Raw genomic sequence first — 144,179 nt, 5'->3', positions numbered from 1 at the left:
CACACATTCTGGCCTCCTGAGTTTGTACCTGCAAACACATAGACATAGTAGCTGAACCATGTAAACACCTTAAATGGGGAAGAGAAAATTGTGGGATTTTATCATTCTGTTGTTATTTTTTTCATCCCCGCATAGGCTTCAGTGCTTAAGCTGCGTTTTCATTGCCTCTGGTAGGGAAGCTGAAACTCAGGAAATGAAAAAAATCGCTAAAAAACAATGTAAATCTTGTAACTAGTGGGATATTTAAGGTGTGCAGTAGACTCCCAAAGCAATAGCAAAAGTGTCTTTGCTTGAAATGTTTAGAAAGCAGAGAATGTAACAAAATGTAAAAGAGAAAATAGGGTAAAACCTGGATTTACAAAAACTAAAGTTAAAAAAGATACTATAGAATGACAGAGGTTTGCACAGCACAAAAGATAGAAACAGGTGAAACAGTGGAAGGACTGCATCTCCTCAGTTAGGAGACTAACAGTGGTCAGTATGAAACAAATGAAAAGCTGAATGATAAAGAAAGGAGCTCGCACAGAAAAATGGGAGAACTGGAACCGCTAGTGCAGCCCAAGAACAACATAATTAAAAAAAAAAAAAAAGATAGAATATGGATCCTGAATAGAAATCAGCTATTGATGTACATATTCCTTTAAACAGTAAGAACTGAAAGAAAGACTAAGGACTGAAATTGAATGATGATACAATAATTGCCTGTAAAGGGAAAAAAAAAAACCTTTTTTTGCAACAAAATCACTTTGGAGAAAGACAGTAAAAGTGGTTTGAGTAGGACAGTAGAGACCCATGGGATCAGATTATCATGGGCAGGGTCTAGGTACCCCTAGATGTGCTAAATAACAAAATATCCACACAGCCAACAAATCATTCATCTGTATTCTGGGGTTTTGTAACGGGGGCATGAAGGAAGAGCTGGTAAAAAAAATAACCTTGTATCTAATGATAACCAATTTATTCGGTTTAATTAAGTGGAAGCGGAGTAGCTTGGAGGGTGGTGGGGGAGCTGCCGCCTTCCCCATTAGCAGCACTCGGGTGGCAGCCGCGCTCGGGCCGCGCCGCAGCTGCTCCGCAGCCGCCGCGGCCGCCCCCACCAGCACAGCTGCATCCAAGCTTGCAAGGATCTCAATTTCAAAAGGATAAACTTTGAAAAATTAAGGAAACTAGTTAATGAGGTCAACTGGATTAAAGAGCTTAGGGATTTTAATGTGGAGAAGGCGTGAAATTTCTTTAAATCAAAGGTGTGAAAACTGTCTGGAACTTGCATCTTAATCAAGGGGAAAATCTTGTAGGGAAGGGCTCCAGAGCTGCCTGGATAAATAACCACTTCTGAAAGGGTAGCAGAAATAAGCAGATAGCCTAAAGGGACAGGGAATATTCTATGTCTGAGAGGCCAGGAAATAGAGAAGTAGAGATAAATGCTGAAAGTCGATTTGAATTAGCCCTTGTAAATTAAAACAAACTGTATAAAGCTTTTCTTTTTTTATCCTCTCCTCTCCTCTCCTCTCCTCTCCTCTCCTCTCCTCTCCTCTCCTCTCCTCTCCTCTCCTCTCCTCTCCTCTCCTCTCCTCTCCTCTCCTCTCCTCTCCTCTCCTCTCCTCTCCTCTCCTCTCCTCTCCTCTCCTCTCCTCTCCTCTCCTCTCCTCTCCTCTCCTCTCCTCTCCTCTCCTCTCCTCTCCTCTCCTCTCCTCCTTCTTCCTATCCATGTATGTATAAATATAAAAGACCACAGAGAAGGAGAAGCTCAGCCACAGTGTAAGGAGAATCAGGCGAAGAAGAAAATGGTGTAGGCACTGACCAAACCTAAATCAAAAGTTATGCTGGTTTTCTTTAAGGATGGAAGTGCTGACTCTGGACCAGGGCAGGCTAGAAACGAAAACACGCAGCTTGAATGCCAAATACGATGTTGTCATATAGGACTGAATTTCTGCATCCCAAAATGATGAATAAATAAGTGCATGAAAGTACAAGGTATAAAGGCAGTTCTCGACACATCTGGTGAACGGAGCGAGGAAACCTCTTACTGGGGCTCAACAAATACAGCCCTGCACAGGGGACACAGGATAGTTCAGGCATTGGAGGTCCATTAGTCTAATTGCAATATTATTCAAGGATATAGGAAAAAAATTGAAGAAAAAAATAAGGAAAAAGGGGCAAATGGAAAACACAATATGCAAGATTTTTTTTTTTGATAGGATAACTGATTTCCTAGACAAAGGAAATGCAGAAGAATTAATCTATCTAGAGTTCAGTAAAGAATTTGATTTAACGCCATCAGGGAAATTGTTTAATGAAGATTAGAAAAAATGCTGGATAACCTTGAAAAGCCTACCCCTAAATAAGAAAGAATAAATATCACTATGTCTGGTAGAAAAGTAACATCTCCTCACAATCCTGACACAGTTCATACTTTCGGAAAAAAAGCAAAACTAAACTATAACCAAACATATTTTAATTCTACTTTTCACTGCAACACTGTGCTAACTTATATTGAGAGAAATGTGTGTTACATTAACCAATTTCATGTTATATTTATTAATGCACTAGCTGGACACAATATTGCTTGTTTTCCAGCAGATGTAATAAAACAAAATGAAATTACATCATTAGAAAAATATGTTAATTTTCATATTATGTTAATTTCCATATAGAAAATAGGAGAAAAATGGCTGTCTATCCTGGTGCCCAAATTAATTGAGCATAGTAATAGATGGAAGAAAATCCATGTTTTTGTTTAAATGTATTAACTAGAGAGGCCAATTGAGATTAGTATAGGGAAGCCATCCCTGGACACTGTCTCATTTACAGCACTGCCTTGGAGAATAACGTGCTGGCGCATATCTCTGTGCTGTTGACTAAGGTTCCACTCACTCTCCAGCTGGGAACATGTGCTCAATTTTTTATTGGTAATGTGTATTTTCATGCTTCTGCTTTCTCTGCTTACCTAACTGTTTGCATGAAACCCAGCTAATTTATTGCTTGAGGATTGATTGCACTCAGAAGAGTTTTAAATACTTTTGGTGAATCAGTAGTATAATGTCAAATTATTGGGAAAAAAAAGGAAGAAGGAATGAAAGAAAACCAGTCTCTATGCATTTCCCTTCTCATGAAGAATCTTTCCCTTCCTTTTCTCGTATTATCTAATAGTATTGGGTATATCGGCGTTTTTTAAAAGCCTGGATTTGGAGAAGTAGCCAGAAGAATTCTGAAATTTACTTTCCTTAGCAACAATTCCAGAAAACAGATCTCTATGGAGTCTTTCTCCTGTTGTAGACTCTTTCATATAGTAACAAGAGATGTAATGGCCTATCTTGATGTTTTTTAAAGTACTTAAAGCTGAAGGGTGGTACTTGCTAAAACACTCTGTAATTCACTTACTTGCTGGAGATTCTCTGATGCAGATTATGTTTCAATGGATAGTGATTTGTGAATAAATACTTGGCAAACAGTTGGAAGTTAGAAATGTGAAACAATCCTAGCCCTGGCTATTACATTAACCATAGCATATTTTAATGATTTTTTTCTTTTAGAGGGAAGCTCAGCAAAATTATAATTTCTTTAATAAATAATTAACAGTGTATTATTTCAATAAATAAATTAGTGCTTATATAGTAAAGAATACAAATGTTTTGTGCATACATCCTGACCTAGTTCTCCAGTCCTTCTTGGCTGTTTCCCAAAGAATTATTTTTAAAAATTAATGACGAACATCAAAATATTTCTGTTTGTAACATCATATCAATGGTGGTTAAATCTATAAAATAATTCAATCGTTTATCCTTCTTATCTTGGGAATGTTTAATCAAGCTTGATATTTGCTTTAAATTAGCACTGTCAAATGTACATTTGTATAAAATCTCCCAAATCATGAAAGATTTATAATTTGAAATGTATTTGGATTATTCTCTAGTTAATCAGCTAGATAAAAATTAGTGGTACTGTAACTAGAACAATTAATTGGATTTAAAAATTAAAAAATAACTGACACATGCTACTTCATACACTGCTTCACTCTGGAAACACAAACAATATCCTAACTACATCAGAGGAGTTTTGTGAGCTATTAATTAAATCCTAAATCCCTTATTTTGTCTTTAACAAGCAAAACTTTTTTTTTCTGTTTTTTTTTCTTTTCTTTTTTTTTTTTTCTGTGGGAGTTTTCAATAAGAAAGGGAGGAACACATTCTTCAGATAAAGATCCTGTGAAAACATTAATGTGCGGCCACTCAGTAAAACACATGCATCAAATCATAGATGAATTTTTAAGTGCACAGGACTTCATACGCCACTAAAATTTTGTGATGGATATTCCTCTATTAGTGGCTCTCATGGAAGTTTCTAACAGGAGGGCCATCTACAAAATATACTAACTTTGTACGTTATTTTACTAAAAAAAAAAAGCACTTAAATGCTAAGCATCCTTAATGATCACCACTGGCTTGTAAGCGAAGCACCAGTGGCTAAGCCTTTGCTGTTCACCTCCGAGAAATGACTTCACTGATGCCCTGCAGAGCTAGCATAGCCCCTTCTGCGGGTGTGTGCTGGTGGGGTTGTAGGAGGTCTGCAATGGCCACGTGGCTCACAGACAGTATTACCTATTCCTGGGCTCTTTGAGGGAGTTAGCCAGGGAGCAGGGAGTTTTGCAGGTAGACTCAAGGGAAGAAAAGAAGAGTTTAGAAGGCAGGTCACAGGATGGTTTTATTTTGGGGAGAATAATGGTACATGATATGGGGAGAAGAAGCCTACTAATGTCCTCTCCTCTTTTTACTGAAGGACTGCCAGCATTTACAGTTTCTGGGACTTTTGTGAAAGACAATGAAGGAAAGTGCTAAGACAGGAGAAACTAAACAGAATGGCATTATATTCGTAATGTGATCCTCCTCCCAGATCCCTGTATCTGTCATGCCAGCCTCTATATCACAAGACGGGATATGCTTCGGTCTGTCTCACAATGCATTTGTTTAAAGGAAACCATCAGAGGAGCTGTCGTTTGGGTAAGCAGGACTTCAGCCTTGGTAAAGGGTTTCAGGAGACCACTGTGATACAGCCAGAAACAACCACGGATGCGCCACCTCTCTTGTGTTCTCCAGAACCGTTGCTATTTCTTGCTGCTATGAGCAAGCATTAATTCATTATCCTTGTATTCCACTGAACCCCGCCAATCTCTTTCCTTGTAGTCCAAAATGTTAAACTGATAAAACGTAGGTCTTCTGATTCACAGCAGGATGTGCTTTACTCGTTCTAGCAGGCTAGTTATGCTTTGCGCTTTTAAATTATTTAGATCTGCCAGATAAGTCAGAATCTGTTTCATCTGAACCTTGTCTTTTACGCTATTTTTTCATCTCACAGTTTTTCCATTAGTCATCACAAGCAAGCTTACTGGCTAATACAGCCCCTAATTCACCTTCTGGCACTGGAAATTCTGCCTTGGGCTCTCTAAAGGATTAAAAATTCTTCAGAGAGCTCCTTCGGTCCTCCAACTCCGCTCGGAAAATCCTCCGCGGATTTGGGAAATAAACAAGAATTTTTAGATGGACAATTGTTAAAAGGAATTTCCTATAAGTATTGCATATTCTAGTCAAGGTTTCTGTAGTCAGGTCCAGATTTCATGAGGCCAAAAAGACTATGGATTTTCATTTGTGAAAGTATATTAAATATTCACAGGGCTGACTGCAAATGGAATTTCTGAACCCCAAAATAAAGTGAGTGTCTCTCATAATGAGCAAGCTAAACAATGTCTGTGCTAGGAAAACTTGACAGTGTCTTTATGCTCTTTTCTAGTTTCAGTGTTTTGGTTTGTCATTTTTATTGTTGACTGCTCTGTAAATAACATATGAAGTAAAATCAAAATATGTTCGTGTTCTAATTCCTTCCCCTTCTAATTTCTCTTCTTCTCAAGCCTTGGCTGGAACCGTGATGGTCTTGAAATGGCACCTTGGCACAACTGTGAAGTCCTGAATACTCAGTGTGAAATTCAGACAGTATTCACACTCCTCTACTTGTGGATTTATGGATTTATACAGTTAGTGCTCTGTGATCTCAAGTGCTACCAAGAGCTTCTTGACAGATGAAAGATGCCTTGCCAGGCACCTGCCTTGCAGTAAAGGCCAAAGTTCTCTCTCAGCAATCTGAAACCTAGGAAAATACCACAAAATAATTTCTATTTATTTCCTAGTTCTTCCTAGAAAGACTCACTGGCCAAAAGGCTATGACTACAGATGGAAAGCTACAAAACTGGCTAACAAGAAATACTAATGGTCTTCCTTAAAATTACTGTGTTGTTTGGACGGGACAGTTGTCTGTTGAAGGCACATATTTAAAGAGAAGTGCCCAGAATCAAAGGATACGTTATGGTCCTAAGCAATCCCTGATCAGCTCACAAGAGGATATTATGTTTGCAGGAGGAAAATTCTTTAAGAGTATTTTTCACATACCTCCGGAAGGTGCTTTAATAGTTTTTCAGAAAAGCATTTCATGCTTCATTCTGCAGGAGGTTTTTAAAAAACATTAACTCAGAAAAATCCCTCTCTCACTTCTATTGATGGTGAAGTCCTGCAGTCACAGGGAATACTGTGCACCCAGTGCAAGGCCTGGGCCACGCTGGCCTCAGTGGCCATTGCATAGAGGCTGAGCAGAGAACAGAATGCTAGATTTTTTTGTTTGCTTCTTTTTCATTTTTTTCCCTTTTTTTCACTTGAATGTCCTTTAGGAAGCTTGAGCTAAAGAATTTTCCAAAAGAAAGCAGGAGTGGTTCATGTTTCTGAGATAAAGAGCAAGGTACAACAACTCAGTTTTCTTTTACAGTTTGTGTTCTTTCTCCGGTATGGCAGCCCTAGCACTGCAGCAGATTCCCAGCATAGCTTCTCCCCAAGCTGCCTGTGTTCCTGGCTGCCTCTGACTAAAACACCTCATCTAGTAGGGCAACAAAAAATGAGGACATTCATATTACTTTTCTTTGTGTGCACAAGTGCTAGAGCCAGGACATAGGCAGCAAGAGGCAGCAGTACTACTGTTTTGGAAATACCGTGACATAGAAACATTTGCCTAAGCCACAGACACTGGCTCTTTGTCCCTGTCGTGGTAGCTCAGGCTGGAAAGCAGGACATGGCACACATCCTCTCGTTTCCCCAGTGGTATGAAGACAACATGTAGGAAACAAAATATGAGCTTGGTATTAAGTTTCAAAAACAGGGGCTCTGAAGATGATTTTCTATCTCCTGTCTCAGCCCTCTCTGCTTTGCTAATGAGAACAATTATGTCTGCTTGAGTAACATGAGTAAGTTGGGGGAAAGTTTATAGCTTGCAGTGAGAAAGATACTGGATTCTGCTTCTGTTATAATTTATGGACTGGCTACCATCAATCATTCAACACTCTTTATTTAATCTTTATTTTGTTACTTGTTTTATTAGACCATGTGTGTTTGAAATAGAAAGAAGGTGAGCTTTCAGTCATCGGCCAGTCCTTACCTTTATTATCCACCTTCACATTTCATCTGGTCCTTTTGGTTTTCATCAAGGGAAGAGGTATTGTGATTAAATAAGCATATGTTCTCCTACATGAAAAAAAATCAAAAGGTGATGATCTGTAATCTGAGACCATGGAAAGTATTTTTGGAGAGCTATGTTGGAAGGTGTGGGTATTTGCCTGGACTGTTTGTAAGAGCGGGTAAAGCTGTGCCATGAGCAGGAATAAAGCAACAGGTCTGTTGAAGCCTCAGGTATTCACTTATATTGTAAGAGTGATTGTTATGAGTAAAAATATCCAAAAAGCTGCACGATAGATATCTCCAACAAAATTGGATAGCAAAGTCATAAATCAAACGTATCTAAGAGAGCCTACAAAGCATACTTAATTCACAGTTTTTCAGATAAATTATTTCAGCCGTTTAATTTCTGCTGTTGTTGTTATTTCAAATTAATTTAAGGAGTATGTATATAAACAAGAGCAAAACATTACCTAGTTGGCTCCAGAGGAGACTGAATGTTTTCCATTTTATACAAATACAGTGGTAAAAATGTTTATTTTTTAATACTCTATTTCCCATAAAGTAACAAACACCTACTGTATTTCAAAGTTTATTGCTCTGGCTGGGCTTTGATAAAAGGCTGTGTGCTTCTAGCAGGGTCTCTTCAGACCAATAACTGTAATGTTGTTTTGCTCATTCAGAGCAGAGAGATTCAGCTGCATAACCTTTTCGTTTGACTTCCCCATAGAACTTTTGCTACAGAAAAACACCTTTTTTTCCACTAGGGTACTTGCTTTGTTTCTATGTTAATGTTTTCCCTCTTTCTTGGAGTAGTTAAAGATAGTTACTGTAGTTGGCTTCCTTTGAATGCCAGTGTCTCCTCGGCCTTCTTAAAAATTCTACATTGGGTATTATTCATTTAGTTTTTAATTATTAGCATTTATATCTGTTTTTATATCTTTTGCATATCACTCAACTGTTCAAAGGGAGTATTCCCACACTGCTGGTCTGAAGAGCTTCTGTTTGAAGGCACCAGCTGCAAGGGGAATCCTTCCCTACACTGTTTGCAGCCTATCCAAATAGTTGATGATTGGGTACTGTCAGTGTAAATTAAACTGATATTATTTTGGAGTCACTTTATCTGCATTCTTAAAATACTGAGCTCAGATAGATTATTTCAGTGTCTTCCTACCAAAATGTGCTTGCTTTGCTCTGTCTGCTATTTCTTCTTATGTTTTATTTCTACATGATAGATGTAAGTTTTATTTTCTCTTACCTATTTACCCTTTACTGCCTGATATTCTAGCCACCTTTCATTTCTAAGCAAGCCTAAGGCTAGCGTGATTGCTGTATCTGGGATTTTCCTGTAGAGGTTGCTAGAGAAATAAAGTGCAATTATAGGCCCTGTCTGGAAAACAAACATAGAAACTGTATTTGATGACACTTAAAACATTTTTCAAGTAAATTACTTGGGATTTCCATTAGCACCCTCTCCCAGTTTCTTTGTGCTTGGAGAGGTCATTTCATCCATAGCTTAAATGGGATATATATGTATATATATATATATATATATATATATATATATATATAAAAATGTAGTAACTCCTTTTTTTTTTTTTTTTTTTTTTTTGTTCTTTCTTCCTCTGTTCCAGGGTTAAGGTTAAATTGCATTTTTGAAAAATGATCTTATGATATATACTTATGAATTTTTAAAATCACTGAAGATAATCTCCCTGACAAGTCTTAATTTCTACTATTCTAGCTTGTGTTAGCATCCTTTCTTCCCTCTTTTTCATGTAGAAAAAGATAGGAGAGAGACCCCATTATTTCCACTACTGTAGAAGGAGTTGGAGTACGTAGTTTGATTGTATTAGGCATCAGAGAATCAACACTTGAGTTGTAAGAAAAAGATGGAAAGACTATTTTTCTACAAATAAAGAACCTCTTTAACTCAGAAGTTTGCATTGTATTACCAGACCAGGCAATCCAATTTTCAGTTAGGTTTCTCTATCCTGTGAATTTTCTATTGACTATTGGAGACCATATTTTCATTTATGTTTTTCCTGGGATTAAGTCATATGTGCTCTTTTCTCCTCTCTGCTCTCTACACTTGGTTTACACTGCAACCTTAATATAATTAAGTAAAAAAAAAAATCAGCTAACACAAATCCTTTGGAAATCAGTCCTTTTTAGCTCCCCTGTTCACACAATTCCTTCTTACTATTTCTCTCCTGTTTTACACTAGCACTTGAATGCAACCATACAAGGCCAGGGAGCAGTGCTGGTTGCCCTGGCTGAAGGAGACAGAGGGGTGGCAGGTGTCACACACTGTGTAGTCCAAAACCTAATTTGTTAAAAGCTACTTGGACTGTTGATTTGTCACACTACCATGTGTAGAATGTAGAAGACCTTTCTGTCTGCTAGATATTTCTAGATGTAGTAGATATTCTGTCCCACTTGCAAAATTGAGTAACTATAATAACTGTGGGGAGTTTGTTCAGAGCAGTTAACGAAGCACAGCCTCAGGTGCTGCACACCAAATATTCATGGTAACAGAACTAGTCCCACTTTGTTGTCCCACTGATTCTGTTTCCATGCTTTCTATCCCACTTCCTATTGGAGCATGTTGAACTTAAGTGTATGTGATTTTTTAAAAAGGTTTTTGGCTTTGTATTTTCCAATGCAAGTCGGTTTGGTGGAAAAATTTTGACCAGTTACCGCTAGCAAACAGATTTATTTGCAGAATGTATTTTCTTGCTTTTGTATAGTTTATTTTACCTAATGGCAGAGTATTCTGCAGGGTGGAATAATTTTCTGTGATTTTAGAGAATTTTAATGTGTATCACTATCTGCTTTAGTTACTGTACTTGCATTAATGAATGACAAAGCCCCACTTGTATGGCTGGACAAGAAAATAAGATTTTCTGGTGATGAAATTGCAGCAGTTCCCTGAGTATAAGTTGAACTGACTTCAAACAACAAGGTTCTGTCAGCTGCGGGGTTTCATTTTTAGAATCTTGTTCCCCAAGCACACTGCATCAGTAAAGCATCTTCATGTAGTCTTGCCCTTTTTATTTTACTGTCATTTAAGAGCTTATTTTATAGAAACAGACATGGATAGTGTGATCATCTGCCATGGCCAAGCTTTGGTCAATCCTTTGTACTCATAAGCAAAGCAAACATCTTTCTCTAGAAACATCCTTAAGATCAAAATTAATGTTTTTACAGACATCTCAGGTGGTTTCCTATTGCTCAGAAAGTTCATGGGAGGTGTTTTCAGGATATGATCTGAACACTTGTTTGGAGGTAGTAAGAAATCCTCAAGTATCTGACACGTGTCTATGAAATCGTGTAAAACCCAACCCTTCTGCTTCTTGAAGGAATGAGTGCTATGTTTTTGTCTTCACAACAGATGGCTCTGTCTGCTTTTTTGTATGTCATGGAGATAACTTTTCATAAGGAAGATCCTAGTCAGATGTTCATTTCATTTTTTTCCGTTATTGCTTTTACCACTCTATGTGACATTTCAATATCAATTTCAAATGTTTTATAAGCTTAAGACAGGTGACACTATTAGTAGCATCTTTTAAAGAAGAAAAACTGAAAATTAAATACAAGTATTAATAAGAATTAACTTTTTAAAAGTTACTTGAAAGATATATTTTTATCATTTTAGATACATGGTGTTTTTCCAGGCTGCGTTCAATGACTATACTATAAAAGCAAAAGTGGACAATTTTCAAAAAAAGGTGGAAAAAATTCAAAACAATTTTCAAAATTTTTTGCAAACCCTTGAAATCTTTTGGTGTGCCAAATAAGATTATGTAGCAACAAAAATAAATGTTAAATAAATCCTATATTCTGTCCGATACCTATAGGCAACAAGATAGAGTGAAAAAAAGCTAATGTATATTAGCATTAGAGGTCTGTACCGTGATGGTTTCCTGAAGGGGAAAAATGGTACCAGGAGGAAACCTCTAGTTTTCCTTTCTGATATTTCTGATTTCGTTTTGGATATTGATACAGAGAAAGATGGAGAAAGAGGCATTTACATACCAAAGGAGGTAGGCTACTAAAATTACTGGCTATTAAGATTATTGGAATTTAAGAAAGCATTTCAATTTAGGATATTCTAACATGAGAAAAGGAAGTAAGAGATGTGATATGAAGCTGGTGGAAAAGTGAAAGCCAGCAACATGCAGAATAAAGAAAAATGATTTCTAAATGGAACCGGTTCAGAAACATCATTTACTGTGCCTAGTTAACTTACTAGCGCTTCGAAAATCTGAAACATGTGTGATGCACACCATCAAATAGGGGATTTCTGAAATTACTGTTGTATGCTAATTACTCATTTCAGGCAGTGGTTTGTCTGGAGCAGTAAATGATCCTAGACTTTTTGTCTTAGTAAGAAAAAAGCCTTACCACTAGAATGTTGGGGACTGTTAGTCACCAGTGCAGGAATTGCTACTCTTCTAAACTTGAATAGAAATGAATTCAATAAAAAGAGACATAATGACAGATTTATAAAAGTAACGTTCCTTCACATAATGGGATTTTTATTCTAATGTTTCTTTACTGTAATCCTTTAAAATTATGCAAAAAAATTATTATTTAAGTGATAGTAAAGAATTCATTAAAAGATTAATAGTTCTGGTTTACCAATTCGCTTACCAGGTCACCTAATTATTTAGTTCATTAATTCTGCAAATGTCAGACTTTCCATGAACTCTAGTGATTTGCATAAGTAAGGTTATATTTCCACCAGCAATTGCCATCTAACAATTTCAAACAAGAATTTGGCATTATTTTTACATTTCAAATGAAATAAAGTGTTTTTGTCTATATATGTACATAAAGAAGAGAAACGAATCAGGCTATCTGTTGTATCTGTTCTAGTATTTAAGTGGTTGTAGGGGACAGCAGAAGGATATTTTTTTTTCCAAAGCATCAAGAAAATATCCTCCAAATTACACCATATGAATGGGACTTCTTTAGAAAACCACATCTCCAGTTTAAAAAATTCATTCTTTGAAAATAAATAATCTTCTAAAGCTGTGGGTTTTTTATTTATTAAAAATTACTACTCACTGAAATAGTTGCCGTGAATTAAGATCTCATGATCAATACTACTGAGCTGAAAATTCAGCTAAAATGAATATTTACACCATGCTAACACAATCCTATCACATTCCATCATGTACGGATTTGCAGATACACTCACACATACATGTGCTCACATATACATAGGGGTATAAAGTAAGAATATGTAAGTACCTGGGAATTAGTCTAAGTAGCCATAAGCTGTTATTTAATCTCCAGTTGTAGTCATCAAGCAAGACACTGTACAGTATGGCATGATGAACCTTCTTTTTTCATAGGTGAGGTTTTCCATTCACTTGGTAAGCCTGAGTGGAGAACATCAATAGCTGGTCATTATGCACCATGTAAAATAATTTGATGCCCTATGATGCATACAGGCTAAGTAAGGCCATCTTAAATAATTTTTATTGTGGAACGATTTCTTTCATTACAGATTCTATGCGCTGTAAAATGGCATGGGCCTGTGGCAGTCACAAGCCAGGGGGTACTCATGTATCTTGTCGCAGTGAACAGTGCAGTGGGAAAAAGGATGCTCTGGCAGCCTAAACTCGCAGCCCTCTGTGTTGGTGACATCTGTTCAGACATGTGAAGCTGACGTAGCCTTAGTGGGTACATGCCAAGCATACATAGGTTTCTAGGGGGCAATATATAATCTGTTCAGGCCCACTCCTACAGTCCTTGTGAGTAGAGCTATTTAGTACATTAAGTACAATTAGTCATGTAATTAAGGGTCATAGTATTAGACCCTTCAAGCATTATTTTTTTTTTCTTTTTGACCACTCAGAATCAATCTTGTGACTGTTTCCCTTGTCTGCAATCTTAAATCTTGATAAATAAAGTGTAAGGATTATACATAACTGAGAAGTGAAGACGAGTGACTTTGGAGGTAAGGTGATGTGAGAGCCAGTAACACATGAGATATTCTTGCACAAATTAGAGTCATTCAGATCTGTGAAGTAAATAGAAAGGAACATAAGGAGAATAAATCAGTGTTATGTATACACAAAGGAGGCATAAAAATGCAAAAATGCAAGATTTAAAGCCAAGAATCTGTAGGTATTTTTACTTAAGACATTTGCATCGTATCTGATATTTCCTCCTGGAATAAACTGCAGCTTTTGTAGCGTCAGTAATTTTGGGGGCAATGGGGTGATCTTTTGCTTGCATGGTCTTGGGAAATGCTGTAGTACAAAGAATTGTAGAGTAGGAGTTTTTTCGATTAAGCACCTACTACCTGATTTCCTGAAATTGTCTGCGTATGTTTATGGATGTAGATGTGGGGGCTAGGCTAGTCTCAATGACCTGATGACCCCTTCTCGTCTCTAGCTCTTGTGTCCTTTAAAAAGTTTTGTTATGTTAAAATGGGAACTTTAGGAGAAAATAACTGAATGTAGCAAAAAAGAAAGAAAAATAAATTAAGTGTAATATAGTTCAATATGAGCCACCACAAAGCTTGCTCTGAATAGGGCCCAGATCTTGTAGACATTTAACAATGTTTGTGGACAAACCAAGGTGATCTTCAGAAAATGGCAGATGTCCTATAATCTGATTCTGTTTTACTTTCTGCTTAAAGGTCATAGGGTTTTTTGCCTCTTTGGTGGTGCACAATAGTTACTCAAATATTTTTACTAGCTTGGAAACCTTTTGGAGAGAATAACACAAACCCATCGATTTTGAAAAGCGTTTAAAATTACTCAACATAGTCACTTATAAAATACTGTAGCCAAATTAGTTTTAACTTTTCTAATGTGCTTCTCATCTAAGTTTTCATTGATTAATTAGGCACCTGCTTAAAAAAAAAACAAACAACAAAACCCACCATTTTATTAGAATTGCAGAGGTTATTATATTAGTCTTTACATTCTAGAAGTCTGAGAGTCAGATCCAACCTTAAGTGACATTAGAATGAATCTGATGATCCCATACTTATTTACCACAACTACAGTCTGCAAAAATCACTGCAAAATCTGATACAGTGCAACAGCACTGGTGATCCTACTTCTGATGCTTCAGGTCCTCTTGTGCTTTGAACCTGTTTTAGCAAGTAAGTTTATTTAAATAATCTATGAATAATAATAAAGCTATCAAAAAGAACAGAGTATTTTTATGTTTGATTTAATATTAAAACAACTACCTTTTTCCTGGTCTTTAATTATCAGAAAAGGGGTTGATGGAAAAATAGTTGTCTTCCCCATTCAGGTGAGGAGTAACAAGGTAATCTAGTTTGTTGCCTTATCCCAAATTCTTCACTAATAATCTCCAGACAAGTCAATCAATGAAGCAGGTCTCAGTTAAACTTTATGATTTGCCACTTTTCTTGTATGTCTTGAAAAAAAAAAAAAAAGAATGTTATAATCCAGTAAGAATAGCACAATTTATTGCCAAATTCGCTGCTGCTCAAAGTAGCTGCTATAACATCCTATTGTTAATAAATATCAAATTTCTGATCACAGAGCTTGCACATGCAGAAGTCCTATAGATTTTCCTAGCTCTTAGGTCACGCATGAGCAGCAAAAAATTCAGTTTGTGGTATAATGCAAGGACTGAGAATAGACTGAGTTTCAAGACTAGAAATAATCCAGATACAGTTTGCAAGGCAGCATCCTAGTTGCTTGCAGATACAGCTGGTCTGGGTTGGAGGCTGAAGCTGTAAATGAAGTGTGGCTGGATGATGATTATAAATATTGTGCCAGAACCCCAGCTGATGTGTATTGGCACAGCTTAGCTGAGGCAGAGTTACATTAGTTTATGCCAGTTAGGCTCTTGCTCAATAGCTTTTCTGATGTGCTAACTTGGTGTTGCTGGAGTTTGTCTTTATTGCTCTTCTGATCTATTTAAGGCATAGGCATTTCGTAGAAATGCAACAGTAGCCTCCCCAGTGTAGGGGACATTTGTTGATTTTGTTAAAATTAAAAAATAGTACTTAGCTAAAGGAGAAACCTTGTAAAGTTATCTTTTGCTAGATTATCTAGCTGATGCAAAAAAAAAAATTACTTGCAGTAAAGTAAATGTGATAGATGTGGTATGTGGAGTGCATTTTGAGTTATGATGTATTTTGAAGGTGATTCATAGGAATGCTTTATCAGTGTTGTATTACTGAAAACTTTAGGCCTTATTAATAGGTAGTAGGTTTATATTCACCATTACCTACTGGTCAGTAATTCAAACAGATTGTCTTTGGTTTTGAATATATAACAATTTCTATAACACAACAAAACAGGTCAAAATTCTGTCCCATCTGTTACTGTGGTCAGCATGAGATGCTACTCAGGCTCCCTGATTCTAAGCGGTCCTTTGAAAAATGACGATTTAATAATATTTGTAAATTATGCAGGATATATGAGCTTCAAAGTTATCAATGCAGGTCTGAGGCCTTTGCGTCTCTATAAACATCTGCATTCTAAATGCCTGGTTTTGTTCTATATTGAGTAAAACCAGGAAAAGATAATAGATATATCTTAAATAGTTGTTGGTACTAAAGGATTTAGAAATATTTTTCTAATATTTAAAACATTAGAAAGTTAGAAACATATAGAACATTTTTAGTATGAAAATTAAAACGATGCAGAAATGCTTGTGCCAGGGAAGTGGAAATATTTGATATATTCAATTCTATTTGAAATGATAGAGATTCAGCACTATAAAATAATTATAGGATTAGTATTCAGTCTGTGACTATTCTGACTATAGCTCAGATAAAATGACAAAAACAAATGTGAAAGTTCTTTGAAAAAACATCCAAGGTTCTGAAAGTCTAAGTACAGTGGACATATTCTGTAGTATCTATCCCCAATCTTTCTATGGTTTAATCAAATACCATGTTAATAACTCTGATACTGTAAGACCTTTTACTAGCTTGCTTTGATGTTTTCCTGTCAAGGGCTAACTAATAGTTTTAGCTCTCCAAAGAACAACATACAAAGATAAGGCAAATGCCAGGAAATGTATTCATTAAATAGTCAAGAGAATGCCAAGGACAAGCTCACTGTATAATGTGTTAGGAGAACATCAATATTTGAGAAAAGGAGGAGGATGCTGTGGTATAACGTATTTGTGAAAACTGGAATAAGCATGTTTTAAGCAAGGCTTCTCTTTAATTATTGTCTGAGTTTCACATAAAGTCTGCTTCATCAACTGGATAAATATTTGACTGCTGTTCAGTAAATTGCATTAGTTTACTTTAACTGTATGCTCAGCCTTATTCAGGCATCCTACATTAGGCAATGTAGTGTGTAATGCATCTCTGCAGGTGACCAGAGCTATTCTCTGTATGAGGTAAATTAAAACTCATATTTTAAAAATTAAACATTCTTGCACTTCATGATTTCAATATTTAATTATAACCTGTGTCAGGGCCTAATCTCTGACTGAGTCAGGCATGAAATTAATCAAAAATGAGGCAAAAGCTTAGCAATCCTACTGCACTGTAAAAATAATATTTTTTTCAGCAATTCTGTGATTCTTCTGGCTGTTTTACGAGCAAGATAGTAAGGATGAGCTAGTTAGGAGAACAGTTACAGTGCCAGTAAGCTGCCAACAACAATGATTTTTGTTGGTTACTTTGAAAAAAAATTGGCAAACTGTTTACTCTTGAGATGTGAATGCATCCAGGACGTTGTCTGATCACACCTGTAATGTTATAATAAAAGAAATCTTCGACTCTAAATAGATTTTAAAAGAAAGTTCACATAAAGTCTCAAAGCATAGCTCTGTCATTTTAATGGAAATGGGATCAGGCTACTAATGCAGAAGTAGATTATTTTATGTAAAGCTAAGTATACTGCAGCTATAAAAGAGTGCAGTTGTATCTGACTTTGCAAAGTCCTTACACAAATTAAATTACAATAAACAAACCACTTCTTTTTATATTTTTTTGATTCCTGAAAAAAATGGTGAAGACCAAGGATGATTAAAAAAAAAAAAATTGTGTGTGTAATAACTTTATCTTTCCATCTTTTAATATGTTCTTTTAAACTCAGCAAATTCGGAACCAAATCTGTAGCCAAGAAGCAAAGAAATGGTGAGTTTTAAATACAGTGGAAAATAATTACCGGTATTCTGCTATGTTCAAGCTTCTTTGAGCATTATCACAAGATTTTTTTTTTTAATGTTAAAAACTTAGGTTAGTCAGGTTTGCTTTCTTTTGATGGAATAGCGTACTTATTGTGGTCTCAGCTCTTCCTGAATTGAATCACCCTTAAAAACAGGAAGTACATTTGCAGATAATAGTGGAAAAAATCCCAAACAAGGACCCAAAATTTGACTGAACTATTTTTGGCACAGGAATATGAAGGACATAAATATGATGAACATCAAGTATAAATGGCAACTTTATCCTATCCTGGTCACAAAACAGTATGAATTATGAAAGCAGGCAGACGAGAGGACTGGCAATGAACAATTATTTTATTTAGCTCAGCTCTAAGTTCTGCTTAGACACAGGCTGCCTTGTGGTTTTAGGTTAATCATGTGCAACATCCTCAGTTTTGCCTGTTGCAAAATTGCTAAGGAGAATCATGAATGTATTTGACTGATTAAAAAATAATAATTTATTGTTACTAGAAGAAGGAAAGAAGTCCTGTCAGATACAGGTCTTTAAAAAAGTCTTTAACAGTTTTGACTCATACCTTGCTATTGCCCAAGATACACTGTGCCCTTTTCTGTAGTTCCAGAACCACCAACTTGTTCCCACTTTGTTCTTTTTTTTTTTTTTTCTTTTCTTCTTTTCTTCTTTTTTAAGATTACCCCTTAGCCCTGGAATCACACTGGATCTCATCATTGAGAATGCTTTATGCACTTTAGAATACTTTGATAATTACAAAGGACTGGAAATCAGTTCTCAAGCTCCAGTGATAAAAGAGGTGAGAAACCTATCTGGCTTAGCCAGTCCGGCTTTCTAAGAAAAAAATCTCTTGCTCTCTGCTATGGGCTGGCTGGTGCTGGTATTATTTAAAGCTATAATTGCTTTAAGTGCATTCAGGATCACTACTTTATATCCCAGCAAAATAGCTGAACCACAAGTAAATACCGACTAAATAATTCCCTACTGTACTCAAAAGCCAATCAAGTGCTCCTTGGGAAGCCAAGTCTCCTGAGTGCTGTGATGACTTACCAGGTGTGACTTACCAGGCCTAACTCTCCCTTATTGCCTGGACTTAATTGAACTTATCACCTAGGCATGATTTGCCATCATTAACATACCTCCTGGTGAATCTTCAAATTACTTTAATATCGCTTGCTTGTCCTTTATAAGTAATCTAACTTTATGATAACATTTGAAAAATAGACAGGAGTATTGCACAAAGAAACAAGATATGTGATCTAATACATGGCCAAAATAAATTATTATAGGCTATATTTTTTTTTAGTAATGTTAGGCAACCTCTGTTATATGACAAGAATTTTACATTTACTAACTTTTAAAAACTTTCTGAAAATGTATTTTTATAGACTAAAGTACAGTATAGAAATTTAGATGCTTGTTTTTCAGCTGATTTAGAAACATTTTGGTCAAATGAATACACTTTTCTTTCCATCAGTTTTTATTTGGTTTATTTGAGAGCAGGAGCTCCTGCTCCACTTTTTGTTGTAAGTTAAAATCCGGATGTTTATAAGATTCTAATGTGTAATGAATACAAATGGTTTCAAGAAGTTTGGTGGGACTGTAATACCCAGCTTAGCTGTTGCTATCACTTGTGACTCCCCAGGTTTACCTTAGAGATCTCTCTGGCTTGATCAAGAGTAACTGACCCAAATTCTCCTTCCAAAGATGAGCCAAATCAGAATCACATGTTTTATGTATGATGCTGTCTTTTTTTCATATAGCAGAAAAAAAGATTTAAGCACAGCTCTTACTGCACAAAAAGACTTTTCTAACACATTGGAAAAAAAAAACAGTTTAGAAGAGGCCTGATTTGTAAGTGAACTCAGATATATTAAATACTAATTTTTATGATTTGATTTTAACTTTTTAGAATTATGATAATGGGCTAAAGAGTTATTTCATAATATGTGCCGATGTTTGGTGAGCCTCATGCAGTTACATTTCTTAAAAGTTATTTTAACTTCTTTCTCATTTCAAATTATGTAGAATATGCCATACTCAAAAGGATAGCTGTTTGGTTTATAAAACAAGATAAATGACTACAAGAATATTATTATATATGTAATAGTTATTATTATACAATAATAGCAGATGAAACACTATCTACTCTTTTTTTTCATGAAGTTTAGTAATGTTTTTCTTAGCAGCCTGAAGTTACTTGGTGTAACACCCTATTCAATGTGAAACTTCAATAATTTCCCAATATTTTCATTTCTAATAATGGAATAAATCAATTACAAATTTAGGAGCTCTATAACCTTACTGCTCTAGAGCATTTCTAAATATTTTCATTACCTGATAGAAAATGGCTTTCTGCTCAGCATACCATACAAATCTGACCATGAAGTTCCTTAGTATGGTAAGTGAAAGGTGTTGGTCTGTGCTTTTATTGCCCTATTTATGGAGTGATTGCTAAACCCAACAGTACCTTATAACCTCATGAATAAATCATGGAATCAGTCACTGTATTTATAAAAATGTCTGATACTTCTTTCCAGTTTCCAGCATTTGAACATCTCTGGGTGACTGAAATATATAACAACTTTATTTGCTTACCATTTAGTAATCAGAGCTGGCTTTTGTGGTTCAAAATGCTTGCAAGCACATGCTTTGCTGAATTAAGGAATTCTGCATGTCAAAGCAAATTTATCTGTGTTTACATATAAATACATACATATTTCTTTGCCAGTCTGCATAGGAAGAAGCTTATGGTTATTTTTAAATCCAGAGGGGGTTCTGCATGGAGAGGCAAAAATATCAAGTTTGAAGATATGTCACAGTGCTGTTTGTCTTACTTAATCCTTCCTTTCCTTCATAATCTTTTGGAGTTGAGGACAAGGAGCTTATGCCCGTAAGCAGAGCATGTGGTCTCTTGGAAAGACTGTTGGAGCAGCAAAACTGTTGCAGTAAGGGTAGTGGTAGCACTGTTGCTTGCACATCTGGTTTCACTGAGTGCCAGCTGTGTCTACCCAGGGGACCTCTGAAGCAGCACTGACAGTAATACAGCTACTGCAGAGCAATACCCTGCTGATTTCATGTCCATCTCATCCTGCTGAACGCTTGACCCGTCTCAGGCTTAGTCTCAACAGGGGCAACAAACTCTTCCCAATATGTTAAAGCAGAGTCCAAACCCTGGCATATGTGCTGAGAAGTTCAATGCTGCTGCCAGCTCCCATTGACACTTCTACTGATACCGCCAGTTACTTCCCATTCCACAGTTGAATTCTGCAGGAGTATGACTACAGCAAAAAACATGACAAGATGCCACAAAAATACATTGTTGCATTCATATTCCACAGATACACAGACTTTCTTTAAAATAAGTTCTGTGGAGATTTCTTAAAAACTCCATCATTGCTGTTAATGGCTTAATGATACACCAAGCAACTCCAATGCCCTCCAAACAACTGCAGCAATGGTTGACGATATCCAAATAGAATTTTTTTGTTAGTTAGTTTGTGTGTGTGTGTGTATATCTACTTATATATGAGCTGAACTGTCAGTGCTGCACAGACTTTATGATACCTTCTCCTGGAGCTGAAGTGCAAGGGATATAACTGCACCCAGACTTGCTGGTCAGTCCTGCAGGTGGTTGGTTGCTCTAAGTGGTGTGATTGGTACTAGTCCTGTAGCACTAAATAATCAGCAAGTGACCAAGACTATTTCTCTAATTCACAGCTTGCAAACTTATGCCCATGAGAGTTATTTCTGTTGTCTCTTTGACACCAAAATATAGGCATTTACTCCTGATTAAGTTACTTTGCACAGCTGGACCAAGGCCTGTTAACTTCCCTGTGCTTAGTGGTAAGATCCCAGTTTAAAGAAGCTGATTTCATAAACATCTCATAATAGGGTGTATATCTACATGTTGCTTTTGAGGCAAAAGATTCAAGCCTAGTAAAATCATTGTTACCCTCACGTGCCAAATGTATTTGTCTGTATCCTAAATAGAGAAATGATAAATTAGTTTTTGTTTCAAAGCAGCAAAAAGTAAGTTTAGATGATTTACCTTGAAGGAAATATAAACATTTCCATGCAAATGGGGTTATCCTGGGACTCGTTTGAAAAGATATATGAATGTTTATTTCTGTGAATATTGAAGATATCTAACCTAACAAAATGTGGAGATTCAGTGATTCTGACAGGCACAGACTGTTCCTTGGAGATCTTGCAAAAGATCTCTGTGTTTCTCTGTGTCAGAGTTGCTAAGTATAATTTCTTAGCTAACTCCAACAGTTGCTGCATTGTTTCACATTAGCTCCAATCATATTTTGAATTGTTTTATGTCTTCTGCACCATTTTGTTGTATATTTCAGGCGCCTGGAAGAAAATCAAGACAAAAAAAAAAACAGAAAAAGGACGAAGCCTTTATTGTCTGAAAAGCTGTAGCTACTTATACTTTTAAAGTGCTAAAATTAGATGGATAACTCACACAAGGACATTAATATCGTGACAGTTTTTGTGCACTTCTACTACGTTTACGGCCCTTTCTTTAGATCTGTCCTTCATGCATCCTAAAGCAAAGTAGAATCGGTAGAAATTCAGCGAAGACTTCCTATTGGTTATCCTTTTCTCCTCTACAACTGTACTTACTAATATTAAATCTACCAACTGTCTTTAGAAATATTGACAACATTTATCCTCTGCTTATCTGTATTCTTTCAAGGACAATTTTTTACCACATGGAAGTGGTTGCTGACATATGAAAACAGAATGAGCTCAAAATGTGGTTAGTTTAAAACATGAAAAGGGAGTAGACTTTTTATGTAATATTCACATATCAAAAAGTTTGGAATGTATAAGCCACTTCTTGTGTAACTTTAGTATTTTATGTAGGTAAAAGTATAATTTTCTGTGTAAATGAGGAAAATACACCTACTGGCAGTCTCAAGCTATTTTCAGGTAATTGGAAATCCATTTCAACTTAGATAATTTCAATTACCTGTTAATATTGCATTAATATTTGGAGGGCAGAACAAGTATAAGGGCAAGTACATTTATCTCTAGCTTCTTCATTATTACTGTCTTTTGTCTAATATAAAATATCTATTGACAAAGGGAAGGTATGTTTCAGAAAATGGGAATGGTTTATACTGCATTTATCTTAAAGGAATTGAACATCAATTTCTGCTATCAGTTTTTTCATATGTTTGTGTCCACATCGTGTAAACCATGCAATTGCTGGCATTGCTACCTGTATTGGCAGTGGCAGCAGAAAGGTACAAAAATGAATGAACTTAGAGTCAAAACAAGTCTGTCCAGTTCAGGTTTAAGGCATGTTGGCAAGGAGCTGTGGCTAAATTGGCAGAGGTGAATTAGCTGTTGCATTTGCCAAATGAGAAGGAAAATAATAAGTTGGAAGATACCTGCTTTAAAGCAGTCACTCGGGGCAATTTTTAGACAATCGGGTATAAGCAGGTCGTCTTTCTGGGAGGATCTCTTCACAGAAATATGGACCCATGATCAAGTTATCTTATGTGCAGTGAATTTAATTTTCTTCTTTATATGTGAGTGTTGATATGTGCACTTTCATTAAGTAATCTGGATTCCTCATGAACTTTTAACCTATTTGATATTTCCAAGCATCTGGAATCTTGGGTGTAGGAGGATGAATCTTACCCAAGTTAAACTTCTAATGGGAAATGCACCAAGACCAGGGAAATGCAGACCTGCAATAGCTTAATTAAAGACAAAGATTTACAGCCAAGAAAAGTCTTTAGGTAGAACAGCAGGAGAAACTGATCCTCTCACATAGCTGACTCCCTCTTTTAGAACAGGTACATAAGAGAGAAAAAAGGATTTGTGGAATACTGTCGCTACACCTTGTCCTTGGATTTAACACAAAGTGTATCTAAGTTTTTGCAAATCAAATTAGAGTATAATTATAGATGGAGAAGGTTGCTCTTTAAAGCCGTTCTATATTCTGAGAAAATATTTTGGCCCTAAGTGTTCTCACAATTATCTGTTGAGTAAAGACACAGCTTGGGTGGTACAGAAATCTTTATTGGTGGAATGATTCCCATAAACTTTGTAAAGCAATTTAGCAGTTTAGCTGAAGCCAACCTCTAAATTGTTGGCAAGACCAAAATTACTATTCTTTACCTTTACAGAAACTATGCACAGGCTATATAATAAAGAAATAAACAAAAGGTAGTTGAGCAGGTAGTGAATACTTTTAATAACGGTTCAAAAAACAGTAAAAAAAAACAATAAATGATATTTTCTACTCAAGGAAACATGAGGAGGGGGACAAAAACACATGTTTGTGTTTTTGAATGTACAGGATATATTTCATGCAAATACTGCTGCAGTGAATGCTGCTGACAGCCTACATTTATTAAAAAAATACATCACAACAAATCCAAATCTGAAAAATACTAATTAAAATTTAAGAAGACTGCACTTACTAACGTGTTTTGGCCTACAAGCCTACATACCTGATTACGACCCACTCTACTACACCATAAATTAGGTGGAGAGCATGGAGAGATTTAAGAATAGTACAGGCCTGAAGAACTGCAAAGAAATGATAGGGAACGCTTTACACAAAAATTGGTTTTGTCTTCAATAGATCTCAGTGAGTAATAAGATGCCAAAAAATGGTTACTTTCACAATTTTAATGAAGAATATATTGAAAACATCAAGACTGGCTCAGAAGGTTTCCGGTCAGATACTTTCATAAGAAAAAAGTATATTGTGTGTGAAATTTTGAGGATAATTTGCACTGTTTAAACTTAGTATTATTTTAGAAAGCCATTACCTTTATATATGAAATTAACATGTATTGCCTGTGTTTTTTAACTCCTCCATACAAAGCAGTTGAAAAATAATGTCTGTGATTCTGTGAATTTTTTCCTCATATTGCTGGTCAAAAGAAAGCCAAAGGTGTTTTTATTTTCCTGACATGTTTTTTACTCTCAAACTACTCTCAAAACTTATAATTCAAATTAATTTTTAAACAGAAAAAAGTAAAAAACATAGGCACACTTGTGATGGAAAGAACATTAGCTTTGACTTCCAACTAGAATGGACGAAAATCTATAAAGCAAAGATATTATGACACGGGAGTTTTCATACCATATATGCTCAGTGAAGAGACTTGCTTCTACATTTCTTGATCTGTATTCTTTTGCAGTCAATTTTGTGTGGTATTTCAGTGCTAACTACAACAATCAGATGAAGGAAGTTGTTATTTCTTAAGGAAAAGCCTGTGACGTATGTTTAGCTGTGTTAATGCAGTGGGACTGTCCTAAATGAGAAGCAACAGTATCATGTGGTCAGTACAGGCTGAGAAAATAAAGTTTATTTGGCAGCAAATAGCTTTTGGAGCATGTAGTAGTCAACCATATTTACCTATATATAGGTATAACCTAAAATTGGCAAATATTTGACGACTTTTATGAGTAAGTTGCTTGTCATAACTCAGTTTTCTCAGGAGCTGAAATGGGCATGAAGTCTGCTTCGGGACTGTGCTTAAACTGTAGCCACTTCTTACCACTGCTGTGCGCGTGCACATGGTCACATCTGCTTTCTTCTGCCTCTCTAGTGTTGGGAGGCAATACTGTGGCTGTGGTTACCTTATTTTTGTGTGTCATTGCTGGCAAAATGTTTTATGACTTTTTTTTTTCTATTAAGTCAACAAAGGCAAGCTTAGAGATTTGGCAAAATGTGACTCTACACGTAACGTATCTTACGTAAAATAAATTCAGTTAATTCAGACAGTGGCCCTGAATCATCTCCAATTCATGGGCCAAATAGTAAGGAAGTAATGTGCTGTGGGCAATGTTCTGCTGCTGGCTTAATTTTTTTTTATATATATATATGTACTGGCATGAAGCATGCAAGAAGATCTTCCTGGCTGCCAGACTGGGAGTTACTGATCTAATGATTATAACAGATTTCAGAAACATTACATCTGTTGCTCCTTCCTACTATTTGCTACAGCTGTTGGTATGACTTTAAGCAGATATTTCCCTGCTTTCTGTCTTAATTCACCTATCATTTATTTTACAAAGATCTTAATCCCTACCTACCTTTGCCTAAATTTCCGTTAATTTTATGCCCTGGTTTACTATGTATATGCATTTGATAAGTAAGGTATATTTCATAAAATTATTTGAATGTTTGTCTTTTGTTTTGTGCTATGTCAGTCACATGCTCCCTTCAAATCTGAACATGGTTGATTGTCTCCTATACCTTAAATAATTCTTCTGTCTGACTTAATCAAAAAGAGTTGTTTCAATTATGATTAGAACTCCTTCATTTGTCTCTAATAGGATCATTTTTAAGATTGGAAAAGCTGTTAGTCCCTCTCTCCTGCAATCAAACAACCTTTATCTGACATTTGGTATCATAAGCAGCAGTTTTCTTTATGCCTTGAATTTATCCAGCCTCTTTTGGTAGAAGAAAGGGAATTTTATCCCTTTCCTCTGTTTTCTGTTTCATTTTCACTGAATGAATGGGCGGGAGATACCACAGAATGAGATGTAATAATGCCTGAACTTCATCCTTTGTGTTTCCAAGTATCTCAATTATTTCTTCTGTTCTAGTAAAATTAGACAGTGTACTCAGGTTTTCATAATACCCTGATATAGACTGGCAAATAAAGCACAGGATTTTTTTTTTTCTGTTTCAAAGTGACAAGATCACCAGAAACTCAGTAGAGACTTTGCAAGGGGGTTAAGAACATTTTCCTGACTGTTTCTTCATAAAGATAAAAGTAACACCCATTTTTTTCATTTGGCTGTGGGTGGCCAATTATGAAGACCTGTCTTTGGATGAAAGGAATAGGGAGAGTGAGGCACCTGCCTACTTGAATACGCTTCTTACAGAAATAGTTTGCACTATGTGGATCCTTAGCCCCCTGCTAGCTGCTCCCTAGCCGTGCAAGCATCTAAGTTTCAGCCAGTACACAGAGTGCTGGTGCGCCTGAGTCCAGAACATTGCCATCTACCTAAATACCAACTACCATTAAATACCAAAATTTTCTAGTATGAAGGATAGGCTCAGAGCTCAAAGGTGTTCTCAGCCCTGCACGAACTGAACATGTACAAGAAAGTAGCTGGAAAGAGACCCTCACTTGCTATATATCTCAATGTCCAGTGTATAATCAAATTAGGATGCTGTAATTAGCATAACATGAAACAGGAATTTGAAGCCAAATCTTCCACATCTAATGTTGGAAGGTCCTAATCACCAGGCTGCTCAGAAATGAGGTAGCACTCCCTTAGTATTTCCTGTTAAAGCTGTTAAATGCTGTATTAAATAACTGAATATGTATTATGAAAAGGATAAGGGGAAGCAAGGAAGGACATTCTTCAGGGACACAGGAAACATATCCAAGTGCCATGCCAAAGAATGCTTAACTATTTATAAGAAATGCAGGTCACTTCACAGGGAGACCTTTAAGTTTCACCTAATAACTGACACATAAATATACCAGTTTTTGGGACACTTGCGCAAGAGATGATACGTTGCCAGTGCCACCTCACACCCTCTGTTTGCTTGCTTGGCAAGTCATTGCCTTCTGACAAAATAGATGGTGAAGAATAAGTCTTTTCATATTACCCATTTAAGCTGGAAATGATTCCTCCCTACCCACTTCTTGCAACCAAGTGCAGTGTTATTCCAGTATTACTAGGAGGAGCAGCGGGAGCTGGAATCTGGTAAAGATGTCAGAGATCATAACTAATTTCCTTCCTCTAATTTAGGTTTAGTTGCAACTGCTTATTGTGGAACCCGCACTCCCAGTGAGTAATCAGAGGAAGACAGTTTACCTTTGAGTTTATACCGGGGTGGCTTAGGCTAAGTAAATGCTAGGTGTGCAGAGCATCATCTAATTGTCTAGTTTTCCCCACAGGGGTCTATCCCTGTTAGGCAGACGCTGCGCTAGCCCAGCATTGGCTTGAACCTAACCTAGGTAATAAGTGCACATGAAATTTAGTAGCTCAGCAGAACCCAAAGCTTTTGACAATCAAATGGTTAACCCTTTCACAGATCTGTTTCTTGGGAATTGAATAAATGAGGGTATTGTAATGTAAAGAACATTTGTTGGCTGAAGGCCACCATGAGGGAGATTAGTGGGGGGTATTAAAGATGAAATTATAAAGTCTCAGTGAAAGAGATTCAGTTGAATTCAATGATAAATGACAGTGAAAGGAAGAGAGGGATATTTCTGAGATGAGCTGCATTTCCCTAAAGAAAAATACTTGTGAGATCAGATTTTTAAAGAAGAAGTATTCCCTTTTTTTATTATTATTGAAAAGGTTAGATTATATCATTTTTGAGAGCTCTGTTCTACTGAATGTAATAAAAATTGACATGAAGTGTTTTAAGTTTGTTGATAATTCCATACTATTCTGACCCACTTTATCTGAATATCTTAAAATTCAATTTCACTTGTAGAAGGTATTCTCATATTATCCTGCTATATAGGCTACAAAAGGCTGGTAAATCCATAGATGTTCACGACCACTCATGCAGAAATGAAATATTTAACTACAAGGGTATCTTGTATTTCAGAAGTTATTTGCTGACACTTCATTCTCTGATCCTTGTAGTCCATACAAAATGATTTGCACATAGGAAATATAAGTAAATGCTTTACAAATTGTCTTTTTGAATATTTTGTGACTACTACTAATAGATTTTATTAAGTACTTTCTGCTCAGAAATGTTTCAAATGTTGTTTTTTTTATCATTTAAAAGCACATTGCATATATTAATCCTCTTAAAGGCTTCCTCGGTTTTCCTCAACAAAAACAATAAGAGGACAGGGGTGTACATTCTCATAACAAGACACATGAAAGATGATGTGTATTAATTATGCTTATTAATTTAAATTTTGTTAAATGAAAGATTAATTATAATGCTTTTATTATAGGAAAAAAATCCCTCTGTATTTTAACTAAGTCTAAATAGATAGAAGTCACTGTTTTTTTGCTTAGTTTGAGTGGTTATTAATATAGAAATCTAACTAATCTTCCTCGTTTAACATTTAGAACAAATTGCAGTGCACATTTCTTCGAGTAAAAATGCAGCCTTGTGTCATTCTAAATCACATTAAGAATCAGTTGAAGTTGGGGAGGTGGATGTCGAACTGTCAGATTTTAGAAAGAGTGGAAAAACTTGAGATCAGATTTTCAGCCTACAGATTCAGATGGAAGAATTTAATCAGCCACTTTCCGTGTGCTTCACTGACTATCAGAAGTTCTGTCTGTCACATACAGATGTGGATGTGAATGTCTGATGTGTGTTTCCCAGCTCTACCTAATTGGATAACTACAGAACTGGTATTAGAATAGACAGTTAGTAGTCAGGCCTGTAAACTGGACAACAGCCAGGTCTGGGACTGTAAAACGCATCTTTTCAGTGTACCCTCTTTGTCAAAAAATGTAACAATGAATTTGCCTTTTGCACTGGGTTTTATATGATTTCTATCACAGAAACTAGGGTTTTTTTGTTTGTTTAATTGGAAGAATAACTACAGTTCCAATGCATTAGTGAAGTCTTTATTTTCATAACATGGGCCCTGGAATTAAAGGAGAAGAGAATGACCCTTACCAATGCTGAGAAATTTGCCTACGAACTATCTCATCCCCAGAATTACTGCTTTGTGTCAGGCCAGGTTCCCCTCCACACCACCTGCTAACCCTCAGGGGATCCCAAAGTGTTACTAGGCACTTCCATGGATGGGAATGAAAAAATCACAAATTTAAGTCCTGTAAAACACTCTGTGAGTTCTGTGTCTGCCTCCTGTGCTGTGCAAAGACTCTCGCCCCACCCAGCCTGGGAAACAGGCTCTCCTTTATTATATGTGCAATAGCATTAGCATCACCGTGTTCTTTTTCTCACCGTTGCCTACTACAGGACATGTAGAAAAAAAGATTCATGATTGGAGCAGACACTGTTCAGCAGGATTCAAGCACTGACAGAGTAGGTTGAATAGTAACGCATGTTTCAAACATTATATTGTAAAATTCCTGTAACACATCTGGTCAGTGCTATTGCTAGAACTCATAGCCTGACTCCACTGGGCACACCGTTTTGCCTCAGTTCAGTTATTCAGATTTAAATACAGCCTAGGCAGAGTGGAAAGGCAATGAGATTTTGAATAATTTGCTGGAGGGCTTAAAATATCTTAGTAAAACAAGACTACCTAAAAAAAAAAAAAAGAAAAAAAAAAAAAGAAAAAAATTCTCCTGGGTGGCACATTCATGGCTTCATGACTAATTTGAGATGGCATAATTTTAGAGATACTAAGGAATCCTATGACGAGGACAGAGCTACTGCATCTTAAGATTTCAACCTCCTGTCGTAACGTGAGGGTATAAGGACTCTAGAAAGGGCACAATACTTGTCATTTAAATTAAAAGTGCCAGGATGGTTGTCCATGAGTTGGGTTAATGCAGCTTTGTTGAGTACCTGGAAAGGCAACACGTCTTGTTTTGTTTCAGATGTTCCAGAAACCCATACTTCCATTGACTCATCACTGAAGCACTGCAAAATCTCTATGGAGTTGCGCTTTAAATGAAGAAATGTTACGAATGTAGTTTTTTGTGCAAGTTTCTTCATTTTTTATATAATACAATATAACATTAATTGACCTTCTTATAGTTGCTTTGGAGAAAGCATCTGAAAATATATATTTTTTCAAGTACAAAACAACAAAAGAACAGTTGCTTAAGGGAGATGAAGCCCCCCCACATTAACATATTAAAGGTGAATATATTGAAGCAATGTAATACGGCTGTAGGTTTTCTCCTCATTTTTAGTGCACTTTCACAAGGCATGTACCCTGGATCATGTACAGTGACGTGGTTATGTTGCTGTGATATTCCACCACAGCCTCACACACACCATCCTTACACACCTCCTTGTTGTCTGAACTGTGCCTTCATCTTGAATACATTTGTACTTTACTAGTTGCTAAATGAAATAAGCAAAAAATATACATATATAATTTATAAATATATATATATAGTATGTGTATATATATACATTTACTGGAAATCCAAAGTATTTCAGATTCGTAATCATCTTGAGTGTGCCATGTTAAACCAGTGGTCCTACACAGTATGTGTCAGAAATCTCAATACTGAGAATTTCGAAGATGCAGATATGTTTAGATTTCATGAACATGAAGATTTAAAAATAATACTCAGCAGCATAAAATGCTCCTTCTTTGGCAAATTCTAGTCTTCTTTTGGATTTTTACTGATGTTTAGGGACCAAATGAGTTGAATATTTTCTGTTACTGTCTTATCAACCACCAGAACACAGCAATGCCAAATAGCTGGGTTTTATAGCCAGAACTTTACGTACATTAAAAAATATTTAATGACACTCTAATCACACTCAAGAATAGCTTGGATTTAGAAATAATGTTTCATCCACCAATCACCTGCAAACAATGAATAACCCCCGGAAAAGACTGCCAGAAAAAACAAGAGATTGTGTAGACCTTCCTGGAATTATGAACAGATTTCTGACTTGATGGAAATTCAAGTAGTGTCAAAAGCTGAGGAGAAAAAAAGGTGAGGAAGGGCCATATACATAATAATCCAGAAACACAACTATATTATTAGGATAGAAATGTTTAAGTTTAGTATGACAAGAAGTGTGAAGAAACTGAGTTGAAGTGTAGCTAGATATGGAGATACTGTCTCCTTGAAATTTTTCACTTTGTGCCAAGAAAATATCTTTAGAAAGTTTAAATAAGAAAATGACACAAATATTACAGTACTTGAGTCAAACCAGATTTTAAGATGACATTTTCATGTCTTCTGAAATTATAAAAAATCTCAAAGTCCATAAAAATACAGTAGACTATGTATGTGGGATGTAAAAAAATTAGGCTAATTATTTTTTAAAAGAAAAAGAGTGTAACTCACAGTTGTTCATGTACAGCCTGTTTATATTCTGATAGAGAGAGCTCATCAATCATTAAAACTACTTAACACTACCCAAGATAAAATCCTGTTTTCATTACCTGTAATTTTGCCAAGCCTGAAACATCTGCTCTGAAATTTCCCATGCAGACTGAATTTTTGGAAAAAATCAACACTAACAGAAGTTTTTTCCAAGAACAAGATTAGAATGAAAAATATAATGACTTACCAAGTCATTATATTGGAAAATTGAAAGAGAGGAACCAAGCCTGGATCTAAGAAACTGGAGTATAGTGTCTCTGTAATAAGGTAACTTTTTTGCAAATCACTATTATATGTATACTTCATAATTCTCCATGATATATTAAAATGTTGTTTCCCCGGACAAAAACACTTTCCAAAGGTATTGTTTTATATTAAACCTCCACCTCCACTGACCCAATTTTGAGAGATAAGGTAGCTAGATAAAATTGCAACAATACGACTCAGGGGTCCCTACAGTCTCTCTCCTGGTTACAGTAAGTTGGTAGTTATCAAGACTCGATGATCAAACTCAATGAAGGTTCTTCAAGGTCTTTTCCAACCATAGGGATTGTATGATTCTAAGACCTAACAGTGTGCTGTCTGGAAAGAAAGCTATAAATTTAAAATTATTTTCTTTATGCATATTTCATTATTATTAATTACCACAAATAATAACAATGTATTTTCAGCTGTACAATTTGGAAAAGTGGAAACTGTCTGAGAACCTAACAGAACTGCAGAATAGTTATTAAGGAACATTTTATTTTCCTCAAAAGAAAGTTAGCTACCCCAAGAGTTTTCAGTTCAGTAGTCAAAAGAGCCATCTAGAGTTTATTGCTAATCTAGTTGAAGAAGAGCCTTGATTGAGAAATAAACTTTAGCCTCCTCTGCTAGGAGGAGACCTAGATCACAAGCCCAACTTCAGACTTCGGGCCCATTTCCACAAAATTCAGAGAAGTTTTGTTTTATATACAGCATTTAAGATGCATGTAATTCAAATAGCCCTCTATAGAGAATCTTCAGTGCATTCATGCTTCCACAAAGAACTTTTTCATAAAAAGCTGTTTCTTTCAAGCTTGAGAGTTCACGCACATGAATAACTTTCACCATAGGAACTCACTGAGGCAGCAAACTCTGAACTTGGTGTCTTTGCAGAAATAACAGGCTCTGGGAACAATATTCTCTTAGCTCCCTTCTGAAGCAATTAGCTGGTTGGAGTACACCTGGAGTTCATTAAGTCTGGGAGAGGCCTTAAAGCTACAGTTCACATTTCACTTCAGTCTGGTAAGAAATCAAATAAAAGAGTGATTTAAAATGTCAGGTAATGCTTATTCCATATTTCTGGCAGAGTATTCTATAGAAGGTGCTTGCTTCCTTTGGCATGAGAAACCCTACTTCCAGCCTAGGAAGCTTCATATCATATGAATATTTAATTTCCCTTCACTATAACTTGAGAAAATGTACAGTAGGATTTTTTAAAGGTTCTTCTTGTTTTCAGACTGTCTGATCTATACAGCCACATAAAGATCTATGGCATCTGTTAAGACTACCTACTTTCAGAAATGACATAGATGGTCTCTGGCTTGTCAGTAGTCTGAGATGGTTGATTACAGAACCACAGTATAAAGCAATTAAGTGATAATGATACTTGGTGATATACATTAATTAAAATCACTAAATAAATGATCTTTGTGTCTCTCTAAATATTCCTCTTTTGACTTTCAGTCTATTTGCAGCTCAAGCATGATTTGGGGAAAATCTGATCAAATTGTTAAGTAACTAACTTCTGTTTGGAAAGTTCGTGTATATTCTGTGCCAATATTTGCATTCCTAAAAAATATTTTGTATCCTTCAGAAGAAAAGAAAAAAAAAAGTGATTGAAGAATATCTAGGGCTCTGTCTTTCCTTCAAACCTGGAAAAAAGTTTTAGGATCATCCATAGTCCTTATGGTCCAAGAGGACAAGAGATGGCAGGAGTGTGCACATCTGAATACCTGTCTTTGAACGGAGACATTTCATATGCTCATCGCACAGAGGAAATCCTTGTCATATTTGATCATCAAAATCACAGAGACGTGGGTGGCATAAATTTGCATGGACCTGAGACAGCCAGAATCATTCAAGTCGGGATATAGCAGAAGTAGACTCTAGCTTTCTAATAGGAAAGAGCCAAAACCTAAAGAGCTCTAGCCATAATGCATTTCTGGATGAATGTGCCAAATCAATGTGGCTGGTTTCATTAGCTTATAATGACTGGGACAACAGATCATCCCCTTGCTGTAAGATAGTATAGAATTGACCAGCATCTCTCTCCCATTCCGTAGCTTGCCTTGTAGCTGGCGAGGAGAGTTTTTATCTTTGCAAAGTCTAGTAATTTTTTTGTTGGTGGTCTAAAGGCTTTACCTAAAGTCCTACTGATGATCTGTGAAATGAAAAATGCACAATCAAGTAGCCAAGGACATACAGATATATATGAAACTGGGATAGGTAGCCTTCCATCTGGCATTCTGAAACATCTGAATCCTCTCCAAAGCATTGTCTATTCAACTTTAATGTTTTTGAACATATTTTAAAATGGACGTAATATAAATGATGTTCCCTTAAATTGGCACCTCTCCTGGGACTTGGATGCCTTAGAGCTTTTTTAATAACTTACAGACATTATATGAATGTAATGGAAAGCTGCCTATTGTTCTTCCACTGGCCGAAGAGGATTTACCTTAATAAGAGTACCTTTTGGGGGCTCTTTCTATCCAAAAGAACTGAGAATATTTGAACAGCTTTGTTTTAATCCTAAGTAGTGAGTCAGATTGGGCAAACACAGTCAAAATGACAGCTCACAGACTACTGTGCAGTAAATACTAGGCAATATATAATGTGTGAAAACACCACTCTAGCTTGAAGACCTTTGCTCTTGTACAAGTAACTCTCCCAAGGTTGGAAAGGGATTTCCCGAGGATACTTGGGAGAAAATGCTGGATCAGTTTAGGAGCACTGGCGAGAGTGAGGAAATGGGTCTCAAAGAAAAGAGAGGTTATCTCCAGAGACTGAGCTAATAGTTTGAAGAGTGGCTTCATTTGCATTTACAACTTTGAAGGGAAGTGTTTCTTTTAGAAGTATTCAACTGTTCAACAACTTGTTTGTTCAACAAACAAGTTATGAATGAAAGAACTTCAAGTTTAAATATACCAATAAATTAATATTGTCTATATTTCTTTCCTGTGTATTAGCTTTCCTGGAGATTTTCTCCCCCACTCTGCCAGATTAGTTTATTCCTATTTTCAAAGAGACTTTAGCAGACAAGAGGAAAGCAGTTTAGACCCTGTGAAAGCTGTTTCATTCAGTAAGGATGTGGTTTAGGCTTTGAAGATTATTGCTTTAACTTTACCCGCTTCATGCAATGTTTTGCAGCTATCTTGAAGCATCATATAAAGAATCAAAGTATTTCAGCACTTCCCCTAGTGTTGGTTTTATATCTAGAGTGTCTATAGCAGAACCAACAGATTTTTCATCAGTTTTTGGTGCTTCCAGAAGATGCTCTTCAGTCAAGTCATTGCACTGCAATTAGGTCTGCTTGAGTGGAATCATGTGAAGGTCCACTCCCTTAAAAAAAAAAAAAAAAAAAAAAAAAAGGTATAGGGTGCCTAACATTTTCAGGTCTTTAACATTTTCAGATCTTTCAAGGAACTGCTCAGCTGTTGTGGGTGCCTAAGACGCTAGTCACATCCCTTTCTTTACCACAACCATGGTCCTGGTGGTGCCAAACAGACCAACAGTTAAATATCTGTAGATTTCACAAATTAAATATTTGTCTTTTTACCTCTTGCATTTAATCATTTAGACATGCTCGACACATACTTACCATACAATTCCTTAAATGAAGACTCCTACAAGCAGTCAGGTTTGGCTCCCAGTTCTTCCACCTGCCGCACTCCAGGGGCACTTTCCAAAGAGAGGAGATACTGAAGAGTTTTAATTCCGGACGTGAGACTGGAATGTGGGTCTCCCATATCTTAGGGAAATGCTCCATTTGGGTCTACTGGCTGTAATACAATCCTGATATTCTTCTGATATGCAAATACTTCTGGCTCTCCTTGTGGTAGTGAAGATTAACCTGTCTTGATGAGCTCATATCTCAAATCTTGGTAAGAGCCAATGTCCAGCCAAGAGACGGATGGCTGTCTACCTGGATGTGCTGATAGATGTCCTTCATGTTTCCTGCCTTGGGTCAGTTCCCTGATTTCAGTGGCTGCTTCTCTTAAAAGCTAAGTCTCTCCCTTCAAGGGAAGACAGCAGGAGCCTGTCTGTCTGTCGCAGGGTTACAGATTCTACTGAACAGCAGGGTAATTAGGTTCAACATTGCAACAATTTACTTTGAAGTCCACTACGTGGACATAGCCTTATTAATTTATCTCTGAGAACTGCAGAATGGAATATAGGGATAATTATCAAGAATGGTAGAAAAGACGACCCCAAGAAACAATGTCAGAAAAATTAGGAGGGCTCAAAATGAAGGAACTGACCTTGCGGTATACAAATAATGACAAACAGTGGAACAAAGGTTGAGCTTTTATTTTGAGCAATGAGACAAAAGATCTGACAATAGTCTCTGATAAATTGAAGCATAACATCCACAGCAACCCCAACTGTCAGGGGTCATGCTGGAGTCACATTTTACAAGTCCCAAGCTTCAAGCCTTCCTTGGTAATATCGCGGCAAATAAAACAAAACTGAACTTCCAAGATTCCTCACTAACTGTAGCAGCTATTCATCATTCTAAATCTCTACCAGCATTTCTCAGAGCTTTTCTGTCACAGCTCCTGAAATGGCAGGAAATTTCTATATGGAGCTTGTCTTCTCACCTAGCAGTTCCAATTACTTCAGTCTTTGATTGCTGCTTTGACAGCATCACTTCTGTGATGTGATCGAAATCAGGAAATAACACAAACAATGTATGATTTTTGAACTGGCTATTTCTTAAAAAAAAAAAGAGTATATGCCAATTAATTATCGTCATCAGTGGTCATAAACCTGAGCATATTTCACCGTTTGCGTTTCTTTCATCTGTAGTCAAGTGTTTCTTCTCAGGCACCTGTCATAATAACTGATGCAGCTTCACTGTGTCTTCATCGTGAGGCAGACTTGCCTTTTTAAAAACTACTATTAGAAATATTCTCTATATATTAGGATTATAAATGGATTTTTATAAATAAGTTTGGTCAGAATTTCCTTGAGATTTAATAGACAATGCTTTTGCATTTTATACATGAGCAACTTCAGCAACATGAATAAAAGTATCTTAATGTATTTAAAACTTGAAGTAGAAAAAAAACCAATGATTTTTAATGAAAAATACAATACTTTTCCACTATTTTTTTCCTTAATTAATAGTCTGTGTTTTGAATACAGTCATAACCTTGCTATTTGACACAATTCTTCGGGAACTTTTAAAATTAATAAAATTTATTAATGTATTTGTGTCCACTGGGCTGGTAAGGCCAATTTCCAGGAGAGTCTGAATAAAACAGTGACAGTGCTACTGAAATCTATGAAGCCTCAAGACTGAATTTCCCTTTGTTAGAAATCAAAATGTGTCAGAAATCTACTGACTCAGAATAAAATTGCAGGTTACAATTTCACCCTTGGGCTTAATCAAACATGTGGTGTAATATCAAATCTATTGTGTACTTTTGCTTTGAGCTTTGCTGACATTTCAATGCCATCAGCTGTAGAAATGTTGAAAAATGTGATTGTCTTTTTCCGGATTTGGATATTGTGCCACAGTTCAACTTGGCTTTAGCAAGTTGCCCATTTTTTAAAGCTGATAGAGGGCATTTTAAAGATCATATTTGTGTATATAAAGAATCTCATATAACTAACAAATTATTATCATGAAGAACAGCTATAATACTTTTTCACATGCTAGGATATAGGTTATTTTGAAGACCACATTTCTTGATTACCATATTTACGAATGCAAAGATAACGTGATGGAACATGATAAAGATATAAATTTGCTGTGTATATTTCTCTTTCATCCATTCATAATTATTTTAACTTAAACCCTATATATATACATATATATATATATATAATTTTAATCGAACAAATAGAGAAAATAGTTAAAATGTATGCATTTAGTACCATATTGCAGATACAATATTTTTTCAAGCAGATAATCTTTCAAGAGTCTAGGACATATGACTTATGCATGCATATAATGTGTATCTTTTTGTGTATATGTATATAAAACATAAAGTAGGATATAGAGATGGTTTTTATTTCTACATTGTTCATGTGAAAAATAGTATTTATGCATATTTGGAATAGTGCCTGGTTTTCTGCTCTTCATATTTTGTTTTATTCAGGCTTCTCAATGAAGTGAAGAAGTTTTTAGAGCACTCAGAAGAATGCCTTCTTCCTTGCATTTGATACAGAAATAAAGTACTCAACGGTACTTTTCCTTCAAGGATCTCAAAGTACTTTATGTATACTGGAAATCAGTTTATGCATATGGTGATGAAAAATATATAATTACTGCACTTTGAAAATGAGAAAGGTGTGAGGGAGAAAGTCTAATGGCTGGATCCACAGATTCAGATGACTAACTTGGGCTCTAAGCAGATGAGTTGAAAGGCCCCTTAGGATCACAGGATCTCTGTATGGAGGTCACTGCAGTAACAGCCCTCTGGTCCTTGCTGTTCCCATTGCTTCTGGATTAGAAGAGACAGGAGCTGGAGATCCTTACCTTACTGCTGCCTCTTGATCCTTTGCATGAAACCATACCCTCATCTGCCATCTAACCATGGCATCTTTTTGAAAGAAGTTGCTACCAGCTGAGTTACTCAGGTGCCTATCCGACTGCTTTCATGTAAGTGCTCAAGGCTGAACTAGAGGACACTCGTCTGCTGCAGTATCACAGCTGAGCAGATGTGAGATCAAGGATAGTGTTAATATATAACTGATATAAGATTTGTGTAAGTTTACCAGAAGTTTATCGAGAAAATGCAATCTTCTGAAAACCAGCAACAGAACTGCAAAACTGTTTTTTCTTCATATTTCATTACTGATGTTCTTTAAGAAATCAAATTCTTTATTTTTGGTAACTATGAAGTCTATATGAATTGCTACTTATTCAGGGCTGTGTGATTACCTTTTAACACAAGTACAACTCAAAAGATTATTACACACTGATTAGTGCTTATTATTATTGTTTATTTCTCTGCTCCTATTTTTCTGCAAACCATTATCTGCTGCCTACAGAGAATGCTGAGATGAAACAAAATGAGCTTTAAGTGACATTGACACTTCCTAATCTGAGTTACTTGAAATTATTTCATATTCTTACAAGAGAAGCATTAACAGATGATTGAGAATACAAATGCTGCAGGTAACAGCAACAACGCTAAATCATTGAGATCCTACTGTTGCAGGTCCAACTGGGATCATTGAAATTCTAAGCCAAACGTTAAACACACTCTAAATGGTTGACTAAATTCTGACCTGCGCTTGGCAGTCCTCCTAAACATGAAGTGACTTTCTAGCAGAGACTATTGAAAGCTATCACATTATCCAAATGTCTTTTCAAATTCTGTATTATCCATTAAGGGAATAGAAGATCTCGCTGTGGCAGTTACTGAGCCAACTGTGATATTCCTTACTTTTCTTTCACCATTCTGCATAAAAGTCAGTCTCAATCTCACTGTCTCATATAATGTTATTTTTTCAATTTCAAATTTTTCTTTATATTTAGTGTTCCTGTTGTAATCTGTATTATATCTTGTTTTTATTTTTGTTTTTTCCAGGTAGTCTAAAGCCATATCTGTGAGGCTCAAAGATCGGATCCATATTGTTCTAGGTTGGAGGTCACTCTTGACAGACAGACTGTAGCAGATCTTTGGTTTTTCATCAGGTAGTTATGGAGAGCCCAGCGTAATTTATGCAGTCCTAACATGCCACTTTTAACTTCTTGTTACTACCTGTCTTTCCTGCACTATGAATATCCCATCCTCTCAGCAAGTAGCTCTATGCAAGGTCTCTGCCTGTCACTGCTATTCAGAACCTCTCTGTGTCACTATACTACAGCAAGGTAATACTAATAGGAGGAAGTTTTCAAGAAGTGCAGCTCTGGGTAAGAAGAGGTGTATGTGTTATCACACGAGGCCATATTCTAGTGCTTGTTCTGCGAGCAACCACAGAGGCCAACGAGGCCTATGATCTGAAAACTGATGCTAACATTGGTCCTTGGCTCAACAGTACACAGGAATTGGTCTAGCTGCCTTCAGGCTGCAGAAGATGCTCAGGTCAGGTGCGTTGGGTCATGCTTACTTTTGGCTTCTAATTCGCAAGAGCTGGGAAGATTGATTTTAAATTCCGGGATGCTATCTTCATGGCCTTGTACTATTATCCACTACCATTTATTTAGAGGAAGAATGTCCACTTCAGGGACATCAAGTGTTCATTTTTTTTTCCTACATTAAAATAAAAGGTATTAATGTAAATGTTATTGCAACAGGGCTCTAGCAGGCTTTAGTTTTTTAATTTTGTTTTGCAGTTCACACAGGAAGCTTAGAATGAGCGAGTAGCCATTATGTACCTAATTTGAAATCTGATGCCAGAACAACAAAGCAAACAATTCCATTAATTTCGAAGAAAGGAAAAGGGCAGTCAAAATGGAAAAATATGGATTAACTCAAAAAGGCATAAAAAGCATGAAACTATTTTCAAATATATTAAAAACAAGAAAGTTTATGGAGAAATTAGATAATCAGGGTAGGCAAAAAAAAAAAAAGAGTTAGGGAAGATAAAGATGTAGCTGAAACTACAAGCATTTTTGCCTTACTGTTTGTTGTGGGGAAACTTTGGTCCCATGTCAAAATCTTTTCTAAGGGGTTCTTGCAACAGAGCAATCTGTTTTAAATTGAAGGTTTGACAAAAGAGTTAGCGGAAAGAAGATACAAAATGAAGAACAAAAGATCAATTGGCATGTATGAAATAATTTTAGAGCAATTTAAGTAGTATGAGGTATCTAAGCAATTTATTATATGTAAGCTTTGGCTTTAAACAGCTTTGGTATCTGAAGAATGGAAAGTATGAAACTGAGACTGATCTTTTGAAAAATTATTCCAAGAGGCCAAGGAAATGACTTGTTCCTATGTGAACTAGCCAAATAAGAGTAGACTATAAGAATGGAATAGACACAAAAATTGATATAATCTAATGAGAAGAGAGAAGAAGTGTGGATTTTTTTTTTTTTTTTTAAGACAAGTCACATCCTACAAAGTGACTGTGGGTTGCTGGCCAAGTCAGCAGGCATAAGGATAACAGTAATTCATCTGAAAAGTTTCCTGGAAATTCTCAAAGATTTTTTACAGTGGTCCTTACCAAGGTCCTCAAAGACATACTAAGCTGCCATTGAGTAAGAGACAAGGTCTCTGAGCGGATGAATAATTGCTCAAAATGAAGAGAAGAAATGATATGATTACATAGTCAATTTTCTCTATTGAGGGAGGCTACTAGTAGAGTGCTACAATAGTGTGTGCTAGATCTGTGCTTTTCAACACAGTGAGAAATGAGATTGAAAGATGTGTTAAGGGTGAGGTGGTGATGCCTGTTAATATTATAAAATTATGCAAGATGAGAAAGATTAGGACCAGTCAGAACAGTTGCAGAATAAAATACTTGTTAATTAAAAATCAAATAATATTTTATTAACAAAACTCGTTAATAAAAAAATCAAATGTAAAAAAATGTTAAGTTATATCCACAAGGAACAGTAACCTCAGCTATAATTATATATAAAACCTAATATACACAATCTATCACTGAGGAATGAGATCTTCAAATTATAAACAGCAGATAAGTATAGATAAGTGTAAATAGCAGATAAGTATAATTTCCTAAACAATCTTAGGAAACTGCCAGCTCAAGCAAGAAAGTTCCAGTGTGCCCATATCTTGAACACTGTGTAGACTTTAAGTCCACTTTGCCACTCCCTCCCCAAGTGAAAAAGATACAGAGAAGACAACAAAGCATGGTCAAAGTTATGAAATAGTATCAATATAATCCTTGATTAAGCACTGTAAGAGTTTTCAGCCTAGCAAAAGAGACATCTGAAGAGGGGTTTCACAGTGTTTTATAAATTTGTCAAGGTTATAGAAAAATTAAATATGGAATGACTGTGCACTGTCTTTTGTTGAGAGAAGTTGGCTATATTAGCTGAAATTAAAATGTGACAAGTTGAAAACAGAAAAGATTTACTTCTTTACGCAATCTATAAATAACTTGCTACAGGGCATATGTATACATGGGCTTGAAAAATAACTGGACAAAAATCCATGAAACAGTGGGAAAGGAATGGAATCCTATTAAATAGGAAGAATTATTTAGTTTGGGAAGTTCTTGAACTGCCAATCTCAGTGGTCTGAAAGAGTAGACCCAGGAAATGTAATTATTCTTCTATAGGCATCTGTTGCTGGCTAATGTCAAAGACAAGATAGTGAGCGAGTTGGAACATGGTCTTACCTGTTACAGAGATGAGTGGTTTATTGTATTCTCTGTGTATTTTTTTATGTTCCATTGAGCAAGCATTCCTCTTTCATTATTTATCCCTAGAAAGAGAATTAACCATTGCTTTATTCTACTTCATGTAGTATTTGCTGTATTTTTCTTGGTCGACCAGTTTAATTTATTAAGATATTCAAAAATACCTCTATTTTCATGCTACTGATGGAGCACAGGACATCGTGACTGCAGCTGAGAAAACAGCAGCATTTTATTTTTGAGGGGTGCATTGTAGAAGCATTATAGAGCTATTAATAATTAGCTTTTGTTATGCTAAGCTCTTGCTCAACCCGCTTGGATTTGTGGAGGCAGAGCATCTCTAAGCCTTGCTCCGTTTTAAGGATTGCACTAGCCACACAGATTAGGATTTAATAACAAGTGGTACATGATACATAGGCTTTATCTATGTGGTCAAGTTGATGACTCTCTGTTTTGCTCCAGCCTGAACTAAAAGCTCTGTTTCCTTTGGCAGAGAAGCTGAGGCATAAATTAGAGAAAAATTTATGCAAGGCTCAACACGCAGCTTCCAGTAAGGCCATGGAAGCTGGCTGCCCTGCTTTGAGTTGGACACCACAGGGCATTTTCCACTGCAAATTCCAGAAAGGAGACAGTCCCTGAGAACTTTGATTTTCTGTGCTGCTGTGCACCCTAAGAAGCAACAGAACAGGGAGCTTAAATTCAACAGAAATCACCATGCACTTCCTCCTGGACAGCTTCCTAACATCACCTTAACTGCCCTTTGTACTTCCAAGAATCAGATGTGTTTCCCAGCACATTTGATATTTCACATGGTACACAAATTAATTAATCTTCACAATGTTCCTATGCAGAAGGTAAACACTGCCCTTAAATAAAAGATTCTAAGAACAACAGAAGCCAGGCAGTGACCGGAAAGCATCTGAAATGATATTGCGGCAAGGATTAGAATTGAGGAATTCTTTTCATTCCTGGTATTGTGTTGAGGTTATCTGGCTCTCTGATCCAGTTTAGAAATGAAATGAACTATTAAAATCTGGATACGTTTCCCCACTAAATTAAAAACATTTACAAGACCAGATTTGTTCATAAAGCTTAGACAGCATCTCTCGAGTAATAACAGTGATAACCAGGATTTGTTTTCATTACACTCTGGACTATGTATGACCTACTGTCTCTATGTGTTTGGCTTTCAGTTTACTTGGTTACATAATTATTGCATCTACTCAAAGGTCAGCCAAAATAAAATTATATTTTGTTGGAGGTGAGATGTAAACAAATGTTTGTGCTTGCCCTGCCATTTTTTCTTAGATCTTCTGCAGAACTGGATTGCAATATGTCAGTATTCATAAAAGGAGATTATATTTTAGAATCTGTATTGTATTATTCATAAACACGTCAATGTACCTAAAAACCTAGGTTAATAACTCTCATATCTCATGAAAAACAGCTATGGTGTATTTTCTGAGTTATACATATTATAACCATGTGTGTTTGCAATTGGACACATGAATATTTATTTACAGTGTTCAATTTCATCACTGTTTCCACATAAAATAATCAACTAGACTAAGAAAAGAGAGGAATTCTAAAAAACCTTGTTGCATAGTACAGCAGTTGCTAAAATCTAACTCCCAAGTATAAATTACTGAGTACTTCGAGCTTAGCTCACTGAGCAAACTGACTTTTTACTTTGAACAGTGTAGATACAAATGTAGTCTTTCTGCATATACATTGGGTTGGTGTTATGAGGAATACCCACATGAGAAAAGGTTACAGAAATGTTCCTCGTAAGAAGGTGAACCAGCTAACATATATTGTAAAATAGTGTATTTCATGCTGTAGCCCTCTGAAACATGTTTAGAAAAGCTGGTACTTTGATGAGAAGATCAACTGCACAATATTCTCCCCACATTCTTCTCAGGAGCCTCAGTTCAAACTAACATTCACTAACATAAGGATGCAATGTATATGTCAAGAGAAATAAACACACATTAAACCAGAGATTCTTTTCTCTCAGTCCAAGCACTGAAAGCATACGCAACAAAAATCCTGGGAAAAGGTAGGAGTGCCAACTTTGTAGCAACAGTCACACTTCAGATAAATAAATGCTTTTATCCACAGGCCCTGGTATAAAATATTAATAGTTCCAGCTATATCACTTATAGCAGAGAAAGAAATGTTGTTCATAAAAAAAGTTAAAAAAAGATTTTAAAATTGCACTATTAAACAAGTATATAGTATTGTAATTAAAAATGTTTATCTGTTTAATGTTGGCAAGAAAATTAGTGATATAGGGTTGATGATTTTTCTTGAGGCGTGTGATCAGAGATTAACATAGGGGAATCTAATATAAAATTTCATCAAAATTGTTGAGCTCATACATTGGGTTATTAAGTGACCTTATTTTTAATAACTTCATTGACTTAAAATGATCTCTCTGTTTTTCATGTGAGGAAAACTCCAGTTAAATATTGTGTTCATTTGTCCTATTTTCCTAAAATAGCCTGGGAGGAACTGAGCAGTATTGTACTTTCCCTCTGTGTGTGTTGGAGGTCAGGCATTTTTGTTAGGCACAGGGCATCTCTGCTTTACATTCCCTCTCTCCGGCACAGCGTCCAGAAGAGGCAGCAGGCTGCTTCTGACAACACCAACCTCGCTGTTCGATATGAAAAGTGAGCTGGTTGTGGTCAAATCTGGGCAGCAAGTTGTCGTTTAAAAAATAGTTCCCAGCTAATGGATAAAGTATTTTTAAGCATGCTGGAATGGTTCCACAGGCGAGCTGTTATAAATGAATAGGTCTTTTGTTGTGTGCCTTGATCTCTTCCCTCCTTCCTCCCTTCTTCCCCCCCTTCTTTTTGTCAGGATGAGTCAATATCTTTCTAATTGGGTGTCCTTTTTGGACTTTTTTTTTTCCCAGATTTTAGGCATGAAGAAAGTTCAAATCCTTAAACACATAGCCTTCGTGCCCAGAAACCATTTTTCCTTTAACAGGTTTATTGCTTCAAGAGGTATTCATTTCAGAAGGCTAACAGTATTGTTATGTGTTTTTTTTTTTTTTTTTGGCTGCACACGGGGAATGTAAAAGGAACTCAGTTGTACTTCAGTGAAACGGCATGACTGTCCCAACAATGAACAAACTGATTTGTTATGTCCTTAACAAGAAGCCACTCGACTTCTAAATAGTGTTGTGGGATTGTTCAGATAGTGTGGCCCAGCGTGCTTGCAGAGATAACTATCCTGCCATCTCAGTGGTAGTTCTTATTTTGTCATCACATCCTTCCTGAATCTTTGGGGAAAGTGAAAGTGGGTAATGGGATCTCTGCCAATAATACCACAGGTTAGATAAGCCAAACTTCGACACTGAGAGTCAAACAAACCCGAAAATCTGGTAAAGGTGTCTCCTAATGCATCTCTTGACATGATCCTGTTGAAAGTGATTGACAGGCATATTTGCTGATTTCCCCAAAATTTTGTCTTGGGCTTTTTAACCAATAATTATGGTTTGGAATTCACTCGTATCTTCCACCAAACGATCCCAGGTAAAGGATCATGGATATAGCCTGCCTCAGAAGCCAATACTGTCAGTGTTATTTCTCAGATAAGAAAAAGAAAACATGCAAACATTAAGTGTTTTGCTTGCAGATACAGTCAAAGTTTGTGGTAGATTTTAAAGGAGAACTGAGGTTTCCTGCAACTAAAAAAAAAAAAAAAAAAAAAAAAAACTGTGATAAAAAAATGCTGCTGGGGCTCAGATTTGAATGCCCTGAAACCATATTGAGTTTTGAGGTTTAACACCTTTTTAGAGATCCCTTGTCACACTAGAGATGGATTTTATCCATTGCTTTGTGAAGAACAGAAAGTCATGATTGAAATGTATAGACCATTAATGCATGGGGGCAGTCTCTGGAATGAACCAAGTCTGATGCCTGAGTTAAAGAAGCAGCTGCTCACTATAGAGCAGCATGAGTTCTCTTTGTGTCTAAATATGGAGGGATTCTTCCACACACTTATCATTGGTTTCTTGCACTTTTCCCTAAAATTCCTGGTGTTGGCCACCCTCTGTGACAGAGCTTGCTCTAGGACAGTCTCCAAAGTGATTCTGCTTGGCTGTTCTTTGACTCTGCCCTCTCACCACATAGGAATTATAGAACAATATATAGGCAAACTTAAGTGAAAATGGGTGTCCACGTGCTGTGATGCATTTCTCTGTGGTCTTGCCTCTTTTCTCTCTCCCTTCTAATACTACCTATGGAGTAGAAATTAGGCTTCTAAATAAAAGTTCTCATATATTTTACTGTGTAGTAGTACTCTTTCTCCAATCTTTGCTAACATGCTATTAAAAAAGCCTCTTAGATGTGACTTGGTGATCTTATTAGATCTTAGATCTTATAGTTGATTGTTCAGCATTTCAGATTGTGAGAAATTCCCCTTCCTACCACTTTTCTTCCCTTTTATCTCTGTAAATCATTGCTAGTGGGTGTAAAATGAGAAGTATGAAAACTGAATCAGAAAGCTGCTGGGATGAATGAAGCCTTTTCTTTTTCTCCATAACGGTCAATAATAAAGACAGGTCCTCTGTATTTTTTTTTTTTTCTTGGCTAACCGTTAAGGAAATTCTAGCTTGCCACTGGCACTACTGTTAACTGCTTCTTATGTCTTCTACCTGAACCAACTCTCCAAGCCTGCCTGACTCTCCAGCATTTTCCTTCCACCTTTCTTTTTCAAAATAAAGAGATGTTTGAATTTTATACAACTTCAGATGGATGTATATGAGTTCAGGGAATAGAACAAAGGAGAAACTGGATCAGATATTTCACGGGGAGTGTACAAATTTTTCGCTACCACTTTGGATTCCACTAGGTTATAGTCTAATATTCTTCAGTTTAGTAGTTCTGCTGTAGAATATGTTATCGAATTTTAACAAGAGGAACCTGCTTAAAAATAAAATAAAACAAAAAACAGGTAAAATTATTATTTTGTGCATAGAAGCTTATTGTATAGGATGTCTGAATGATTTAAGACTCTTGGTATTCTAATGAATACAGTCTAATATGGAGTACTATTCCTGCACAGGCCTTTTACTTGCAACTCACAGCATAACTAAAAAACCAAAATAAAACAAAAAACTCTCTCAGATCCAACCTTGTCTCAACCAAGCTGTTATGCAGATTTTCCACCAGAACCCCCCTTCTCCTAATCCCGTAGCAGCCTCTTCCTTAGGACTCAACTCCACTTTCACTCCTTACCTCACTTACATTTCTGGAGGTGAAAGAGAGACATGCCTGTTCCCACGCAGGCAATAATTTGTGTTTAGCCCTGCTCTTAGGCAGATGAACATATTCCTCTCAAGCTACAGTTACATGCAAGAACTTAAAAGAGCTTTCAAACATCCACATACCTGAAAAGTCTGTCATTTTAGTGCGGTTTGTTAAAATGTGCTCCTCTTATTGGCTGATGTGAAACACTTCTGCAGGGTTGGAATATTCTAGCAATATGTGGTTCCTGTTATTAGCAAATACCTCAGCTCCACTTCAGCATTTGATCACCCTCAAAAGCCATAAACTGCCTCATATATTCCTCCTCTATGAACTCCGTCTCCTAATCAAACTGGATTAATAAGTTTAAGATACACTAGCCACTTATTCATGAATTTTGGTGGGTCATGAGAATGATGACCCAGCTGTACAGGAGAGGTGGAGAGTAATGTAAGTTGTAAAGGTTAAATTTATACAAGACACAGAAAGCAGAAATATGTGACATTAGCAGAGAGGGCTATCAAAGACTCATGCACATTTAATTTTGTCTTAGAATACTTATTTACATTAAAAATGAAAGTGTTTATATTATTTATATTTTTATATTAGTTTAGATCATTTGACAGGCACTTTTATGATACTACCTGCTGCCTATGTTTTTACTGCAAGCCTGGAACTCCTCGAAAAGAGTTTTGTACCCCCAACTAGAGTTAAAGACTTGTTACAGGAAATTTACTGCATTGTTTTTATAGCTCTGTGAAGGAGCTTGCTAAAAAGATTACTGCCATTTTTAAAGTTTAAAATTGTGTTTCAACTACCATGTTGTTAAGCCACGTTTGAAGAAAATATCCAAAATATGCCCTTATTCTAGGGACTGTAAGCATTCTTTCCAATAGCTGTCCATAAATGTCTACTGTATACACCTTACCACTGGTCATAAACCGTAATAGAAATTAAAGTTTTTACTGCTTGTCTCTCTCAGTGTACTAAAACTCAACTATGTGGGCTATCACAAAGCACAATACACGCAAACTACCTCTGCTTGGCAGAACAAAGTGTGTGTGTTTGTGTTTTGAATCATAAAGTTGAAGGGTAATGAAAATATTTTATGGTGGGATCCTCTCAGTCCTAGTTCAAGAGCTTCAGATTTGTGATGCTATGATACAGGCAGTGCTAATCTAAATATTGCCCTGGCTTGGTACAGTTTTATGCTTGTTAACAATCGGCAATAAAAAAAGGTTGGAGTTTGCTAACTGATGGAAGGCGTAGCCTGTTTGTGAAAGACAAGTGAGACATCATAAACTGAGCAAGTTTATCTCTTCTGATTTGCACAGAATGTCAGTAGCACAACTTTACCAACCTTAACAGAGCCGTTTTCCCTTTAACTGATCCAGTTATATTATCAATCCCCTAAACTGCACTTGGTACACAGAAAGCTGATTCCTTCTAACAGTGATATTTTATGAGTTTGGCTTTGGATTAATAAATAGCCAGATGTTTTAAAATTCAATCAAAACCCAAAGACAAAATGGAAGACTTGAGCAGTAACAAGCTAGTCAGAAACTAATGTACATTAAAAATTAAATTGTGGTATTGCTTAATAAAGTGGGAAGGCCCAGTTCCATCCCGTTGCGGCCATGTTTTTGCCACTTTAACCTGAACACTCAATTTCACAAGTTGCAATAGTTTTAGCATTTATCTTTGGAACTGTCACCTGTCATGCTTAATGAAACTAAGTGACAATCGTTTTTCTTTTAGTACATTAATATATTTAGGGTTTTTTAAACCCATTCCAGGGCTAAAGTAAATTGCAGAGCTTCATTAACTATTACATAACAAGAACTTTAGCTTTTGTGCTTTTTCTCTTAAGTAGTGTAGGATTGTTTTACTGTTACTTTGTCTCTTTTAATAAATATTGATTAGGATTAAATGCTTTATAATACATCTTTTGCCATTCACGAGCTCTAGGCATCCACCTTCACAAATGAGGACAGATGTCTAATCTCACAGTCTACTGTAGACTATCCTTTATATTCTGAGTATAGCTGATTATGGGTGTCTAGAAAGATACTTAGATAAATATTTATGTATATGTACAGAATACTTATGTACTTCTCAAGTCCTTCACTTTAATTTACCAGATTCCCCAACTGTAATACTTAAAAAAGTATTTTAATTTGTGTTTTGATCATTGATGATCAAGGTAATATGAAAATCACTTTATTTAAACCATAAAGAAGATCTGAGAGAGAGCAGCTAGCACGTTAGAATTATAAAATAATTGCATATATACTGTCTTACTTTTATTTATAGCCATAAAAGAAAAAAATAGCTCAGTTCTCAAAATAACTGCTTATATAAGTTTACATGAGTCTGTTTATAGCTCTCATAATGTAAAACAATATTAAATAAAATTATACTTTAACATTATGACTTGTACAGCATTTTCATTAATACTTTACAACAGTTGAAATAAACCCTGAAAAAGGCAAAGAGAAATGAAGAAATTTGTACCACATAATAGCCTTCCTCACTAAACTATAATGTAACCATTTATTTTAAAGGGAAAACATTTAAAGTCCAATGATTTTACCTTCCCTCCCTCTCTCTCTAACTTTCATAAATAGTTATGTGACAGCATTAATGGAATCCTTCGGTGGGCAGTATTACATCCTTTGGGATTTCCAAGTGCCAGCGCTGGGGGGAATTCTTCGAACCCAATTTGTGTCTTCTGACATTTAAATTTTTTTAACTGAGGTGTTATTAAATGCATCTACATGTGCATAAATATTTTGTTTCTGTATGACTGCTGGCTTATATTTCCTAATGATTGCCCAAATGCCTGTATGGACATATTATGGAGCTACTATCTCTGATGTAATACCAGAAATATAAAATACTTTTCATGACTGCTTTATTAAAGTAATACAACTGAATGTATTTTAAAGCTATTGGCTGGCAGTGTGATCATGATGTGAAAGGGTGTAGATAATTTCCTCTTGTGTCCTTTTAGTTATTGCAGCTAGTCCATAGACTGGGGAAAGAGGAAAAAGTCAGGTCTTCTCTAGCTTTCCTTTTGCATCCTGGGGAAAATCTTCAATATAGATTGAGCGCAGACACAGAATTACATTAGACTTGGATCCAAGATTTGCCTTACTTTTATTTACCTAAGAAAGAAACAGAGGCAGAAGATTATTTTTCTTTAATTCCCTCTTTTAGATAAGTAATGTGCCTTTTTCCAGCTTAATTCATATGGGTTGCCAAGATGCTCATCTGTCAGTATATACTAACAAGTGTTTGTTGATCCAAGTGAAGTTCCGTAATCATGTGATTTTGTAATGCAAAGGAATGATTTTGTCCAATCAAGATAGCTGACTGTGATAACATGTTCCTGTCTGGAAAACAATCAATAGCATAACAAAAAGGAAAAAAAAAGGGAAAAAAAAAAGATTAAAAAATACTTTTACAACTGACCGAGATTCATATTTGTATGTTTGCTTTTCTTTAAGATGAACTCTATTTTACATGTGCTACCAAAACAAACATTACAGTTCTAACCCCTATTTATTCTATTTGTAAAACAGGCTTACTTTAGTATTTTTTATTTTAACATTTTTAACAGGGATTGACTAGATTTTCTTTTTATTTAGCAATATTTTTATTTTGTGGAATTCTAGATATGGTATTTTTACAAAGATCTTAACCCAGGCATTTGTATAGGTTTCAAAATGAAAAATCAGGAACAAATATTTAGTTAATTAAAAATAATCTTAATTATAAATACCACATAGAACAAATAGAGAAAAAAATGACCTCATGAAATACTGTAAGAAAACTGCAATAGAATTGCTGCAGTACCATAATTTTTTTTCTTTATGGTGAGATATTCTATATTTCTTTACAGGTGTGGTGGGAAATGACTGTGCAAGGTAGCAAAGGTATAAGTAAGAGGATGGGTAAAAGACTTCTGTTTTTATGTATAGCGACTACTTTTTATCAAAGATTTTACTCTGTATTCAGCATTATGGACTCATAATATGCAAATGCATTCTGCTGTTAATACACATTCACAGCATACAAGCTAGCGGTGCCTAAGGAGCTGTTGCAAGATATGCTGTGAATATGTATTAGGAATAATACGCAATATATAACTAAGAGCATTCTGTATTATGAAACTATAATGCAGAATGCACAATATTTTAATACCCATTCACAGTATATTCGATAACACCTCAAAAGGAGTGATTGTACTGTGTATTGTGAATTCATAGTAAAGATAACAGACACAAAATTAACTAATTTTTTTACAGATTCCTGCTCCTGCTTGTGATACCATGATGGCATACAGCAATATAGCATACAGCCTTATTCTACTTCCTTCTTTATTCAATCTGTAGAATAGATTTGCTTTAGTATTTTTCATTTTAAAATTTTGGGAAGAATTGACTGGGTTTCCTTTGGAAATATTTGAAAATATGGTAATATTTTTATTTTTGTGGGATTCCAGATATGGTATTTTACAAAATTCATTTGATATTGCTAGTTAGTTTAATATTGCTGAGAAATAGTAATACAAATTTCATGGATACTCACAGTTGCTAAGAATGTGTATAAATTACTAATGTAGAGTAATGGTAGATCTGGGTACTGCTGCAGAAGTAAAAGGAGCCCTGTTAACTTGAAAAGCAAGATAAATATTTCTTAGTTTTCATTTATTTACTATATGACTTCTGGGATTATTATAACTAAAAGGATTAGCCAAATTAAGAAATTGTTCCAAATTTACTAAATCTCTATATAGTTCATGTTACATATTTGTATTCAGTAAGCTGCACATTTTTTATCGATATTGCCTTAAATCTGCAGTCCCATTGATTAGAGAGATACTATTACCCATCTGCTTGACTTTGCTGACATGTTCTCTAGTGTCAAAACAAATTCCAAATAATCTTGAATACATTAAAACAGTTGCTACATCCTTTGGACTGTTTTAAACATTCATTTTTGTTGACTTTTGAGTATTTCATGAAGTCTTAAATGAGTTTACTATTAAAGTTACATTGAAATGTGGAAATCTGCATTACTGAATATATGCAAATAAAGTAACTGTTGCAATCCAGCAAAGTTAGTTGTATTTGAATATTGAATAATTCTTCTCAACTTATTTGTAGGAATATAATGAATTGCCAGTTGGCATTTTGTTGCGATGCAATGTCGGTTTGCATGCCTCAATATATGATCTGTTACTTTTTCATGTGAGAGCTATTACCTGCTTGAGTGAACTACTTGGTTGAACTTGCTAAGGAATAGCTGGAACTACCATAAACCAGGCCATGTGATGTGTTTTGCCATAAGGAGGATAAAGTTTGTTGAGCTGAATTTTTCTTTCAGACAGCTCTTTTGACTTCATTGGAGTTGCATCAGAGATAATTCATCTCAGAATATTTTATTTTGCTTTACACTATAATTTACCAATTTTAACAAAATCTTTGCTAGTAGTGTTAGAAAACAAAAGGTCTTGGAAATAATTCATTGAAAAAAACTTATTATAAACAAAGAAAGAAATGGAGAAAATGTGTTTTTCTATTTTAAATTGATATGTACATGGAGTTTAACTCTCTGCTCCTACAGTGAGCCAGCACAAAGCAGCCAGTAAACCTAAATTCTCTTATTCCCCACTACTGATTACATCCTGTGGCAGAAAAACATAAAACCTGTAATCATTAACAGCATAAAGTCTCCTATTGGGCTTGCGCAATCTACAGAGTTACCTGTGATATAGCCGTAGGAAACACTGTTTTTTGGTTATGAAATCAGTTAAATTTGTGTGTTTTTAATTTGACTTTAGACATCCAATTGTTTATTTGTTTCAGTTTTGGTGCTCTTTGGAGGTGGATTTCCTGGGACTAAGAGGGATTGGTTGCCCTGATAGCACCAGCTGTTGTCTAAGGCACGTCAGTTGTTCTGCTTTATAAAGTAAAAGCCCTAAGCGACACCACAGATGCATCCAGCTCTGTTCTGGCACATGGCAGCTTCCGTGGGTTTTAAATGGGATGTTCGGGAAAAGGCTAATATAAAAATTGGCCATGAAAATCAATAACCAAAAATATTCCAATGGAGGCATGCCACTGTCATCCAAATTCCTCCACTGCATTTTTCACTGATGAACTTCTCATATTGCATGTAGTCCTTCTTCCATGCTAAATTAAAAACCAACTTGCAAGCTTCACTTTTAATACCATTATGTGATAATACCTCATAATTTGTTTTTAACCCCAGTTGTCTTGTTCATGCTTTTCATCCGTAACAGTTTTTCCATGTCAGTGTTGCTGCCTTATTAAAAGTTAGGGTAGAGATCTTGCCCTGATCCTATTCCTTAAAAGAGCTATGAAGTTTTAAGATATGTTAAAAATACAGGTTACAAAAGTGAAAAGCATGTTCTTAGACAAACCAGAAGGATGACTTGAACTCACAGATACTAAAGCACGAGCAGTCAATCACAGAAAGATTTACTATTTTTTTTTCTTTTGTCCTTCTCTCAGAAATATGTAAGTTATCTAGGGTGTTGAGAAGGGTATAAAATGTTTCCACGTTCTGCTGACAGAAGGAAGTCAGCCTCAGTTTAAGAGTAGTCTTGAGGAGGGAAAGGAATATAAGGACTGGGAGAATATTTGGGTTGCCGCACATGAACTGATCGATTAGTAATACTTTTGGATAACTTCATCGTGTAAGCAGCAATATTTTTATTGAAATAAGAATTCATGCCCAAAATGAGCATAAATTCTGCACAGCCTGTTGAGAAGAGCAATATTGCTATCCAAAACTTCTTCTACAAGCAACCATCTGACATCCAAAATAATTCAAAGACTAAAAGTTTGACTTGGAAAATTCAAGACAGGAATACAGCTCAAGTTTTTAATAAGGTAAATAAATAACTGATGTAGCAGTTTATTTGGGGATATTGTGAATTTACTTTTAATCAACAACTTGTGTCTTTCCAAAATACTTCTCTAGTTCAGTGACAACTCTCTTTTGGCTGGAAGTAATATTTATATTAGGACTAGTGTAAAAGCTCAGATCAGAAAATGGTGACAACCCATTTTGTCCCAAGACATACAACCACAAGAAAAGAATTCTTCAGTTTGTGCACTTTTAGCAGAAATCTGGTTTACAAAGAATTTTAATTAAAAAAAAAAACAAAAACAAACAAAAAAAACCCCAGAAACTTGGAAGAGGCTTCTGGAAATCTTTTAGCTGCCTGCAACCTATACCTCTTGCCTTTTACAAGTGTTCTGAGCTTTCCTTCAAAAACATTCCATAATCTGCCATTATGGATCATACCTGCATCTGATCATCTGGTAATGAAAGAATATTAGAATACATATGCACAACAGCCCATAACTAGGTTGCTGCAGCAAGATTCATCATACCTCATACCTGTAGCCTACTTGAAGTGCTGCAAAGTTTTAACTGCCCACTTCCTGAAAATGTCAATAACAGCATTTTAGAAGGATAATTCTTCATAAGGAAAAGAATAAAACAGCTTGCTTTAGATCAGCTCTGTATTTGTTAGAACTAGTACTGTCAATAAAGTGCTCTAATACCAATTTATTTCATGAAACTTTGCCTATCTGTGGTACCTCATCAGCAGTAGCCATCCATAGCTATCAAGTTATAAGAACTGCAATTCTTGGTATTTAGTTGCACAATATATTCCATATATCACTTGAGTGAATTGCAATTTTATATATATATATATTGAATTCTTTTAACTTATTTTGATTGATTTTGCGTAGGGTTGCACTGTATCACACTGTATCAACTGGAGTACGGTAGTATCAGCTGAAGATTTTTTTTCCTTCCATTTAGTTGCTTTAAAAACTATTTTAAAAATGTTTTTAAAACTATGTAGGTTCCCAGTAGCTATACACTTGAACTTTAGCTGGGTGAGCTCATCCCATCACCTTTCTGAAGCAGATAAACTGAATACCACGAAGTTTATGATGTGTCTTTCATTGATAAGGCTGAAAAAAAAGAAAGCTGAACCTTATCTGTTTTGCATAGGCATTTATTATCCAATGAAACTGTGTGAAGAGAGGGTGTGGTTGGCTAAATGTTTGCTCCTCCCCATGCTGTTTCCAGTTTCAGAGGGAAAAACACAAGCTTGTCAGTTGAGGAGTATGAGTCACTTCTGCTACTGAGTCACTTGGGAGTTTTAGGTAAGTCATTATACCTTCTGTCTCAGTTGCTCTGCCCCTAGATGAGAAGGAAGGAGGAGGATACTGAACCTACCAGAACTTTACGCAATGCTTTCTTAGATGAAAAGTCTAGATATCAGTATTGCTGTATTACTATCCAATAGCATATATGATTTTTTTTGCCATAAATGGAATTTTTATACTTAGGTCTTCCACACAGGGCATATTTTTTTTCCATTTTATCACAAAAAAAGTCTATATAAAGATTGTGCTGTACCAAAAAGCATCTTAGGTTATTGAGGTACTTCAAAAATGATCATATTTCTCAGAGGAAACTATATTTGCCCTAAAAAGCTGTGTGACGTAACTAGAAATGCTACCTTTGTTATAAATAGTGACCAACAGTAAAGCTATAGAATGGTGCAAAATTATTGATGGTTTTGAATCAGATGAGGCCCTAAAATGTATGGTGTCTCACATGGAAATGGTGCCTATTTAGGAATTTACCTCGGTACTGGATGGTATGCAAACAATCAGCAAGGAAATACTAACCTTTAAGGAGGGAACTTTTGTACTACCTGAGCACACTCCTTAGCATTTATGGTATCAAAATCAGCATTTGTCGTTTTTCTTATGTTAGGACACAGATTGTTTATAATGTCATTATTTTTTACTGAAGTTACAGTTTCTCAGGTCTGATTGTACACTGTGATAAGACAAACTGTAATAAACAACATGCTTGTAAATTTTATGGAATTTACAGTTTAAATACAGGCACACTCTCAGTTGGTGCTGTCATGGTGAGAGCAGGATACGACTCTCAGTTTATGGATGCCGGTGTGCGTGCAGGTATCCGAAATACTCCACGGTATGGGCAGCAGTGGAGTTTAGGGCTGGTGTCAGTCAATCCACGCCATGAGCGAGACCGCGTTTCTTACACACACGAGCACAACTGCTTGGCAGGTGCTGGTGGAAGAAGCCCTTTGCTCTCTAGGGTTTTACTTTTGAAAGTTCTCTGTTTTCCCCTTTGCGTTGAGTATTTTGGGGAGTGCTTTTAAGTCTTTGGCATCCATGTGCGCGCGCAGGTTATGGAACACGAGCCGTGACACGAAGCCGTTTCGCGGCAGGCCAGGCCGCGGCGCGGGGCCTGCTCACGTGCCGCCCGCGCCGAGGGCGCTGCTTGAGGGCGCGCAGCAACCGCGGCCGCTGCGCGGCTGCCAGCCCCGTCCCGGCATGAAAGCCTCCCTTTCACGTTTATTTTCCCCCGCTTCTTCCCTGTTTCTGGGTGTCGGCCTCCTCGGGCATTTCCGCGGCGAGAGGCGCGGCGGGGGGGAGGAGGAGGCAGCGAGGCGCCCCCCGGGGCCCTGCGCGCGGGCGGCGGGAGCTGCGCAACCACCGCCCCCGGCCGCGGCGGCCGCCAGCCGCAGAGGGGAGTTTCGCTGTCCGGAAATGAGGGAGAAGGAGTGACCGGGGCGCCGGGTGCGTGTGCGAGGGAAGGTCCCCCCAGCGCGGGCCAGCGAGGGGCGGCGCGGAGAGGCGGCGGCGCGGGCGATGCTGCGGCGCGGGGAGCGGCGCTGAGGCTGCCCTGCCGGGCGCGGAGCGGCGCGGAGCGGCGCGCGGGGCAGCGCGGGGCAGGGCGGCAGCGGAGCGGGAGGAAATGCCGAGGTAGGAGCGCGGCGCGGCGCGGGGGGAGGCGGCGGCCCGGGACGGAGCCGCCCCCGGCCCCGCGCTGCGCGCCGCGGGGGGCGGCAAGTTGCCGCCGCGTTATCGCTGCCCCTCCTCAGCTGCTCGCCCCCGGGCCGTGAGTTTTCTGCATGACAACACTTTTTTTCCCCCCTCTTTTTCTTCCTTTTTTAAAAAAAGTCATTTCATGTGTTTGTTCCTTCAGGGTCGCGTGTTAGTTTTGTTGGAGGGGGGTGCGAGCTCCTTATTACTCGGCGAGAGAGCTGGCAGATGTCCCAAGTGAGAGAACCTCTCCCTGCAGGGCCTGGAGGGCCAGAGCGAGCTCCGGCTGAAAGCAGCGCTTTGATCTGCCGCCCCCGAGGTAAGTTGCTTTAAAGTTTCCCTGTAATTGTTGCGCCTTTTATTTGAATGATGCGTTTACTGACTTATTTTGTGGGTTTTAACCCCTCTCTGCTTTTCCCCGCCCTTCCCTCCTTCGTGTAACTCTGTAACGCTTTCACTTCCACGTTTTTTTTTTGTTGTTGTTGTTTAACCAGAAATTCCTGTGTACAGAAAAGAAGAAGGAATAAAAAAGATGCACTCATGTCAGCACTAGTTTTCACTGCCTGAAAAACTGGAGCCATTCAGAGGCAGACGATGCTTAAAAGTGCCCCTTTCTCAGCTTGGTGTTTGTGTTTAGCAGCTCTTCCCTGTAAAGCTTCTCCTTCCATTTCCTAAAGTCAACTGAGAAATGTAGGTCTGAGGACAGGAGAGCTATTCAGGTTGGAGGTCACTTTGCTGTTGTTTATTTTCTCAGGGTGTGCTCTGTGATGCTGCAGCTAAGCTACTTTCTGCAAGTATTAACTTGTTTTATATCTGCAGTTCAGAAGGTATTTTGAAAGTAGTCATCTCCTTGGGAAATTCTTTGAGTTACATCTGATTTTTATTTGCACAAAATAATTTATATTGTTTGTATTTGCTTATGTTATCAGGATATCCTGATCACTCTTACACAGATAAGTTTGGCAAGGTACATTTTAGGTTATCCTCAAAGCAGAGAATTATGTTTGCCTCCTGAACATAGTTCTGGTCTGTGAAGATAGAACTTTTTTTTTTTTTTCTTCTCTACAGCTACAGTTTTGTTAAGAATTCTGATGGGGTAAAAAAAAAATCTCTGTAGAAGAGAGAAATTAAGTGGTTCAAGAAATGTAACTTTATACATAGCCAGTTAACTGGAGCAGAGCCTGGTAACACATTTGCGCCACTGCAGATTAAAGATAATGACTCTGCTTTGGTAACTTGGAAAATCAATAGCTGTGTGAAATCAAACTTGAAGACTCATTTGAGAAACCAGAAAGAATCTGAAGCTAAGTAAGAAATGTTTTGGCAGGGAGACATGTTAAATTGGCTTATACTTATCTTATTGTTTTTTTTTTCTGCCCTAGCATATGACTCATAACTTCTAAACAGTAAAAAATAATAAAAAAAGGATTAGATACAGAAGATCAAGCGTGTACAGCTGAACTGTTAGAATCATGTTTTTGCCAGAAAACTCAGCATCTGTAATACATGTTTATTTTCAATATGTTTTTATCTGTCATGTGACAAAGTGACCACACTGCTTACATCTTACATGTAGGCCATACATCAAAATTATTGAAGTTGTAAGTCAGTGAGCTAACTAGCCTAGCATGGAATAGGTTTTTTTATTTGTTTTTTTTTTTTTTACAGTACCACTTTGAATGATATTTTTACTCTGAAAAAAGTTATGTATGTTTCCATGTTGTACATATATGCTGTTCTTTTATGAAGAGTAAGGAAGGGAACATTGATCTGTCCACAGAAAAGTTGTGTGCCGAAAATCCGAATGACACAATTATAGTTCACAGCAGTTGAGGTTGAGGATTATAGACTTACTTCCTCACAGATCAGTGAGGTATAAACACAGGTAATATATTGACTCAGATTTGCTCACTGGTGGCCACACCTTTGGGGGAGTTTAAACACATACTCTGTTAGAGTATTTGTACAGTTCACAGAGAGTAAACTTTCTTTACATTCAGCATTCACACACATATTTTTTATTCTAGTGAACTTAGATTTAAGGTTAACAGTGGATATTTGTTGCTTTTTTTCTAGCCTAAGTCTGTTGGGGAAATGGGGGTGGAAAGAGGAAGAGGTGAGTTCATAACATTTCCAGTCTCTATTCCAGCATTTCTGTTGTCAGCGTTGCAATGTGTGGTTACAGAGTAAGGTAGTCCAGATATTCCAGGACTGAAGATCTAAGAAAGGACATCTGGGACTTTCAACACTCTTCTCCCCCACAGCCATTAATTCCTGTGGTGCTGTAAGTTACTGTACATTGTCAGAGTGAATAAGTGCCTAAAGTGCCAGAGTAACACTGAACTGTTAAGGCATTAGGTGCATACAAAGGAATTAGGCAGGTATTTTTAAGACCTGGACTGAGGTCCATAGATGGAAAGTTGTATGGACATAACAATGAGCAGATGTTACATGCATTTCATAGCAAAACGTATTTTTACACACATATCAACACAACCCTATAAACCTGTTAAGTTTTATAGGGTATCCAGAACTATACTGACTTGTATTCTTTAGATACTTTAAAAGCTTTGGTTGAAATCCTTTTTTTAAGGCTACCTACAAGTAGTGTGAGTTAGCTACAGGGAGCTGAAATAGGCTGCAAGCTCTTCTATATGCAGGCTGTTCATATTTAAGTGATGACTCCATATGCCTACAATGAACTACTTAATTCTGTGTTTACCTAGAACCAAAGCTTCCTTGATCAGAAATACCTAGCTTGTGTTGCTTGCAGAATAAAGAATTAAACACATTCTAGTGAGAAAGATGTTTTGATTGGTAGCAACATTTGTGGAACTAGTATAGATACCTTGCTTACTGAGAACAAACTTCTGCTCTTCTCTTCCTTCTGTAGTTTGGGATATTACAAAAAAAAATCAAATATTCAAGATGCTCCTTTTGCTTGGTATCCTGTACATTCAGATGCTGAAGCTAGTTCTTCTTTTCCATAAAAGGCAAAGAAAAAATAAAACTTCAGCAGGTTAATGCTTAAGTTGTGGATTGAGAGGTGGTTTAATCCTCAGATGTGGCATGTCCTTGACTTTTGCGACTTAAAAGATTTTTTTCTATTACTTTAAAGAAAATGCTTTCTGAACATAAATCTCACTGTTCTTCCTCATTAGCTCATTTTTGAATTAATGCATAAATATTTGTGTGAGTTAATTGGAATTTGCCTCTTTGTAATTGCTGTACTACAAAAGAGAGCAAGTGTTAACAGCAAATGAGAGCAAATGATAGTGTCTTTTTTGTAGCAATGCCAATACTTGATTTCAGTGTTTAAACGTTTACCTGTGCCAATGGAAGATGTGGTTATCAGGTGCAGACTACAAAATGAACATTTTAACCTAATTTCTTCGCATGTTTAATTCATTTTTGCCTCATGCTTCCAAAAACATAATGGTGCATAGTGCACAAAAACATAACTCTGTGCAAGATCCTTTTCATGCTGTCTCTCTTCTCCTATAGCTGCATAGGCTTTGAATCAGGTTATGACTATCTCTTTCTGTAAGCTGTGCAAAGTAGTTTGAGTCAATAGTGTCGCCTCTATCCTAAAGTGACTTTAATTTGTCTCCTACAAAGTATTTACAGCATTGGTAGGTACTAAAACAATGTTGCTAAACAAGGAATGTGACAGTTTGGGACCATCAACCTGTCTGTTTGAAGTAGAATGTTTCAGATGTCGGTAGCCCTGTAGCCATGACCAAATAATTTATTGCTGGAACCTGTGGGTAGATTTTTTTTTCCATTAAATCTTCTGCATTCTAATCAACTAGGTAATAGAAGAGATAGATCCATGTTTGCAGGATTAATGTTTGACGAATTGGACCACATTTTAGAAAACTTAAAGGAATATCACCTGAAAAGTATTTAAAATAATTTTACGATTACTTATTATTATCTAAAATTAACCTATAGAAGCAGCCAGAGAAAAGAACTTTTCTCAGTTTAGAAAGAAATGAAGTAAGATAGAGAGAAATGTATCTTTATTATGAAAGGGTGACTGATAATTGTACTTCCGGTCTAAGAGCTTTCTAATAACTATTTAGATGATGGAAATACCCTTGAATACATTTTTGTGGAGTTCAGGGAAAATGATGAAGTCTAGCAAAAATGTTTAGAGTCAAATCATGTAAGTGGCCCTTGTTGCTTTACTGGAGTCACCCCTGAGTACCACTCGTCACTTCTGCCGGATGAAGATGTGATTCTGGTTTAGTGTCTGAAGAATATTCAGCAATTAATTTAGGGAAGTCCAAAAAGCATGTGCTCCTGTTCAAGCATGTGCTTTAAGTCCCTTAATGTTTTATGAGCTTAAATGTTTTCATGAATAGGAATACTAAATGAACTTTTTAACTATATTAGATATGTTTGACAGAAGTCTTGAAGGAAATGTCTGGAAATTCTTAAAGTTACAAGTTTTACTATCACTGCAATAGCTGCCCTTTACTAGCAATGCCTTGATGTTATGAGTAATGGAATTTATTTTAAACAGCTAACTAATTCACTCAAGTTGTTCAAACTTACCAAGTGCCTTCTTTATATTTGTGTTTCCATTTACAATCTGACAGGGGCTTAGTAAATCTGTGTTAATTTATTTTATACTCATCTGTCAATAAAAAAGCATTTATTGAATGTTCCTGACTAAAATACCCACAAGTTTCGTAAGCGTCTAGCTCTAGTTTGTCATAAGAATGCACTTCTGCTTTCAGTTTCATGTAGTTCCAGTAAAGTGATTCATCTCCACATGGGTGTGATACTTATGCTTCATAGAGTTGAGTGTAACGATCTTTCACCAAATTTGAATTATTTTTGCTCCATCTCATAGGCTGATTTTATATCACAGTTACTCTTTTCAGACTTCGTCCCAGACTTTCACCAGTTCTCTTTAACAGCCTTTTTTTTTTTTTTCTTCTAATAAGTAGTATCCAAAGATGAGAGTGTCTATATATGTTTTTGTTTGGATCAGCAATGCAGAATCTCCTGTTCACCTTCCTTTACTGTGCTTTGGTTTGTATTGTGGGATGATCTTGGGGCACCTGGGTTGGATTCTTCTGGATGAAATAAACTGGAAGATGCACATCAGGAATGTGCCTAAAATACTGCAGCCACTAATGAGTATTCAGTTTCTGAAACCACACTAGAGAGCTAGTTCAAAGTAGACAGCCCCAAGAAGTGTGTTATGCAATAAATGTCCCAAACATCAACTCTTTCACTGTATGCGTTCAGTTTTGTTGGACCAAGCTACTGGGCAAAGACACAGAGTTCAGCACTTTCATGAATCTTAATTTTTTTGTATATATGCAAAATGTTTTTGTATGAGTGGCAAAAATTTGTAACCATTTTGCAATTTGTATGACTAAATGCAGAAAGAAGTTTTAACTTATGTTTTCAGAGTTTTAAATACTTTTAATAGTAACGAGTACCTACTTGTGCTTTGATATTCATTATTAAATCATCATTCCTGAATTCCATCATGTGTCAAACCTGTAGTATCTCAATTATGGCCACCTTGCTTGTACCTGGAAACTCTTACGTAATTCTCATTCCATGAAGTTCAGTTGAACTTGTCCCGTTTTAAGAGACTGCTTTCTTTGGTGCCATTTCTTGAGCCATGGAAAATTGAAAGGAGACATTTAAGTGAAAGCCCCGAAATGACATAAAATCAAATTAGATAGTTTAGTTTTCAAACAATCAAGCATCCAAATGGAAACCTCCCAACTCAAATTTGTAGATTTATTGATATTAGTGTTTCACATTATAAGAAGTCATTTAAGAAATGAGAGCATTTCATGCAAATCATGAACTAGATTAGACTTTCTGTTGCACACATAATTCAGTTGAACTTGCTTCTTGCAATGCATAAAAGTTTTAGGCATTTCATGAAGTAACTGGTGTAATTGTTAATAATTGCATTGTGAAACCTATTATTATGGATGTTCCACTGCATTATTTTTGTGAAAAGTGGAATTTTCTGTGGGAGACAGTATCCTCACATGTTTCTTGCCAACTAGGGTATTAGTGAATGAAGGAAATGTTAAAAATGCAGTTAGTTGCATGTTCTTCAGTCCCTCTCAAGACCTGTAGGCTTGAGACAGAGAAGCCTTTTGTTATCTCTCCTCCTGGGCACTTAAACTTTCTTGTTCCTCATAGACCTTCTACTTTTGGGGTGATGTTTCCACTCTTCTGTTTTCTGTCTCCAAGAATAAAATTCCAGTTTTGGTAGATTATGCTTTAGCACCATACGAAATCTGCACCTGCCACTTCAGAGATAACCACTGAGAAAGCTGGAGGCTTCACATGTGCAGGTGTCAAGGTACTGTTGCTTTGCAGTCTCTCCTCTCCCCTTAAGTTGTGCCTTTTTTTTTTTTTTTTTTTTTTGGCCAGTGGCTTTTGGGCCCTCCATTGAGCAAGTGCTTTGTGCTTTTCTCTGTCTCCTTGAAGACAATGATGCACTTCAGGGTCCCCAGAAGTTGCCTTTGCTATTTGTTCTTGCAGTAGCTTCTTTTTTAAACTCATTGTAGGTTATGTAATGTCCCTGTGCCAATATACAAGTGCTGAACCTGCTTCTAACGCCCAGTTTCTCATTTTGCCATACTTAAAATACACTTTTTAGGAAGAGATCAATATTGTCTCATATGCCCCTTAATGGACAGAACCAGCCATATATGAGGGTCTGAGATTTTAAGTTTGCCCCGTGTACCAGTGCTTCATAAAAGCACAGAAGATACCTTCTTTGGTAAAGAATGGATGGGATAGAATTTGACAGACTGTTGTATACCCTCTCAGCCCAACTATACATAAGTCTTTTTTGGCAATTCAAGTTATTTGTCAAATTTTGCATTAGATAAGACTAGAATAGTTATCTTTCTGGTGAGCCAAACTGCTGCCAGTGCTGTGTTGGTGGAGTTTTGCAAAATATATTTGACGTGAGGGAAAGAAATGTATGTAATCAGAGACACATACAAACCAAAACAGAAGTAAAGAGTCAGTGTTATGGATGTTTCAACTATGAAAACAAATACTGGTCTGTGAAATATGTGTTTTGCTGTGTAGTTTCAAAAATAAATATAAAAAGATTATGGAAGAATGAAGAATGTACTGTAAAAGTGATTTTTATGTGCTTTAAAATAACAATACCAAATAACCAAAGATTAGGAGTTCATGTAGTTCACCTATTTCATGGAACAGTCAATTTGAGAAGTGATTAAAAACTTTATTCTTTTCTTTTACTAAACAGCTTCACTGTTGACTCTAGTACAGATATGATTTAGGTTTTTAACCATTTCAATTCTAAATATTGCCTGCATGTTGTCTGTCTTCCTCATTTAAATCTTAAACTTGCGTGAATCTCTCTGCATACGCTGAGTTTTTGTCCATGCTGACCCGCAGGCTAAAACTCCATGTGGGATTACCATTTATTTTTGAAGTCATATATATGCCAGTCTAGGGACTGAAATGAGGTGCCCATGAGGAGCACTAAGCACCATGGTAAGAGGACCATGGTGCTTCTGTGACACGATCCATAGTAGCATTCAGTGGTCTGAAGAGAGATTGGCTTTCTACCTCAGTGTATTTTGTTAGTAATTGCAAAGATCGTAGGTTTTTGGAAGGAAGCAGCCCTGGATAAAAATGTGTTTATGTAGCATCGAACTTTGCTGCCTGAGTATGTAGCAGTCAAACTGAGATGATAATGATTCTTTTCTTCCCGTTATTTAAACTGCTAGGCAGGACATGCCTTCTCCTTATGGCTGTCAGTCTTGGAGGTTAATCACATGAGAGAGGAAGCGTGTACAAAAGCTCTCATACCAGGAAAATAGCACATAAATTTTCCGAAGGTTAAGCTTGATTAAAATATAGATGTGTTATAAATTTCTTTAAAAAATGCAGTTTTATGGACGGATTCTGCCATTACTACTTTTTTTCAGCTTTATGTGGAGCTGCTGGAGAGAGTCCAGCGCAGGGCTACAAGGATGATCAGGGGCCTGGAACATCTGCCCTATGAGGAGAGGCTGAGGGAGCTGGGCCTGTTCAGCCTGGAGAAGAGAAGGTTGAGAGGGGATCTGATCAGTGTCTATAAGTACCTCAAGGGAGGGAGTGCAGAGGACGGTGATGGTCTCTTTTCACTGGTGGCCACCAACAGAACTAATGGCCACAAACTGAAGCATCAAAAGTTCCACAGGAACTTAAGGAAAAAATTCTTAACAGTGAGGGTGACAGAGCACTGGAACAGGCTGCCCAGAGAGGTTGTGGAGTCTCCTTCTCTGGAGATCTTCCAAACCCGCTTGGACGCAGTCCTGTGCCACATGCTCTAGGTGACCCTGCGTGTGCAGGGGGGTTGGACTAGATGAGCTCTAGAGGTCCCTTCCAACCTTAAGCATTCTATGATTCTATGATTTATGCTTTATTAAAACTGCAACAAGCATAGCACAACCAGAGAAGATTAAGGTCTCTATTTCGTGTGGATTCTTACTGGTCTTGTACTGTTTAAATGTATTATTTAACTCATAACTATTTCTGTGTACCTAACAAAACGAATGGTATCAAACTTCTTAATTCAGAAGTGTTCTTAAGGCTGTTTGTTCTCATGAGCGATTGGCTGATAGGCTGTAGTTGCCTTTTTAGAACAAATAAAAATTGATACACTGTGCGCTCGCTGTCAGTTGTTTATTTTAAGGGAATAAAAGAATTTCCTTTGTACTAAAACTGAGACTTGGTGCACATTCATGAAAGAATAACAAATAATTAATCAGAATACTGTGTTTTGTTTATGTTCTCTGTTCTGGGGTGTTGTTTTTTTAATAGTGTGGATATATGAAGAAATCATAAATAGGCATAGCATAAGACCTACTCTTTATAAAGCCCCGTATTATAGAATCTGCCATCAATTTAGTCTTTCTAGTGGAGTATCAAATACACTGTTAATGTCGCTGTTAAAGTTGTAGGCTTTTTTTGGAAGTTTCAGATGAATTCAATAGACCAAAGACCTGATATTCAATTGATGTTGATTATAGTATATTTTCTATCAGGATTGTTTGGTATTCATTAGCCACATTGTTTTTCTTTTTAATAGTGCACCTTCTCTTTTTGTTGTCAGCTCTTGATATTGTGTATATGGTTTTGACAAATTGTCTATCATATCCAGCTGGAATAATAGAAGTAAATGTGGAAAATACACATACAGATTATTAAGGGGAAAAAAGAATACTGGACAGAAAACAGTAGAAGGCAACTGTGTAGTGTGGCTCTCTTGTTCTACACATGCAGGGTTGATACTGTAATTTTAGTGTTACTGCAACAAAAGTAATTCCAAAGGAGAATCTTTGAAAGACTTCAGGACTGGAATCATTGCTTCAGCTGCCAATATGATGTTATTACATTGTGGTGAGTGGTTTAAAGACATGTTCTGGTTTGAAACAAGTAAATAGAGCTAACAGACTTTTCAACAATTGCTCACTTTAGATTAACTGTAAATATAAAATTGTATATGTACATTCAAAAATACTTCAGTCTAAAAATATTTAGTATTTTACAGATCCCTTAAATGTGAGATATAATTGATAGTCCTTGACAGAAAATAATGAACAGAATAATTCCAGATTGGGAAATCTTGTGGTGATCAAGAACGGAAGGATCTGTGTGTGTGTGAGAGAGAATTTTCCCATTAAAACAATAACAATAGCGAAAGTGAAAGCTGTCACTTACCCTCTTTGAGAAAATACAGGTCTGTCTGTTAACTGGAGGAAACATCAAAACAACAGGATCTGCTATTTTGTGAAATAAGCTTAAGAATCCCCCAGACAACTTTACTGTGTGAACTTCCAGGTATCTTGTTTATACCTGTAGGAAATAAATCATTTTTTTTTTCTTTCATCATAGGTTACAAGCTGACTGTTCATCAAGAATGGCTTTTGAAAAGCTTAACAGAAAATTAGGAAATTGTGACATAATTAATAAAGTTTTATGCTAGTCATATTTGAAGTCTTTGTTCATATGTTGAATTGTAAATAGAGGAAAATACGCTTGTGGAATTTCTGTGGCTTTTACATGTCAGACACACATACACAGGGACAGAAAATAATGCTTTTTGTGTATCTATAGTCTTAAGTTTTCATATGAAAATTACATGGAAAGTAAACATCATATCTTCAGTAACTTGTCATTATAAAAATTGTGGAGTGTTAATTTGCATGACTAAATATAATCACTAGAAGACTTAAAGAGGAATTATTTTGATGAGAAGAAAGCTAATTTAAAATTGACTTTATTATGAATTATTTCTAAGGAAAACTTTCAAGATGTTAATCTACGGTATATTTTATGTTACCTAGTTCTTATCTTTAAAAGATGACTTTTGCTAATGTTAAGGAAAAATAAATCGAAAACTAATATATTAAATTTCTTTTGACTCAGAAAAATCCAACCAAGAGAACACTGCTGCAGAAGATAAAGACATAATACAGCCTTCCAGTAGCCAAAGTATACAACCAGAGATACAGGAGCAGGCTGCCTGGGGAAATCCCACCGATGGTGACCTCATCAGAAGTAAGTATTTCTAGAGCGGAGTGCTGCTGTTTGGGCTTGCTTTAGGTGGGTGCTGTCAAGGGCTCAGTTAAGCGTGTGTCGGATGGGCTGTGTGGTGACTCTCCTGCAGTTGCTTTCCTGGAGAGGCTCCCGCTGCCGTCCCGTCAGCAAAGAGGCAACGCAAAGGTGCGAGACTGATGCCTCCTGCTGCAGTGTGCTCCACGCCTCTCTAGCAGTTACCTTTTAAAACCTTAAGGTTATGTTCTTGTTGGTCATTATGGGAAAGCAGAAGGCTGATGAGATGCAGTGCGCTGCTGTGCTAGACATCATCATCTCCTGCTTATACTTCAAAGTGGCAAAGTGTGCTGAGAGCAGTTTCTTCCAGATATGCTGAGTACTGGTGAGGTGAAAGCTGGTAAGGAGTCCTGAGTCCTAAACTAGCACGTTACCAAACAAAGCACGGTCGTTTCACACACAAAATTAGAAGAATGCTAAGTTTTAACCCAAAGTGCTATGGAATTATGTTTTTTTTTTAAAGTAGTTTTTACAATTCTGCAATTCTGGTGTATGTTTTGGATCTTTAAATTTTTATTCTTTTAAACATGTATGGTTATTCCTATTTTTCCCACGAACTGAAGAACATGCACTACCCAAAAGATTGTCCGCAGTTGCATCTCCTAAGGCTAAAATACCTCTGTTACCAGCCAGAGCTAATGCTGCTTTAACTTTCTGTGCATATTTGAATGTTAGATGTTCAAGGGAGGGGCAGCATGAGAAACTACTTGCTAATTGTAGGGTGTATTCTGAAAGCAAGTGGACTAAATGCTAAGTGGTGCTTCAGCTTTCCCTCTGAGATCCTCCTCTGACCATACGCTCCAGGGCCAGTTTTTCCTTACACTGCACATCTACTATGCCATACCCAGAGACTAAATTCATACTTCTGAGCCTACTGTTATCATAGCTCGTTATTATGTTTGGAGTTCTGTGTTTTGTTGTTGTTGCTTTTCTTTTTTGAGAAATAGGAGGTGGGCATGGCATTGCTACTTTTGGAGTGGCCTTTTTGTCATTCCTTCTTCCTGAAGACTTCCTCATTCATTTGTCCCTGCAAAAGCAGAATTATTGGCTGGTAGTTGTGCAGAGTGCCTGAGGTGTGGTGGAAATGACAAAATGTAATAGGGTGGTGCTGTGGTTCTTCTAAGCTGTACACTGTTAGGACATATTGTAGGAGCTGAACTGGGGAAGAGGGAGAAAATGCATTTTTTTTCAATATATGGTAAAAATTGCAGCAGATTTTGCAAGTTCCTAACAATAACTAGGAATGTAAATGTAAAGTGTAATGTGAAGTAGCATGACAACTGTGTGAAGTAGCATGACAACTATCTGCAGTTATATGTCTTTTAAAACTGAGGAACAGTGTTTGGTGCAATTACAAATAACTCTTGCAATATGTAAAAGTTTGAATAATATAACAAGTAGGACAAGGAGAATCTTGTTTATATCAAAGTTTGTTTAGGTACTTGCTCTTGAATAACAGGTACTGTAGCTCAGAATGACAGTGATTCAACCAAATGTATTACCCTAAAGACCAAAGTTCACAGAATATTGCAGATTAGAAGAAGCCTGGAATTAGAAGTAAACAGTGTTTTGACTATTCAGGTTTATTTTAAAACTGTTTCTTTAAATTGCTTTGGACAGGGCACAGTTTAATTTTCACAAGTATTGACATCTATTTACCACTATCCTAATGATTCAATTTCTTTTTTTCCCATACAGATTGCTTTCCACCCCCACAGTTGATGCGTTCGCGCTAGCCTTAGCTTTCACTTTATAAATGTTTCCAGCTGTCAATTTCTTAGGTTTTCCTTGTTTGCAGCTGTTTTACCCTGCTGTTATATGGAAGTAAATTAATCAGTCAGTTTTATTGGCACACCAACAATGAAGCCCAGTGTTAGAGGTTCTGTAATGACTTCATTATGTATGATTTCTCATTTGCACTTGTAAACTCAGTTTACCAGGCAACATCAGTAAACTAAAACGCTGCACCCATTTTCCACAGTAAGATGTTTTCAGTTCACCTTTACCTTGCTGTCCTTTTCAAGCCCTTTTTTTAAACTCAAGATGAGGAGTTTTCCCGCAGATTGTGCCCTCCCAAGCTCCTTTGGAACATTGTTCTTCCCAGAATGAAAACTTTCATAATGTCCCAGAGAAATGGCTAATCTTATGGGAAGGAATTGCCAAGGAATTAATTTGTTCTGAAAAGCTCTTGACTCATGGTAGATGAAGAGGTGCATATAAACTTTCAGAGCAACACAGTGCCTGAAAAGGTAATTTTGGACATATAAACAGGGGAGAGCTAAGTAAGAAGAAAATAGTTGTATTGCATTTCTGCATTAACTGTTAATGCACTCGCATAACTGTTGCTGGAATACTCTGTTCAGCTCTGGTCAGGGATGAACCACAAACATCTCGGGAATCATCGAGTATGTGAAAACACGTCTGAACTGTGAGAAACTCATACAGTTCAATCTGTTTAGTAGGAACAGAAAGGAAGTTAGAGAGGGACTTTCTTAGTTCCCAAGAAACACCATACTATGAGGAACAGAAATTTAATGTTCTTCACTGCAGTGAACAAAAGGAGAACTTAAAGCTAATGTGTGGAAGCTGAAGCTAACATAATCAGTCCAGAAATAAGGTGTACTTTTTTGGTAGCAAGAGTATTTGAGAACATAAAGAACTGCCAACTGTTTGATTTCTAGATGTGCATGTTAGGTTTTACTTTTCAGATGGTTACCATAGCTATCCAGATTCCTGAATTTTAGTGCCTGAAGAAGGGACAGCGTTTTTCCTCAAAATTTGGATAACCTATTTATTTATTTATTTTAACCTCAGGCATGTTTCAAGGCAATATGGAGACCTGCCCCTTTCCCCTCACAGACATGCACACCTCCTTTGCGTTTTATTTTGGTCTGCAGAGGTTCAAGTTTTAAATAGAGCTTAGTCTTAGAACAGCTTCATTTGTTTTTCCTTCTTCTTCAGTAGTGCATTTTAAACACCTGCAAGCACCTTCTGCTTGTTTTCTCTGTATGATCTGGTGACCCATAGTGGAGACACTCTGCTGCTATTGTCACCCACCTTTGGCAAGTGAGAAAGACTGAGCGTTAACCATACGGCAGGGTAACTAATGGCTGTGCTTGACTCCTGTGAAGGTAGAGGAGTTTCTGATGTTCCACATTGCCACAAAGTCCTGTTTCATTCTTTGGGAAAGGTGCTTTTTTACTTCTCTTTTTTATTATTTTTTTATTATTTTTATTCTCCTGAAATAGCTGTGAGGGTGGATTTCAGAATATTTAGGCTGAAGGTTTAGAGAGAGTTGTCATTAGTGTGTGTTTATGTAGGAGAAGGAATGTTCAGGAGGCAGTAGAAAATGCCAGTATCCTGAACACTATTTGCTTGTGAGGATTTAATCTCCTTTCTGGTTCTCAAGCAGGACCTTAGCTTTGTGATATTTAAGAAAACAAAAAACATCTACCATAGATTCAAATTGTCATGAATAATTGATTAATAATAATCCAATTCTCAAGATTAAATACCTAAAATATGCCCACGTTTTACAGATGGAAAGGTCATTGCTATCCATCATTTCCTAGCTTCAATTGCTTCCTCCTCCCCCATGAAACACCCTCCTGATAGGAGTGTTCTTCAGAGAAAGGGATGCTTCATTTGACACTGCAGGTTTAAACAACTGTATTTTTTGTTGTACACTCAAATTAGTACATTCTTATTTATTTCTTATTGTTGTAATGAAATATAAAATTAGATGCTTTTATCTTATTAACATGAAATATATAAAACATATTTTTACTGTACATGGCTATTTAATCATACTATGTCTGCCAATTCCCTCTTCTTATTGGCTAAGTAGTGAGGTTTATTATTATTATTATTTAGATAGCTTAAATGGTGTAATTTGGGTTTAGACTTTCTTTTAGCTAATAACAAGAAGATGTTAAACTGTTATTTTTTTGGTTTGATCCAGAATATCTTTTACTGGATGCCATATAGTGTACATTAAATTGCAAATACCGTGAATTCAGATGAAGGTTTTCATTTTATTTAAAAAATAATGCAAGTACTTGAGATAACTTAAATGGTTCTTTTCAAAGTTAGGAGGTATAACAAATACTGTCTTCTTTCCGTGTAACTCAGTGTGTGGGTTTAGAAATCTCAAAGAATCGATTAATGGAAATTATTCAAAATATCTTGCTGAGTCGAAAAGGTGTATAATTTTACTCAAAGCAGTGATTGGATAATGCTCCAAGTATACCCACTTCATCTGTCTGTGGCTGAACGTGTGGATCTATATATGAATGAATAAAATTTAGTCATTTTTATACTGAAATATGGAATGGAGTATTTGGTATTTAGATCCATCATTAGAGGAGATTAGACTTCGAGGAATTTACTCAGTAGAAGTAATAATGGAGGTGTGAAGGGCTGCCACCAAAACTCCTACCAGGGAGATTTTCTACTCCTTTCTCCAGCAGACAAGCGCCTGTTGTTTCTCCCATTAACCTGGGCTGGGAGATCTCTTACTATTCCCCTTCTCAAAGTCATTGCAATATTTCTCCCACACATACTGATTGGCCTGATTTTTTTTTTTAACCTTTTCATAGCCTTTCCAAGTGCAAGAATCATGACAGAGCGTGTGTCTTTGAAAACAATACTTTAAAAGTCTGTGCATCGACTTGTTCTTTTTAGCACAACACAGGAGGTAAAATATGATTTATTATCATAGTTTTCAGCCTTTGATCATTTAAACTGGAAGAAAGATAGCATGCGCTACACAAATCGTGAATGTGGTTGTGAGAATTAAGCCCTTTAGTGATTATTTGAATTTTGTCAGTTTGAAAGCAGGCCACTGTACTGGGCAATTAGACTGTTAGTAGGGCCTGTGAAAGTCTCTTGAATCTAATCCTGCTGAAGATGAATCAGTTATAACTAAGGAGAAGAGTGAATTATAGCACTCTTGCAATATACTGGTAACACACAGAGAGAAATCCTAAGTCCCTATCGTCGGGATGCCAAGAGAACAGTTATTTTCAGCATTCCGAATAAGGTATGGGGAGTTTGGGTCTGGTACATGTGTGACTGGGGCTCATGTTCCCTCCTGCTTGCCAGAGTCTTAGTGACTCAAATGCGGTTATTTCGAGTCTTTTCCCCTGCTCTTTAATGGATAATGAAAATGTGCTGTTCTTAGTATTGGGTTGGAAGATGTTTGTAGAAAGATAGACATTCTTTTGCTCCTGAAAGTGTGCCCATCTTCTCAGTGCTTTGATCTCCAGTAAGATTTTCTTGGATCAAAGTCTCTCAGCTGAGAATTTCATACCTTGTTGTTTCATACCTCTTGCATTTTCATTAATCTTGTCCCGGCAGAGGGGCCTTTTCTCAGATAGCCAGACCCTGACAATTGCCATCTTTTAAGTTCGAGGCTGAGCCTTCAGCATTAACATCAGCCCGTAGAACAAATAGGATCACAGAGTCATGCAGTAGTTGGGTTTGGATGGCACCTCTGGAGCTTGTCTTCCAGGACACGGGCTGCCCAGGACTGTGTCCCGTCAGGTTTGACTGTCCTGGAGGCTGCAGACTTCACAGCCCCTTGGGCAACCTGTTTCCACCACCCTCGCAGTAAAAAAAAATTCTTAGATTCAGGTGGAATTTCCTGTGTTCCAGTTTGTGCCCGTGCATCTTGAATGCTTCTGAGTGCCATTGATGTGCTGTTAGTAGCCCCTTACTTACGAAGGGAGTTGCTGTGGAATTAGTGTTTTATTTTCTGTGGAATGTTTTGCCTCCGACCCTAGAAGAATGTTCTGAAGTGAAGTTAATGATGGATTGCAGTGGCTGCCAGCTGGTAGGGATTTGCAAACTATGTGGCTGATTCTGCACGAGGAAAGAAACTTCTTGCTTTGGTTGTTCTGTAGACAGAAGAGCAGTTAAACTTCAGCAAGAACTTAAAACTGCACCAGATGACCGTAAGATAGTTGCCTGTATTCTGCATATCACCAGACACCAGAATTACCCGGAGCCTTTCATTTACTGTTTTACCGTTCTTCTGACTCTCAGAACATAATCTAAATTTATGGTGTGAGGTGGGGGAAGTTTGGATGGCACTAATCATCAGTACCAGACAAAGGTGAAATTCTTCAAGTAATGTAAAGATTACCAAGCTTGCTGTGTTTGAGCCTGAAGTAAATTCTATCTTAATTTCAGAATATTCTCCTTTATTGTATTGGTACTGTTTCAGAATTAATGTGCCGTTATGCCCAGATGGGAAGGCATATTTATATTATTTTCTGGATTAGTTTTGCATATAGGGAATACACATTATTTTAGTAGTGGTTCCTTAAAGAGGAAGAGGACTAAAACCCTGACTGTGTTCTGTGTAAAATGTTATACTACAAAGCCAATGAGTCAGCGTGCTGTTTTCAGCCTGCCGTTTTCAGTAATAACGGTATTCACGTGGCCATTTTTAGCAAAGAAAACACCAAATTGCAAACTGTATGAAAGTATCATCATGCAAGTTGCACTTTTAGGAACCTGTTTTCTGGCAAAAAAAAAAAAAAAAAAAAAAAGGAAAAGAAAAAAGGAAAAAAAAACTTGAATTTAAATCATGGCAAAAATTCTGTTTGTCCTTGTCCTGTTTGTGCAGCTAAAGAGTGTTGCCACATACTGTCTGCATGCCAGAACGGCCCCGGTGGGAGGCACGTGTGAGTGCTGAGGGAGCTGGCACGGGGCAGTGCTAGGCCACCTTCAGCCTTCAAGGGACAGGGAGAGCAGGAGAGGTGCCTGAGGACTGGAAGGAAAATGGCACTTGGTTCTTCAGAAAGGAGAAGAAGGAGGACCCAGGAGTCAACTACTGGCTGGTCAGTCCCACCTGAATCCCATGACCTGATGGAGCAGCTCATCCTGGACCCCATCTCTAGGCATGTGAAGGATAAGCAGGTGGTCAGGAGTAGTCAGTATGGATTCACCAAGAGGAATTCTGGCAACCAAGGTGATGGGATTCTGTGATGGGATAACTGGCTGCATAGATGAAGGGAGAGCGGTGGATGTTGTCTGCCTTGACTTCAGGAAGGCTTTTGACACTGTCTCCCATAACATCCTCATAGGCAAGCCCAGGAAGTGTGGGATACATGGGTGCACTGAGATGCATTGAGAGCTGGCTGAGTGGCAGAGCTCGGAGGGTTGTGACCGGTGCCACCAAGTCTAGGTAGGGCCCTGTAGCTAGACGTGTGCCCCAGGGGTCAGTATCGAGTGCAGTTCTGTTCAGTGTATTCACTGGCACCTCCATCTGAATATGAGGAAAAGCTTCTTGACTATGAGGGTGACAGAGCACTGGAACCTGTTCCCAGAGAGGTTGGTTGTGGAGTTGCCATTGTTGGAGATATTTAAAAGCCATCCAGACCCAATCCTGGACAGTGCGCTGTGGAGGACCCTGCTTGAGCAAGAGGTTGGACTAGTGGTCTGTGGAGGTCCCTTCCAACCTCAACCGGCCAGTGAAAATAAGTACATTAATTCTTGGAAATCAGTAGAGCCAAAATAGATTCTTTTGAATTTTGTGCTTACTGATGAAAAAAAGAAAGATTTAAGGGGCTTAAGGCCCCATCACAAGGCTTATCTAAGTAATTATGACTAGACATGTTTCTTCTTTAAATAGCTATTCAGAGGAAAGAGGGTTGGAAAACTAGCTATTTATTCTGCATTCTGGTATTATCTGCAGTGTGAAGAGTACAAATACATTGCCTTGCCCTTTACAAAAATATTTTCAGGGAAAAACAGAGGCCTGTAGCCTGTTTGCGTGTTGTTGTTGATGAATTTCCTCATGACTCAAACCCAAATAATCCCTTTTAAAAAGCATTCAGATGTCAAATAGCTGTGGTCACTCAGGCTACTTCTAATAGCAGTCTTGTATTGATGAAGTAGCCTCTAGAATTGAGCTGAGAATGATGCTTAGAAATGTTTGCCACCATTACCTATTCTTAAATGAAATGTATTCTTCTAGCATGTAAGATAAATATTTTTGAAAGGAAATTGTTCATGAAATTTGTGCTAATGAAATATAAACCAACATCATTCTAACAAACTTTTTCAAATGTTTTCTGTCTGAATACCTGAAAGTTAGTGACTAAACTGTATATTAAAACCTACACCCCTCAAATTCTGTGCAGTGCCTTGATGATAAGGTTTTTACTTTTAGTCTGAAGCTCTAAATATGAAAATACTTTAAATAAAACTTACAGGATTTAGTAATGCTTATATTAATTACAACAGAAAATTCAAGTAAGAATTTTGATGCAGAGGTTGTTCAAGTTTGAGGGAGTTTTATTGATTTATAAGACTCAAGATTGTATAATGTTTGCATAAAATGTTATAAAGTTTGCTTTTGACACAAGTAGAGCAGACTGTTAGGCAAGCCTTTCAAATATGCAGCCTATGAGTCAAAGTCGAGCTTGAGGGCCAGTTTTTGCCCCCGGGGACAGCACATGCCGTTTGTCCATCCGCCCGCCGAGCAGGGGCAAGGTTGTCCCCAAGTCTGGGATGTTATGAAACAGAGTGGGCTCCTTCAGCAGGGAAACCGCTGGAGCCCTTGGAGGGCATGTGCCTTTCCTGGCCTTCTTCTTCATTAGGACGAGTACATATTTTAACTGCATTCTATAAGCTGTGAATTAAAATGAAATTCACATGTAGAAGAAGAGTGAAAGATTCTTAGGCTGACTTTAACTTGGCATGAAAGCAGTGCTAAACCAGAGGTGAATGAACATGTTGTGGATCTGTGCAATTCAGACATAGAGGAAATTAGGGATGATACTCCTTTGCTTGGATTTCAAAGTTAAGGAAACTTCTAAGTCATGGTGAGAAGATCTGGGGGATTTGGGATCAACCTATCTGATACTGTTTGCTCAAATGTCCAATTGAGTTTTTTGTAGAAGTTGTATAACTAATAACCACACAGTAAAGCAGTATGCAAAGATAAGTCTGGGAAATGAATGATCGTTTTTCTATATGCAATTTAGTAGTGTATACCAACTCATTTAGCAATTTAATATTTCTTAGCTATTCCCTTTGTAATTATGATCTTATGAAATATTTCTCTACCTAAATACTGTTTAAGGAGGTTTGTATTTTTAAAGCATTGTAACAAAGACTAAAAGACAAGGTGACTGGAAATTTCTTTAAAAATGCTTTAGTAGAAAGGCTGGTTTAGTATGTTACCTTTGCAGTATGTTGTTACCATCAAAATTCAATCTGTTTTTTAAGTAGCAATGAACCTGCCTTTTGGAATGACTAATTTGACTATAGCGGAATTAATAGTAAATTAAAAATTACAAAAAGCTACTGTGCGTTCAGCTAGAAAAACTGTTAAATACAGCACATGATGAAAGTCAGCTTCTGGAATCCCATGATTGAGATTTAAAATTTCATAAAAGAAACAACAAAATAACTTGCTCTTAGTCTTTGTAGCTATTACAAAAGATTAAAGACTCAAAATAGAGAATGCCAAATGAAGAAATTATTTAAAAATAAAATGGTTCATGCTTCTTGAGTAATTTGAATTGGCAGTACTGCCCTGTACAGAAACCAGGAGTTTTGTCTGAATCAGCATAACACAGATGAAATACAAGGTGGTACGGAGGGGTTTCCATTGTGGGCTGTTAATTCCAGCAGCCTAAGGAAACAGTATGGCACGATGAAGTGGAACTGGTTATGCTGAAGGAACACTCTGAAATACAGATGCAGAAATTAATTCCAAATGGCAGGACTATGGCAGCAGCACAAATAAAATGGCAGGTGGCATGAAGCTTTAGTAAAGTGGATAAGGAAGTATCAAAAACACTGCTTTTTTTTTTTTTTCCCTCTCTTGAATTCTGTCCCTTTGGAAATTAGGTCGTTTCCTACGAGCTTTTCTGTCTGAGGCCAAGACATGCGAGAAGGGAGGCCCGGGAGGTGCCCTGGGGCATGAAGGGCTGGTGGCCGCGCGGTGGCTCGCGGAGCAGCCGGGGCTGGTGGCCGCGTGGTGGCTCACGGAGCAGCCGCCTGCTTGGGCTGCTGTTGCACAAGGGCTTCTGTTGGGCTGTGGGCACCCGTACCTGGCCGAGGAAGGTTGTTTGGTGGTTAAGTTTTGTGTGGTGTGTGGCGCCTTTGCCCTGAGACAGGGGTTGCCTCTGCACTTCTAAACCCCTATGGTGAGTGGGGACTTCAGCCCTGGCTTAGTAGAGCTCCTGGCCTGGAAAAGCACAAAACAGGAGGGCAACTCTAAACTTCAGTGCCACCACTTAAGAGTGTTGTTTCTTCCCTGTGAAATTCTTCAGCTTAGTTGCAAAACCTTATAAGCAAGAGTTTTTAAGTGGTAAATCTGACGCTGTGAGTAGTACTGTTAAAACAAAGATTTCACAGCTGTATCTGTACTCCATTTAAATAAAATAACCATGGTTAGTGTACAGAAGAATCTCCTCCCCTGCCCCCAGATAAGGGGAAAGGTCTAAATCTGAATAAAATACAAAGCTGAAGGCTTTTGGGGAAAGGTCCTTGTTGCAATAAGCACTTGAAAACAAGTCAAAGGACAAACATAATCCAGATTTTAAACATTACTCAGGAATATTTTTAGACAATAGATTAACTAAATAAGCTTCATGGGCCAAACTGTGTAGCTTTATGACTTAAAAGAAATATTTCTAATTTATAAATGAATCCATATGTATTTTTGAATGCTTTTAAACTTATAGAAATAATAGTTCATTTCTGTATGTTAGAGACAAAAGACAGTATTCTTCTGCTATTCAGTAAATTGTGCCAGATAAGGACTTGCAAGTGCGACCGCATTGATTGAAGTAGTGTCAGCGTAATCTTTTCGTATAGATTTATATCTTATTTCATGAACAGAGAGGAGAATCAGAATTTCAGTTGATTTGTGGGGAGGAAGAAAGAAGTTGTGTAGATAATTCATCCTGTTAAGAAAATTTACCTATTCCTTCAGATGGTTAGTATTTTCCCCCTTGCAATAGTGGATTTGTTTCTCTGATTTTTCATTGTTGCTATTGATTACTGATCTAACTGTAATTTTGTAGCTGCCAAAATCTGTAACTGTGTGGCTCAGATCTCAGGGTTTTCATGTGAATTGTTTGAGCAGCTTATGCTTTACTTCCTCTCAGGAAACGAAGTGCATCATTTTTACAGGAAGTTCAGGCTTCACCAGGCATGGTCAGCAGTCTGACTTTTGCACTCTTTTAAGGGGTGTGTGCTTGACCAGCAGGCAGAAGCTCATTTAATACACTTTAAAAAAAAAAATCAACTTCATATAATGGATACGGTGTATGAAAGCTTTGCTAGGATGGTTGTCCAGGAGAGTCAGAAAGCAGACTTCCTGCATCGTTTTTGTAGAATCTGATAAATAAGAAGCAAGTAAAAAACATTTTCCTTTGTGCCAAGTATTTGTGACAATGATCATGTGTTAAGCGCTTTCATCTTTGAACTGAACATGCACAAATCTCTTGGTTAATGCATTTTTACTTTCCGAAACATAATATTGCTTTTTCCTTTAGCATTTGGAACGTTAGTGTTTAGCTGTGTTGGTGCAAAGCACGCAAACTGACTGCGCGGGAGCAGAAGGGCAGCAAACACTGGTGCAGAGGTGCAGTCTTTGCTCAATGTCTGCTCGAGGTTTTCATACCTGGCTTGGTATATGAGGGAGAAGGCACAGATAGTTCATCTCTTGAGCTGTCTCAACAGCTCTGTCAGGATCTTTTTATTTATTTATTTATTTTAAGTATAGTCTCAAGAATCTGATTTGTACAGTTTACACACAAAAACATTTTGGATGAGACTGTGTTATGTGTCTTCGAGGCACACCTAAATAATTGGTTTAAACTGTGGAAAAGGAGCTGCTGTTTCAAGATCTTCTCAGTGCCTTGCCAGTACACTCTGATAAAAGCTAGTTTGGGTTGTGTTAGCTCTACGTATAGCTGTGATTCAAAAACCTTTAGCGCCCTGAAGTCTCTGGGGTGCTTCACGATCGGGAAAGTCTTCTCAACCTGCCCTGAAGTATCTGGGCTGTGTGAGGCAGGTGAAGGGGGTCCCACGGGTTCTGCAGTGCGGTGCTGCCCCGAGAGGATTCCCATGGCTGGAGGGCCTAGTGGCTTGTCAGCTTCTCTCTCCTCAGCCCTCCTTTCTTCCGGGGTCAGGAGCTGGAAGGACCTGCTTCATTGTCCCCTGTGTTGGCACTTCTTTTTATTCTTCCACTAACAGTCACTTCAGTAGTGCTCTGGTCTGCAGGAAAGACAGACTGGGCTATGAGGTGTTGTGTGCTTCAAATCCCTCCCCTACTTTGTGACACAGATTTTCCATTTTCTATCATTCCACTGTTGGTGAATACGGCTAATTTTTGGCCTGGTCCCCTGGAGTCTCTCTGGCCCTGAGTGGGATGGGGAGCACTGTATTGACTCCAGACCAGTGTGCTAGGAAAAGTATGATCAATTTATCTTCATTTTATTTCACTGTTTACTGACTATCATTAAATTGTTTCCTACAGTGAGATTTCACTTCTTGTAAATTTTGTTTCTTCCTCCCTGCTCTTCTCTGCCCTCACAAACCAAAATGGCTTAGCTCACTATGTGTTTTCTCCTTTTCTATCTCCTTCCTATCCTGTGCTGTCGTCTTCTGGGTGGATGCTATCATCAGCTGATTTTTTTCTTTTGATGCTTTTGCTCCACTGCTGTTTTAATAACAAAAAATCCCAAGTAGAAGTCCGTTCCTTGTTTTTTGCTCCTCCTGTTGTTCCATTTTCCTTGCAGCTGTGCTTTACCTCTTTTTTCCTGTTGTTCTCTGGTACTTTGTATCTGCTGATGCCAGATTTCACATCAGCTCTAGCTTTCTAGAGAAAAGAGCAGAGAAAAAAAATGCAGCAAAGGTGCCAGAAACCCTCAGTTACCTATGTATATACAACTGTTTTCCTACTGCTACCCTGTTTTTCTACTCTCAATTGAGGTTTCTACTTTCTTTGCTGCTATCCTGTTTTTACTTCTGTTTCTTTCTGCATTGCTAGTTTTGTTAATAATAGCATTGGGTAATACTTAGTATTATAGAAATGACAGAAGGCAGAGAACTAAGAACAGTGGATCAGATATATTGTCAGGGTGTAAGACCTTTTGAAGTTCTCTGAAACTCTGTCACATCTATGTGAGTGGAGGAGTAGAAATACGGGGAGCAGGGAATTGATCACTTCAGTCATTTGTATTTTTTTCTTTCTTAAATCAAGTAGGGTGAGTTTCTGTGGTCCCGTCACCTGCAAACTCAGTAGCTAGGGTTGGTGGAGAATAAACAAAGCCTTAAATGTTTGCTGGGTTAATGGGCAGGCTGTGAAGCTAGGACTGCTGTTTGCCTGGCTTCATTGCCCTATATCCTTTTCTTGCAGAGAATGAGACAGTGCTTGTCCATGTTACTGTTTCCCAGTTGTTTGGGTTTTTGGAAAGGGAGAAGGAGGCTCTGGGGTCGGAGGAACTGGCTATGAAGTTGCAGAGGTTACGAGTGTTAGTGACACCGAGAGCTCCGTTCTGCTGGGTCGAGGTTATCGCTCCTGCTTGCTGCATCCTGTTGTGCTGCGTATGAGGCAGCACCCAGCAAGGGGTATCCTGTTGTTTCTGGCTTCTCTTTGATGCTTATTATCTGATTTGGGAGCAAATAGCACAATGGGAGAGGCAGCACAACTCTGCTAATATTTGATTTAATGTTTTAGTTTCATGGGACACTAGCATGTCTTTACGCAGTGGTATAACCATATGTTGTAAAATGCACTAACAATGTGTAACTTCTGAAATACCAACATCTTGGATTACTTTTTTTTGTGTCTATTGGTTAATTAACCTTCCTTTAAAAATTCGGGAAATGGGATTGTATTGATTTTACATCCCTTTGAATCCTTTATACTTGGAGACAATCTTCACATTTATTAAGGTATCAATTATTTGTGTTTCAGAAATAGATTACTACCAGCCCTTCAAAAAATATATAAAAAACCCACTCTTAATTTGCATATTACTTTTTTTTCCAATTTCTATTAGCCTGTATGTACTATAAAGAAATATGTAACAAACAAAAAATAAGTGGACCTGTGTTTCTTAAACAGTAAGTAACATTTGTGGGAAACATATGAAGAAATAACTATGCATTTCACCCCCAAATACTGTTTAAGAAAAAAAAAAACTCAAAAACAATTGATTAATGTGTACAATGTAATAAATATGAATGCTGAATGTTGTAATGGTGACCATAAATTGATCTAGTACTGCATATCTCTATGCAATATTTGCTGCTGTTTTAAGTACTTGTAATGCTGCCAAGTATAAGAGCAAACACATTGCAGTTCTTTTCCAGTCCTCTAGCAACATGTATGGAGAGAAAACTGGATACATTTATAAATGGAAAGCTTGCAGTAAAATTCCCCACTTCTACCTGCACAGTTTTATACAAATATTAATTTCCAGAGAGTTTAAGTGCCTGCTGCCTACAATGTCCTGTTTTTGTGTATGGGGTCTCTTCTTAGATGTTTTTATGACAAGCTAAGGCTGTGTTATGATAAGAACCATACTCGATTTTATTATGATATTGCTTAATATCCATTATGAAGTAATTGTGTGTGAATCATCTTTATTTCTACTTTGTGTTCCAACACGGATTTCAAAATCATTTACGAAGTTTATCACAGACTATAATTTCAGTCTTGCAAAAAAACTTTGCTAATCATGGCAAGATACAGAAGGAGAATTTTCCTTCCATCCAGTGTTAATTAGGAGACAAAATTATATTTGAATTTTGACACAACTATTAGAAGTTCAGGAGCAAAAAGTAGTTAAAAGAAGTTAAGGCTTTATTTATTTGATCAATGATTAAGAAATTGCTGTTGCTATCATTAAAAACAATCAACGGCCTTTTCCTCATTTCGGAAAAACGCTTCAAGAAAGAAGATTTGCTAATGGAGCACTTCACTGGGTGTTTTCACTGTGAACGTGGGAATGCCTGTCCACTCTGCAAACTTAGAGCTGCCAGTCCTTTTCATGCTTCCTTGTGCTTCTTTTGGGCTACGTGAAAGGCATCGGGGTCCAATGTCAGCAGCCCTTCAAACAATGTGCACGGCCCTGCAATGCTTCCAGAGGAAGAAACTGCAGGTGTCTTTGCACAGATTTGGGAGCGTTCGTCCCCTTCTCCTGTGCTTGTGTCACCTTCTCAACCCATAAACACATGTGAACGTACATTTGCTATTCCTGTCACCCCTTCACAGTTTGAGACCTGACAGGATGAAACGTGTTTTTCTTTTGTCCCTCCAGCCCCATTTCTGTTATGCTTGGTGTTCCATGGATGTGTTTTCAGACAGATTTTAGCATATAGTTCTCAGTGTGGGTCTTGTAAAACTTGTACCAGCAATTTTACTACAGTGTTTTCATTACAAAGGACATCCTGTTTCATAATAATATATTGTATTCATTTTGAAGATGTCCTCGTATCTTACAAGAAGCAATTCTAAAAAGGTAGTTGCTGCTGTTAGTTGGTACTTTGTTTTCCTTGTAAAGTCAGCATGGTATAAAAAATTCAGTGTAAAAAATTGATTTTGAAAGATAGATTGTACCTTGATGGTACCTTGTTATTTAGTTAATGTATGCTTTCTGTGATATGGAACCTGCAGTATATGCTATTTATGTCCTAGAAAATATTCAGAAATAATTGCTGACAAAAGCCACTTCACAGGTTGACTCAGAGGTACATCTTGTAATCTGAATGTTAATATTCTGAATAGCTAAGCAGAGAAAACTCTTGATGTAGTTTGAAGATTCGTGTAGAGACTAGTCAGGATTTTAGTTACAGAAGTGGGGAGGGAGAAATTTTCAGGTATTTGAGTTGTCCCAGCTTTGCTGAAATTTTATGCTTATAGGGCATATGGATGCGTGCAATTGGTAATATTTTTGAAAAGGTAAGATTTTCTGCTGCAGTCAGTTTGAAATGTTGCCTTTTATATCTCAGGAATTATGTCTTTCCCAGAAGCAATTTGGAATCACCCTAATTTTACTCTAGACTGCAGACAGCTCCTGGTTTTACTCTACAATCCATAACTATCCATCATGTGCTTTATTTTTCCCCTCAAGCTTAGGTTTGTGTTACGAAGAAGTACTGATAGAAAACAGAGGTCTGATTCTTATCTATCTACCCTGAACACGGTCTCTATGGTGTAACCCCCACAGAATGAGGAGGAACAGCCACCACTGAGATGAAATGATGTTACCAGAGCTCCAATTAGCACACAAAGCTGGGCTTTCAGCATGAGTAAACCAGAGCAAGACCCTTCCATTTCCTAAAAAGAGTTTGTCTTTCATTTTAGGTAAAAACAGTTTGCGAGGTAGAGAAGTGTCAAGGGTATTTTAAACTGAAATGGAATTAATATTTTCTCAGTATATAAAAATGAAAGAGATTATAATCTTTTACATTTTTAGGTTGTGTATTTTTATTCCTCCTCAGCCCACCTGCAAAAATGTTGCTTCCTCAGTGTGTTCTGATGTACTGTCATAAACTAAGAAAAAACATATTCTTACCTCTCAGTGTGTGTGCTCAGGTGACTGAGGCTATAACCTGCAAAATATTTTATCCGTTGGTGGCGCTGACCTGCATAGTAAACTCTATGGGCAGTGGTAGGAGCTGCCTTGGAAAAGCTTTTCAAATGTGATTGAAATGTGATGCTACTAATTAGCTGTCTGTTTTTTTTTTTTTTTTTTTCCCCTCTCCTTCCTCCTGATGTTTTCTTTTGATTCAGTTTGACTCCAAGGAGTCTGTATTCTCTGGGTATGTTTTTGTAGGTTGTCAAAAATCCCTAATGATATGTTAAACAACTGCCCTGTTTTTGTTGAAAGAGTTTCCCTCTGTTTACATACATTTTCCTGTTAAATGCATACATCGGGATTTTTCTCATAAGGGTGGTTTGTAGAGGTTTAGATAATTATCAGTGTACATATGTGTGTGCATCATTTCACAGTGTAAATGAGAATGTGCCACATAGCCCAAAACCATCCAAATCATAGCAAGTGTTCAGTACTCGAGTATTTATTCACCACACACATTTATTCACAATTAAACAATTTTCTAAAGTCAGTTAAGTAACAGCAGAAGTTATTGTATTAAGTCCCACTTGGCAAGGAAGCCAGTGACAAGGAAGCAGTGAAATGCACTAATAGATTATATGCTATAGCAATATATTGCCTTTTTTATTGCTTTTCCACAGGCAGCAGATTCATGTATAGTTATTACTAGCTACATTATCTGCTAGTTTTCTATCAAAAAAGATTCACTCTATTGAATCATTAATCCAATATTTATCATTCTTATTGAAAATCCACTAGTGTTAGCACTGTATAAAATATTGACTTAAATCTACTGGTTTTGCTAAAGATTAAAAACATATTAACCTAAAAAGAACAGTATTTCTTAGGACATTTGAAACTATTCATTGTGGATGTTTAAAATGAAAATATTTCTATGTTGTGTGAGGAATGATTTTTTTTATAAATCTTTAACATATAGTAAGTGACCAGTGCCATCCTAATTTGAAGATGCTGAATGTTCATACAACTCACATTTGAAATTTTGATGTCTATTGCATTAGTTACTGAATATCAAGAATAAAATTTTTGCTCATACATAGAGTGTAAAATGGGATCTTTTGTAGCAGCACACGGCCTGTTTAGAATGATATAACAGGCGCTGAATGTTCACATATCAAACAAAATGCCATCTTTCTGTAGAAAAGAGGTGTCAAAAAGTTTCTTTGTACCTTTAACGCATGTGATTATGTAGTACAAAATGCAGAGTTTGTAAAATTTCTTGAATATACAGGCAAAAAATGAATAATTCAAAACAACTCATAAGTTCTACATTCTATTGTATCTTTTATAACGCAGGCAGAAGATAGCATTGTGTTCCCAGTAGAGCTGAATTTGCACAAGTTACACCTCTGAAAATGCCAGATGGTCTATGGTCTACTTTTGAGAGCTGTCACATATGTAAAGATTTGAAAAAAGAAAGACAGCTGAATGAGAGCAGTGGATCATTAAAGAGAGAGTGAGAGTCCCTGGGTATCACTGTGTTTTAAGAAGCATTGTGTCGTTCCCCATATTACACCTTTTTTTTTTTTTTTTAAGATATACACAACCTTTAAAAAATAAGGTAAAAATATTTCTGTTTTAAACTGAGCAGTTGTGGCTTAATCTTGGAATTGTCAATTGCTTTTGTTCTTTATGCTAGAATGCGGTCATATGGTTCCTAATTGGTTTCAAGTGTGTTTTAACCATAAGATTCAAGTCTCCCTAGTGCAAAATTATCAATAAAGTTAAAATAAATTTAAATTGAGATAACTAATACATTTGGGGTTTTATTCCATTTTGATTTGACCTGTGCATCACATGTGAATACTCTAAAGCCAGTCAGCTAAAAAGTTGTATGTTAATGCTAAAAGACTGAAGTAAGAGTACTTTGGGAGCAGGATTATTAAAAAAAGAGAAAGAAATCTTAGTAAAAATAATTATAGAAGTTAAAACAAGTAACTATATGTTTAGATTCCCCAGCATTTAACCATTCATCTACAAATTAAACAAACATATTTTTGAAGATTGAAGATTGGATAATTTGTCACGTTATTGTGTTGCAATAAAGCACCAAACATATATAAACAATTGTAAGCTGCCACCACCAATTTAGCTGGCTTGGAAAAGGTCATACCTGTCAGTTTTAGAAACAGTGTGTCTAGACAAACAATTTTTAGCATAGTCTATTACTTTTATTTATTGAGGAAGGTTTACCCCTCCCAAGTAATTCTAGGTTTTTGGTGGAACTGGAGCTCCACAATTGGCAGTCTTACGTGGCATGATGTGAGGAAAAGCATCCTTGTGTGGAGCATGAAAAACATTACTCAAGAATACCAGATAAAGAAAATAAAGCAGAGGAAGGGGAGGTTATGGGTATGAACACTGCATTTTAGGAATTACAATTTTTGATTCCTGATGTTGCTAATGATTTTATTTTTGACTATAATTAATATCTTTGACTGTTGCTGACCATTTTTAAAACGCAACCTCTTGATTAGGTATAGCAAAGTCTGCTTTGTATATGGACAGAAAGATGTCCTGTGCAAGTAGTTCCTGGTCATACACTCTCACTGAGCCCATTCTTGTTTCAGGCAGGAACCAATTCCCCAAAAACTTGTTGCAGGGCTTTTTGTGGTAGTCTGCAAATTTAGCGGAATATATGATGCAAACCAAATTCCAGAGTCAAATAAATACCTTTGCCTATGTTTCTGTTCATATGTTTGGCAAGCAGTAATGCAGGATTGAAAGGAGCAGCAGTTTCAGAGCAAGAGTATTGCCATCCAAAACTTTACGAGCAACGGTTTGATTATCAAGTATCAGGATAGTTTTATGCTCCTGCTGCGTTGGCCTGGAAATTCATGAGCAATTACTGCTGGAGGGGGAAAGGAATCATCTTTGTCTTTCCTGTAAAGTTGTTAAGGAGGCCAATATTAGACTTATTTCACCCAGCCCTTTCTTAATGCAATAAGAAATTTTCACTTTGGTAAAGTAGTTATTCTGACCTAGGGTTGTTCTGACCTAGATAAATACGTCAGCAGTCCAGGTGTCTCCTTAAAATCTTAACCACAGTGCCTAAGAAAATCAAATGGCAAGAAGAATGATCAATTACATTTTTATTATTATTTTACAATTTAAACTATCTGGGGCTATCTTAAGTGGAAAATCTCTCTCTCCATCTGTGAATAGGACTCAAAACTAGTTTACGATTTATTTGAATTTTAATCAGGACAAGATTATGATCGTTGGAAGAAGCAATCTGAGGATGCTATGTGTCAGTGTATTGGAGAAAAGGAGAGTGTGGAGGGTTGGTTAGGCAAGTTCAGGATGGGATTCGTTTGGAGTCCATGTTCGTCTGGATGTCCTGGAAGTATCTGTCCAAATCTTTTGTCATCTCTACCTGAAGCAATTGGTGTAGCTGTTTCTTTTAAAGGAAAATAATTATCTGTGCATTTGGTTATCTTGATTCTTGAACATAATGTGATGTACATAGGAAACTATACTGTGAAATCATCTGAAATTTGACATAAATCATCTGAAAAGAGAATGAGCTGCAGTCCTGAGCGCTGTTTCCCTTTCCTACAGATTCTGTCTCATCTCTCCTCAACTCAGAGTTCAGTAAAATTTAGGCTTTTTCCTGCGCATTAAATATATCAATAGTTAAACTGTATGAAGACCTCTGTACATCCAAGCATCATACCATACTATTTTGATTAGGGATCAGGCTGGTGCTCTTTGACAAAGAAATCATGTTATATTACTATGTGTGTAGTTTAATTAGTTTTGGATCCAAGTCTGCATTTGTTTAAAACATGAATCCTAAATTGGAAAAAAAAGTCTTTTTTACTACAAAGCATTACCTAAAAAGCTGTATCTTTTATTTTCTTATGATACAGAGTTTAGAAAATGTATTTCCCGTGTTGTTAAAAATACTCTTCCTCACGATGTGGTAGCCCAATAACGAGTGGTCACGTTTTGTGCCATCTCATTAGGCTGATTTCACAACAAGCGCTCTTGGAGTCTCAGCCAGACCACTGCAGTCTCCTGGCATGGCAGCTTTTTATGGTTTTTACTTGGACCGTGTCAGTTAGTAGTCATTAAAGCCTCTTACTAGTCCATTAGGGTCATTTTTCAAATTGTACTTTTGAATTGAGGAGTCTGGTAAGGGGCTCTGGGTCGCCATAGGTACCACTTTAGTGGTGTTTGAGTCTATGTCCCTGCTGCTCACTGGATCACCTCCTCCGCTTCCCAGGTACTTTAACTGTTTTGTTCTGCTTTGTTTCTGTTTCTTCGGAGAAGTCCCCTCATGAGCTTAAGGTCAAAATGCAGTCGGCTGCCTCAAGAGCAGCATTCCTGCCTCACAGCGGGGCTCTGCAGGCCGTGTCCCCCGCCGTGGTGGGTGAGGGCCTGCGCAGCCTGGGCAGCCTTCCCTCTCCGCAGCCTCTGCTCTTCTCTTCCTCCATTGCCATGTTTCATTACCTTCCCAGGCTTGCCTTAATGTGTTATCACTATACCACTTAAATTAACCCCTTCTTTCACTTTCGTTTTAAGCACAACCTCCACGTTTGCCTCAGCCAAATACTTCAGCACTGGAAAGGGGTGAGGAAGAAACTGGCAAAATGCAAAATGGCCACGCGGGTCTGAGCAATGGAAGTGGCATCCACGGTGGGGGCAAGCACGTGTCGGCGGACAACAGAAAGCTTTCAGCTCCCGTTTCGGAAAAAATGCACAGAAAAATCCATTCTACCTTGTCCGTCAACAGTGACAGCAGCAAGAAGAGCAAAATAAGCTCTGTGTTTTCTCAAAAGCCAGGTACTTCACCTGAAGGTAAGCAGAAATTCTTATTAAAAAATAATAATAAAGACCAGCCAAACCCCATTCTCACTAATAATTACACAATCAACTGAAAATAATTGAAGAGCATGACTCATACTCCAGAAGCAAATAGAAATCATTATGATAAAACACAGGTTACTTCCCCAAAGGAAAATATTAAGTATTGGAAGGAAATTGAAGCAGTGGGAAATTTCTTGCTTTCAAACATTGGGCCACCATAGCCTGCTAATGTTTTAGTATCTCTAAGTTAGTATCCTTAACTCTCAGAAACTCCTGTCAACACCATCACAGATTGCTAGAAATAATGTTAAACCGCTAGTTCAAAAGATAGTAATTACTTAATTCTACTAATGGTAGTTTCTGTGAAGATAGAGTTTGCTTTTGAAAATGTTCTGTTAGCAGATATTCTGACTTAGCCATGATATGACCACTAAAAAACAAAATTTGGATTTGTGCTTTGAAGATAAATGTGTTGTATGTTATATTTAGGCTGTAAATAATTTGAATGAAAAAGCTTCCCGCTCCCTATGCACAACTTAAATGAGCAAAAGTAAATAATTTTCCTTGCATTTTAGCTGTATGTGTTTTCCCTGCTTGCAATTACTGTAATGGTCCCAGAGTTCCTGAGCTGTTGCAATCCTTCGCTTTCCCATTAGCACTAATTTACTCGAAGGCTTCGTTGCTGCCCATAACAACAAGGGCGCAAAAGCTCTGTAAATTTTGCTGGTTTGACTTTCTTTCAGCATGTGCGTAAGATGCGTAGATGAGAGTGGTTAAAGAGCTCTGGGGATGTGAGCAAAGATACAGGGAGACCATGATGTTCAGAGGAAAGGGGAGGTGCTCAGCCTAGGTGAAGGCAAAAGGGTCGGAAAGGTGACTTGTCTTGACTTGAACTCCTTAAGTCAAAACCCACTGAGTGAATCTGAGTGATAATACCAGGAAGAGCATCACTCATACTGTTCCATGTTCTATTCCTCCTTGCTGGCGTTTGTTTTCATATATACCCTCAACAACCTACTGTTATTTTTCTCTTGGGCTTTTAGTCCTCTAGGATTCCTTTTCAAATTCAGAATTTGCACTTTGCTATATCCCTTTATCTCTTTCTATTATGTGAAATCCACTTCACCCTCAACCCTGATATTTTTCTTAGTTTTTTTGTGCAATATTGAAAAGCTGTTAATCAAGAGTTGTTTACATAACTGGTATAAACCGCAAGACCCTGAATTCAAGAAATTCAGCCTCTGAAAAAGAAATTCTGGAGTTCTAAAGAGACAGTGCATATCCTGTTCGTGCCTTTTTTTTTTTTTTAAGCCAAAGCCTTCCTTTGTTTTCTAAAATTATGTTAGAATAAGTTTAATCAGTAGGGTTTTTTATAGTCTTGGCAATGATTATATCAAATGATTGAATAACTGAAGTAAAAGACATGAAGTTACCTTCAGATATAGTTCTAAGTTCTAATCTCAGATTTTAGTATCAACACATGATTGTGATTCTTAGTTGCGTAGAATTGCAAATTGCAATTTTTTATGTACAGTCAGAAGTTTGGGTATTTTTAAAGACATAACTGATTACATTATAGGTAACTACACTATGTGTTCAAGCTACCACAAATGTATACTGGTACAGAAACACAGGGTAATCCTTGCTGTCACTTGTAGTCTCTTGACTCTTATAGTACCTAAGGTTAAATATATTCAATATTATACAATTAATCTTTTAATATTCTCCTTCTGAACGTGAGAACTTAAATATGTGTTCTAAATAGCATGGCCCATGTCTGCTAATGTCTGCTGTTTTTAAGTTTTGTGTTGCCAGTCTTCAGTGAAGCACAAATTTTACTGTGTAGCAGTTAAAGTGTAGGGTACAAGTACTGCTTACAAATGAATATTTGTGTTTTTTTTTTTTTTCTTAAAAAAATTCTTTCTGCAGTTTTCTTTTGCTTTACAGTTCTCTGTCAGGCTTGAATACTTGGGTTCATAAATCTGCATGTAGTCCTGAACAAACCTTGCAACAGCTTCTTCAGCTTGCCAGCAATCCCTCTGTGGGGGTGCATGGGGGAACTGTAGCCTATTAGAAATATTTGTATCAAGCTCTTACCTTGCACAAAATATCGATATATTCTTGATTTGTTCTGTTATCACTGGATTGTTTGATAAGGTGCACAAGTAGAGGCCCTAGCAGTGGTCAGTTGAATACTGTGAATATTGAATAATCACATGAAGTTAATTCCGATGTTTTAATTTGCTGTAGTATGCAGATAAATTCAGTAGAAAGATATACAAATTTACATGCTTTCAGATGTTTCAGTTCACTATAATGCAAAAATTTTGTGATTGCTTATGGATAACTTGGGAATTTATATTATAGTTCATAATTTTTTTTGGTCTACTTGCTCTTTCATCTTGAGTGTTGCTGTATTTCTGGTCAGGAGGAGAACATTTTTTTTCAAATGTGAATCAAAGTGGCCAGAGAAAAGAAAAGAAATTGCATTTGTTCTCAGAAATGCTTCTTTCTAGAACTTAAAAGTCTGTATTTCAGGATAGTATAGTTATTTAGCCTGCAAAGAAGAGTGTTCCACATGAATGAAAGACACCAGAATGCGTGTGTAAGATGCAGAAATGAGAATATCTAAGTACAAATAAGATTTGAGAACAGATAGACAGGGGAAAAGAAGTTGCAAGAATAGAGTCAGGAATATCAAGATAGGATTGATGATGATGAGAAACTTTTGAGGCCAGAGGGTTTCTGTAGTAAAGGAAAAGATATGTAGGAGCTTTAGGATGACAATCCAGATGAAGCACAGACTGAGGCAAACAGAAAGACAAATTGTGTGTGTGTGGTAATTTTCAGAAGATAAGTATGACACTATGCTGAAGATGATATGCTTTTACAGCAATAAGGGGAGATATGTGCTTATCAAGTTGAGTTTACATCTTAGTAAAGAGAAAAGATTTTCCCCAGCTCCTTCCCCCTTTCTGAAAGTTTAATTTTTCTTGTTTCTTCTGAAGATGTGAGTATTTTTGCAGCACCACACCTATTTGTGATGCTGCATAAGTCCATCTGGTCATGTCTAGTAGTTATTTTGGCCTAGAAAATAGTATCTATTGACAGAACGGAAAACCTGGCTTTGAAACCTGGCAGAGTCAAAAAAGATCCAAGCTGTGCAAAAGAGTGTTTAGGCATTCATTTAAAAAGTTAGCAAATGCTGCATGCAGCTTCATGAACTGCTGGTTTCATTATATATACTAGAAAGCTGAAGTCCAATATTATTTTACTTAGGTCACATCTTTTCATGAAGATCAGAACGGCTGATATCATTCTTCAAAGTACTAGTCAGCCCTAGTGCAACTACAAAAAATAAAAAGCAAGCAAACAAAAAAGAAACAACTTATTTAGTTACTGTTCCATCTGTACTGTAGATTACACCTTGTGAGCTTTAGGAATTGGGGTTGTGCTGAAGGGGGTTGCAATCCATCAAACATTCTGGTAGCAGCAATAGTAGAGAACTTTTAAATTCTGCCTGTTTAAATGATCGTGTATGCTATGGAGTCATGTCAGAATTTCAGAAATACACTTTTTGGAAACACCCTCACATCCACTGAGGTTTCGGAGGGTGTAAGTCCACTCACTAGTCATGTTCTTCCTCTCCATCTATTATTAATCCATATCCTTCCTGAAGAAAACTTACTCTATATCCTGCAAAAACAAAGGAATTATGAAATAGTAATACATTGGTTCTTAAAAACTCCTTATTAAAGACCATCAGTGCAGATTTTTTTTTAATTAGAAAATATTAGTAACATTTTAAAATGATTTGTGTGAGAGTTGTCACAGTTCCTTCAAAACTGTGATCTCTAGAAGAACGGCACAGTGGTCTGAATCATTCTCTTACACTCATCACTCTTACACTCTTACATTATGTGTAATGCAGAGAAGCACCTTGGAAAACTGAACAAGTAAAAGAGTAAAAATATGGCAGCCTAGCTGCTGTTTTCAAAAGCTTTTTTTTTTTTTTTTTTAACCTATAGACAAGGAGGAAACTGGTATGTGTCCAAAGCAACAAAAAGAAGGAAGGAAGTCTAAAGGGCACTAGACAATAAATCTAGATATTTGAAAATTAGGACAAACAGCTAGCTGAATATATGTGTATACATATATATTTCTATTGAAAAGTAGTATATAAGTAATAATGACATATCCAAGGTTGGAGGAGAAAGAAGAAGAAGAAATGGGAAAAAGTGATGGCATAGGAACAGGATTAGGGAGAAGCAAGACAAAACGAAGTAGACACTAATTATGTTGTAAAAACAAAACAAAAAACTTTTCATAACAAAAACAATTTAACAATGTCTTCCTCTTGTTTTCAATTTGCTATTGGGGAAATTTAAAGTATTGTTTTTGTAAGGTAAGATGAGGTTGGGAAGTGACAGAGGCTTTATCTCTCTCTGATAATGAAAAACGTAGTCTGAGATTTTGCCGTTACAAATTCAGCTAGGTGCTTTCCTTACAAAGTTTCATGATGTGCATTTTTTTAATCACAGGGTCGATTTACAAAAGGTGGTAGTGGAGAGAGGGGATACAGGCTTTAATTCTCTCTTGAGGTGGAGCTTGTGCTTGTCGTCGAGTTGTTGAACTCAGAAGTTACTGTATTTGCCTGGGTAGTTATGAAACCTCAGTTAACTAACTTGTGTGATAGTTTGAGGTTTGGGCAGTATTTCACACATGCGAGAGTCTGGGAGCATATGTGTCCACAGCTACTGTGTTTGTTAATCTGTGGAGCGGGGGATCATGAGCCGGACACCACCATAGGTACGGCGAGACCTTTCCTTCCTTCCCGGCTCTCTAAACAGGATTGAGTGATTCCTAGAGGGTACCGCAAGCTGTGAAAAACTTGAATCTAGTGGGTGTCAGAACTTCCTGGTATAGTCTTGTCTGGTGACAAGACTACGGCACAAGGATATTTTTTCAGGATGGTGATTTTTTCAGGCAGGAGGTGGAAGCAGGCTAGGTGGAGGAGGGAGGCAGAGGAAGGAAGCCTGAGGTATGCAGGGGAATGGTGGATGCGAGCAAGGCCCATCGCCAAGTTTCGGGTTCTAAGGAAGCCTTACATATTTTAAATTGGCATTTTTCTTAATATTTCTATATGTTCAAAACAGGACATAATTATCCTCCTTAAGAATTTAGCGTACGAGATGAAAGTTTCCTTTTGTTTTACAATGCAGTTTGCCTGTTTGGGCACCCTTTTAAATTTCTCGATCGAGAGAAACGATCCTTTTGAATTTCAAAACCATTAGATATCACCTATCTTTTTGATTTACAATTTTATTTTCCCCTCTCCATCTAAATCCCACCCTGTCACCACAGGGCAGCTGCAGCCCGAGACGTGCGCTTTCAGGCTCCCGCCTTTCTCCCCCGCGTTCTCCTGGTCGCAGCGGCCTTGCCGCAGGGCCTGAGCGAGCGGCTCCGCGGCGGCTCCGCAGCTCTTCACGGCGGCTCTGTTTCATGTGCAGCCTGCAGAAGCTCCCGCTGAGGCGGCTCCCTCAGCCCGTGCCCTGCTCGCGGTGAGCAGCGGCCGCGGGCCGGCTCCCGCTGTCTGCAGGGAGCTCGCGGCGCCTGCCGAGACTCGTGCTCGTGGCTGCGCGCGGGCCGCGGGGAAGCCCCGCTGCGGACCTCGGCTGCCACTTTGATTGCGGTGTTGCCCTTTTTGATTCTTGCTGCGAGACAGCGGAGTGCCTGGAGATTTGTTTGGAGTTGTCTGAACTCTGTGAATATAGTTAGTAAAAAGCGGACCAAGGTCAGCGTTCTCTAAGTGAGCTTATTTACCATTATAGACATGAGAACCTTTTATCGTGTGTGACCTGCCTGCCTGGCATGAAAGCTTATTGGGTCAGTTTGTGACAGGTTAGTGTCAAGCATTACAAAAGCAGCACAGAGCAGCCCGCGTGTGTGTTTTCTGTACGTTTTTCAGTTTAACTTTTGCTGATCTTGTGCAGTTTAAATGGTCACATGGTAGTTCTCTTAAAATCTGTGCCATAAGTAGAGCTGCGTGTTCTTGCAAAAATGAAGGGGAGGTGATAAAAGGGAAGTCGAACTAGGAGAGTTATCTATTTCTGGATTTGAAGGCAATTAGACATGAGAGCAAAGGTGTTAGGAATAAAAAATCCTTACCAGGGGCATATGTTTCAAAACATTTTCATGGATAAAAACTAAATTTGTGTTGTTGTTGCATTATTTTTCCTTTAATAAGCCTGTTATAACCAGGTATATAACAGGCTCTAATGAGGCTGTTATAATTCCTGCTATAACCAGAATTAGATTTAACATGAAACCCTTTGGGCTTTGAGTAGCAGTGGATAAACAGTTTTAAGGGATTTTAAGCTACCTCTTGTGTTTTCTAAGGTATTATTTATTACCCAGTTAAAGTAGATGTTATATGTACCTTTTACACTGTAATTAAATCAGCACAGAGTAGCTGACTGTGTGCATATGATCTAAGCAACAAATCTTGGATGCGTTGGTTGGGTTCCTGTTTGCCCTGGCATTGTCTACCCGTTTTCAGAAAATTCCCTAGCATATCTTTAGCTTTTGGGCAAGTTCCAAAGGACTAAGGACACAGCTTTACTTATACTGGTATTTAAAAATGCTAAATGGGATGACCCTTTTAACTTCAGGGTGGCGAATCTAACTTTCATCCCAGGCAAAACAAAAGGATAATTAGAGATGAGCTTGCATGCTTGAAAGCTTATCTGGTTTTACCCAGCTGTAAGCTGAAATCACAAATGCAATTGATTAAAGAACTAGCACAGATGCACTCTTTTGTTTTATGAGCACAAAACAGTTCCTCTGTAAAGTGTAGCTGACCACATTTTCATCTTTGTATTTAAAGTATTTAAAAGCAATGGAAATTTGAGACTATATGGGATAGTGTGGAAGTCTGGAAGTCCCGAGGAAAGGAACTGTGAAGATGAAGACTTTTCTTTCTTGATGGTGGGCTTCTGTTAAGACATGGGATGATTTTTTTCTTTTTATGTGAAATACTTAAGTGAAAATTTAAACCTCAAAAAGCTTGGAAAATAGCTATTTATCCGTGGTAATTCATCATGAATATCAAGGCAAATGGAGTTTTGTTCTTGGTAAAAGGACACCCCCAGTCCTTAATTCTTTTAGCTTATTTAATGGGAAATGAAGAACCGTTGCTATGCCTTAGTATGTTTAGGAATGTCCCTGCTTGAGCAGAGGGGGTTGGACTAGATGATCTCTAGAGATCCCTTCCAACCTCAACCATTCTGTGAATATACTTTAATTCAGACCAAAAAAGATAGAAGTCAAGAAATAGATACTTTTAAGTTGGCTTCTGTTTAATGTAAATGCTAAGGTGTAACTGATATAATTTCACCAGCAAAACAAGAGACTAGAATATCTTTAGTTTCAAAAAAAAAAGTCTCAGAAATTAAGATCACTGATAAGATAGAAGTCAAGAAATAGATACTTTTAAGTTGGCTTCTGTTTAATGTAAATGCTAAGGTGTAACTGATATAATTTCACCAGCAAAACAAGAGACTAGAATATCTTTAGTTTCAAAAAAAAAAGTCTCAGAAATTAAGATCACTGATTTTACTTTATTTTTCCCCCTATCTACTCCAAAATATAAACTAAGTTTAGTTCTAGTTGGATTAATGTGTTCCACTACATGCTCATCTGCAAAGTCTGTTAGGATCTTAATGCAGTAAGGTTAAAGGGTGGAAATTAACTCCACTGAAAACTATGTTGGCACTTTTTGAAGTATAGTCTTTACTCTTAACATGTTAGAATTGTTTTTTAAAAGTAAAGTGATCTGTAATTTAAAATAGTCTCTTTGGTCTTGGAACCGGTCTATTATTATGAGGAAGCAGAATATATTTTATCAGTCTCCAACATGATACTGAAAAAAAAATGACATTGTCTCGTTTGAAGTCAGTTTTATCTAGCAAATTCTCCATGTCTGGATTTCAGTGAACAAGAGACCCCAAAACAGCAACCAAAGGGAGTACTTAGGGTATGAATATGGGTACCAGATCATGATATGTGAGTTTTCTTTATTGTGTTGATGTGCTGCAAGGCCTTAAGTTTTTTTACTGCCGTTGCAGGAACCGCTGTTGCTGTATCTTCTACTTTTCCTTATAATTGCATCTATAGAAAATAAGCTAATAAGAGAAACATATGGAAAAAAATATTCTTCTACTCTTTTATTTTGTCTAGTATGCATTACAAATCTTCAGAGTCATGATTCAGCAGGTTAGGTAGGGTTAGGTAGCAGCATGTTTTCTATGCATTGAATAATTTCTGCCAGGCTAACTATTAAAAGCCATTAAAATGAAAAAAAAAAAAAAAACAAGAAACAAAATCAAAAGCATGATTATTTCAGATATGTCCTTGAACTATGGATTAGCGCTTTTGTTCATTTTGTATCTCAACTTCACATAAAGTGTTTATGAATATGTTAAGTAAAATCATGGGGAAAAAATGCTATGTAAAGATTTTGTAAGTAAGTGGAAAATGTGTTTTGCAATCCAGACAGAAACAAATCAGAATATAGGTAAATAAGCCCTTTCAGTATTTCAATCAGTCAAAGAGATGGAAAGAACGAACTTCCAAGTATCTGCTAGTGTAAAGGCTTGTAGGTTGGGGGGAAAAGTATTTTGTGAGACCAGAAAGTGCTTTTCAGTGCAGTCCATTGATAGCTTATAAGCTGTGTCCCTTGCACATCTGTGGCAACTATAACATGCACGTTTCTGTACGAGTTTCTGTGTTTATTTTGCTCCACTGTAATTTTACATATTCCTGCATGAGTCAGACAAGATTTTCTTCTTTTTACTACTCATTTTTATGATGTTTTGTTTAAGAAGACATTCACAGGACAAAATTTGTTTACATTTTTAAATTGTATTTTTTTTCAGCAACTTCTTTTAAGAATACAAAATGGTAAAAAAAAAAAAAAAAAACTGTTTCTGAAATATGAAGACTTCTTACATAGAACTGTTAGCTTCTTTGTCTTTTTCCTTCATATTAAAAGAAAATCTGAAAGGAGATTGTACCTGAACAAATTTAACACCATCTCCATGACAACCAGCTAATTAATTGCTCTTGGTCTGGCTTTGGTCCTCTTCAGTGAGCTGATATTGCCTAGCTTTATTTCACCTATCTTCTGGGCTTTCAGTGAAGGTCATTTATGCAGCTACAGTACTTGTTCAGAAAAGCCACCTTTTAACGCAGGCTACTACTTTCCTTTAAAACAGCTCAATCTTATCTGTGTTTCCCTCTCACAGCTTTGCTTCCTGTCTAATGATACGGAATTTCTGAGGGCTATTTCTTCTTGGTTTTCCCGTTGTTTCCTTTTTTTTTTTTTTTCCTTTTGGGCATATATTTTCAATATGTGCATGATGACTGTGAGCACATTGCAGTACAGATATTCCCAAGCTACGTCTGACTAACTAGCATGGAGAAATCAATCTGCAGGATTATGGAGCCCAGTGTGGGCTCAGAGCTTGCATAGTTACTTTGCTTCGTGGACAGGCAGTTTTGAACTGTCAACTTCTGTCATGGTACTGCTGTGAGTATCCATATAAAGTCAGCTCTAAGGCCACCCTACCACACAGTCACAATTTCTCTAGATTTACTCTAGATTTACCTCTGGATTTACTTAGTATCAACCAAGATATTTGCCAACTTTATTCCATTGGTGTTAGTATAATAAAGATGTTTAAGTGGCTTGGTATTACTACTGCCAATAATCCCAAACTTTCCCCTGTCGCAGGTCTTCAGCCTGTGAATGGTAATAGCATAACACGGGTACTTGGTCAGATGAAAGGTCCATATAGCTCCGTATCTTGCCTCACAGTGGCCTAACACAGAGTATGCAGAAAGGGAAAGGATGTGATGAGACTGAGTGACATCCCAGAACCCCTGATATGGTTTTCTCATCCTTCAGTGAGGAAGGGAATTCAAGCCTTGCAAGCAGTAAAGACAGAAATAAAAGCTAGGAAAAAGGCTAAGAAAGAACTGTATTCTTTATCCTGAAGATTTCTAGCTTTTTTAAGTTTTCATTTGCTTTCTGTGCTGTTCAAGTAGTGAACAGAGTATTTATTCTAACAAATTAAATATTCTTTATCTGTATTATGTGATTACTATGCACATGTGGACACTGAAAGTAGTTGAGAATATCCTTCACTCCTTCAATTTTCTTTACATTGGCCAATGTTTAGTTCTGGTGTTTCTTCTCCTAACATGTCTTGTGGGCATATTAATTTATTTTCGTTGTGCCATATATTTATTGGTGGGGTGCTATATTTTTTGTTGACGGTTGTAGGATGCCTCCTCAATTCCTTAATATAGTTTAGTAGTACCTATGACCAATGAAATCAGGTGTGGGTATACACTCTACTGAAGCTTAATGTAAGGCATAAGAAGGATTGCCAAGATGCTTGTGTGGAAAAGAAAAATATGTCAACTGAATATTTCATATATTGTTGTCATATATTCATATAACATGCATTACACTCTTTTTAAGGTGTGAATGATATTGTAAAGAAAGCAAAAATGGTGTGTTGTGATAACTCCCTTGCTTTCCTTCGTAACCATCAAGTCAACAAAACAGTTTTGAAAAGGCAGGATGCACTGGGAGAGGCTGGAAGTCACTTTGGATGTTTTTGTTCATAAGCTAGGACTTTTTTTCTCTCATGGGCCTGCTGTAGGGGTTTTAGAACTGAAGATAATAATGTCGATGTTTCACTTAATAAATTATAGACGGGACAAGTAGATTTTTACATTTATACAATAAATACATTTGTATTTAGAATGACATACTAACTTTTTTCTTTTTTCTTTTTTATTTCCCTCTTTTCTTTGTTAATATATGATATTCCAAGATTGCTGTGTTCACTGCATCCTGGCTTGCTTGTTCTGTGAATTTCTCACCCTCTGTAACATAGTTCTGGGACAAGCATCCTGTGGCATCTGCACGTCGGAGGCCTGCTGTTGTTGCTGCGGGGATGAGATGGGGGATGACTGTAACTGCCCCTGTGATATGGACTGTGGCATAATGGACGCATGTTGTGAATCTTCAGATTGTTTGGAAATCTGCATGGAATGCTGTGGGATTTGCTTCCCATCATGAAATATTTATCCCTTTTTATTTTATCCTCTTAACAACTGGAGAGCTTTTCTTTAAATACTTTTGAAGAAAGACAAGGTAAGATTATCACACAGCCCACTGGTATTGCACTGTTACTTCCTATACCAATTTGTTTTTTTTTTCTTTTTTTTTTTTAAGAAAAAGCAATCCCTGAAACCTGCATTCTGACAGAAATTGTATAGTTTTGTATGTGAAACTCAAGCTACATTCCAGCTTCCTTTTGGCTTTGTAAAAGGGAGAGTTTACTGCAACTGAATTATAGGCCTGATATTGCAGGTTGTCCAAGGGCAAAACTGCCACTTGAATTTAGTGACAGGTTTTGGTCAGAAAAAAGACTACAGGGCAAAGCCTTAAGTATTTGCCTTTACCTACTTTCATGCTTAAATGTTCGAATGTCTCCATACATAATATACCCTTAAAAGAGTTCTTAAAAGTGAAATGCCTTTATTTCAATCTCTGTAGGTTGAAAGTAACCTTGTTCTTTAATTTTAAGCTTAATTTAAAAGTCTGCAACAGGAATCTACAGTTTGTTTTGCTATAGAGGTCACACAGGAAATATTCCTTTTGTTTCATATTTCCCATACATTTGATTCTTGGTATTTCCATAGTTAGTACTGATAAAAGGAAAGGATTTGGATAAAGTCAATCTGAGTTTTGCCACCTATTAGAGTACCAAGATTTCATAGATACAAGACAGAATAGAAAACTTACTTACATTTTGCTTTAGAATTACTTGAAGTGCTTATTTTTAGAAAAAGGGGTGGGCATAAAATATGCATTTGGACCAAAAAAAATTTAAAAATTATCTATTAAGGGAAATTATCAAAAATTAACTAATTAAAAATGTAGACTCTAAAGCTGTGTAACAGTGGCCCTGTAAATTTTTGTGGCTTTACAACCAGTATCACCAAGCTTAATGTTTATTATTCATTGGGTAAAAAAGATCCTTAGAGATCCATTGCAGAAATTAAACAGGATATAACAAACAAATTAAGTTGTCCTATTAATGAATTTTTCATCAAATGTAAAAAGTAAATATATAGTTTATTCTCAAACACTTATTTTAAATGTTAACTTAAGGAAAAAATTCTTAACAGTGAGGGTGACAGAGCACTGGAACAGGCTGCCCAGAGAGGTTGTGGAGTCTCCTTCTCTGGAGATCTTCAAAACCCGCTTGGACGCAGTCCTGTACCACGTGTTCCTGGTGACCCTGCATGTGCAGGGGGATTGGACTAGGTGACCTCTAGAGGTCCCTTCCAACCTTAATGATTCTATGATTCTGTTTAAAAATAACTTCTTAAGGCTATTTTAAGATGTTTGATATCTTTTTAAAGTAGAGGGAATGTGGTAATATGTTTAAAATATATTTAGGATTTAGTGTGCCTTTTCCCCTATGATGCCATTACAGATTTTCTCAGAAAATATCTTTTTTTATCATTGCAATTTGAAGATGAATCTCATCATACCAATTTATGGTGTTCCCAAATCTAGGAAAAATGGCACCCATTTTCTTTGCTGTTTGCTAGTTTCTCTGGTCTGTCACTTTAGCTCAATAACTCTCCTGTGTAAACCACCTGTATGTCTTGATCTCAGATACCTAAACTTTGGTATCTACGCTTCAGATTTCGCATATATGGATTGCTGGATCTCGTAAATGTAAGGCTTGTTACAAGAGTCATCGATAGCTAACAGTATATCCCTGTTAAGGGAGTTGACCTTAAATGTCTCTTTCCACTGTAGTGAATTCAGTTTATATAAATGTGACAAACTAAAGATCACAGGAATGTGAAGCTTAGTCAACACAGTGTCTTCATTAACCAAAAGCTTCTTCTTATGAACACTGACTAGTAGTGCTAACTACTGCAAGTTACCACTGAAGGTAAACTAGCTGTATCCTCAACTGTGCTATGGATCTGAGAGGTGGTACATTTTGCATTAGCATCTGCAATATTGTGGTATATTCTAATGCAATGCAGATTTACTCAGAGGGCGTCATATCTGTTTTTGGTAGTTACTACAAGACGTGATTCTTATCTTTATTTTTTTTTAATTCCTACTTACTGGGCCAGATTCAGATCTCTCAGTTGCATAAACTAAGTGCATTTCCATTAATGTCAGAATTTTCCATTGGAGAAGCTTGAGATAGAGAGCACAAAGATATTATGGTAATAGGCACACTAATAAGGAATGATACAGTTAAAGTGATAAATTCACTGAGCTCAGAATCAGGCCCATGGGGCTCAATTATGACTCCTAAAAGTCTGAGCCACACTGGGAAGGGGGAAGAGTGCCTTGGTTGAGTGGCAGTGCCTGGAGGCGTTTTGCCTTTGTAAGGTATAATGCCTCTGGGGAAATTGGGGGCATCAGAGTGAGCTCTGGGACTTGATGCACCTTGGAGAAAGTGTAGGCCGGGCCTTGCCCCGTGTGGGCCTCTCGATGCCACCGTGGTGGTGAGGACGTGCTAGGTAGCCTGGTAGCTCTCCTTCCTGGTGTCCCTCTTGCCACAGGGATGACTTGCGGTTGTGTCTTCTTCCAACTGTGCTTTTGGAGGCTGAGGAAAAGGAGGCCCATCTAGCACAGCCATGCCTGGGCAGTGCCAGTCTTGTGCTGGAAAACTGCTCATTGATATTTCAGGCTTTTAGTGAGTAGTGGATGTTAGTAAAGATTACTTTTAGCATGGGACAATGTAGTATAAAAAAGAAAATGTCAATGTTGGCAGTCGTTTTTCTTTGTAAAAGGTTGCCAATATAGTTTTAGTATACACAAACCATTGTATCTACTTACAGGCACCCCCTTTTTTGACTGAAATTATGAAAAACATGGAAATGTATTTACTATTAACATTTCTTACTAGTACTGTTAAATAGAATACAGCAAGAGCTCTGTTTCTGCATATATACCTATGTACCTCTCTCTCTCTGTGTCTCCCTTAAAACACACACACACACAGGTATATTATTTCTTTTCTCATTTCATTGGTGAGATAGTAGGAAGTGAAAATACTGTGTTTATTAACCCTTGTAGTGACTAGGAGTAACAAATTATTACAGACTTAATTAAAAAATTGTTAATTTTATGATTTTGTTTGACATTTAAGTATAGTCTGCTACTATTTGTCATAGAAATATTAGCACTTTTGTAAAATGTATCTTTGTAGCAGAGACTATTAGTATATAGGACTTCCTTTCTATATTTATATTCATAAATTCTGTTTTGTAATGTTCACTCTATAGCCAATCTTATAATAAGCACCTTGTATAATTAAAGCAAGCAGAATTAGAGACAAATGTGAAAAACTAGTTTAAATAGAATTAAAAATGAGAACTTGTCTATTTTATAAAACTTTTGGTGAACTTGTACAGTGTTTCAGTATATAATTCTGCAAACTGGCCCATTGAAAAATGGTAACTTGCTATTTGTGTTTTGTATTAACTAGAAGTGCTATTCTCAAACACTATTTTGAAATAAAGAACTTTATTTTGAAGCTTTGGTGTTTCTTCTGGTCTTGTCTTGTTCATGTTTTAGTGGATTGTTTTGTGTCTTATTTGTGATTTTTCTGTTACAACATTTGTCGAAGGCTTCGGCCTTTGGGTAGTGGGCACAGGGGGTGAGACCATATAGGTGAGTTGTCTTATGGAGCTCTACCACCCTGCTCTGCAAGTGGTGCTGCATGAATCCGCAACATGTAAACCAAGAGGAATCACTCATTATTCACAGGGAAGATTCGTTCCTTGGTGTAGATCTGTTGTTTGAGTGGAATGCCATTAGTGATGAATTTTGAAACAGAAGATACTTCAATACACCTGCTGTAAGAGGTCTTCAATTTTCCAAAAAATGAAAAGAAAGCTGAACATAGAGTATAGATAGTTTGTAGTGCTGCAGTACTTAAAGTACTTAAAGCTTGCAGTACTAAAAGTAATAGGTACATTAAACGAGTAAACCTGATAACAGAAGACTAATACACAAAATCATTATTTTAAGTTAAAGTATATATTTTTAGGTCTATTTCAACACAGACATAGTACACCATTTCATCCATGATTTAAGCAGAGAGTTTTTGTTCCTATTGGTTTAAGCTGAGTGTGAACATGCTTGTATCTAAAATGCAGGAACTGCATGTTTACTGGTTCTTGCACTGCTTTTCCAGCATCTGTTTAAACATTTCTGAGTATTTTACCATGCTTATGTATATATATGCCCTTAGAGGATCTAAAATAATTCTGATAACTGAGTCTTCTCTAGATGTTAAACAGGTAATGGGCAGATTTAAATAACCCAAATTCTGTGCTTGAGACTGTTTACCATGAAGTCTTGTCTTTGGGAGTGTATGCTAAAATTCCACTAGAAAATCATTTGCATCAGAGAACTAATAAAAACTTGAACAAATAGCACCATTAGAGATTTATCGCAGATATTTTAGGTAGTATGCATAATAAGTCAGGAAAATAAAAGTAGCATTTGGGGAGCTTTTTGATTGAATAGTGACTCTTTTAACTACAGTACTCATGCTAAGAACTATTTGTTTAGTGAATCATGGCTTTTGTAAAATCTTTTCTGTGAACCGTTTTTCTGAAGTGTTGGCTTATTTTATTAAAAAAAAATCTTAATTTTAATGACTGCAGCACTTGGTGTGTGTTTTGCAGAGCAATGCCAATCATACTGAGCTCAGTACAGCTCATTTTGGTACAACTCTATATACTTTTGAAATCTTATCTTAGCCCCCAAATGTTTCAGTATTGGGGAAATACCTCCCTGGTATCTCCTCTCTGTCTCTCTCTATACGTGAATACCAGAGTAATTATGTTTTTTTATGTTTTTTTTTTAAAAAAAACCTTCAAAGTTTCCAAGAGTTTTTCAGTCCTTTTCACTTCCAAAGAGAGCAAGAGAATTTTAGATCAATATCAGCATTAGGAAATTGGAGGGGAAAAAAAAATTAGTAAAAATAATATCCTGCCTCCGCCTCCAAGATATGCTTTTTCACTGTGCTGAATCTACTTAAACATCAGGTTGATTCCTCTGTACAAAATTCAACCTCTTGATCTGACATCATCCTCATAAGCACTTGTTTATGGTACATACCAGTGATTTGGTGCTAGTGATTTAGAGGATGGTCTCTCTCTCCTTTGTAAATCTTTGATATGAGGAGCTCTTTCTACTGTCGTTGTAAAGAGATAAATTTCTCTAAATAATCATTTTGCAAGACAGGCAGATGTTGAATTTGATTAGGTGATATTAATCTGTAGGTGAAATATGTATATGGTTTTCAGTATATGGTTTTCAGCTCGTGTTGCTTGAGATTTACTTAGTTGAATGCTAAATACGAGGCAGTTTTCCTCCTTTATGTATATACACTATAGCAGCTGTTAGTACACGTGAGTGTCAACACTCATAAAATACTGACGGCAGCTGGAAGGGTGTGTACTACCTGTTATACCTCTAGTAGTATCTTCTATTTTTTTATTCTGATATGCATATGGTATTTGAACTGCTGAAATACTTCACTCTAATTGAGGCTCTTTGTATGATCTCAGCAGGGGATGTAATTGGTGCCCAAGCACTGTACAATTCCTCTTCAATCATCAGTGGTGTCGGCTCCTGCAATTTGCCTCATCTCCGATGTGCTCAGTGACCACCCTGTGTCTATGCTGTATTCCAACTTGCGTGTTTTCCACACTACAGGCATTTTCCGCACTGACTGCCTTTGTGTGCTTAGCTTTATCCCCCACCCTCTTTGTTTTTTGCTGTTTGGTTTTCTCAAAGAAGTGAACATCAATGGCTGCTACTGCAGAGGTCTAGGATCCTTTCCAGATGTTCATCCCGATGAAATTTATTTCTTTATCTTTTCTATATTCACTACTATATGCAAATCCTAGTCAAATAGACTTGTGAAAGTGATAAGTTTGGAACTTTGGAATGTATCAAAGTAACTAAATCAACAGTGTTTTACTTTTGGAATATATAAAGTTCAAAATATGTAAAGTTCAAAATGTATTGATTCTTCAGAATGCATGTGGAAGACATTTTGTGGGATTGGAGCCTCTGAACTTGTGCACTTAATTACTTCACATGTTCGTGTAAAATTGCAAGAGAAGCCAGCCCTCTTGCTGCACAAGAATAACCTCTGACTGTAGAGTAATATAGTTGAAATCAATGACATTTCCCACTAAATAATGTACCTATTCACAGATGTACAGTCAGAGTCTGGGGAGTCTGTGCTCCGAGCCCAAGTCTACATAATGATCTTCCTAAGATTTTTCACTGTGTTACTGTAGTTTCATTCAGAATAGAGAAACCTATCTTTATCCTTTTTTTTTTTTTTTTCTTTTTTCTAAAACAGCACTTTTGATATCTGCAATGTTTCTGCAACTTTCCCTCATCTCTGCAGGGTAGATAATGATGTGGAGTCCTTTATAAAAGCACTTTGGAGATGCACGTGTTGTGTATTTACACAAAGCTTGCATTTTTTTTAAGAATAGGCCAGTCTTGTCCATTGAAAAAAACTGAAATTTCTCCTGGTGGAGACAGACTTCATGGAGTCTGCAAACTGACAGTCTTTGATGCAGTTCTCAGACTGAGATCAGTACATTATTCTAAAATTATTAGATGGCACTGTGGAATATTTTATGCTAGCTTTTGGATTCAGTGCTTCTTTCTGTTACTGAAGACAGGTAAGAATAATAAGCTTGCAAACAGAAGTGTGTTACACAACATGGGTTTGCTTTCCTCCCTGGGAGATGTAGCTCCATTTGTCTGGTTCTCGATGCCATGAGGAGACACCTTGATTACATATTTAATGTAGACTAACGGCACTGGCTTAGAATCCACAATATCGTCAAGGTCGTTACGGGTACTGTGTGAAGGGTAAAGAGAATCACTGTGCAACGATTCCAGGACTGTCGAGAACGGCTCTCTCTGCATCAGTAATTTGCTTTGCAACTACCAAGCTTTCCATGGAGTTCAACCTAAGAAATTAAGGTATACATGACAGAAATTTCACATTCAGTCTTGTTTTTTGAAAAAGAATAATTAGAGATATTTACACAATTACCGTGTAGTAAACTATTATGCCAACTTAACTGTAACGCGTATTCGAGTAAAAGTACATTAAATAGCAATCCAAAAGCAATTTAGCTGCTGAAGGCATTATTTTCTATCTAATTATTCACAAATTAATGAATAAAATTAAATTCCAATCACCGAAAAAAAAAATGAAGCAATGGTGAGAATCAGAACTACAGATTAGTTAAAGCTATGCAATGCATAACAGAATTAAAGCTTTCTTTTATTCAAATTCAATGCTTAAAAAAGAACAAATCCATCATCTTGAAATTTGACTTGTAGCTTGACATTAAAAATAATATGAGTAGAATTTTCAGTGGGGTAAGCACAAAACTAGTTCAAGTAGTGTCACTCTCAATTAATGTACTCAGGTGGTGTGCCCATTAAAATTCCCACTTGTGGGTTCAGCTCTCTATGCAAATGGGGTCATTACCTGGAGAATTTAATTGGGTATGACACTGGGAGTAGGAATTTTCCTTTCAAAATAAACCTACTTGCACACATTTTCACTAGAAATGTGATTGTTAAATATACTTCATATTGTTTGGCTCTATAAATATTTACCAAAATTGAGAATGTCTTCACTTATTTATTTTTTTTACAGGTGATTCATAATACATCAAAATGATTTTTAACTTGTTCCGGGTATTGCATATGCAAGTCCTGTTACAAAAACCTTTGGTGAAAATGTATTTTTTCTTGTGTTGAAATTATATTTTTACATGTTTTGTATTCTTTTTAAAGCTCATATTAATTTTCATAGCATCTGTAACTACATCTGTAATATTTTTATATGCACATATAGGAAAACAGACTATATAATACTGAGCTTGTGTCCCACGTGTATGTTTGGAAAGGAGAAAATTATGCTGTGTTTCTGAGTGACATTAACTTGCAACTTCTATTGAACGTTACTGTACAGAGTCATTTGATAAGGCTGAAACTGAAATACATTAATTCTGAAATGGACGCAATAATTCTATGGAAGCACAGATATATGGCCAGAAGACTAGAAGAAACTTCCAGAGAACTTTCACAGTCTAAGCTGAAGCAGTATCTAAAGGCATGTTCCTCCAAACCTTGGAGGAACAGAGCTCTGGATACTCCAGAGAGAGCCTGCTGTAGTGCTTACGTCTCAGAAGTTGTTTTATTTTTCTCCTAAAATCCCATTTAATCTTAATTTTATTTTTGCCAGTGAGACTGAACTATCCATGTTCTGTTCCCAGTGGATGTGAAGAACCAATCACCTAGTTTTCTTTTACCTTGTCCAAAGAATTACAGTACAGTGCAGCTTCTTTCTTCTGCTTGAGCATGACTATCCTTTCAGGCAATATGTATGGTATGAATTGTGCTTCTTATAGCATCTTATAACTTCTGTGCTTCAAAGTATCGCCAGCCTGAGAAAAAGAACTTGTGCTGGAGCTTCCTCTGGTGATGGGAAGTGTAGGTTTTGTACTCTGTATTGAAGTAAGGAATATATTTTCCTGTCTCTAACATAAATGGATATCTGTACCAAGCAATCTGACAGTACTTCAGTTGAACCTTAACTTTGGTAAAAGAAGTACTCCGAAGAATCAACATTTTAATTTTCTGCATACACTTTCATGAGCTTTGTAGAACTCTGAAATTTCCAAGACAAAGGCCTGCAGTGTTGTCTCAGCAAAGGAAAAGAGAAAATTAATCTACCATATCCTTCCAGCCTGTCCACATTTGCCATTTGTATTTCTGCTGTCTCAGCATTCAGCTTCTTGCCATTTTGGCTCCTCAATCTTTGACTTGAAGTTGTATTTTAACATAAAACTGCTTTTCAAAGCAGTAGGGCTGCCTTACCACTACTTCAATGTTAAAATTTAAAATTATGGAAAAAGTATTATGGTAAACGTAGTTTTTTGGGAAATACCTCTTTGTTATAATTCAGTGGTGTGGCTAAAGAAATCACTAATGAGATTCAAAGTTTGGCTGATAGAAGTAATTATATACCCATAAGAGGTGGGTATGTATGGGTGTGTGTATATATATATAAATACATACATATATATGAGTATATCCCATAATAAGATGAGGTCTTAAGGATGTCACATGCACTTACAACTCATCCTGACAACCTGAATTCCAAGATTAGACTGTAACATGTGCAGATGCTGAAGACTGATAACTGATGATCTCAAAAAGTAGTTGTCTAAGGAAAGTCGTTGCTGAACAGTGAAACTGTAGAGAGGTTCTTGAGAAACTAGTACTGTGCCTGACACTGTCCTGTGTTTTCTTCAGTGATCTGAAACACAGCTAACAGAATTTGTAGATGGAACAGTAACTGACAGGAGAACAAATTAAATACATGCTTTGCTATGAGGCACCTTATTTAGAGTTATCTGGATATGGTAAATTGAGCTTATTCTTAAAAAAAAAAAAAAAAAAAAAAAAAAAAAAAAAAAAAGTATTTTTCCATGCTTCTAAAGGGGAGGGAAGAATTATTTTAAATACTTCAAAAAGACTTGAGGATCATGATGGAGGAGGAAGTGAACAATGGTTTTCAGTTGAAATGCAGTGGCCTTTCATAGTGACCTTTAAATTTTTAAATGGGTAATACAATGAATAGAAGCAGAGAAGAATGTGTGCTTAGGAAACTAGTTTCAGAACACTGCTTTCTGGTGTTGGATGTTTTGAGAAATAGAAATAGTCCAAAAAAAAAGAGCCATTGGAAAGATTTGGAACCACAAAATTGCTTTAAAGGGAGAGAATTCTGGAGCTTAATCTTCTCAGTTTATCAAACAGGAGATAGAGATGTGATTTCATTACACTATGCAGGTATCCTCACACACACACACACACACACATAAATAATGTGTATTAATCTTTTTTTATTCTACCAGAAAGATGCAAGAAGAGCTAAAATGTCAAAGCACATAAAAAAACGATCTTCAGTTCCTTACCTGAATTTAACTGTGAAGGTACTAATGAGTAGAACAAACTATCAAAATATGCATTCCAAATATGCAAAATATGCAGATCAAAATATGGACTATTCATCTCCTGATGTCTGTAAGTCCGGGCTGATTAGCTTTCTGAAAGGTGTGCTTACCTTTAAATGTGTGTGTATGGATGTATGTATGTGTGTGTGTATATACATATCTACATATAAAAACACATTTAAAGGCTTGCATGTATAGAAAATAGAACTTCATTTAATCAGTTAAAGATGAATTGAATGGAATTGAATTCCTTTTGATATTTAAGTGGTTAGGTGAGGTAATACAGTAGCACACCTTAAATGTATTGTCTAGCAGCACTGATAAATATAATTTGATAATTTGAATGGATTTTATAGAATTATTCAGAATTCTATTAAACCTTCATCTGCATAATGTATCTGTGTATTCTATGTGATTATTTATAACACCCATATTCAGGGATATTCTGATGAGAGGAAGCCATATTTCCCACACCATGGTCTATAAGAGCAAGACACTTTTATCAGATAAAGGAGTGGACACTTAAGCATACAAGGTGGATTGCCTCTTTTCTGACTTTCCCTTTTCCCTTTTCCCTTCTCCCTTTTCCGTTTTTCCTTTTCCTTTCTGTCTGTCTCTCTGTCTTTTCTTTTCTTGCACATACTGGTGGGGACACAAGAAGTGTTAGTATATATACTTAATATATTGAAATAGGCCTGAAATGGTGCTTTTTCTTCTAGGGTGTGATCATCACAACACAAAGACATGTCCTTTCTCATGGTAGCTGTCTGGGATAACAGGGTGGTCACAGGTGTTTGCAATACCAGTATTCAAACAGGGAGAATGTAGGTTATAGTTCTGGACTAATAATTCAAATAAAGATTAATTTCTATTGCAAAAATGTAAAACACATTAAAAGTTAATTTCAAGGGCAAAGCTAAATTGAAGTCCCTAAGAAAATACTTTAAATTAGATGAATTACCTGTAAAACAAACATCACAGATAAAAAGTGAATTTACTTAATATAAAAAAGTTAATAAAATGGGCTGCGGAAGGAAGATGAGCAGCAGTGTTAAGATAAATAGTCCACTCACACTGAAATGCAATGTGAAAGTTCATATGTTCTGTAGAAGTTTACTGAAAATCTGCAAGACAAAAAACAGTCCAGTGTGTTAAACAGAGGACCACTGGGGTCTAGCTGTTGTGAGCTGTCATGAGGTTCATCCTAACTACTATAAGTCTACTCTGAAGTATTTTAAAGGTAAAACTATGGAGCTAGAAGTTCCAGTGTCAGTGGGCCCATTAAACAAATGGGTGAAAGCTGGTTCCTGGGTTGTTTTTTGTTTTTGTTTTTTTGATGTTCTCCTTGCCATGCAGGAAATTACAGAGAAGGTGGAAAGGTCAGGAGTGTGTGGAGACTTCCCTGCTTCTCAGGCAGAGGTTAGTACAGTGCTGTGTTACATTGACTCAACACTGGTTTAGAATTCCCCGACTGTAGGAGAAAGTTAACTTGAAAGTATCATTATTTTTTTCCCTCAGGCTCTTCTTTGGTTCCATGGTGTTCTGTGAATAAGTCAAATGATAAAATGAAAATTGACCCCTATGGAAATCAAAAGTAGTTTATTAGACTGTATTTTGAAGCATAGGGGAATTTCATCAATGACAAAAATGTTTTTCCCCCTGTCGTTGGGCTGGTTTCCTGAGAGAAAAGGGCTTAATGATCAACTATGCTGTGTGTGTTTCTATGTTTGTTCATCCATTCTCCTATTCCCCACTAATACATCTTAAGCCTGTTGGCCAATTTTGACCAAATGAAAAATGACAGCGATAACAAAAAATTTGGAAGTTTCATAAACAAAGATAACAAGATAAAGGAAAGGCCTATTATTACCCCACTGAGGAATAGTTTGCAGAATTTGCTCAACTCTTATAAGCTGTCAGAGAATTCACACAAGGGAGACTTCCTAAAAGTGTCTAATTGTGGAAAAACCTCCAGTTGAAGCTCAGACTTTATTAAACATAAAAGCATCAAACTGAGAGACTCAAATCATACAAATGAAATGAAACAAGGCTTCATTAATTCCATCCAGTAGTGACTGATGGAACAAGTTGTTTTGTGTGATTTAAACATGATTTCCAAAACTGTGAATTGTTTAAATTGCTTTAAAAATAAGTCCTACTTTTTCATATTCAGTTTTGTAATGCTTGTTTTTGGAATAGTTACAGTACTCTGCTTTAATGGTTCGGTCCCCCCACTGACAGTTTTCTGAATCAGTTGTTTTGGGGTTGCTTTCCAGGAGCAAACTAGAAAGGGTTGAGAAGATTATCAAGTATGGGCTAAGAAAAAAATATATATATCAAACTTCCAAAGGGCTCTGAAAGAAACTATTTTATTAGCAGATGTCGTTGTTTATTTTCTTTGTGCTAATAACAGCTTTTGCCTCCAGACTAAATTTTAAAACTGAATCCCCTATGTAATATTGAAGCAACTTTTTGCAACAAAAAAAATCCTAACGAAAAAATGCATAATGTGCTACATAATTATATTCCCAGTTAGCATTAATAAAGTATTATGTGTGTAATTTTTACAAGTAGAAGTAGCACTGTGGATGTCACATATTACTGTACACACAGTTTGATTGTTGCAGAGCAGACATCTGCCAGAAATGCTTCAGTTTAGCATGAAGAATTTACCGTAACCTTGTCAAAAATCACATAACAATGCCAAAGAAGAACTTTGAATGTAGGTTGAAAAACAGAAGTATTGGGGAAGGTTTTCAAATTTTCTCAGAATCCAGTCATCACCAGCATTATGGCTGGGTGCACAGGAATTCTGCAGCTCCATGGGGGATTCCCCAGTAGTGAACATTAATCAGGGCCATGAAAAAAAAAAAAAAAATGAAAGATGCTGTTGAATCTGGGTGATTAAAGGAGGACAGCAGCTCTCCAGCAAGGCTTCTGGCGCACAAAGGGCACGCGATTTACACAAAAGTGCAAAGACTTTTTGAAGCACAATGACCCTCCTTGAAGCCTTTCATAAAAATTAAAATGTGAAGTGCGGTGTCTTCTGTGGTAACTGTAACACGGATGCTTGATTTTGTTCCAGTTAAACATGAAACAGTGTGGGCAGTGCTGTTTGGGCTAGTATGCTTGTTGAATCCTTGTTTGAATTATTGGGGCTCAATTCTGAGCTGAGATAAACGATACAAGGGGCAGGATATGGGAAAGCACGTGCTGTCCAGAGGGTGAACGGTAACTCTCTAGGATCCTGATATTCCAAGAAACAGTGTATCAGGAAAGTAAGCACTCCTGCTTTTCTGATAGAAGATTCTTCAGCATGGCATGTGGCTTAAATAAATGTAGGATATCTTACTTTTCTCACAGGTTAGATCATTTTTATATTTTCAATAGAGGCCAAAGGTATTCTAGCATATTTCAAGGAAAAGATAAGATATGATCCTGGGATATAAATCAAAACACTAGATTTGTATATTTTGTGAAACTATTATTTATGTAAAGGAATTACAAATATGCACGTGTATCTGCATAGGCCCATTGTTTGCCTACCGATATGAATATTTCCATATCCTTCACACAAATCCTGAATCAAGGGAATCCTATCAGTATACAATATACTTTAAATGATCTTAAAACAGAAGCAACTGAACTGACTTCTCGCTTTAAGAGCTAATTGTTGTAAATGTTTATTTTATGACATTAATATATTAAACAATGGATATACAGGTCACTTACTATAACTTTTAAAAGTCTGGCAGCAGAGTGGCAGTGTTTTGTGGCATGAGAAGCTTCTGCCTTTGTTGATCTGCATAAAAACCTTCCGCTATCGATTGCAATATTAAACAGAGGAGCCTGCATGTCCTTTCCTGTCCCTGTCACAAATGTATGCTTGGATAGGTGGTGTATGCTCGCTGCCCTAGTGGGTAGTTTGAGACAAAAAAAGCTCAAAGCAAAACAAAAACACAAACACATGAAACCTGCTGAAATAGTATGGAAAATTGGAAAATATATTTAAAACTACCAAAGGGGGTGTTCTCTGCCAGAGAACTTTCTCCTGATTTAGCCAGATTTTCTTTGTCCTTCTTTCGCTGGCAGCTGTGATCTCTCCCCTCTTTTCCCTTCATATCAGCTTCCCTCTTTGTCCTTCCCTCTTACTTTTTTTTTTCCCCAGTTCTATTTCTCTTGACTCTGCTGCTTCCTCCTTGCCTTTGATTTAACTACTCATCTCTATAAGAAATGAACCTTCTCCTCTAAAATTTGGAACTGACATGAGAATCACTGCTGTCACATGGCACGTTGCATTCATATTAATATCCTTCCCCCTCATCTTGAACTTTTCTTGTAGGCACAATCTACTATTCTGAATTTGCAGAGTATCGAACATCCTACAGACAATTTCTTGGTTGCTTGCAAGGCACTTTGATAACAAACACTGTCAATAATAACATATCTCTTAGCAAATATAATTAGCAGCATTTGTCTTGTCTTCCATCTGGCACCATAAGAGCATTGAAAGCAACATAAGTAAAATCTAAAGACATTTGAATATGTTTTTGTTAAGTCACTAGAAATTTCAGACTAAGTGAGCACAACAGGTAACTCCTCAGAAGTCGAGATCTTCTGGTACTTTTTGACCGACCAAACAGATCTCATCTACTAACATTCTTGGTATTTTAAAATATTGTTTGTAAAAAATAGTGTGTCTATCTACTCTAGAATAAACAGCTAAGTCCTGTTCTGTTTTCTTACAGTGCTTTTAAAAACATAATGTCTGAATACCACTTCCACCACATGAATTCATGTGTACATTTGGTATCCCCTGCTTCTCTGACATTTTGTTTCTGTGTTAGACTGTACAAGATTCTACCTGTGCATTACAGAGAAGATCAGAAAGGTATTTTTTGCACTCACACCAGAGCATTATCTTAGCCTCCTTTGGAAAGGTTTGCTCAGCTGTGTTGATTTGTCTCCCTAGAACACTTTACAGATTAATTTTAAATCTGAGAAATGAAGCTCTTCTATGCCTGAAGAAGTAGGTTCCTTTTTATATCTCCCGGACTCGGGACAGTGAGTGGTTTCAACATAGAGCCTGGGAAACCCTGATCTCTACTGAAAAACAGAATAAAGAGCAAGGAGCAAGTTTCTTGTGCTTTTTGTGGTTCATACCCCTTTAGGAGAAAGTGTTTATCCTAGTTATGTCCTGCGTACTGGTGGCTTCATGCCCAATACATAATAATTCAGCAGGTGGAAAAGTACATATATTTTCACTGTTCCCTCCCTGGGTGTGGTGATGTTTCTGAGGAGTGAAAGATAGTAGTAAGTATTACTAGAGATAGTAGAAAGCATTACTTTGTTGTACACAGTGTAACATTAGAGCTTAGCATTGGTGAGCTATCTGGACAAGCCTGTGAACTTACCTTCAATATTGGCAATCATTGAATATATCTCTAAAAAAAGGGTACTCTGATTGTAAGTATTAACATATATACATGTGCATGAGTTCCTACAGATGCTTCTTATAACTCTAAATACATATTCTTGCTTGAAGTGTTCATGGTTCACATCCCACTCTGCAGTACTCTTGTGAATAACTCAGTGTATTGAATGACTGACGAGACACCCAGTTCTGCTACAGCTGAATTAGGGCTGATACACGTTACACACTGTGCTACTGACAGATTGAATCAGCTGCTGCTAATGATTTTGCTTGTTTCTGAGTACCGGAAAACTCAAAGGGCATCAAGTTATATTACACATTGATAACAGTTTGCTCTGTAGCTTTGGCACACGAAGGAATCACGTTCTACACTTAGAAGATTAGTGGAAGAGGATGCGTCAAGGGAGCATCACACGTAAATTTGTAGAAGCTGGGCTTCTATGGATGGTCAGACCATCCAGGAAAGAGCAAAAGCTGTTCTGACGTGAGCTTCCTAAATGATACAGTAAAACATAAGCCTCACCATCCCTTTCGCAGACCATGTAATTTTCAACATACTCATAGCATAATTTATGTTTGATTTGGGGTTATTTCCCTTTATAAAATAAACCTAATATTAGAACATCACAAGTTGGTGATGTCCAACTTTGCCTTATTTAGAAATAAAAACTAACATATATGACTTATGAATGTCTATATTTTAGTGCATCTGTACCATGAATACTATTTACCTGCTACTGTATGATCTGCAACTATTTAGAATTTGGATGCCAGATCAGTACTTGGCTGACAATACTTTTTTATGACTTTAAAACTTTGCTTTGGAAAAACTTTGGAAAAGCAAAACACTCTTTCAAACAGCAGCCACAAAATAACTTAGATGAAAAAAAAAGAGAAAACAAAGACTCTCACATGAACTCCAGTATAAATTCCAATAGCTGACATTTTAAAGACAATGCAAGGTACTGTGGGACTCACAATAATATGCCAGATGTGAGCACAAAATCTTATCTTTATTTTATTTCTAGTATTTACAGTATCTGAGGTCTGCTTCTTTATCCTGGTATGCTGATGATCAAATTTTGTACCATCTCACAGCATGCTGCTCAAAGGACTGTCATCTTCAAGCAATCCTCAAAGAACTTAAATAAACTTCAGTGCACTAGATCTCAGATCATTATTGATCAGTTAATATAATAATATAAATTTATATTAATATTATTTATAATATATTTATGTACAGTAGAAACAGACTCAGTGTAAATGTCTGTTTCAGGTTTCCTGTGTGGTCCTAAAGTCACTCATTCTACTGACTGATCTTGAATATTTCTATTTTCTGTCTATTTTCAGATGTACTTTTATTTGTTCCATTTTTCTATTTCTAAGGAACTAGTCGCTTTCTGTTCTTGGTGCTATTTCCCACAGTCAGAGGTACAGTGTGCATCTCATGAAAACATGTTATAAGACTTATATTAACTAAGGTGAGTGAGGAAAAGGAGAAAGGCAGTTTTATATTTTATGTTTACCAACAGTAAGTGTTGTCTACTGTTATATTCTGTGGTTTGCACACCTTTTACCTCTCCCACATAATGTTTGCTGCTCAAGTGACATTTGGTTGTTTCTCAGAACTCTTCTCTGCTTTTGTTTCACCGAATTCCTTCCACAAAAATAAATTAAATATACATATTTGATAGCTTGTTCATGGATTGCTTCTGATTACATATTGGATTCAAGGGCTGATAGTATCTTAATTGGACTTAAAATCTTTGTTGTTTAAGGTCAAATGTCTCAGTAAAATCTTTCCATAGAAGCAACTTATTAGGTTGTAGTTTAACAGGTCTCTTTTGTAATTTTTTTCCCCTCAGTTTTCTTGATTTGAGAAATGACAATGGTGGTATTTGAGTTTTCTGGGAATTTCTGCACTGCGGTGCATGTTGTGAATAACTTTTTTTTTTTTTTTTTTTTTTCCTGGTTCTGCTTCTGGACTCCCTCTCATCTTTATAATGTACAGTGCACTGCTGCCTTCCCCGGCACCTCACTTCTCCTTTTCTTAACTTTTCTTCTGTTCCTGGTGCAGAATCACTGCACTAGAAGAATCGTTCACGATACCAACTAAACCAGAGAAAAGCATTTTTTTTAAGATTCCACAGAAATGAAGAATTATGAACATTTGCCTTTCTTGTGCTCAGAATGAGGAAAACTGAGGATCCCACAATCTTCCAAATAGATAGATCTTTCCCTTCACCTTGTAAAATCCAACATTAAATGCAAAAGTCTTAGCCATTAAAGATAAACATTCTTTTGTAGGGACAACTTTGGGACTATATTGAGATCAAGCTAAGCAAACAAAATGGCTATTGGGCCAAAGCCAAGCATTTTTTCATAAATACATTCTAAAAACCCGAACCCCCTTTCTTCTCTCCCATCCCAATATGTACTAGCACACTATCACCAAAGCAAACACACAGCAGAAGTAAATCTCTGTTCTCCCTGAAATAAAAGTATTTCCTTTGGAATAGCTATGTATGTTCTTCTGTGTTTATTTTTCTGTTTTTCAGTTGGCTGAAATGACAGTTGGTATATGACTGGCTTAAATTGAACTTCTTGTTTAAATTTGCTTGTAGTTTTACTCCCTGCCATAAATCAGTCATGAATGCTAGAGCTTATGTGAGCCAGTGGCTTTCCTCATCATGAGATTTATACCATCTGGTGCCTAGGAGACAACCTTACTTTCTTCTCCCTCTTTAACTTCATCAGTGTGCATGCTCATAAATAGGATTGACTTGACTGTGTTTCTTTATTGTATTTATCTTTTTATTTTTTAATATTTTCTTTCCTCTTTTATAACACTGTGAAGTGTTTTGGCCTGTCTTCTTTGTGGCTGTTCCAGATTGTCTCCTGTCCACTAGTCTCTTTATCCTTTTCATCACCAGTCAGCCAGTCTCTCCAGCAGGATTAATTGGAATTTGGGTACATTTCCAGTCGAAGGACAAAGCTGTACTTTCCACAAACTTTCATTCAGCAATGAGTAAGAGAAGTTTGGTAGTCAAAATTGCATACAAACAAATGGTTTCCTACAGCTGAAGTCTTAATCCTGCATGAGATTTCCCACAGTCAGTGTTGCAAGCAGTGGCTTTTAAAAGTGGCTGGGACTGCACCTGCTGGTTCTGCAATTGTTCTATTTTTTTCAAGTCAACTTGAGTTGATGATTGCTTATCACAAAACTACTGAAAGAGAAAGAACTTTTGCAGCAGTCTTTTAGAAAGATTGCTGGGGTATCCATAGAGCCCAGTCCTGTTATTTTATAGGATATTTTCTCTGCAATTTCTTATATTATTGTTCTCTATTTAATTAGGTCTTACCTCCTCCTGTGCTTGGATGTCTTCTCTTCCGGAATTAGCTGAGTTCAGTACTTGTGAAGTCATGCAGTTTGTCAAAATCATGCTAATCTTGTTGTCTTAAATGCTATGTCTACTTGCGTTCACTTCTTACGTTGTTCTTGTGGAAGGTGCCATAATCTTCAATCCTCATCTGAAAATGTTAAGAGCCTGTCACTTTTTTCTCTTGACTTGCATTTCAAAGAGATCCGTTTCTTTTTATCATCCTGTCTGCCTTCCCATTACAATTTTACATTATGATACTGAAGCAGTCTTTGATCGTTTTGTAGTTTGCGCAGGTTCTTGTGTAATACGTTCACTGGCTTGTCTAGTAGCATGTTCGCTTGCTCGTCTAGAACGCTGCATGTCAGTGAGACAACCTGCACAAACCCCATCTCATCTGCCTTGAGTTCTGAATAACTGGCATATTTTGTCTGATGTGCTATACAAATTTTCTGCGTGTTTTGTCTGAGCCTTTTTTGATAATTAATATATTATTCACTGGGGATTTTCAAAAATACATTTTCCCCAACTTTCTGCTCTTTCTTTTCTGAATAATAAGAAATGCATATGCACAGAGTACTGTCACTAATCTTTTCAGTTGCCCCACTCACCCACTTCCCTAATATGATTTTAATACATTGGTAAATAATACGGTGTCTGTTATGCAAATGCTTATGGGAAAATTATTTTACTGCTGTCAAGAGTATTCACTGTCCTTATGCACTCGGTGTTACATTTCAGAATCTCTGCACAATGACTGTTTTCTTGCAGGCCTTTAGAAAAACAAAGTGTGCTCCTTACCTTGGCAGAGCTTGAGTATTCTGAAATTCTACGTTTCACTAAAATGAAGAGTGCTGAAGAAGGAGGAACAAGTATGAGGTGCCAGTGAGAATCCATTTTTCTGTGATAATTGGTGACCGCCACAGACTGTCTCTTCTATTAAATGAATTTTGAGGCTGAGGACTGATCAAATTTATTTCTTATCATTCAGGCTGGTAATTTGTGAGTCAGTTTTCATTAAGAATAAGTGTAGAGTGAACTGGCGTGTATTTGCAGGAGTATTCAGAAGGAATTTAAGGATAATATAAATCATGAAAAGCAGAAAAAAAAGTTGATGTTCTTTTTTAGTTTTGTTTTGGGGGTGGGTTTTTTGGTTTTGAGTTAAGTAAGGAAGAGCAGGATTTCTTCCTGCTACAGTTGCTACAGGATTTCTGTAGGATTTCTAGTTGCTACAGTAATGCTTATGTTCCCATGCTGTCCAGCTGATGGGAACAGGGAAGAGGGAGCAGCAAGATGGGAACTTGCAAGAGGGAGCAAAGGGGTGAAAAGGGACCTGAAATTTGATTTTGGCCACGTTCTGTATGGCCTGAAAACCTCATAAAACATCCAAGTGTTCCCATAGGTGGCTACAGTGCAGTAATCCAGCCTGGAGATAATTAGAACAGAGTGAAGGGCAGGGAGTCCTGAAAGCGTAAAGTAATCACAGCCCAGTGGCCTGAGGAATGTAGAAAACAGACTGATTAATACTGTCAGGGTAGCTCCATAACGCCCTAGATGGCAATTGCCAGTAAACTGAAGAATTTTTTTTTCTGCCACTTCTTCAAACAAAGCAGTTTTGCCTTTTTGCCAGTGTGGAAAAATAAATAAATAAATAAATAAATAAAAAGAGCATTATCCTGAAATGTCCCTCTAGTTAGCCCTGATGCCGGAGGTGAAGTGAGGTGGCTAGCCCACAAAGTGAACATTCTCTATCCAAGGGGTGCTCTGACTTTTTTTTTCCCCTCATCTTCATTTTAATTCAATAGAAGCTATAGTGAGACTACAAAGAAAGATGCCAACATCTTATTTTGTGCGCAATGTATTAGGATATATAGAATAACAATGTGCATCACAGCAGGAAGAAATCGCTCAAAAATAATCACTATGAGATATTTCAATGACGACTATACAAAACCTGCTGGGAATATCTCATATACCATTGATTTCAATAAGAATATTTACTATAATAAACACAGTAGAGCTCTATTTTTAGTTTAACATAGAGGTCTGAATAAAAAAAAAAAAAAGATGAATTATATTACTCAGTTGTATCTCCCGAATTACCTTAACCATGTGGGGCTGCTCTTAAAATTAAGCAATTTATTATTTTCTAAGGAGCAGCCAGGGGACTATTTAATACATAAAAGTGAATGTGATGTAATTACAAACAGAGGAGCAGAAATAATATTATTTAGTCACATTTTATAATGCAAACCTTGAATAACTTAATATAAGCCTACATGAATGATTAGTATTATTTTGGTTCAGTAATTCTTTCAAAGAAATGCTTTTGTCATGGCATGTTTATTCCACCTGTTGATACATCAATAATCTACTGCTACTTACATTTCTGCTGTGATTTCTTTCCTTTTCATTTGTATCAATTTCACCTTGTTTGTTCCTTATTTCATACCTGCATAAAAATAGACCAAATATCCAAGGAAATTGAAAGCACCTGGAACACAATTTAAGAAAAATAGCCATTAGCTTAGTTAATCTTTCTGAAAAGATGTAGCTGTGTAGCTGTGTAAGTATCTGTTCAGGATTACAGTGCACACTTGGTCTTGGGAAGGGGAAGTCTGTTTTCTCATAACAGCTGGTTAGATTGTTGGATAGGTGCAAAATCCAAACCAGTTATTAGTTAAGACCTTGGGTAGGTGGTTGCTCAGTCAGCACCTTAAGGTATATACCCATAGGTGTATACCCACGGGTGATGAACTGGTGATGAATTCACCAAAGCTGCAGTGCTCCTCCAAAGACCCCTCTGCATAATTCTTCTACCTGTTTTTTTTTTTCTGTTTTGAAAACTAGTCAGTTATGTATTCCCTAAGTAACAATACAGCCCTTATCATTTTGTCTGCCTGAACTTAGTAAATGCTGCGTATTTTAGCTGCTCACATGTTTGTAAGGGTTAAAATTATAGAGAACAATCATCTTTTTACGCTAGGTAACCACTGTTTTTAACAATAACGGTCACAATTTCAGAACTCAAGGTCTATTCACACTTCTTAGCAGGCATAATTCTGTACAAGCATCATAAATTGTTACTCTTTTGCATTATTTAGGGTAGCTCAATAGGGTCCTTTGAACCAGAGGATTTTTTTTCCTCGCTTTAATAAGAATACTGAATTTTGCTATTTTTTCCAGGGTTCTGCAATTTATAGTGCTTCCTTATTAATGCCTTTGTTTTAAAAATGGGGCAGAGAGACTCCTGATCTCAGCAAATATCTCAGTGAGTATACTTTTGCTCTGGGGCAAGCACAACTTAATATTCATAAATCTTCGAATGCACAGACAGAACGTGAAGAGAATCAATGTAGATTCTCAAGCATTAAGTATTGGGGCTAAATATCTGATGTGAACAACTTATCAGAGGATTGGCAACATTATTAAAGCATCATGTAAAAACCAAGCTATTTCTAAGTTTCAGAAAAACATGGAAAGAGTTCTAGTGCTAGTTGACATTTCAATAAAATATGGCTAAGAAGAAAATACCTCATATAAAGAGAGCTCAACAGACTAACATAAAATGAAACAATAAAGTAGAAGCCAGAGCAATAAAATAGGAATAGTCACTTGCAGATGACACTTGGAATCTGAAAATCAATTAAAGTAAGTTTTAAAATGACGAGTAAGTCATTCATGTTATAAAAGGCAGAGCAAATCACATGTTGTGTGGAGGAGCATGTGTGGTTTGAAAAATATTTACTTTTGACTGATGAAAATCTCCATAGGCATCTATTCCAGGCACTGCTTGATCCATAACCATCTTAACATTAACAATCTTCATCTACATTTATGCCACAGACAAAAATTCAACAACAAATGCAATAGAATGTAATTCATAATAAATACACACCGCTCTAACTGAAGCAGAGTGGTACCAAAGCTGACCTAAGAGATTACTAAAATCCAGCAGATCAAAGCTGTGGCAAATCAGTGGAGAAAGCAAATTCACGTCAACAATTTTCCTCAGGAAAAAGTATTTTGTCACCATTTCTCTCTCTCTCTAACACCAAGGGTAGTCTGCATTCAGCACTGCTGATGGTGTGGACGTAGGTTGGGTATGGAGATGATGTGGTGTGGCCTGACCATTGAGTACCAGCCTAGAGTTGCCCATCATAGGCATGATCTTGGGTTGCTTCAGCTGCTTCAGAGCCTCTGGAGTCTGGACTGAGAAAAGCCAGTGTGCAACTCCACTAAAGTGGTTTTGAGGATGTGAGCTATTTCTCGTTATATGATGCATGTCCTCTTCCACATTTGATTCACAGGACGTGCTCTCAAGTCATTTATGAGGCACCTGTCCTGCAAGCATATATACAGACAGCAAATCCTGCTTCTTTAGCACAGCCTGGGAACTTCTACACTTAATGACCAATGGCAACTGGACATTTTCTTCGATAGCATTTTAAAGAATTCTTTTGAAGATAAACAAGAAGGAATAGAAACCATTTTTTCTCAGCTGTGCTGGTTTTGCAGGTCTAGCTGCAATAAAAAGCATTAAAACTGTTTTTTTTTTTTTTTCTTACTGAAGTCAGCATAACCAGTTCAGAATACTCAAAGGACTGGCCCTGTGGAATAAAGCCATACTCTTATTATTCGGGCATGGGGACTTTTCAGGTTAGGGGCGGGAGGAAAGAGATTTTAAAGAAGTGGTAAACTGCTCTATTTTACCAGTGTCTTACTGGTGTTAGCTAGTGTACAGTTAGTCAAATATTCTTATTTTGGTCATCAGTAGCTATCTTTTCTATGTTCACTGGTTTTAATTGCTTTCATTTATGCAGATGTTTGATTTTTTATTTTGTTTTATAAAATAATTAATATTTTGGCATCAATTAGCTCTGTTTGCTTTTTCATGACACCTGCTTCTCGGATGTTTATATTTTTAAGATGATAAACTGTAATTACTCCAGTGAAAGCTGGCAATCTCTGAAAATATATAAGTAGAACCTGACATCCAAATGTGCATAGAGAGTCATTTTATAGCTCTCATAGAGGTATTTCTGTATTTTCTCAAAAGAAGATAATTAAATCCTGTAAAGTCTATGTCCTCGAAAGTCCCAGAAAGTCACTCTATAATTATGACTTTGTCATGTTTTTGTCATGTGTTATGTCGTGACATATGGCTGCCCAGACAGTCCAAAAAAGAAAGGATCAGCATAAGGAGTTGAACATAGTCTTACACATTGAAGATTCCAGAAGTGTATTTTCAAGAGAGAAAGGTGATGGACACTGGTTTCTTGCTTTTCTGGCAAGTGGAAGTTGCTTCCAAGCTTGAGCTGTTTACTTGTGAATACTTGTTAAAATATTTGCCTATTGAACATCTGCAAATCTAATAGAATAAGTCTATCTTGATAAGCATGACAAAGCCCGCTCAAACCTATTACACTTCTTTGGTGAAAGAAAACATTATTTAAGAGTTGTTTTTTTTTTTTATCCTTTTTTTCTATCTCTACTTTTTTAGGGCATTTGTTCAATGCTTTACTCTCATATATACTGTCTCAATTTTTGAATTCATACACTTTTCTGTTTTTTTTTTAAGTAATTTTCAGTAAAAAAAGTCTTATAAAAATGCAATTTCTCAGCTGCAAAAATACATGAAGAATTTTCTGGAAGAAAATTCCCTTACTGACCGTTAGTTTTGGGGCAGGAAGAACCATGCAGTTCAAATTTATTTTCTCTATTTATTTATCTGTAAACAGACAATTAGACAAAGACAATTTAAACCATAAAGCTGTTTACCAAAACTGACAAATAAGAAATAACTCAACATTTTAAATTATGTAATTATTGCTGTTTGGCTTTTTTAGAAACTTTTTGAGTTCTCTATATAGGTGGGCAAATTTTTGTAAGTTGGAAACAGTGGCTGCTTGCACTATGAAAACTGCAGGGAATAAAAATGACTTGTATATTTAGATAGACAGGAGTAGGCAGACATTTTCAGTGAAAGAAAACTGCATTTTTTAATAAATGGTACTCTCTAATACTAAGAAGTATATACTTTATGTGGCAGGCTACAGATTTTGACTGTTCCCTCTATATATTTTTTTGTTAATCATCTACTTCATTAACAAAATATTATAATTAGATGGGTCACTATAATTAAAATGAAGCAATGATTAGTAACAAATGAAATAAAGATATTTTCCATGAATGTTGGTCAGATTAGGTGAATGTCTTAGTATCTTCTTTTAAGCATGATTTTCTTCAAAAATGATTTTCTTCAAAAAGTTGTCAAGAAAAGCTATAAAATCAATTCACATTGTCAGACTGTAGCCAAAGCCTGAACCTTCCAACCATCAAGTTTCCTAACAGACATACTTATTTTACACTAATTTGACCTGTCTCAAAAGTTTTGGAATGTTGTGGAAACTTTTACCCAGTGTTTTTCCAATGTTAATCTAGAAATTCTGAAGATCATCATTTCTTCATTTTCCATAACAGAGATGTGAATCAGTCCAAGATAGATACTGCACAAAATACTTTGTCACTGAGTAGATAAAAGATTGATAATACACGTTTTCTTCTTGTGCGTGGTTTTGTAGAATATTTAAACTTTGGGGGGCCTGTTACCGTCTTGCCTACCTGAAAAAGTCTGGGTTTAATTAATGTAAATTATCTTTGTGTAAGGAAAATTCCCTGACATTTCAGCATCAGTAAGATGATACGGGTTTGGATGAATTTCTGACAAAAGGCAAATCTTATCTTCTACAGAACACATTTTTGCTGCTAAAAATCTAGTGTAAATGCATGTTATTCACCTGATGGAAGAATATAGATGATTATCAATCAGACCTGGGGTAGTCATGAGTAATCACAAATACTGTCACAGTATAAGTTTCAGGCCTAGAAATCCATCAAGACATGGGAGGAAAAGGAGAAATGTCAGTAAACAGAGGAATGCCACCTGGTGCTCTGTAGGGGAACAGTCACTACTCCTGCCAATCCTCTACTAACCTCTCAAATTAATTGAATAAGCAAGAGAATTGGCCCATTCACATAATCATTCATGACTTTAGGACTGTGTGATCCAAATTATTACATTGCTTAGCAATGGCAAAGTAACAAATTTTGTAAAGATTAAATTATATTTTTAAATTATTTAGAGATCTTAACTGTTCATTAAAGATCACTTCCATAAAACACGTAATTGTGTTTTTATAGTAAAAAAAAGTATGACTGCAACAACACTGTAAAATTGTAGCTAATTAACTGTTTTTGAGAAATTCTTCTGATGAAATAGGTGTGGGAATGATTTCACCAGACTTGCTTTATTCAAATCTAGTAGATTAAATCCTGTACGTACTTGAGATATCTCATTTAGTCTGTCAGAATTTCACAGGTTCAATGGATTCATCTAATCTTATTCCATTCTATTTCTTGCTTAGCTTCAGCCACTTTGGTTAGTCACCCAAGTTCCTTCTACTGTCAGCAGAAACACAGGGACACTTCCAGAGGGTGATCCATCCTCCCCAAGACTCCTCTCTTACAATAGAGGAAAGACAAAATCAGCTCCAGAAATGCCTATTTCTCTCCATTGACTCTATAATTCAGATTAAATGAGTAATTCTAATGAGAGGAATTTCACTCTTACTTTCCTATTTGGAAAATTCTGCTTTTTGACATAAAGAGCATATCTCGACTATGAGCCATGACTGTCTGATGCTGCATATTAATTTTCAATAGATTTCCCACCATGCTGTGAAATAATCATTTAATAAAGCTTTCAGGGGCAATGTGAATGTAAGTAATATAGCTTTAATAGATCTGTTGCCTGGGAACTTAAATCAAGGGTTAGGCCCAATGCCAACATTAAGATAAAGACCCCCATAGGTGGCCTTGTCCCTTGTGTAGGTCTTACATGATCGAAGCCAGTTTGGAAAGTATTTTTCATGATAGGAATGATTTTAAAAGAGCTCATTGAAGACCTCTACCAGAAATAATCCATCAACACCATTTGGAAGTGATGCCAGTGATAATATTTTCCACTGCTGAAGAACATCTTGTACAATCTCATCTCACATCTTAAACTAAATTATGTAAATAAATTATATAAAATATATTGTGTTAAGTACTTATGCCCTTTTTCAAAGAATAAATTGTATTTTCAAATATTGTCACCCTTATGTTCAGCAGTTTTTTTTTAGATCTGCATATTTATAGTAATATATATATCCTCAATTAGTTCACAGTGATTCGCTCTTGAAAGAAAGATTCAGTAACCATAAAATGTGCAGAACAAATAGCTATTTCATTCTCTTCTGACAAAACAGGACAGAGGCACAACAAGGTTGTGTATGTGACCTTTAAGTAATTTTCTAGCTCTGTTCCTGTTGTTGCTTGATAATTCTGAAAATTCTGAACATTTATATAGCACTTTTTAACCCAGAAAAATATCAAAATGTTTTTGCAAGTTATGACAGTTTTTAGCCAGTGGATCAGCTCTTGCTAGCAAGAGTGCCTGGTGGTGGGTCATTATCTCTTGGAGCTTTGGAGAAGGTACAGTGAAAATAGCTGTAGCACCACCTTTGGATTTGGTACAGTGCTTTTTCTATTCTCTACTGATAGGAGTACTTACAGTACTAAAAGACCTACATTGCAAAGTGCTTTTGCTTCATTTCTTCTCTCTTTAGAGCCAAGGGAAACAATTCAATCTTTGGACTCCAGGGGTACAAGAAGCCTCTTTGTGACCAGATTTGGTGCAAGGGCTAGATATAGAAAAGAAAGAGGCAGAGGATAACTGTCGTATGTTTTCAGTGGTTCTGTAATAGAAAGCCATAGCCAAATCATTTTGACGCCTTTAGATAACATATAATGTAGGCATTACATAGTGTATAATATATAATGAGTAGTCTGTGTACAATTTTAAATTGGTTAAGTTCTTACTGAGTTGGATTTCATGTTTTATTATGTTTAAGCAACATATATATGAAAGGTTTAAAGGAATTTTTACCACTGATATATTTAACAATATATTTAAAATATTTGGATAAAACATTTCCTAATCATTTATTACAGAATATATTGCTTCTACAAAAACCTAGATTTAGGTAGCATAAAACAAATAAATTTGATCTATATATCTAGAATGCCCAGCTTGAGACCAATAATTAGTCTCACATAATTAATCTTCTATTGTTTTTCTAGCAAAACAAGTTAATTCAATAGCAGTGGTTGAATGAGTGTCAAACTTGGAAGCAGATTTGAACAGGACGAATTTAAGATCTCATGATGATATTTTGGAAGACTGCAATTAGAGGTGTTTGTTAAGTCTGTCCGATTAAACAGCCTCTAAATAGAAAATATTTTAATGATACTTGAATGAGTGAAAAATAAATTTTAAAAGTCTCAGAACCTTAATGGTCTTTAAGATCCTGGGGAAAAAAAAATAACCTCAATCCTTGATTTCCCTTTTGGTGGCTTCTGCAAGTGAGCTGGAAAGTGTCTGTTAAAAAGGAATAGCTCAAGTGAAACCAATTCCGCTTGCTTTTGTCTCCAAGTGAACTGCGCTGTGAAAGGGCATGAAATGTGAATGCACTGCCTAAGAGGTTTACAGCAAAAGATAAGGTAGAGTGTGAGGGGTAACTAACAATATTTCCATTGTACAGCAAATACTCAGAATGGTAAAAGGTTGTTGGTCAAGAAACAAGTAAAACAAAGCTTTAGTGTTTTTAAAGGTTCTCTCTAGATGTCTAAATTTTTTATGGGAGTTGTCCTTGTAGCCTTCTTAAGAGCTGTTATTAGAGCTGCATGAAGAAACTGCTAGTTATTCAGGTGTATGAAATGCTATGCGAGGAAATTGTGTGAGAGAAGAAGTGAAAACACTCTTATGTTCATCAGTGATATTACTTAATAAATTTCTCAAGAAAGCTGCTTTAATTTATCTGGATAAATTTTCTTCTAATATTTATGCTGGTTTGTGTTCATTTGTGGACCAGACTTTTGAATAAATGAACTTTAAGTTTCCAAATTTGTATGAAATATTACACACTTACAATTGTGCACACAATTATTCTACACAGGCATGCTCCAAAGTCCATCAATATTAATGGGAAAATTCCCACTTATTTCAGTGGGTGCTGAATCAGGTCTTACATGTAGATAAAGAGATTGCAATACAACTATGGAACTTGCATACACAATCTTCAGGCATCTAATACTTCTTTTACATTCACATATCTAGCATTTTATATACCATAAATATGTCTATTAACCATATCACTTTATGGTGGGACTTCATTCGTGGAAGTACTAAAAATTGTACTTTTTATATACCTTCATGCTGTGGTAAAGAAAAGCTGTATTAGGAAAACAATATAAAATGTCCTAAATGATCCTCCTACGTATTGTCAGAAAGGGTCTAATATAAAGGTGAACTTTCCTCTGTGGTGCAGGACAATCTGAATGATCTCTCCAGGTCTTTGTAACCCTGTTTTCTATGGTCTGAATTGCATAGACATGAGAACAGCTAATTGGTGGTATTGAAAGGGTTTAAAATATGATTACTGACTAATGCTTGACTTCTAAATAGTGTTTGTGTATTCTGCCTCAGAAGTTTGACTCGTCTCTTTTTGTGCGTATTTTGATGTCAAAATATGGAACAAAATATGGAAAATATGGAAATACGGAATATAGAAATATGAAATATTGGGACAGGTTGCCAAGAGAAGTTGTGGAGTCTCCGTCTCTGGGGACCTTCAAAATCTGACTGGCTGTGATCCTGCGCCACGGGCTCTAGGTGACCCTGTGTGTGCAGGGGGGTTGGACTAGATGACCTCTAGAGGTCCCTTCCAACCTTAAGCATTCTATGATTCTATGAAAATATCCTTAAATTATTTCACTAAAATACTGGCTTAAAGAAAGGAAAGCAAAGTTCAATAGGGGGAAAGTAGTAGAGTTTATGTTAGTAACTTAGGTGTGAAGAACCTCAACAATGATGTTCTGCTCTGAAAAATGTTTATTTTGCAGCAAAACTGAATGCCTACACTCAATGTGCCACAAAGTCATTCAGCCATGACCATCTTGTACCACATGCAATGATGCTGCTGTAGCTGATGTTCTGTGAGACATCAGTGCAATGGTCCAGGAGCTGCCTGTTAGTAGTGCAGAATAGGAACGGGATTTTGTCAGTCCTGACTCTTTCAAGCCAATGAGCCTGCTGTAGAAGGCTCTGAGAACTATTGCACTACTTAGGAGGACAGAACCACTGTCTGTCTTTCTCTTTTCTTCTCTCCTGCAAGTAGATCCTACATTGTATAATATATTTAACTAAGGACTGGTCCTGGGTTTGATCTTATCTAGTATTAGAAGTCCGTGATCTCAAGTTTGCTGGGATTCAATGGAGGGCAACAGATGCCTTTTGATTGCAATTCATCTGACCTGTTTTAGACGAATTGTGACTTAGCGGTGGCTGTTGTTCTCATCGACCGTGAAGAGAGTCCTGGGTCAGAGGAGTGTGAGTAGTTTAACTGTTTGGTTTTTTGTTTTCAACTGTGTTTTGAGCTAAACTAATTTCTTTATTCATGGAAGACATCTGCTTTTTGTGTTAAAACATTTATAATTAATCAAAGAATTGATTAAATCATTTTATTTTCAAAGTGTCTGCTTTCCATACAAAATTTGACTTTTCATTGGAAAAAAGCAGACTATATTTTATGCAAAATTTTCCCCACAGAACATTTCTCACTAATATTTAAATTTAAATTTATTAAATAAAAAGAACAGCTATTGTACAGCTTGCAAGAAGGGAGAAAGCATATTCTTCTTTTCTAACCCACTGCAAATTTGACTACTGGAAGCTTAATTAATTTATTAGATTAAGTTAATTTAGATTAATCAGACTATTATGCAGTTAAAGCTGTAGAACACATCACAGATCTTAATTACCTCTAGTGGTTATCACAGAATTGTCACGAATTTGTAGGTTTTTTTTTTATTTCGCTCAGTCTCCCAGTCTCTTGGCAAGCATCAGGATGTGAATGTTACAAAGACTGTAGCTTGCAATTTAGGTGGTGCTTTTTTCTGTTACCTCTCTATAATTGACAGATCTCATCTATACTTTTTCTGTCACATAGGTCTTGTTTCGCCATGAACTTCCAGTCTAGAAAAATCTTTATAGGCCCTGTGCTGTTCAAGTCAACAGATCTTTTAGAGCAACCACTGTATTTTCTGTTTGTCAGTGAAGTGCCTGCTGTACCTTGGTGCGGATCATGTGAGTGATGATAAGATGGCTGTTTCCCCTGATGCCAGTGAGGAAGGAAAAGGTGTCCACCTATTGTATAAGAATGAAGGACACTGAAAAATATAAAAAGGACCCAGTCCAAGAAATATTGTGACCAATGAAAAGACTTGATTTCAATTTCTTTTAGGTCTGACTCAGGCAAATATGGTACGATAAATGTTTTGCAATGCATACTTCTTTTTGTGATAATTATGTATTTTAATGTATAGCGCAAAAGAATGAAAATGTATGCTGTTCCTTGTCTTTGCTATCTTGTGTATGGCTTAGAGGTGAGTGTGCTCATTCCTCCTTTCTAGAGCTAAGATATATTCATTATAATGCATATGTATTTTAAAGAAAGAGAGATGAAGTGCATATCAAGTCCATTTGCACATGGAATTTAAAAAACTCATGCAGTACTTTTGAGACTAAGGGTTGTGGGATTTAAGTCCAAACTTAACTGTTTTGAAAGGAGCGTGCAAGCAAACACAATTGTTCAAAAAAAAAAGCCTTTGAATAAAAATGCTATAGATAATGCTTTAAATTTTTAAATAGTGTTTTTTTTTTTTCTGTGGTAGACGTATTCTTTTTGATGTTAGTGATAACACACATTCTATCGATCTGTCTCCCCAATGACCTGCTGAAGTTTGGTGGTTCTATCTATTAAAATGTTACTTAAAGTTCACCCACCTTGTTTTCCCTACACTAACTTACCTCTTCACAAATTATCCCTTTCTGAGAGATAGGAAAAAAAAAACACTGGATGAGTGAGGAATATTTTCCATTGATCTTCAAAAAGCAATTAAGGAAAGTTCCATTTATTCTGCCAAAGTTAATGTCTAATTTTAGGAATACTTTGATTGTTTTTCTCTCTCAATTCATAATATTTTTTAAAGTTTTGCTTACTGTTTTTGAAGTATTTCTATGCCTGCTTTTGTTAGATATTTATCACTTTCAGTGAAAATAGATCATGTATGAGATTGAGACAAGTCATTGGAAAATACAGAGAAAACAGCAAAGTCTTTTAAATATCTTTCACATTTGCTCTCTATGCCATCTTTCTTTTGAAGGGATATTTATGGGAAAAATACACCCATGGAACCATGTTATTATTTTAAAAATAAAGTATTATGAACCAAGTTTTAACAGAATGAGATTAATGAAATCATTCTGAATAATCTTTTAATCTAATCAAAGGAAAGTGTGTTTTCAATCTTTGTGGTATATTTACGTATAATTGGGCTGCAGTAGGGCATGAACCTCAAAATCGCATGGATTAAAAATGTTCTAAAATCAAATACATATACAAGATATTTCATTTTTCATTGATTATCTGAATACCCAACCATTTAGTCTCACTATATAATGCTCAGATGGATTTTTACATGCTATCTGGACAGTTATACAGGAGAAACTTATTTTTCCTATAGCAAAAAAGTAACATATTGCCAAGTAATTAACATTGGAAGTATTTAAAGATTCATTGCATAAGAACTGAGATTCTATGGTGATTAAGGTAATGAAAATTTGCTTTAAAAAAATATTTATACAGATGTGAATAACTGTTCTGTAAAATCTTTCTGTATAGCTGTATTGTTTGCTATACAAAATATTTCAAAGCTTGTAGATCCAGATTATTTAGGTAGATATGTCTTTAAAAAGTATGATTAATAAGAAAAAAAACCACCCTAAACATAAAATGCATTCCTAGGAAACTTTTAGTATTATAAGCATTCTAATAACTAAATTCTGAAAATTCAAAGTCTCAAGCAGTTCTGTAACTCATCCTATTCAAACCTAATACTGCACAATGCAATTTTTACAGTGCCCTTTGTGCTAGTATCCTGGAGCACTTTAAAATGAATAAAGTTAAAATTAGCAACGTAGCACTCAATTTCCTAAAGGAGTTACTTTAGAAAAACTAAATAAAATCAGTGCCTTAAATGTTTGGATTTAAAACCCTGCCAATTGAAGCTCTTTTTTATTTCAAGTGGCAAAGTATTCCAAATCTCCTGAACAAAATGTCTAAAGGCTCTATAGGTTTAGGATATCAAAAAGTATTTAAGAAATATAAAACCATCATCTATCAATCTCTGGGTGAATACTAATAGGTATGGAAAGTAAATGTAATGGCTAGGCAGAGCTATACAGCAGCCTCTACATCTAAGAAGGTAGCAGTTTATTTGCATTTCTGTAATACATTTCAGCAGAAGATCTCCAAGCAGTCTCTCAGTTAAATCTAGCAGAACAATATGCAACAGAAAATAGAATACTGAGCTGCAGGATGGTGCTGAACAAGGGAATTTTGTGTGAGCAATGCAAGAATGGCAACCACTGGGCACTTCCACACCATGAAAAATAACCTCTGTACTGGAAATACACATAAGTAATTTTGTTGAACTGAAGTCTTGAAGCTGGTTGCTGTGGACCCTATATTGAGACATGTAATGGTCATTTGCAAGAAAAGGAGTTTTTTTTGAGAAGGTCATCAAGTGCAGGTGTGGTAGCAACCAGTATGTAACTTATAATTGTGTTTTCATTTTTCTGACAAAGCATACCAGAATTCCTAAATAAAAAATAAATAAATAAATAAATAAAAATAATAATAAAAAAAACCCCACAAAATATGGGGTACCAGTTACCAATCAGATCTCTTGCTGCTCTCTATATTTCTACTAAACTACTTGATAATATCGTGAATCCTAGATAAAATTGGAGTCACATTTCAAAGTAAAGAAAATTATTTCTTAGGGATTTTGGTAGGGGTTAGCAGAAGTGAAGCAGGAAAAGAAATATAGGTGTCATATCAGAACTTATGACCTACTTATGAGAGTCAGATTATGACCCACAATATTTATCAGCAAGTCCTGGATGTAGGGTCACACAGGATTTTTTAGCCTTGCCTGACCACTGTCAGTCGGGGAAAAGAACATCTGTAGCGTGCATCCTTTGCAACAACTGAATCATGTTTTACATGAGAGCAAGAGGGCAAATGTGTTATGTGCAGCTTGTTTATTTGGCCATAATCTGCCTCATTTTTATAAACACTTAGGTATATTTTTTTCCTTTTTCTTCACCGCTGTTATAATTCTCTCTCTAACAAGCTACTTGGGACTTCCTTCCTTGTCATGTCTGTCCATTTCTCATCTCCACTCTACCCCAGTCAGCTGAACATTCACCACGAGAGTGATTAGTACATTTTTCAGATACTAACCATCTTCTATTTTTTTTTTATCCGCCATTTACTGACACTACTACCTTGCCTGGCTTTCTTGAACTACCTGTCATTCTGCTATTGCCGGGATAAGTCTGTGACTTTATCCCTGATTCCTGGGATAAGACTGTGAGAATATGGATTTAGACTCTACTGAGAGGTTCACAGATGTTTGATATACAGAGATATATGTATATATTTTCACCATGACAGCTCAAAATTTGGAACGGACTATTCAGAGAGGTGGTGGACTCTCCATCCTTGAAGCTACTTGAAACTCAACTGGATATGACCCTGAGTATCTGATCTAACTGGATCTGCTTTGACCATGAGATTGGACTAGATGACCTCTGAAGTGCCTTTCCAACCAGCATGATTTTGGGATTTTATAATTAATATTGAGACAGGTCAGCTTTTTTCCTTATATGATTTTCCTTAATCTAATGTTATAATGAACATTACATTCATTGTAATGAAGTCAAGGCACAACTTAGTCACCATCTCAAAGTCTTGCCATATTTGCCTTCCATTTTTCCAAATAATCTGTTTCTAAACTCAGTAAGTAGATTAATGTTATTTGTATAAGCATGCAGTTTTATGAGTGTATCCAGATCATTCTCTCTCTCTCTCATTTGTGGCATCTGCATTGATTTTGTTCATGATAATATGATTTGCAAGAAAGACAAGTCAGACAAGACTGCAGGAAAGACATTTGCAAGTGCTGACTCCATGCATCCAGCTGTGCTAAAAAAAAGCACTGTTTCCTGAGGATAGATTTGGGAATTTTTATATGCAACCCTTTTTCAGTGGGTTCTTTGAGGGATGGAGGGAGGAAGGAAAGAAGGAAGGGGCTGTTACTAGGAGGGATCTTCTTCCCTCAAATTGTACCCTGCTCTCTGTCAGTTTTTCTGAATTTTCAGTTCTTCAAGTCTTCTCAATGTCTCTACTTTCATCACTATTGTGATTATGATATCAATGCGGTTTCCACAAATTCATTAAAAATGTGTTCCAAATGCCTTATTCTTTCTGCACACTCCTGTTAGAGTCCCATGCATAAGTCACAAAGTTGCTTCATCTCTGCTTTTCTGATGTAAATTTTTGCTATATTTCTTATAATCAGAAAAAAAATGAATTAAGAAATAATTACTTATTTTTTTAAAATTTGCTGACATTTTCATGTGCATTTCCTCCATCTCTACTCCAAAATGGCTACCTTAAGATTACACCTGTGTCAATATCTTACAGGGTCGGACAAAGGCGGCTTTTTGTCATAACAGGTCAAATTCATTCTGTGTGGCACAAAATATTGCATAAACTGATTACTCAGACTGCCTGCACTTTAGATGTAATCCTAAGTACATGTTTCTGTCTTCATGAAGGGCCTTCCTGCATTTGCTGGGAGATCAAACTAAAAAGGGTGACATGACACCTTTAGCAATTGATCTTTGCTGAGGAGGGAAGAATGTGGGAGAGGAAAGAAGGGAGATGAAGGCTCATCTTCAACATGTGGAGAAAGACCTAATTTCTGCAAGTTGCAAAGACCTAATGTGTTAGAACATGTCGGATGGAATGACAAAAAACACTGGTATTGGGAAAGTTGTATTTCTGAAATTATCATCAATGTATGTTTGGTGCAACAGTAGAATGTGATGAAATCTTGGGTTGTTGATGTTCATCGAAGTCTTGCTAGCTATTGCTGAATGAGTCACAATTTCCATGCCTGTAAGTCATAGAAAAAGTTATTTAAAAATTCATTTTCTTTGTCACAAGAAGAGGACGTGAAAGAAGGACTTTTATTAGATGGCACAACCAGAGAAAAACAAAGGAAAAGAAGTACATTATTCCTTCCTCCCTACCTTCCTTGTGCAGCCCTGCAGGTTAGGACATAGGAGGAGAAAATGTAATCAAGGCTTTTTTTTTTTTCTTTTTGCAAATGAAAACTCCAGTGAACATCCGTTTCCTTACAGTCAGACTTCCATCTCCAAGTTTTGTTTAGTTTAGTTTTGTTTTAAAGTTCCTATAATAAAGTAACAAAAAAGTTAGCATATAGTTTCTGCTACATCTAGCAGAAGCAAACATATTAGCTTGACAAGAAGGTAAACATGGACACTTTAAAACATTCATTTCAACTAGGGATTCCATATCTTGTTTTAACTTTCTTGACTTTTTTCCTGTTCTGTATCTCCATAGTGTGACAACCTTGCAGAGCAAACCCTGTCACCCATTCTATGTGATTAGTGTTTTAGATGATTTTCAGTGTCAGGCTGTGCAGATTTTGGAACATGAGACTGTTTAAATTTCTCCATATGATGCAGACTATTCATAGGAAAAAAGGATTGAGAGGTGGAAAAAGTTTTCAATGTTTTCAGGCAAGTGGCCTATCAAAATGGACGTATTAGCTGTCAGGAAGAATTTCCCGACATTGCTATAAGGTCTTTTCTCCTTGACTCTTGGGTTTTCTTTATTGATTGTTGCTCTTCTGCACAGCTGCCATTTTTTCCAAACTGTGCATAGAACTGTTAGCATGTTTACAGGCTATGATTTTCCTTGCACAGTTCCATCCTTAGAAGGGGTGCCAATATTTCCCATATGACCATGGGAATGCCCACAACCAGAATGTCCAGGCGAGGCAGTTTTAAACTAAAGCTCCAGGGCATACTCAGACATTACCGTTATTGACTTTGATGGGATTTAAGACAAGCTTAAAATAAAGTACATGCTTGATGTTTTCTGGAGTGGAGAAATCAGGGGGGAAAAGGAAGAAAGAAGCCATAAATGCCATAAAAATTAAACAACGGTTTTCCAATACACAAGGACTGGATAATTAACCTTTTGTCAAGCTTTTGTGAACTTGGTAGTATACAATGAACTACCTGACAGAAGTTTAAGTTAAAATAATAGCTACAGTAAGTGTAAGATGGTATATTGCTCAAAGACCTTTATTGAACTACCAGGTATTCATTTGGCTATAGGCAAACAAAGATCAGTGGCAAATGACTGAAAAGGAGGAGGGGTAATATATATTTTTTTTTCCCTCACCAGTTCTTCTAAAATAAATCTCTTTAAATTTGTGACACAGCCGGTCATGTGCATCATATTATGGCAGGTTACATCACATGATTTTATGTAGCCTGCTGGTAACGTCACTTTGCATTATACATTTAAAGAAATATCACTTCTTTTCACATAGGGGAGAAGACAGTAATCAACTGACAAGTATACTCCTGCTATCCGTGAGAAGTGGAGTATCAGATCTAATACTTTCCACCCCCAACAAATAATTTTCTGTAAATGCTTGCACATGACAGAATGCTAGCAGATAGCGGGTATTTCACAGCTGGTAACTCTCTTATTGTTTAACTGCGATGTCTGCATCTTATCACTCTGCAAATTATTTAGCAACTGCCATATTATTTATAGGTATGAATTGCACAAATTAATCTCATAAATAATTCATTTTTTTTCTGTGAATTAACGTTCTGCCACAGTTAAAAATCTATTTTTGCAAAAGGATATCAATTGCTATGGGCGCATTATGTCTGATTCTTCAAGCCAATGCATTTTGAGACATGTAGATTTCAATGAAAAGAATGAGAGGGCTTTTTTTTTTTTTCTTTCCTGAAATCTACGCACATATTCAACAGAACTTTTCAATTTGTGAAAAGTACCACCATGGTCTTTATGCCTTGCACAGGCATTTGCAGGAAGAGGAAAAACACCGGCTCTCATCGTAACAGTATGGCAGTCTATCATTATGTGACATCAATTTGTAAACAGAAAACTAACTTACATGAATAATGATCCATTTTTATAACTTAAACCATAAAATAATAACATTCTTTTTCTTTCCACAGTAAGACATAAGAATGTCATTGCGGACCTAACAGAAAGACAGTCGCAAGTTTGTTTGCTAGTAGACTCCTAGGGAGCTGAACACAAAAATCCAATAAATAATTAGCTCTCCTGTGACAGGCTTCTGAATTACTGTGATACATTAATTGGACAAAATTAGCATGAATTAAGGCAAATAAGTATAACATGTAATTTATTACTTACTAAGCATGGTGCTGCAGTGGAAGCCTCAGATTTCCCTTAAGATTGCTTTAACAGCTATAATGCATTCCTTAATTTACTCTGTGGAAAATCAATTTTTTCAGAGTTCATTAAGCACCAATATGTTACAATGCAACTCCCTAGAGCATAGAACCACAATACGTTATGCAAATTCATACCAGCGTGTTACCAATATGTAAATAGCAATAATACTATTGTCAGCTTCCTATTGATAGCTGTACTGAAAAGAGTAATATTTAAAAGTTCTTTAACTCTTCTGGCTTTGTATCCGATATTAATCAGTATTTCTTTTAAATGTCATTTCTTAGGAGAGTTGTTGTCTTTAAAAATCTTTCTCCTTTATGGTTCATTAATGTGAGTGTTCTGAACTCTCCACAAAGAAATGGCACATAAAGCTTTCTTACATGTTTATAAGCATCAGCCTTTTCACGATGAATTTCAGCAGATGCATTGCTGGACTTTACTGTCTGTTAGTTATGAATATACGACATAATAACTGAAAGAGAAGGCATTCCTAACCTGCAAATCCTGTGCATAAATTTATTTAAACCTTTTCCTTCCCTTTCTTACCAGAAAGAATCAAAACAGAAAGATATATCACATTAATTCCAGCCAAGAAAATGCGAGTCACAGAAACTAGTATTAAGAGAGTGAGGCGTCCCAGACTGTTCGATATTCACCTAATCATATGACAGACTCCAAAGCTATCACAGTAACTGCCTCCGGAGCTCTTTGGGGAGACAGATGTCACCAGTGGAAGGATGATTTCCACATCGTGGCACTCTGCGATTGTCAAACCAGGGGAGGCAGAAGAAGAGGAGGATTCTGCAAGCGAGGAAGGATCCTTTGTGGAAGGAGGAGGAGGAGGAGCCATGTCTCACTCCTGTCATTCTCCCTTTTATCAGATCTGTTTTGAATAAAACCCTTTCTGGCTAAATTTTACTCGAAGAAGCAAAGAATGGAAATACCAAAGTTTAAGTCCACAATTGGGCTCTGGCCTGTGACTGTCATTAAAGTCAGTGGGTCAGAAGAGTTCCTAGGTGCACTAGCTTGGTTGGTTAGCAGCTCTTAAGTTGTTTTATTTTTTTTTCTTTTTTCCTTTTTTTAAAATATTAAATATTTATAGCTGATTTATTGCATCTCTCAGGTACAGTGAGACCAACAGAAGAGTGAGTCACTTAGTCTTTATATTTTCAGCCTCAGATAAAACAGCGAGTGGTAAACTCACTGGGCTTTTAACTACTGCATAATTTAGGTTGCAGAAGAACGTTTGCTTGAAGGATTTTTGTTTGTTTGTTTGTTTGTTTAGATTTAATGAAGCAGGATGTTTAATTTGTTAGGGCATGCTTGTGCTTGAAAGCAGCAGGCCCATGTAGTGTATCATTTTGTTTATTGCAGTGTTTGTAATGTTTCTTAGTTTCTTACTTTAAATACAGGAAATACTGCACTAGAGGTAAGTAATGTTGTGTAATAAATGCCCAGTTGAACTGATGCCTGATACCACTTGGTAAAATATATTCAGATCTTTATCCAGTCTAGCATTTCCTGGTCTGCAATTATGGCACTCCAAGCTTTGCAACTATAAGCAAAATGATGGGTCAAGTTCAACAAATTGCTGTCTGTGGAGGAAATCTGTCAAAATCTTCAAAAGGAGAGCTAAAACAAAACCAATGCATCCTAAAATTATTAGTGTATATTTAGAGGATGGTGCTCTGGATTCTTTTTCACAATAAATACATATTTGTAACTGAGCGTACATTAGAGAGAGCCTTCAAACTTCACTTTCAGTGCAGATGTGAATCTCACCTCAACCAATCAGCATCTTAATGTACCTGTATGCAATACAGTTGTGTCTCAGAGGATAGCAGATCCCTCTGGAATTGATTCTGGTCTCAAAGTCCCTTATGGTTAAGATCTGTCCCCAAGAGTCCTTTAAAGGAGACCATATGGGTTGAAAGGTGGAAAAATGTAAATTATATCATCACTGTTGCCTATGTAAGTTATCTAGCAGACAACAAATGAAGAGAAATTTTGAAGCTCAAACAAGTCATATATATATATTAATTTCACTTTCTTTTGATCTGAAATAATGTACAATACTGAAAGACAGCTTAAAAAAAAAGAGCTAGGTGAAGTAAAAGGTCTAGTTACCATGTAGGGACCTCCCTGCAGGTTTTTGCGAGTTAGTAGGGTGTCTTTTTTTTCAACAATAAACCACTAAATTCACAAGGCATATTTGTTTGCCAACAGCACAAGAAAGGGCAGCTGCGGTGCTTGCTGGCCCAGTGTCAGACCAAGTTGCAGTGGCAGTAGTTGGAGTTTAAAGCTCTGAGGGCTTCTTTTGCCTGATTACTGTAACCACCCCATCTAACATCTCCCTGCGGCCAGCCCTGACTCAACACTGTGCATTATGCAGCAGAGTGGCAACATCTGTGACATCTTCAGAGAGATTTTGGAAGTCCCTTGTCTGAACGCATTGCATAGGGGCAGCAGTGGTTCAGAAAATAATGTGTGTCAAGGATTATTGCTGCTGCATTGGCTGTGAATCTGTAGCAAGCCTTGTATGTTTTGCTTCTAGTACTACTGCTGGTACCCAAATTCATTCTGTCAGAAGCACCTCAGATATTTCAATGTTCCCCATTCCATCTTTCTTGCCTATCTGCACAATACTGTCTAGAATTGAGGGTGAGGTGATTTTTACTGCCTTCCCATTATTTATCACTTGAAAATAATAATAATGTACTTTACATAGCTTTATTGATCTTTAACCCTTTCACTTGGAGTTACAGAATGCTATTAATTTCCATTGCAATCAAATGCAATCTATTAGGGGGACTGCTCCAAAATTTTCTGAGCATTAACATGTCAAATATGTTATTTCTATTCTAATCACAAATTGTTAAAAATGCATTTCATAACGATTTGTGCCTTAAGATATCTTTGTATTAATTCACAAATTTTGCAAATGTTTTAATGTTGAAAATTTGTTTGATGATTTTGACAGTTTCTTTAAAAAAGCAAACCCACAGTTTATTTTCCTCATTACCTTCTGTCACTCCTTATGACACAAAATATCCCAAAATATGTCAGTTCAGCTAATTTTATAATTATATGTATTTATTTCTGTCATTTTCTATAATGCAGAATATTACAAGCTACAAGAATGGTAACTAGTTACATAAAATGAGGCTTACAAGATGTTGCTCTTTTTATCTGGTGATTGCTGTATATGAAATAAATTTAAAAACTACCACTAACAAACAGCCTGGGACTGAACTCCACATCTCCCTGTCTCCGTAAAGCTCACATCTGTGTTGTCCTTTGACTTCAAGACTTTTGCCTTCTTGACTGCAGTGACCCAGCTTTAAAAGAAGGGCTAGATAACATCTTCTTGCTGTCCTCTCTTTTCCTTTCACACTTAGAATAGGAGCAAGGTGTAGTAGTTTTGGGATCAAATCTCAGTAGGCTGGAACACGTTTTCTAGTCCAGAAACCTGTGACTGCTTTGGTCACTAGGTTATTACAAAAAAAAACCCAAAATGCTGCAGCCATCTCTGCGACAGAAGCCCAAGGAGAGAGCTGTATTTGAGCTTCTGTGCAGGACAGAAGTTCAAAGAGAGCCCTGATCCTGGTGTTTCCTCTTTGCCAACTTTAGACTTTTGTGATCTCTCTTCAAAGTGTCCTCCCTCTATTTGCTGATTGCACAGGGCACCTTGGCACCAGAGAGAATGTGTTCTGGATCTCCCGACCGGGGTCAGGCACCTGCTTTTTGTAGGACATTCATAGACATCTAAAGTAAGTGGTGTAATCTTATCCTTAAGTCAGTGCCATCTGGCTGAAACCATGTCCTGTTGATTTCATAGCAACTGTGTCAAGAAGCTACCAAAAATACCAAAATGCTTTCTTTTCATGTTATACTCATTTGTCACTTCTCTTGTCAAGCCTAGACATTTAATAGATGGCTACAGTGACAGGAAATTTGAAAGAACTGTGCCAGGAACTTATTCAGCATGTGGCTTCATGTGGAAATCAAAAGAGGAATATGAGGTGAAACACTGCTATTGTCTGTAGAAGGTCTGATTCTTTGCTCCCTGTTGGAATTACAGGTCATTATTTTTCTGCTTTCTTTTAGCATTGAGAGAATAGTAACACATACCTGAATTTATCCTTTAACTTTCATTCACACTCTCTCCAAATCTAACAATTCATTTTTGGTCTTTGTTGCCACAAAAACTAAACTTAAATTGTTGTAATATGTCTGACCATATATGTGCATTATAGTCCTTCTCTTAAACCACATTTCTAAGAGTAACTTACCTATATGTTTGCGTTAAGAGATAAATGTCACCTCCGTCCTTCCCAACAAAGTCAAAACCAGTGAGAGATAAGGCAAACATTTCAAATGCTACTGAACAGTGGGAGAAGTTGGCTACCCACGGGTATTGCAGGGTAATTATCTGTCTGCCCACAATCTTTCCACAGCTGGAAATTGAATTAATTTTATTTACTCTTCCAAAAAGAAATGGAAACTCCAAGAACAGAAGAATCTTATAAAATCTCCAAATAATTAAAGTTAAGTCTCAGCTTCAGAGTCCTCTGCCTTTATAATGTGACACATTTTTCTGTATCTAATTCATTAGGGCATGGACATTTGAATTGCCAGGAGAAGAACCCACGTCCACGAGTGCCAGACCAGTTGTCCTCTTCTCTATGAAACTGTGAAAATTGTCTTTTTCTTTAAAAGCTCCAACTAAACAGATTTCAATAGATTTATTCAGTGGGATGAGAAGATTAAAGGAATCTTGTGTTGGTGGCTGTGTTTAGGAAGAGTGTTTACCCAGGACTTTTGAAGAAAAACAATTTTTCTGGCTCTTTGAGAACTGTTCAGGTGCCTCAGTTGCAAGTGTCATTGCAAGTGCCAGTAGCAAATGTCATTTGTTATGTCCTAGGTTACTTTGCTTGGATTCACAAGGCCTGGATCCTCTGTGAGTCGTGGGTCATATTTGGCAGCCCTGCAAATATGTCCCAGACATTCCAACACATTTCAGTGCTCATATCTAGGCAACTGAATCCTATCTCTAGGGCTTTGTTTTGATAGATCTCTGTTTTCTACCTTTGCATGCTGAAAAGACGTTATCAGGTGAGATTCTATTCCTTCGTTTCTTCTATACTCTGTTATTCTAAGACATATACTTGTCATATTGTAATCTACTACTATGCTCAATTTTTATCTTTCCTCCAGTATTTT

General features: G+C 36.7%; 1 protein-coding gene across 1 annotated transcript; it reads left to right on the top strand.

Moving 5' to 3' along the window:
* The first annotated feature begins 55,538 nt into the window (after positions 1 to 55,538).
* On the top strand, positions 55,539 to 100,662 carry MDFIC (MyoD family inhibitor domain containing). The gene is made up of 5 exons (XM_088529735.1): positions 55,539 to 55,606; positions 57,474 to 57,629; positions 67,757 to 67,888; positions 89,089 to 89,364; positions 100,278 to 100,662. Exons 2-5 carry the CDS (start codon positions 57,539 to 57,541, stop codon positions 100,523 to 100,525), a joined length of 747 nt encoding a protein of 248 aa, XP_088385861.1. The 5' UTR covers positions 55,539 to 55,606; positions 57,474 to 57,538; the 3' UTR covers positions 100,526 to 100,662.
* The last annotated feature ends 43,517 nt before the right edge of the window (positions 100,663 to 144,179 follow it).

This window comes from Tinamus guttatus, unplaced genomic scaffold (genome assembly GCF_059628265.1).
Source record: "Tinamus guttatus ecotype Peru unplaced genomic scaffold, ASM5962826v1 Tinamus_guttatus_pri_ptg000340l, whole genome shotgun sequence".
In the NCBI taxonomy this organism is placed as follows: domain Eukaryota; kingdom Metazoa; phylum Chordata; class Aves; order Tinamiformes; family Tinamidae; genus Tinamus; species Tinamus guttatus.
The sequence above is the reverse complement of the archived record's forward strand: the minus strand, read 5'-3'. Positions and strand labels throughout refer to the sequence as shown.

What these genes read in the sequence shown, in the direction of transcription:
- MDFIC (XM_088529735.1), top strand. Translation starts at nt 57,539, where the DNA reads ATGTCCCAAGTGAGAGAACCTCTCCCTGCAGGGCCTGGAGGGCCAGAG. An exon ending in TTTGATCTGCCGCCCCCGAG is followed by an intron (nt 57,630 to 67,756) that starts GTAAGTTGCTTT and finishes CTTTTGACTCAG; the next exon opens with AAAAATCCAACCAAGAGAAC. An exon ending in CGATGGTGACCTCATCAGAA is followed by an intron (nt 67,889 to 89,088) that starts GTAAGTATTTCT and finishes TTTCGTTTTAAG; the next exon opens with CACAACCTCCACGTTTGCCT.